This window comes from Peromyscus leucopus, chromosome 9, assembly GCF_004664715.2.
Source record: "Peromyscus leucopus breed LL Stock chromosome 9, UCI_PerLeu_2.1, whole genome shotgun sequence".
Taxonomy (NCBI): Eukaryota; Metazoa; Chordata; class Mammalia; order Rodentia; family Cricetidae; genus Peromyscus; species Peromyscus leucopus.
In genome coordinates, this window is record NC_051070.1 from 53,776,387 (window position 1) to 53,918,836 (window position 142,450).

The 142,450-nt window shown below is 47.6% G+C and overlaps 3 protein-coding genes across 8 annotated transcripts; 2 read left to right on the forward strand and 1 right to left on the reverse strand.

The window, feature by feature from the left end:
- Positions 1-13,948: 13,948 nt before the first annotated feature.
- On the forward strand, positions 13,949-32,298 carry LOC114702713 (syncytin-B). 5 transcript variants are annotated; one of them, XM_037208425.1, is made up of 5 exons: positions 13,949-14,138; positions 14,235-14,340; positions 25,645-25,825; positions 26,483-26,652; positions 29,719-32,298. In XM_037208425.1, exon 5 carries the CDS (start codon positions 29,878-29,880, stop codon positions 31,732-31,734), a length of 1,857 nt encoding a protein of 618 aa, XP_037064320.1. In that variant the 5' UTR covers positions 13,949-14,138; positions 14,235-14,340; positions 25,645-25,825; positions 26,483-26,652; positions 29,719-29,877; the 3' UTR covers positions 31,735-32,298. The 5 variants fall into 5 exon arrangements, 3 of the variants coding, with proteins under 3 accessions (XP_037064320.1, XP_037064319.1, XP_028739036.1); XM_037208424.1 differs by having other exon boundaries at positions 13,949-14,134; XR_005092157.1 differs by lacking the exons at positions 25,645-25,825; positions 26,483-26,652; positions 29,719-32,298 and adding exons at positions 15,070-15,169; positions 15,281-18,292 and having other exon boundaries at positions 13,949-14,134.
- Positions 32,299-38,224: 5,926 nt separating this feature from the next.
- On the forward strand, positions 38,225-81,253 carry Slc25a37 (solute carrier family 25 member 37). 2 transcript variants are annotated; one of them, XM_028883184.2, is made up of 4 exons: positions 38,225-38,653; positions 72,818-73,046; positions 74,822-74,878; positions 77,603-81,253. In XM_028883184.2, exons 1-4 carry the CDS (start codon positions 38,444-38,446, stop codon positions 78,121-78,123), a joined length of 1,017 nt encoding a protein of 338 aa, XP_028739017.1. In that variant the 5' UTR covers positions 38,225-38,443; the 3' UTR covers positions 78,124-81,253. The 2 variants fall into 2 exon arrangements, with proteins under 2 accessions (XP_028739017.1, XP_028739018.1); XM_028883185.2 differs by lacking the exons at positions 38,225-38,653; positions 72,818-73,046 and adding an exon at positions 73,053-73,468.
- A 47,165-nt stretch (positions 81,254-128,418) lies between these two features.
- On the reverse strand, positions 128,419-131,112 carry Nkx3-1 (NK3 homeobox 1). Its single transcript, XM_028883167.2, has 2 exons — positions 130,812-131,112; positions 128,419-129,964 (listed from the first exon to the last, which is right to left on the reverse strand). Exons 1-2 carry the CDS (start codon positions 131,104-131,106, stop codon positions 129,540-129,542), a joined length of 720 nt encoding a protein of 239 aa, XP_028739000.1. The 5' UTR covers positions 131,107-131,112; the 3' UTR covers positions 128,419-129,539.
- Between the last annotated feature and the right edge of the window lie 11,338 nt (positions 131,113-142,450).

The window sequence follows — 142,450 nt, forward strand, 5'->3', positions numbered from 1 at the left end:
GAGTTTTAACTGCCACGCCCTCTGGAAGCATAACTTTTGCCGAGTGGAACCACCACGGACGTAAAACACTGGCATCTAGTTCTCACATAAGTGTGATGTTAGCAAGCACATACACAAACAGAGAAAGAATTATTTTCCATGTACGTGTCTAACCCAGCAGTTGACGGAAGGTGTTTGCCTTGGTCCAGCCTGCTGCCCATCCCACGGCCCCAGAAGCATCAGTGACAGAAGGCAGGACTCTGAGGCTTGAATCCAGCATTTGAAAGGAAGGGACTTAGGTCACTGGAGAGCAAATACCCTGCAAATCTGGATTGGGGCTTTGGGGGTTAAGTAGTGGCCTGCAGGTGACAGGCCAGAGCAGCATGGGGTCCTAACTGGGGTCCCCCGTGAGTATCTCTCTTCTATCCGACATCATGTCCTCAGGTGAGAACATACACGCACATCACCAGAGTCATTTATGAAAGACCTAGCTGCTGCTGCTTGCCTCTAGAACATTCTGGGATGGAGTAGGGTTTCAATGTCTCCTGCATTCTTATACAAAGGACTCATTCCCAGCCTAGGCTGGGGCAGATAGATATTCAGAGAGCAGCTCAGAGTTCATTGGGGTGGGGGGTGCTCTCTTAGAATGGCGTCAGATGATTCAGAATCTGTCACTTGAATCACTCCCATCACCTACTCGGGATTTAGAGTCTCTGAAATCAAATCCTGTTCTTCTGTTGCCGATACTTGACCCTCCTAGGCCCACAGGAGTACATCCAAAGCCTCACTCCATCCGGATACTGGGAACAGAACTGGGGTCCTTGGCAAGAGCAGCAAGTGCTCTTATCCAGACTCACCTGGAAGACTTTAAAGAGTACATTTTTGGGTTCTATTTCTTCTGGAAGAAAAAGGACCAAACGCCCATTTGACTCGGAGGCCAATAGACAGATCCGTGAATGTCCTGCCGGACTGTATAGACCTGTGGGAGGGCTGGCCATGGTGACATCCACTCAGATAGAGCTGGTTGCTCCCAAGTCAGAGAACCGGTTTCCCTCACGTCCAGACTAATGTCAATTCCCACAAGCAGACAAAGCACAGGAAGCTGATGCAGCCCCCAACCCCACTCTGTGACATCACTAAGCTGGAAAGTATCTCTTCACCTACAGATCTAGGAAGCAGCCAGTGTGAAGGGTAGGTTAGTTGCTATCCTGACAGTCTTATCCAAGTGGATACAAACAGGAAGGCCTAACCAGATGATCCCGATGTGGTCATCGCTAAACTAGACAATCCCGCTGTGCTCATCTAGATGATTCCTATGTGGTCATCTCTAACTAGATGATTCTCATCTAGATGATTCCTATGTGGTCATCTCTAACTAGATGATCCTGCTGTGGTCATCCAGCAGAGGTGCTGAGCACTTTCCTACTTGGAGTAAGAGGGTCTTCTCACCCTAGGGTGACACTGTCAAGGGGAGACACCATGCCTTAGATCCTACAGTAACGGGCAAGGGGTAAAACACGGACTCTTGGCCATGGCTCCTAAATCTACTGCGTTGTGAATTGCCCTGCTGCTTTAGCCTCTTGGGTGCTCATCAAACCCATCTGCTCTGCCCAGGAAACCACTTTGCTGGCAACTCTCCCTATTGCCTTATCTTTCCCCACCTCCTCTTGTTGTTTCTGTGTGTTTGGTTGGAGACACAACACAGATCAGGCCTGCCCAGCTGGATGCTATCGTGTATGGCCGTCTGCCTCCAGGGCTCACCCTTCCCTCACAGATGGCCACTGAGGCCCAGAGATGCTGCAAGAGACCAATCTGGAGTGGCCCAGCCTCCTGTGGAGCACAGCTGATGGCTGGCCTCCTGCTTCCACAGATTGCTGGGGGGTGGCTGCTGAGCACCCCTGTCCCTGGGCACGGTTCTTCTCCTGGGAGCTGTTGCTCTGTCGTCAAGAGGGGGAGGAAGGGCTCTGGTGTTCTGTGGCCTTTACGGCCTCCAGTCATTGGCCAGAGTAACCCTAGCTCTGTGTAGCCACACAGCCTCTCATACCCCAGGGTCCCTATCGGAATCATCTTGTGAAAACAGAACTCGGAGAGTAGGAAATGCAAAACAGTAGCCTCCTGCTAACACTTTGCTGTGCTGTTTTAACACGTTGTGTGTGTCTGAATGGCAATGTGTGTGTGATCTGTCTCCCGCCTCTCCTGCCTTTAAATAGGGCTTTTCTCATGGAGGAGTAATACATGCTCATTATGTTATGCAAACACAAAAAGGAAAGCAAAATAATGCCTGTTGAGAACTGACAATATTTTGATGCACATCTTTGGTCTTTTTAAAAATCTTTTACTTTTTGCACATTGGTGTTATGCCATGGGTGTCAGATCCCCTGGAACTTCAGTTACAGACAGTTGTGAGTTGCTGTGTGGGTGCTGGGAATTGAACCTGGGTCCTCTGGAAGAGCAGTCAGTACTCTCAACCACTAAGCCATCTCTCCAGTCCCAACTTTGATCTTTTAAGAAGTATACTTATAGCAAAAATATAACAGTCCACAGCCTCATTTTTTACATATTTCTCCTAGCTTTCCTCTTTCATATGAATCAGTGGGAACAGTTTTTATATCAATGACAGAGAGAGAGAGACAGAGACAGACAGACAGACAGACAGACAGACAGACAGACAGTGTATATATGTGTGTTGCCAGGGCTCACACTCCAGGCCTTATGCATGCAGGGCAAGCACTCCCCACTGAGCTACAGAGCCAGCCTCCTTTTTCTAGGACAGTAACAGACACACGTGCTGTCTCTGATTCAGCCAACCTCCCATCTTCAGCCCTTTAGTTCGGTTCTCCTTTCTCCCTGTCTTAAACAAGGCTAGTGGTTGCTGAAGCTTGATGCTTTTTCTTGCTCTGTTGTAAAACTTCCGAGCCCCCCAAGACTGTTCCCTTTTAAAGATGATGGAGAGATTGTACCTGAGACTACATATGAAAGTCTCTTACAGTGTTGTACTGCTTCTCTTACATCGACATGATACAGGCTAGAGTCATTTGAGAAGAGAGAACCCCAAATGAGAAAATGCCCCAACCAAATTGGCCTGTAGGCAAGTCTGTGGGGGCATTTTCTTGATTAATGATTGATGTGTGTGGGCCCATCCCATTCGGGGTGATGCTATCCCTGGGCTTGTAGTCCTGGACTGTATGAGAAAACAAACCGAGCAAGCCATGGGGAGCAAGCCAGTAAGCAGCACTCCTCCAAGGCCTCTGTATCAGTTCCAGCCTCCGGGTTTCTGCCTTGAGTTCCTGTTCCAACTTCCCTCAGAGATGGAGTGTGACCTAGGAGTTCTAAGCAGGCTCTATAGTTATAAGTTGTTTTTGGTCAAGGACTTTATCCCAGCAATAGGTAAGCGAGGCCATGGTCATCGTGGCAAGTCCGTTAGGAGAAATGGCGCATGCGCTAAGGAAAGAGACACAAGTGCCAATGTGTAGCACATGTTATGTGCCAGATATGTACAGTTCAAAGATCTTCCCATTGCTAACTGAATAGACTACTTTGTACCACAGTAAAGAGGAGCAGAGGGCTCTGAGTGATCCCCTAGTGCCCCACCTCAACTTCCCACTCCCCAGTGCTGCCTCTGTTACAGATGATAAACCAAAGTGACATCATGGCTGCCCTGAACCCACTCTATTTCCTTACTGTCTAGACTTTTCCACAACTGGAACCGTACAATAGGTGGACCTTTTAGATTCGCTTCTTTTGCTTAGCAGTGTGTATTTAGGTTTCCTCTGTGTATTTTCAAGCCTTGATAGCTCACCTCTTTTAAGTGGTGAGTAATGTTCCATTGTCTGGATGTACCACTGCATCCTAACGCATTTAGTCCCTACGGCATCCGATTGAGGTAAGCACTTTTGAGTAACTCAGCTTTTGTATGATGACTCTCTGAAGCGTAGAGGGAGTAAACATCTCTAGATAAGCGCACAGAATTAGGAATCAGTGGAGCACTGATTCTAACCTGTCTGGCTTCTGAGCTTACACCTCTCTTAAGACACAGTACCCCTGACCGTGGGATCCTAGAAAGGGGGGGGACCCAGAAGACTGTGAAATAAGAGTTGGGGTTCCTGGAGTTGGTGAAGTCATAGGGCTGGCAAGCCTGTCTCAGTTCAGCAGCCTTGAGGGTTGGAGCATGCAGGTGACGAAGTACCTGGCCAGGAGCAAGCAGGTGTCATTTAAAAAAAGAGGTGGTACTTTGGGGGTAAGGTGATATGATGTGTTCTGATTGCTTTAAAACAATCATTGCTGGGGAAACAATGCTGAATAGATGAAGCACACGTGATAGAAACTTAGCCCCTGGCTGAATTCACTGGAGCTGGGTTGGGTATGCAGAGAATCAATCTCTCTCTCTCTCTCTCTCTCTCTCTCTCTCTCTCTCTCTCTCTCTCTCTCTCTCTCTCTCTCTGGTGTTTGAGTGCGTACAGGTGCACATATGTATGTGTATGGTGGCCAGAGGATAACTTTGGCTGCCATCTCTAACTGTCCATCTTCTTTTCCTTCTCAAGACCAGACTGACCTGGAACTCACCCAGAGCATCTGTCTGCTTGCACCTCACCAGTATGTGCATCACTGTGTCCAGCCTTTTACTGTGGGTTCTGGAGCTGGAACTCAGGTCCATGGTACTTATGAGACCCAGCTCTCTTTTGGATTACGTTTGCTCAAAGTGTTTCATGCTAAGTCATCTTAAAGGCGTGGGGAGGGGGACATTTCAAACCTCTGGATGGTTTATAAATGCATTGTTCAGGAATCTTCCAGCCCAGGACGCAGAGGTTCAGTGAGGAACGTAAAAGTCAAACCCAGCTGGACTGCGGCTTTCTCAAGAGCTTTGCTCATCCTCATTGGTTCGGGGAAAGAGTTACAAAAAGCTGTGCTTCTCCCCGTTGGATTTGTAAGGCTGTGGAGTAGGTGGGATGAGCCTTACAGGTTTGGTCCCCTTGGGGTGATGTTAGTTTTTTCATCTTGGGAACCACTGTGAGGAAACAACTGAGTTCGGGATGCTTAGATAGTGAAAAGTTAGGAAATAGATTGCTCATTTGTCCAGGGGAGGTCGAGGGCCGCTGATGGTCCTTCACTGCCCCTGCCCAGCGCTGAGCCAAGTCTTGTGGGGCACACAGAGGGAAGGGGCACTCAGTCTTCCTCCAGCCACATCCTTTATGTGGGGGAGTCATGGGGCAATGGGGAGCCCATGTCACGGATGCTGCCAGTCCCCCATCTATTTTTATAATCATGGCCTTGGGCTCTGCTGTCCATGCTTCAAAAGGACCGACTTCCCAGCCGCTGGAGCCCAACAAAGCCCTTCAGCGCCTCCCCTCCACTTTACTGCATGGCCAACGTTAAGAAAAACCAGGCTGGTTTGTATTTTGTTGGTGATTGAATTTTGCCAGAAGAATAGCAGCGTAAGGGGATAGGTGTAATGTACTCCAAATACCTTTTGTAGCCTGAGAGGACTTACAGAAGACAAGCCCTTCAGGAGTGAGGGGGCTGGGTGCACGACAAAAAGCTAGCTGAAGAACCCCCTGGGAAGGTCCTGGTGTTCAGGGCCTCTCCCCTCCTTCCCTCACTCCACTCCTCTCTCCCTTGGAATGCCGCACTTGGTTCCTGACCTAGCTTTCTATGATCTGTACCAGGATTAAGGGCAACAGAATCCAGAGGTGCCTAGCCTTGGGTAGGCCCCCCTTTTGGATTTCAATCAAGGCCAAAGACTTGTTCATTTCCCTCATCTTTCTAATCAAGAGAGATCTGATCAGGTAAGACCAGGAAGCCTCCACCCTGACCCCCATATCTTTTTTTCCCCCAATTTTATTGAAAATAGATTCTTTTCTCATACAATATATCCTGATGTAGTTTCCTCTCCTTCTACTCCTCCCAGTTCCTCCCCACCTCCCCTCCGCTTTGGATCCACTCTCTTTCTGTCTCTCATTACAAAAGAACAGGCTTCTAAGAGATAACAACCAAAGATGACAAAATAAAATATAATAAGATGAAGTAAAAACTATCATATTGGAGTTGGACATGGCGTCCCAACAGAAGGAAAAGAGTCCCAAGAGCAAACGCAAGAGTCAGAGACCACTCATTCTCAGTCAGGAGTTCTATAAAAAAAAAAAAAAACCTAAACTGATGGCTTAGTGTTATACACAGAGGACCTGGTGCAGACCTGGGTAGGCTCCCTGCTTGCTGCTTCAGGCTCTGGGAGTTTATATGCACCTTGCTTAGTTGATTCAAAGGACCTTGTTCTCTTGGTGTCTGTCATCTCCTGACTCTTCCTGCCTCCTCTTCAAGATTCCCTGAGCTCTAAGGGGAGGAATTTAATGGAGACCACCCATTTAGACTGTCTCTGAATAACATCTGGCTGTGGGGCTCTGCATCTGCTTTCATTTGCTGCCAGTGGATGCCTCTCTGAGGGTGACTGGATAAGACACTGATCTATGAGTATAGCAGAATGTCATTAGGAATCATTTTATTGATTCTTTTAAACCAGCAGTGTTTGGATTTTACCTTAGGTCCCTGGGCTACGTAGTCTCTGGTTCTTGGTTACCCAAGCAGTGTCCAGTATGGGTTTCTTCTCATGAAGTCAAATCAGACATTGGTTGGCCACTCCCACAAGTTTAGTACCACCATTGTCCTAGTATATGTTACAGGCAGGACAGATTGTAGGTCAAAGATTTTGTGGCTGCCCCCTCTGCCTCTTGGCCTGTCCTACTAGGGCCCTTCGAGAGGGAGACATGGTCAGAGCCCTGTGTGCATAGAGAGGAAGAAGCCGACTCAGGCTTTCCAGGGCCTCAGGAGCATGAGTCACAGGTAGCTATTGTCACGAGTTCTTTGCCATTGTGCACACATACTGCATTGGTTGGAGGGAGCCAGAAGATGGGCCTTGACAGAGGCAAGGTTATCTGATTTGTGAGTGCAGACGTGAGCTTGGATGATAGATGCACCCCTCCCTCATTGTCACAGAGGCCCCCTCCTTCTGTGAGCCCGGAAACTCCCTCCATCTGTGAACACCACTCTCCCACCGAGATTCTTTAAGATTTCACCAAGGGGTTTCCCCTTCTTTATACTTGGCTTTGAAGATTCTTTACAAATGGTTTCCTCACCACAGTCAGTCAGGAGTCCATCCTCCCACTGTGAAAATCACCCTGTAGAACATGTGAATGGGGCCTAACGGCAAGGCCAAAGAGGAGCTAAAGCTGGCATTCACTAACCCTCTCAAACAAACGCAGCCTCGAACCCATTCACCCCAGATGCATTCAACTTCAGATGCATTCATTTAAAGCATGAAAGTATTTATAGAATGAGAGTCTCCAGTGTATTGCTTTAGTCAGGTGGACTCTATAAAGCGGTTTCACCTTTGAAGGAATGATAAGCTATTTTGTAAAGTTTCCAGCAAGAGACACTATGTTGTTAAAAAGCCTAAAATATGTGCTCAAGGGGGTAGTTGAAGGAATCAAGAGGAATCCAGATGGAAGAGATAACACTGAAGGGGATATACGGCTACCTGAAAATCAGCAAGGTCTTGCCTGGTTCTTAAAGGCAGACAAAGGTCTGAAAAAGGAAAATACTTGGATCAAATTTGACATTGTAGGAGCAAGAACTTTCTAGAAATTAGTCCTGTGCTGCATAATAACAGATCCTATGAGCATAGTGGTCACATACAACTCCACCGCCTAGCCATGTCCCCAGACAGCCTGGTTTGTGTAAGGACTCTCTGAAGTACAATGAAATTGCCCAACATGTTGCACTAAAAGCATCTCTGTGATGGATGAGCACACTGAAGAATGGGAAGAATCAAGGGCGATGATGAGTCAGGGCCTCCTTCAAGAGGGCCATCTGGGTCAGACAAGCCACCAAGGCCGGACAGCTACAGGAGAAACACTACCAGAGGGCAACCAGCAGAGAAACTCATTTCTCTGAGACTTAGTTCTAGAAGCTCAAGATAAGGAAATCGGCCAAGACTTTCATGCATTCTTAGAAACATTTTGACTTCTGTGTGTTTATGAATGTGAAAATTCTAAGTGAACAAGTGAAAGCCATGGTAATATTTCTAGTTCACTTTCAATATTTTGTATGTCTTTGTACTGCTCCCAGTTTCGGGTCACATTTTCTTCAGATCTACCCATACCACTCCATTTCCCTCTCTCCCCTTTCTCCAGTCCCCTTCCACACAGAAGGGGGTTTAATCTGTGTCTTGGTGGCAGGGTTTTGGAACACATGGAGACGTGTCGTATCTGGCTGTGTTTCATATGTCTCCATTAGCACCTTGTTTAGTCTGATGTGGTTCCTCATCCCCTCCCCTCCCCTCCCCTCCCCTCCCTCCCCTCCCCTCCCCTCCCCTCCCTCCCCTCCCCTCCCCTCCCCTCCCCTCCCCTCCTCTCTCTCCTCTCCTCTCCTCTCCTCTCCTCTCCTCTCCTCTCCTCTCCTCTCCTCTCTTCTCCTCTCCTCTCCTCTCTTCTCCTCTGCCTTCTTTTCTCCAGCTCTCCTCCTCTAAGTTTGATTGGACTACATTTGGTTTTAAGGGAAAAAAATTGATGAGATGGGAAATACTTGGAAGACTTAAAGTAAGGAAAAATAAGAGCTCGCCAGGATGATTCTGGAAGAATGAGTGTACAAGTTTGATGCAACTAATGTTAAAAGTTCCGCCCACCCCACCCCCCAAAAGAAAGAAGAAAAAGGAAAGAAATAATGAACACCAGATAGACTTAACTCAATATAGAAAGCTCCATTTAAAGTCAGTAGAAAAGAAAAGGTAGCTTGTTCCTGAAATGGAGGACTCCCAGAAAGAGCTAGCTCAGGCTTCAGACATGGAAAATTAAATTTCCTAAAATTAACTACAGATGTATAGGGGAAAGGTATAGATGAACAATCATGTCGTCTTTGCAGGAAAAGCTTCTTGGCAACCAACCAATCAATCAACTAGTGATTGTATGTTGATGTGTGTTATGATGTGTGTGAGCACTGTCACATGCATGCCATAGCACACACGTTGATGGAGGATGACCTTGCGTGTTGGCCCTGACTGTCTTCCTTGTTTGAGACAAGGTCTCCCTTACACTTTCTGCTGCCTACACAAGGTTAGCTGGTCTGAACTCCTGAACTTCTCCCATCTACAGCTTCCAGGCCACCAGAGGAGAGCTGGGGTTACAGCCGAGCGTCCTGTGGCCTCTGCCTTGTGTGTAGACTCTGGGACTTGGAACTCAGATCCTCACGCTTGTGTGGCAAGTTTCCCCCCGTGGGCCATCTCTTCAGCTAAAACTTTCTTTTGAAAAATGTTTCTTTCTCTCAGGTAGGGTCTGCGGTGTAGCCAAGAATGGCCCAGAATCTGTGATCTTCCTGCTTTGCCCTCCTCAGTGTTCAAATTCCAGATGTGTGCCATCTCATCCACTGTCCACTTGCAGAAGTCTCCACTAGAGACCACATCTGAAGTGTAAACTACATATATTCAACCAAAAGACACCTGGGTCAAAAACTCAGTTTACATAAAGGTAACTAGCAAATCAAAAAGGGAAATATTAACTATACCGCTCAAACACTTACTGTTAGCGTAGGCTGGAAGAAGCAGGCACTCAAGTCCTGAATTGTAGGTATGAGCTGACACCTTTTTAGAGGTGTATCTAGCAATGTAGCTTATAAACTTTGAAACTTATAGGTTCTGCCACAAAAGCCCCAATTATGGGCAGGGGTTTCCTCTTCATATATATATATATATATATATATATATATATATATATATATCCATGGTGTGTGCGTGTGTAGTGCGATATGTGTGTGTCTGTATAGTGTGTTACATATGTGTATGTGCATTTGTGTAGTGTGATATGTGTGTGTCTGTCTGTGTAGTGTGATGTGTATGTGTTTGTGTAGTGTGATATGTGTGTGTTTGTGTATGTAGTATGGTATGTATGTGTGTGTCTGTGTGATATGTGTGTATGTATGTGTGTGTGTGGTGTGTGATATGTATGTGTGTGACATGTGCATGCCATGGTACATGAGAAGAGATCAGAGGACAACGCATGGGAGTCAGCCCAGCTCTCATCTTTCATCACACGTGTGATCTGGGATCTAACTCAGGTCATCGGGATCAGCAGCAGACACCTTTATCCATTTTGCCAGCCAAGGACAGGGCTTTCTAAACAAGCAAACAAACAAACAAACACAACAACAAAACAGTCTTTAAGGTGCTGTGTTCATTTTAGCTGTAAGAACTTATGTCCCAGCACCACTTAAGATGCTTTGTAACTGGAACCCAAGTCAGTGTCTAAGAAAGGTGCTGTCTAAATCGGTCTTGACTCAACCGTGGAATGAGGTGTTGTGCAGGGCCCAGTGCTGAGGAAGGACGTCTCATGTGGTCCCGGTTATTCTGCTGACGTTGTTGGAATGACTGAGCTGTCACTTACCTATTGTGTTCCAGTTAGCTTTTATTTTTGTTCTTTTATGACACAAAGTTTCCCTGTATAGCCCAGACTGGCCTGTAATTTGTGATCCTCCTGCCTCAGCCTTCCCAGTACTGGGATCACAGATATGTACCCACCACCATGCCCGGCCTCAGTTATTGTTTAGTAATAGGTTTTGAGTAGAAGTGAGATTTGGATGGTTAAAGAACCAGAGTAGAACCAGGTTCCAGGTTGGTACCTCAGCCATCCTCCTTGACAGCATCTGGAGCTGACTAGCTCTCCACTGAGGAGCAACCTCCCACATGGAGCAGACAAAGCAAATACAACTCTCAGGCAAGTTCTGGTGGGTCTGGGCTCTGCAAGGGAAAGGCCTGTGGGCAGGAGGGCTGCCTGGAAATTGTAAAGTAGCTCTCCGGGCACTGTCCTGTCAGCTGACTTCCCTTCGTCCAGGCCTCCGGCTGCTCAAGGCACTCTAGTGTGAATTGGCTAGAATACCGTCTGCCCCACCCTCCGGTTTACAGTAAACACATTTTCAGGCCCAAGTGCCTGGAAGCTGGCCAGTGACCCCAGGGCAAACGCTGAAAAGTAACAGAACTTCCTTAGGGTGCGATCCTTCCCTCTCCCAACCCCATATCACAGACACACACTCATACACACACACACACACACACACACACACACACACACACACACACACACACACACTTTTATGTAACTGTATAAAGTCTAGGAACTACTAAAGTGTGCTTTGCTCTCTTCCCCTACCTGGTCCCTCTTCCTCTCCCTCCTCTGTCCTCCGTCTCTATCTCTTCTCTCTCTTCTCCATTGTCCCCCCATTCACTTACAGGTAGACGGAAGGCAGCAGAATTTGACAGACAGACTGTTTTTTAAGAAAAAAAGAATACAAAATCAAGACACTGAATCTTAAGCACAGGGTCCTGAAAGATGCCAGGAAGGCGAAGGACCCGAGCTTAGCTTCCTAAGCTTCATGACAAATCCACCTTCTACACTGGCTGTGGCTTTCACCATCTGCATGAATTTCCTTTCAGTTTTTCTAACCTATATACTATTCATAAATTATATTATGTATTGTTTTCCGTATTTTAAGATTGATGTAAATGATATTCTCCATGGCTTTTTCGTTTTCTTTTTTTTTTTTTTTGAGACAACTCTGGCTTGTCCTGGAAGTCCCTATGTAGACCAGGCTGGCCTCGAACTCACAGAGATCCGCCTGCCTCTGCCTCCCAAGTGCTGGGATTAAAGGCATGCGCCACCATTCCCAGTTCACCATGATAATTTTATCCAACTCATTTCCCAAATTCAACATTTTCTGGTTTTTCAAATTGCCCTATAGGATCCCGTTATGTGAATACCAGAATTTACCCATTCTCTTGTTTCGGTAGTTGGTAAGACAAGAGCAGACTACAAATCCACATGTGCACACACATTCCCACTGTAGAGAGGTGAAAGCAGCTTAATGTTGTTCTAAGACTAGAATACAACTGGGTCGGTCAAACACAAGTCTTAAAAAATGCCGGAAACATCCCGGCTGTGGTGAAGTCAAAACCTAATCCTGAAGGCTCAGGAGGTAAAGCACTTGCTTTGCAGAAACAAGAGTCTGACTCCCAGAATCCACGTGGTGGCACCTGCTTGGAATCGCAGTGCATGTTGGGACAGCAAATGTGAGAGGCTGAGGCAAGAGGATCAAGAGTTGGAGGTTGGCCTGGTCTATATAGAGTTTCAGGACAATCTGGGTTACAGAAGGTTCAGTTTCAAGACAGAATGGAGAGGATAATTTGGACTTCCTCACGCACGTGATACACTCCAATAGGAATTTAAAATAGAGCCCACAGGGAGAGACAGCCAAGGTGTTTACCGGTATGCTGTTTGTGGTAATGAGAAACTGTAACCATATATTAAGTATCTCTGTGCTAGGCTGTTTTGTTGTTGGTTTGGTTTGGTTTTTCAAGACAGGGTTTCTCTGTGTAGCTTTGGCTCTCCTGTATCTAGCTCTGTAGACCAGGCTGGCTTCAAACTCACGGAGATCTGCCTGCCTCTGCCTCCTGAGTGTTGGGATTAAAGGTGTGCGCCGCACGGCCTGCCATATGCTAGGCTGTTTGATGCCTGGTTCCCTCACTGGACTGTGGGCTCTGTGAGGGAAAGCCTGCTGTTCATCTCTTTCTCATGGCATTTCTAGGGCCTGGGATGTGGAAGCAAGCGGGGGAGGGGGGGGAACAAAGGAAAATAGAAAAATGTATCCATCCTAGCTACTAGTCAAGTGAAATGTGGTCTATCCATAGAATGGAATACTAGACAGCATACAAAAGACAACATACAATTTTATATACAATTTTAAATTCTGGTAGGAACTATGCCTGCATTCCCAGAGTGGTTGGTCTTGTGGGTGAAGAATGGCTTGGAATTATGGGTAGTTTAGTTCTGGGAATAAATATCTATTTTTTTTAAAGGTGCATACGTTTATGTGTGTGCTGCTCAATTAAAAATATTTTAAGATAAAAGGCCAGAAGAAAGAACATTTATAGGCCTATTTCTTGAGAATAAAATAACGATTTTTTTCATTGTGTTCTTTTATCTTATAAACATTTTCTAGACTGCCCACAGTGTTTCGTCTATCACATTTGTAATAATAAAAAACAGTTCTGTTTGAGGAAATTGCTAAAAATTTCAAACATTCTCAAAAAATTACTTTGAGATTACCTTAACTATCTCCACCCTGTCTCCTGCCGTTTAGTATCCAGAACTGAGTTTGTAAGGGGCGGCAAGTTTCACTGCAAAATTACACAAGGCCCCAACATTTGGAAGTATAGAAAAGAGATCCCAAGATTTATTTAGCCAAGGCTGGCCCAGAGCTTGCCCATAACTTTTCCACTTCTTTATGGCCTACTAACCAGCACATTCCAAAGATTCAGTTTAGGGATGTAGGAGACTCAACTCCAGCTGAATGGGCCCATACTCCGGCACTGGTTCCTCTCAGATGATCCTGGGTTATCCTTTGATTCCTTAGTCGTTGTCGTATTTCAGGGATTTGGGAGCAGACATAGTTTCAGAGATTCCTTTCAGTCCTCCTCAGCAGGACAGGCGTTTTTGTTTTTTGTTTTGTTTTGTTTTTCCCCTAAGGGATGGTGACCAGTGTTCACCACTGGATTCTCCTGCCTTCTCTCCACACCAGACTAATACTGTGGAATTGTTCATAAGACAGCCAGAGGAAGGGTTCACACCTGAAGGGCTCCCCAAGATGAAAGAAGTCACTGCTGACATTTCGTGTAGCTGTCTCAGCACCATTTTCTTTCCCTTTCTTTGCCCTCCCCATTCTTCTCTCACTCTCCCCTCTCCTTTCCCTCCCTCCCTCCCTCCCTCCCTCCCTCCCTCCCTCCCTCCCTCCCTCCTCCCTCCCTCTCTTCCCTCCTTCCCTCCCTCTCTCCCTCTCCTTCCCTTCCTCTCCCTTCCTTCCTTCCTTCCTTCCTTCCTTCCTTCCTTCCTCCCTCCCTCCCTCCCTCCCTCCTCCCTCCCTCTCTCCCTCTCTTCCCTCCCTCCCTCCCTTCCTTCCTCCCCCCTACCCTTCTTTCTGATTTTCAGTGATGCTTGAAGCTCTGGCTTCAAGTCCAGCAAGTGGTCAAAAGGTAGAAAGCGAAGAACAGCTTCCTTTCTTGCTGAGCTGTGCCTTTGGTGCAGTGGGAAGCCTTCCTGCAGCCGCAGAATGAACTGCACCTTCTGTAAGTGAGTAATCCTACAAGGATGTAGCAGGCAAGACCTGCTGTGAGGGTTGGGGGTTTGAGGCAAGGCTATCCCAGTCGCATAAATGACTGTTCACAGCTTCCATAAGCCAGGATGTGTACCTATATAACTGCTGCACAGGACCACTGACCTCCTCTGCTGCGCAAACAGCAAAAACAGAAAGGAAAGGAATTCAGAGCATGAGGTAAGCAAAGACTCTTCTTCCTGTATGTCGCTCAAGCAGTCACTCAGAGAGGAGGTGAGTCACAAAAATTCCAAGCCTCTAAATGCAGGAAGTTCGAGCTCCCTGGATGGTGTCAGGTGGAGGTGGGGCAGATCTAATAAACCACAAAGGATCAAAATACCACCAAACCTCTGGAAGGAGAGCTCTCGTTCTGAAGAGGGCAGGCCTATGCAGTTGCTCCTGTGATGTGTTTGTCCAGCATAGGCTTAGAGTTAAATATTTAAAAAAATGTTGGTTCAGATGATGGCTGCCAGCAATGAGCCATGTTTCTATACTAAAACATGGCGAGGAAGGAGACCCCGGAACTAGACAGGGGCATCACTCTTTGTCCTTTTGGAGTCCAGTCTGACCAGAGGTGAATACCATTGATATCCCTGGCTATTGTTTGTAGAGACAGGGATTGTGCAGGATTGGATGCTAGCCTTGCATCTTTTCAAAGGCCTGATGCCAGAGGAGGGCGTCTGATTGGCCCAACTGGCCCTCTGGGGTGAGTTCAGTCTAGGACTGCATGCTGTAGTAGATTTGAGACTTTGGCAGTGGCAGGGTGGTGGTAGGGTGCCATGAGTGTGACCAGAGACCTAGGACAGGAATGTGGTCCGGAGAGATGGAGGCACTTGTCCAAGGCTTGAGCGTGCCATGAGTCTAAGGCAGCACTCACTGCCCTATTTCTACCCCACCTTGTTTCCTCAGAGATGCTACAGATGAGAGGTTGCAGGGGGCTAACCCAGCTCCTGGAGACGTATTAAGAGCAAGTTCTGTTGCTACCACTCACTGCCTTCAGTTAGCCACGGTGAGAGGCAACTAGCTCTATATCTTTTAAGCCAAAGTCACAAGGTTGACATTCACACTAATCAAAGCACATCTAAGAAATAAACCTTACCTCTTCCTTTTCCCCTTCTAGGCTGTTTCCCTGACTCCCAGCTCTGCAATGGGTGTGTTCCACCCACCAGCCCCTCCCTGCTTATCCTGATGCACCTGCCACATCTTGCTTCACACATGTGTCTCTGGCTGGAGAGCAGAACCCACCCTCTTGCTAATCAAGCAACCAGAGCAAGTTCATGGGAGATAACTGTGGCTGGGTAGATAATTCCTCCCTAGAGAAACTTCGGCCTCCTGGGTGTATGACCATTTGATGGACAGGCCAGCAGGACCCTTTCCAGAGCTTTGGTGGGCTGTGTGCTGGGTACTTCCAGCCAGACTTAAGTTGAGAGATAAAACCTTTGAACCCAGCTGGGTTCTTGTTCCTTCACTGCCCAGAGCCTCGGGGAGGGTTTGTCTCCTGGGTTCCAGTGCACCTGAATGCTCTACCTGCCTCCAGGCAAGTTCCCACCTGGATCTGGGTGGCCAGGCTAGGCTACCATATTAGTACTGGTGGCTCTCTTGATCTTCCATCCAAGTTATGCACAGCAAAGACAGAGCTGGACCGCAGGAAGGGAGCCCCTCACTCATGACTACCCTTGTTTAGTGCACACAGCAGAAGCTCCCTGCGGCCTGCAGCTACCTACTCATTTTTTAAATTATGTTTTAATTTATTCCATGTGTCTGGGTGTTTGCCTACGTGTATGTTTATGCATCACTTGTGTTCCTGTGTCTGGTGCTCACAGAGGCCAGAAGAGGGCACGGGGTTCCCCGGAGCTGGAGTTACAGTCAGTTGTGAGTTTCTGTGTGGGTTCTGGAAATTAAACCTGGATCCTCTAGAAGAACAGCCAATACTTTTAACTACTGACCCATCCTTTCAGCCCCCTACTTAGTTCTCTTTAAAGATAGCCTTGACGTTCAGGGGGACTGGAATCAGATGGCATTGAAATTTGTCTAAGACATAAGGGGCTTGGTAATCCTCACCCTAACTCAGCTCAGGCCCTACACTTTGAGAGTGCTCCAATCCTACTTGTCAAACGAATGAACCACTCTTGGGCATTGCCTGAGATGTTTACTTCATTCTGGATAGTGTTCACAAACCTTTTTGGTGACCAGTAACACACATAAAGAGCGAGGCTGCAGACTTCTGTACTCAGCTGCCTGTTTTGGTGGCTGCACTGGGAAGACTTCAGTTTCCACAGACCTGGGTTGTGCTCCAGATTTATAGATGGTAGCAGAAGGCAAGGCCAGCCATGCGTTTAACAAGAGAAATGAGTGTCTGGACTGTGATGATGATGGTGGTGATGGCGATGGTATTGATGACTCTTTGACAGAGTCTTTCTATGTAACCCAGGGTGGCTGTGAACTCACAACTGTCTTGTCTTAGTCTACTATGATATAATTTTTGGCTATAAAGAGCACATCTATCACTTTTGTATTTTTGAGTGTATTGTAATGGCACTAAGTATAGTCACATCATGGTGCAAACACTCCCATCTGTTATCTCCAGAACATTGCCATCACATCAAACTAAAACTCTGTTCACCAAACAACAGATGCCCATTTCTCCTCTCTCCCAGGCTCCGAGAACCACAATTATTTCCATGTCTGTGACTCAGACTCTTCTAGGTATCTCATATAAGTAGAGTCATATAACATTTGTTCTTTCTTAAAAATGTAAAACTACACGGAGAAACCCTGTTTTGAAAAAGCCAAACAAAAAATGTAATTAATTACAATTTTATGGTTATGGGGGTACGTGTGCCAGGGCCGACATGGGAAGGTCTGAGGAAAACTTTGTGGAATTGGTTCTTCTCTTTCCACATTTACGTGGGTGCCTGGAACTGAACTCAGGTTGCTAAATTCGTGTAGCCAGTCCCTCTACCCACTTAGCCATCTTTCCTGCCCCCTTTGATCTTTTTTGAATTCCTGATTTTAGTTATCACGATGCCCTCAGGGTTCTTCCATGTTGTAATATGCCCCAGAGTGTCTTTCCTTTGTAAGGCTGAGTCACCTTCCTTGGGATGTACAGACCACACTTAGCTCATCCATTTGTCTTTGGCGGACCCCTCAGTTTTGAATGTTTCTTTGGGTTCCCCTACACAGTGAGCTGATGTCCCTCTTCGTGTGGCTCACATCCAAAGCAGAGCTGTTTACTTCTCCAAGAAATCACTAGATTTGAAGAGAGGGCCTGAATTCCCTCACCACCCTTCAAAGGCCAAAAGTTACACTGGGTGCTTCGTAACTTCCGGACAATTTGTCTTTGTCACTTAAGTGTTTAGGCTCATGTCAACCTACTCATCTCCTTTTGAGAAGAAATGATTCTAAATGGAATTGATCTCTACCAGCTCTGGGTACAGCTTCTCTTCTCTGGACACCTCAACAATGAACGCCCTGCCCCCCTTTTGGCTATATGTTATTGATTCAGTCATCAAACATTTTTATTGGTTGTCTAGTGAAGGCAATCGATGTAGTATCTTGGAACTTGACCTCTGGATCCAGATTTCCTAGGTCAGGATCTAAGTTACACCCTTAACCATGTACTACTATTGATTCTGTAGGTTTCTTCACTTCGCGGAACTTCCAGTTCCTTATCTGACCCACCTCATTGGGCTGTTGTGAAGAGTAAATGAACTGGTGTGTTGAAAACGGAAGAGGGGTTGGCCCTCCATAAACGTGCTGTTTCACCGCACGGGCAGGGCATTGGGCAGGGCATTGGCCCAGGCGCTGGGAATGGCAGCCGGCCAGGCTGACCAGCAACAGAGCCTTTGTGGTTCGCAGTCTAGGGAAAATGGCTAGGCTGCTAAGCCATTTTATGACAGCTTGGATTTATGCACAGGCAAATGGGTAATTAAAAGATACCTTTTTATACAGAGACTAACCTCAGTCAGTTATACTTCGGCAAATCTTAGGATCGGAGAGTACAAGTCAGGAGAGCATGAAAATGGAGCCCCTAGCTCTTTCTCACTTACTCACCCATTCATTAAAAACAAACACTTGTTAGGGTCCTACAGTGTATAGATCTTAGAAAATGTCAGTGAAAAAAAAAACAAAACGAAGGACCTTTTCCCCAAGAAGTTAACATTTTATTGGTGTGTGTGTGGGGTGGGGGGTGGGGAGCAGGCAACAAACAATAAAAATAAACACTCCAATTAGTGTATGAATCAAGAAATGCAATTGTGTTGTATAAGGAGAAGCTTTATTTATTTATTGTGTGTGTGCTTGTGTAGTATATACATGAGTGTACTGTGTGTGCGTGGCAGGGTGCATATGCTCAGGCACGTGTATCTGGAGGTCAGAGGTTGTCAGATCTTCTCTTCTATCACTATTTTCCTTGTTTTTTTTGAGGCAGAGTCTCTCTCTAATCCTGAAGCTCACTGATTGGCTAGGCTGGCCATCAAACTCTTGTGATCCTCCTGTTTCAGCCCCCAGCTCCCATGCTAGGCTTGTGGGCACACGCAGGTCTTGACATGGGTGCTGGGCATCTAAACTCAGGTCCCCATGCTTTCAGGGCAAACACTTTGCTCCATAGGGACCTTTCCAGTCCTGGAAGGTATTATGTTGCGGTGAATCTGTCTTGCTTCTTGGTAGATGGGAAGAGTGTTTTGTGTGAATGACTTGAGACTGAGAGATGATTCCAGGGTTTTTGTTTGAGCTACTAGTAGCAAACCTTGGAGGTTGAGGTGGCTTCCTAGGGGAGTCAACTTCTGTATGGAATTGGAAGGGGGATCAGCATTCACTTAGCTGAAGAGTGTCCTGGGGCTGGACCTTACACACTTACAATGATAGTGGCATATGAAAGCCCACCAGTTCAGAAGTACTTTGCCCTGCATAACATATTCTTATGTTTAGGATTTAAGGGGAATATCTTATACATTCAAGAAGTATTTATTATGCTTTTAAATAGATGTGTGTACGTACATGTTCATGCATGTAGATGTGTGTGCCTGTGTAAGTGGAGGCCAGAGGACAACTCTGGGTATTGTTCTTCAGGTGTTATCCACCTTTTTGAGGCAGGGTCTCTCTTGATTCTGGAGCTCACTGATTATTCTAGACTGGCTAGCCTGAGAACTCCAGGGAGCTCCCTGTCTCAGCCTCCCTACCACTGGGATTATAAGCACACACCACTTGCCTAGAATTTTTACATGGTTTCTGGGGATCAAATCCAGGATTTCATACTTGCAAGGCAAGCCCTTTACCAACTAAGCTGTTTATTTTGTCTGGACATCTTAAATTTTTAAATATTTAAAGACTTTTAACATCCCAAGAAGCATTGTATCTACTAAGGAAGTCAAGTCTGAGGTCCATGATGCTTTCCAATAGTTGATTAAACTGGTCAAGGACAGAACCTGTGCCACACTTCTCTTCTTGCTGATAGTATCACCCTTAGCTAACCTTCCTTGGGTGGGGATACACATGGATTCAATCTATTTATTTGAATGTCTTGAATGTCTCCATCTTACTCTTTAATAACAATCCTTAGGTGGGAAGGAGATAAGAGATGTGAAAGGGCTTGAAAGTTAGCAAAGGTTATGTAAGCTGCCATTATTTAGTGTCTCCCAACCACCCACTTGTGGGGGTAGAGAGACCTAGGGACTAAGTGGGAAGGCTGCTTTCTTGGGACAAATGGTGGATTAAAGGACAAAGGGACACCTAGCAGTGCTGAAAGATGTTTTCAGCACCTCTACCTGTCTCAATGGGTAAGAGGTAGTATTCTTACACCTAAGCAGGTGCACAGTGTCTTGAGTACTATGTACACGCCCTTTGATAAATCAAGTGTGCATTTCTGGTGGGTTCATGTTAGGAGCAGAGAAGTGGGTTATACACAAGTTCAGCATTAGCGGATACTACCAAATGGACTGTAAAATATAAATGTTGGTTAGTTTTAAGAAACAGACTAAAAACACTGTCTGTGTTCACGACCTGCCCTGAGTTTTGGTAAATGGTCCTTTGTAGGCAGATTTCCAGGGGAAAGCTGTGGAAGTGTTCTGCTTCTCAGACCAACTGGGTGAACTTGGGTTACATTTTAGAGAATGCATTTATTACATCAAGGGGACGCATGTAATTGACAAAGCCGAATTAGAACTTCACGGTTGATGTGTAGTTGGAACTTTAGCCAAGGGGAAATGGACTATCCAGTTGGTTCAAGCACAGTCCATTGTGCACAGATATTAGATCCATCCTGTAGCACAGTGGGTCATTTGGGAAGCCTTAAGGCCAGGACTCCTCATAGAGTCTTCCTAGCACTATGCTTTCTCCCTCCTTCTGTTTCTCTCACCCCCTTCTATCTCTCTTTTCTTTTTACTTTTTTTTTTTTTTTTTTTTGCAAGTAAGCAAGGTTTACTGAGAGTCATAGGAACAGCTAATTGGAGCAAGAGAGGAATGTGAAAAGGGATTGCCCTTTTGGTTTCAGAAGACTTCTTTTTAAAGTTTTCTCTTTCACTTGTGTGTGTGTGTGTGTGTGTGTGTGTGTGTGTGTGTGTGTGTGTGTAGAGCAGAAGAGAGTGCCACCCCTTGGAGCTGGAGTGTGGGTGTTGGGAATTGAGGATCCTCACACTTTTAACCCCCAAGCCATCTCTCCACTACCACTCTTTTTTCTTCCTTTCTTTCCTTTTTTTTTTTTTTTTTTTTTTGAGCTAGGATCTCACTGTAAATCATGCTGGCATGGAACTCACTATATTTATTCCACTATATTTACTCACTACATTTACTTAGGAGCCTTAGACTCATAGCAGTCCCCCTGCTTCAGCCTCCTGAGTGCTAGGATTACAGGTACGCACCCCTACACTCTTCAGTACTCCGTTTCTGAAGGAGCCACAGGTGTGGTTAGCCATGGTTAACCCTTCTTCTCCGTCACCCGACAGTCTCTGGTGCTCACTCAGCCCTGCTGTGTCAGGATGTGGCACAGGGTTCCTTTGTGTGATATTCTCCTGTGGTTTCACGACCGCTCTGCAATGGTCTTCCACCAGCAGCCGGAAGTAGGGAGAGACATGCTACGTACAAATGGATGCTCCCAGCAGAGGGTACCAGGGACAGTTGTAGGGGCTGGTGTTCCTGATCACCAGGGGATGGTCCCTCACAAGGGCAGCTTTGGGAAGCTGAGGAATTTCTTTACTTAACCCTGGTGTGTCTGCAAACCATGTGCTTCTGACTTTTCTGCCATTCCATCTTCGTTCTCCTAAAGCACACCCTTCTTTGCTCAGCTGTCTGTCTGAGGCACTGGAAAGGGGGTACCTATGCTGCCTGGAGGATTGTAATCACTGATTGTCTGATTCGTGGGGGGAAGCCTCTGTAAACCATCTGGGGGAAGTCAGCCAACATGGCTGCCCTCTACTGTGCTGTGTCGGGTGAAGTTGGCCAGGGCTGGGAATAGGTAACTACTGATTTTGAGAGCACATATCTGAGATATGACTAATGACAGCAATAAAGGAATCTTATCAGCCTCAGAGTTTATTACAGAGGTGAGAATATTGATCAGGTCGGAGTGGCTTATGTCTATAATTTCAGCACTTGGGAAACTGAGGCAGGAGGATCATAGCAAGTTTGAAGACACCCTGGATTACATAGTGAATTCAAGGCTAACTTGGGCTATAAATTAAGATCTTGTTTAAAACAAAGCAAAACAAGAAACAAAACCAAAATACTACCAAAAAAAACCCCAAAAAACAGAAGAGTGAGCATATGAAGGAGTTGGAATCCTCACCTGAACTTTGGTACCAACAACCTCTTTTGTACTCCAAGACTTTTTGGATCTCTTTTGCTGGCCTGTAAGATGGGATATAGAGAGCAGGTTATATTCTAGGTCTCATCCAGGTCCTCAGTTTTGTAACTTCATGTTATCCTAAGAGAAGTGGCCTCCTAATTACCTTTTGTAATAGAGACTTTGGAAGAATTAAATATGGTCCTTCTGTCTTGTTTCTCCATAATCTACCCAGAGCCTCCAAACCTGAGTTACATCATGTTTTTTCCTCTACAAACCATGGATGCCTACAATACTATAAGGGTATTATAAAGGAATGTGAAACTCTTTCCCAAATAAATTCTTAAGTTAGGAATATTTCTTGTCATCTCAGTGTATGTCCTTAAGGAGCTGAGCATGCCCCAGGAGTAGCAAGGCATACCTGAACCATGCTACAGAGTGAAATGTGTCAAGAGTAGGGGAATAGGGCAGGGTGGAGTGTCAGGGCTCATCTCCCTACTAGAGGTCAGAGAAGCTCCATGAAAGATGCATCATGTGCCTGGCACTGGAAACTGGATATTGGCTACTATTTTGATGGCTAGAGGTGTGTGTGTGTGTGTGTGTGTGTGTGTGTGTGTGTGTGTGTGTGTGTGTGTGTAGGGGTTCTGTCTAAGGAGATGCAGGGAGATGATGGGGAATAAAAAGCCAAGAGTGGCTAAGATTATGGTGACCTATGTCCTGGTTTTCTCAGGACACTCAGTTTATCCTTTCTGTCCTGAAGTGATTAAGAGGTCATTTTCTTATTCTCAAGAGTGGCCTAGTTTGGGCAATAAGTTCTAGAATCGTGGTTCTAAGGGATGCTTCTGCAGAAGCCAGAAACATATCTGGCTGATGAGATCTGAGAGGTAGAAAAGGAGAATCAGAAAAAACAGGCAAGCCCTAAGTTTTCCAGCGTTTGGGAGTGAAAAAAAAAAAATCATGTAAAATGCAGAGAAAATGGTGTTGGAAGAAGTTGTTGACCAGGCCTGTAATCCAGACTACTTGGAAGGTAGACAGGAAGACGGCAGGTCAAGATTTGCCTGGACAATGGAGTAGGTTCAAGGCCAGCCTAGGTAATGTAGTGAGACTTTGTCTTCAAGTGAATACTAAGAAGGCCTGGGAATTTAGCTTAGAGGTAGATCACTTGCCTACTAAATGCTAGGTCCTAGGTTCAGTCCTTAGTATTCAAAGGGAAAAGGTCAGGATTGTAGAGAAAGGTTATAAATTTAGTCTGAAAACAGTTGTAATGGGCTTTGCCCTAACTGGGCCCAACCCAAGATTAGTGGTTTTTTTTTTTTTTTTAAGAGGATAAGGTAGCAGTCAGGACTAGAGCCAGGGATCTTTGGATTCTTGCCTGTACCCCACTGTTCAGAACCCATGAGTGTGACTTTATGGTCTTTGCGGGTGTTATCATGGCTGATGAGGTCATAGGAGGATAGGGTAGGCCCTAAACCCCGTGTGCTAGGTATGTTTATAAGAAGAGCTAGAAACCGGGCAGTGATGGCGCACGCCTTTAATCCCAGCACTCGGGAGGCAGAGCCAGGCGGATCTCTGTGAGTTCGAGGCCAGCCTGGGCTACTGAGTGAGTTCCAGGAAAGGTGCAAAGCTACACAGAGAAACCCTGTCTCGAAAAACCAAAAAAAAAAAAAAAAAAAAAAAAGAGCTAGAAAAGCACAGGAGGAGGTCATCCAGGAGGAGGTCATCCAGGAGGTCACACAGGAGAAAGGTCATCCAGGAGGTCATCCAGGAGGACGGTCACACAGGAGGTGGGCCCTGGAGTACTGTGCCCATGAGCTGCAGTGTTTGCCTTGGCCACACTGTTTGGTTAAATATTAAAGAAAGCTTCCCCATTTTGGTTAGACAATTCCCCAAACCAAAATGACCTGGCTTCCAAAACTAAAGTACTTCTATTATTAGACTCTTACTCACCCACCATCTTGAGTCCCTGTAATGGCTGCCACTGATATATATATCTCCCTTGACAATTTTTTTTTTAATCTATCACTCACCTTATACCTTAGCTACCCTTAGCAATGGCCAAACATGGGGTGAAAATCAGTCCCTTTCTCCTGTCCTGTAACTACCCCAACCTGTAAGCAGAGTGGAGACTCACTCTCTGGTTTCTTCGAGACCTCAACACTGGGTAGAGAGTTTTCTCGGGGCTGTATTGCCACTCTCCATCATGCCTCGTCTCTCACCCAGTGGAGCCCCTGGGCTGCAGGGATGCCCCTTCCTTTTGCCCTGCTTCTTGCTGAACAAAACCTCCCTCCTTACTCCTCCTCTTGCTCCTCAGCCACGGCCAGCAACCCTCTTAAAATGTCTAGCCACTCACCCTCGGTACTATTGCTCATCTAGTTATCAACCCTGTGACTAAAAGGTTCTGTTAAGTCAAAATGCCGCATGTTGTGCTGTAGTATCGTCCTGGATGAAGTACAGTAGCTACTGCTGGCCGGAGGAAAGCATGCTTGACCGTCAGATTCAAAAGAGGCTTGAAATTCTCCTCCAGCCCAGTGGAACACGGGCCAAGGCTTCCTGTCGGCCTTTGCCGGTCTCTGCTCCACCACTCAGGTCCTCCTCCCGGTCCAGCTGGCCAGGTCCCCTGCCACTCTCCTGAGTCGGATCCCTCTTTTCCCAAATGACCACCCTTGAGTTGCCTTTTTCCTCCTGAAGGTGAGACGTCTTACCTGCCGCTGAACCACCTCTAGTGACAGCGCCCCGCCCCGCCCCTCCCCCATCCATCCAGACCTCTGAGGAGACCATCCCCCACATGCCTGGCACTGATGTTTAACCTCCTAATCTCCCTTCCCTCCACTGCCACTCCCTGCCTCACACCTGTTCTCATTCAACAGCTCCTCCTGACCAAGCTCACTCCATTCTTCTGCTCTGCGAGGTTGCCTTCCCCGAAAGGCCTCATGCTTGTCCATAATCCCTTTTATGTCACCGGTCTGTTTCAAACAGAAACATGTTTGAACGTCTTTGCTTCCAATCCAGTGCCTATCACACAGAACGTCAATATCTCACCCAGTCCTTTGACCTGACCTGACCTGGCATGTGTCACCTTGACCTCTCCCCTTCCTTATGAGGACAGGGAGTGTGTCTGGATGGCGGCTCATGCGCACACCAACACGCTTCGTGCCCAGGCTAAGGATTATACCCCAGCTGGTGCTGGGCAGTTTCAGACCCCGGCTGGGATAGCCGTGCAAGTCAGAGGAGTTCCCAGATGGCTGCAAGGAGAAGGCTGGAATGGAAAGGCTGCCCTTAGGGCAGTCAGTTGTGACCAAAGTCAAAGAGATTACTCAAGGAGTTGAAAATCCAGCTTTCTTCTCCTGCTTGCCTGAAACCATGACCAAATACACTGGTCTGACCCCAGTCATATCTCTACCTTCATTTTATCTCTCTGCCAGTACCCGCATTAGAAAAAAAACAACTCCAACTATTAGAGGAATGCCCCTCATACCCCTCCAAGAGACTTTACAAAACAGCCTTTAAGGTCTTTCATAACAGAGAGGAGAATCTTAAATACTCAAATGCTGGCAGCAGCCTTATGCCGGGATTCATCATAGAGTAACTCAAAGAGGGGAGTAGAACTGTTTGCTCTCAGGGCTAGCCCATCCAGGGCCGCTGAGCAAGAACCTGCCCCAGCCTACGACCGACCCCGACCGACCGCTGCTCATTCCCGCTCCCCTCAGGGGAGCAAAGGACGCTGGAAATCAAACTGTGCTAGGCGGCAAGATGCCAGTTCCTGCCAAGTCCCGATCACCAGACTCAAGCTTGGCGACTGACATCTGCTGACAACTGACTGGGCCTGAAAGGTGCTGCTCCCATCATCCACCGGCCCCACTCAGTCCAGGGAGACGCGGTCTGTGACGGGTAAGGCTATTTCTTTTTTTATCTGATACAAGAGTAAATTGTTCAGCTTTACCAGGATTTTCTTGATCTGTATGGAGGACCCTAATGATAGGGGTGAAAGTCATTCCAGCCAAACCTAAATGACCGTGTAACCTTTTGGGTCATCCCCTTCCCTGTTCCCAGTTGTCCTATGACTCTCCTGGGACACGACATTCTGGAAAAGTTCCATGCCTCTCTTATCTTTCCATCACAAAGTCCCTCCAAAACAACTCCCTTCCTACTACTTTGCCATCAGACCTTACTGGGTCCCAGGACACCTTCATGGCTTTCCATTCTCCACCCATCCTCTGGTCTGGGATACCACCCAACACACCGTTTCTACCTTCCAACCCTGCATACTGTTTTAGTTGTAGGCCCCTCTGTTTTTGTTTTGTTGTATGGGAGGCCCAATACCCTCTTCCCCACACTGGCCTCAAGGAACTTAAACCTATAATTATCTGAGTCCTGAAAGTCTACATTTCAGGACTTACCAACGCTCCTCACAGCAGACCTAGTCTGAAAGCCAGGTAGTTCTTATCGCCTAGTTCAAGACTTGCCTGATTAACCCAAATTGTAAATTTCTCTTCTGCTGGTGATCCTTAATCTTTACACCCGTCTATCCCACATTCTTCCTTCCAGCTATCGGTTCTCAGTCCCGGACTTCACAGATACTTTACGCTTCCTCTCCACCGTCTTTGTCAAGATCTTTCTGCAGTTACTTGGACAGACCCTGGCACCCAAATGTCTACCTAGCTAACCCTGACGGCCCTTCCCTAAGGATTCCATAAGACCCCTCATCTCTTTGGCCTGTAAGTCCTCTTCATGATCTGCTGAGCCTCAAACTCCTTCCTGAACTCTTCTCCCATGTGTGGACGGCCTTCTCCTCTGCCGCCCCTCTTCTGACCTGTCTCCACAATACATCTCCATCTTCCTTCATTTTCTAGCTGACCAGGGTCACCTAGGGTCTTCTCCCAGGCAACCTACTTTGGCCTCACCCCACCCCCCCTTCCTGTGGCATTACCTCAAAGCTGCAAATCTATAACCTAGGACGTACTCCCTCTGCCGGAAAACAAAACAAACCAACAACAAAACTAAATGGGATCCTCTCTCCCTAGTGGGTTACTTTCTTACGTGGATTTCCAGTGTGGGGGTCTGCGCCAAACCAATTTATCAAACTGCCTGTTGTGCTCTCTCAGAACCTCCGGGCCTTTCCCGACCTATCTGACTTACCTTCTCCAAGCTTAAGGAGGCTCTGACTACTTCCACACCCCTCCAAACCTTTTGCTCTGTTTGTATGCTCCTCTCCTATCTTAGCCTCAGGTCTCTTCTGTCGATTTGATGGAGAAACACCCCCACGTAGGAGCCTATGTGACTCAACAGACTCAGTAGCGTAGGTTTGGCCCTTTTCCTTAACGACCCTCAGAGACTCCTGTCTTAATGATACAAGCCCTCACACTCACATTCTGACTCATTCTTCATCGCCGTCTCTGCCTGCAACAGTCTCCTTGGGATCGTAATCACTGCTGCTTGCTTTCCCTCTCACGTCAAATAGATACAGACATTCGATCTCTGCACCGCCCCCAGTCACCTTTCAAAGGTATGAAACCCTGCATCCAGCCCCCTTGTTCCTGAAGACTTTAGTCCTCCAAAGGACTCCGATGCTAGCTCTGCTGATCTCCTTGAATCTCTGCTCCCCAGCTTGTCAGGGGCTCCCATTGCTGAGGCCTCTAGCTGGGCTATTGGTGGGAGCTCCTTTCTTTATATATATAAAGCATAATTTTTTTAAATTGATTCTTTGGGAATTTCACATCATTCACCCCAATCCCCCTCACCTCCCAGTCCCTCCATATCCTCCCCTCATCTCTGCACCATCCCCACAAAAAGACCTCCCCCAAAACAACTGAAAACAGCACCACACACACAAACAAACACCTCTCTGGTGGGAGCTCTTTGTTAAGGGTTTATTTTTATTATTTGTAATTATGTGTAGGTGTGTGTGTGTGTGTGTGTGTCTGCATGTGTGTATAGTGTATATGTGTATGAGTACAGGTGCCCCTGGAGGGCTGAGGCATTAGATTCCTCGAGAGATGGAGTTACAGATGGTCATGAGGCAGCTGGCATGGGTTCTGGGAACCAAACTCTTGGGCCTCTGGAAGAGCAGCAAGTGCTCTTACCCACCGAGCCACCTCTTCAGTCCTAAGGGAGGTGCTCCAGTCAAGCTTCAGGCTACGGCACTGTCACAGATGCTACTCCTAAAAGAGTTCAACCTCTCCCCTGCCCCCACCACCACCTGGCAGCGAGGAGAACTCTTTCCTCTTCCCTGGCCCTCATATTAGCAGGAAACCGAAGGCTAACATCTACATCAACTTCGAACATGCACACCACACTCTAATTTTCATGCCACGGTTTGGCAAGGCAGAGAGGCTTTCATACTTCAACGGAGCACCCCTATCATTAACCACAAAGTCCTTCAGGTTGCCTGCCTGCCTCTGGCAGCAGCGGTCATCCACTGCTCAGGCCGCCAAGGCATTTCTGACCAGATAGCCAAAGGCAGCTCTCGAAGCTGACTCTACCCTCATTAAACAGGTAACACTGGTCTCTGCCTCTCATCCTCCCAGCCCTCTGGAGTCTGCTTACCCAGAGCCTGTGTTTTCCTTTGTTCACTTTTATCTTTCCTGTCCTTGTTCCTTTTCAACCTATATACCTCGTGTGTGTGTGTGTGTGTGTGTGTGTGTGTGTGTGTGTGTGTGTATGTGTGTGTGTGTGTGTGTGTGTGTGTGTTGGGGGTGTCAAGCTATCCTCAAAGATTCTTTGTTTTGTTTTGTTTTGTTTTTTCGAGACAGGATTTCTCTGTGTAGCTTTGTGCCTTTCCTGGAACTCACTTTGTGGACCAGGCTGGCCTCGAACTGACAGAGATCCACCTGCCTCTGCCTCCTGAGTGCTGGGATTAAAGGCGTGCGCCACCACCGCCCGGCTATCCTCAAAGATTCTTAAGACTCCCATTTTGCCCTTTTCTGTTCAAGAGCGGGCCTTCCTTTCCACCCTACATGATGACTCCCATGTGAGACATCAACCTCTGCTCACCTTGCTCAAGACCTATCTCTACTCTCCACCTTGTCACAGGCCTTCCCCACCACACCATCTCCCTCACTCACCACACCCCAGGACATCCGGGACAGAAGTAGCAGATCAACTTCACCCAGCCTGCCGCCCTCTGGGTGACAGAAACTTTCCCCACCAGGTCTGTCTGAGAGGACACAAGAGGTTTCTCACAGCCTTCAAATCACTCCTCGCTTTGGCCTGCCTTTGTCTGTACCATCTGACAACGGACCCACTTTTTCTTTATTGACGCTGTTATCATAAAACAACACTTGGCTACCTCTCCAGGCACCAAATCCTCTTTTCACATTCTCTATAGACCTCAGTCCTCAGGAAAGGTGAATCATACCAATGTTCATCTCAAACAACACAGCTCATGCTTGTAGTCAGTCTGTCCCGGCTAGCTGATCTACCTCTTACTCTCCTTCATTTTCAAACCCCCGGCCCCGAAAAGTCCCTTAGCCCCAGCCCCTTAGAATTCAAGTACTGCTGGTCCACCGCCACCTTCTCTCTAGCACCTCATTCCCATTTCTGGGTGTATGAACCGCTTTACATCTTAACCACTCACATTCTGCAGGCATTTGACTCACAAATACCTTCCTAAACGCACGCCCATCCTGAGTCTCACCAGGTAATTGTAACTACCCCAACAGCAGCCAAGGTAGAGGCCCTCCCTCTCTCACTGGCTACGCCACTCTGAGCTCAAAAGGGCTCCAGATCCTAACCTTAAAACTCTTGCTCCTTCTGGTGACCCTCCCCCACCTCTTCTCTCGCAGGTCTGACCTTTCAACGCATAACCTGCATGGCCTGGAGCCACCCAGACTTACCAGCCACCTTTGAACACCCTGACAGACAGAACGGAGTTTCAGGACTGGAGAATCCACGGGACCAACTTCTCTGCGCCCCACACTACTGCTGGCCACTCCCAAAGCGCCATGGCATGCCTTTGGGTCCTCAGTGTTGTCCTTTTCCCCTACTCCTTGTCCTATCCCGAAAGCTGGATGCCCCTTGTCAACCTGACTCACCGCATCCTACGTGATACCAATTCTTCCCTTTTTTCCAACTGCTGGGTCTGCTTGTCCACCCAAACCCAACGGTCTCTGGCGGTGCCAGCTCCTCTGCCCACTTGGACAGACTCACCCATGAAGCTTCACCTTACCTACTCAGCCAAGCCCTTTCCTGCCTCCTATCCAATCACTGACGTCGAGAGGCGCCTCCAGCTCTTCCACCCCTTGACGGCCTCCTATTCTTTCCACAATCCCGACCGGAGGGCCATTGCTTTCCTCCAGCTCGTCAGCTCAACGGGCATATTTCCGATCATCACCCGACTCACCTCTGTGATATATCCCGGTAAGGAGCGCTTCTTCGAGTCTGCCCAACGCCCTTTATGGGGACCGCTCTTTACTGAGACCCTCCTCATGTCACAGGCTCCTCTCTGCATATCACGCTTCTTCAAGGTCTCAGCTTATGCCACGTTCGTAGGCAGCCTCTCTGCCTCTCTCTGCAACTACACTCTTCATCTAGCACCTTCCTCTAGTCACGAAAACCTAGATCTGTCCACCACCCATCCATTCAAACAGGCAATGAAAAGACCAGATGCCAAATGGAAAAATCCGCTTCGCTTTTCAGGACCCCCCTCCCTCGTCTCCTCAGAACTCTCCTACTCTCCCTGCCCAACAGACATCAAACACTGTCATACCTCCCCAGCCACTCCCTGGATGCGCTGTCCTCGCGTCCCCTTTGGCACCTGCTCTAATCTTACTCTCTTTGAATCAGACAACTTAACCCACCCCATTACTATGTCAGTGGACCCTACCTACTTCAAGATCAAACTCCAGGGTCACAGAGACCCCTACCCACTCTTCCACTACCAGCCCCTCACAGGAGCTGCCCTGTCTGGGCAATATTCCGTCTGGGAAAATGAGGTCACTATTCATGAAAACTGGGATGTCACCTCAAACATATTCTCACATCTTCTTACCTTCTCATACTCCTTCTGTCTCAACTCGTCAGGAGTTTTCTTCCTCTGTGGAACATCAACGTATGTCTGTCTCCCGGCCAACTGGTCTGGGGTCTGTACCCTTGTGTTCCAGTACCCGGATATTGAGCTCCTCCCCGATAACCAAACGGTGTCCGTCCCCCTCTTTGCTTCCGTTCTTTCCTCAGCCTCAGCTTCTCGCCCAAAAAGGTCCCCTCACCTCTTCCCCTTCCTTGCGGGCCTGGGCATCTCTTCTGCCCTTGGTACCGGTATAGCTGGCTTGGCCTCCTCAACTTTTTATTTCCAACGGCTTTCTAAGGCTCTTTCGGATACCCTGGATGAAATAGCGGCCTCTATCACTACCCTCCAGAACCAAATAGACTCGCTTGCAGGCGTTGTTCTTCAGAACCGCAGGGCTCTGGACCTCATCACTGCCGAGAAAGGGGGCACCTGTCTCTTCCTCCAGGAAGAGTGCTGCTTCTACGTAAACCAGTCTGGAGTAGTCCGGGATGCCGCAAGGAAGCTCCGAGAACGAGCATCGAAACTGGGCCAACATTCTGACTCTTGGGGACAGTGGCCTGACCCTGGACACTGGCTACCATGGCTGGCTCCCTTCCTGGGACCTCTTCTCTTCATTTTCTTCCTACTGACGTTTGGGTCTTGTCTTCTTAACTGCCTGACCCGCTGTGTGTCCCAGAGACTTGGCTCCTTTGTCCAGGACACCACCAAAAGGCATGTGGACAGCATCCTCCGAAATTGCCAGTATAAAAGACTGCCCCAGGACTCCCCAGATGAAGACCCCACTCCTGCGTAACAGGAAGCAGCTGTGAGAGCACCAGCTGTGCCCTCCTCCCCACCCAGTTAATGGAAACAAAGTCAGGAGTTGTTAGTCATGGCCACAGGGTTTTGTATCAGTGACAGTTCCAGAAACGACAGCAATTTGGCCTCCAGAACTAAAATCATTTATTTTTCCAGATTCAAGCCCTTCCTCCCTTATCACTATGCCGTCCCCGAGATGTGGTCATGAGAGATATTTCTCCGTTACCTGACATTCTTTAGTCTGTCACTCAACTGAGCTCCTAAGCTGCTCCTAGCAATGGCCAAGTGGTGGCCACAGAAGGAACATTTTCAGTGCCCCAGTCTGCAAGAGGAGAGTGGGCTCTCTAGTGTCTTATTCTAGAGATCTCTGTTCTCCGTGTCTGTGCTGTCATGGAGTCGCTTGATCCCTTATCTTTCTTGCTTTCTGACCTCACACAAAGAGCATTGAGGTGGCAGGGAGTTTCTAGAAGCTGGAAGGGGCCGGCAAGGGCCTCTATGACACCTTTCAGAGAGAGACAGAGAGAGTAAGACACCACTGTCCCTTCAACCTTGGACTTCACCCTTCAAAAGATAATAAACTTCTGTTGTTTCAAGCGGTCCCCCTAGAAGCATTTTGGTACAGGAGGCCCAAGACTCGAATCAACTCTGAACTGTAGGTGTGGTAGAACGTTCAGGCGGAGCCGTTAGGGAGCACATGAACCAGGCATGGAGAGCAGAGGTTGGGGAAGGATGCAACACTGAGCGGCACTTGGTAACTGGGATGGGCAAGAGGACCCCAGGGAAAGGAGAAGAGAAAGGAGAACAGAACCCAGAGAGGAACGAGAGGTTGAGTGGGTGGGATGAAAGAGTGGAAAGCGAGGGAGGATTCCGGGAGCGGGGGGGATCTAGAAGTTCGTGCTGGGGATGTTACCAGAGTTGTCAGGGGCCGAGCTGGGGCCCTGGCAGCCCTAACAAACTAGGCTTGGCCACCTGTCCTCAATAGACCAATTATCGTCACAATTAATAGTGAGAAGCAGAAGAAGACTTATTCAGTGTGGCCACCCTGGGAAGAGGAACAAAGAAGTCCATGGAGCCCCCACCCGCCTCACATTCTGACATGAGCTTTAGGTTTAAATAGAAAGCAAGAGGTGTGCATAACTAAGCAGTCCTGTTCACGGCCAGTCCCACCTGTCATCCGTACCCCAGTCTGGTCTCTTCTGCAAGGTGGTCTGACACGTTATCCTAGCTGTGTGGCGTCTTTTCTGGAGAGGCAAGCTCCTCCTAACTGGCAGCACCTCAGCCTTTCCTTCATCTGGTGTGAGACTCCTGGGGAGATCCCAATTTCTTAGGAATCCTTTCAATAGCCTGATAGTATAAGTGCCCCTTCATTCCTGCCAGGGCAGTGACAGGAATGGGGACAGCTGGGGGCCAGGGCCTGACTTGGCATTGAAGTCATCAGTGAACCTTCCAAGACTGAGAACCCACAGAAAATGGCAGAGGCTAAAAATTACTGTGCAGGGTTTTGAAAAGTGTGCCATAAAGGAGTGAGGAAAGGAGGTAACGTTTTCAAGGACTTTGGGATGGGGGAGGGGGTTGGCGGCAGTTTAAAGCGTGAGGCTGGGAAGAGAGATTTTCCTAGGTACGGGAGGCACCGGTATGTTTGTGAAAATGGGCTGGGAGGGGGAAATCTTACGGGCCAGCCAACGCGGAGGGCAGCTGGTGGGTGGCCTATGGTCCACCCTACAGAGGCACGGGTAGGACTTGTTTCGGCCGCAGCACGTTCACCGCTCTGCCTCCCACGCCACCAGCCCTGCGTTGACATCCCCTTTGACCACTTTGGGCTTTCAGACCGCGAGAGGCTTGGCTATGGAGTGAGAGCAAGGCCTACAGCAGTGCAGAAATATTGGTCCAAGATGGTGTCTTTAGGTCATGCAGTATGGGGCAGGCATTTCCCCAGGAGCAGAACCGGACCAGCTCTCAGCACTTGGGCTTTGCTGATGTCACGTTGTCATGGTGACTTGTGGACTGGAGTGGCTGAGGCAGGAGAAGGGAGGGGCAGACTCTTAAGAGGTGGAGTAGGTTAACAGGTCCCCTCTACCTGCTGATGGGATTCTCAGCTCTACATACCTGTCACCACCTGTGATCAAAGGAAGCCTGGTAAACTGAGGCAGTTCTGTCCCACCTCTATTTTTTTCTCTGTTTCTTCTTCTGTGTCTTGGGGGAAACTTATTCCTGAGGATGAGTCACAGGTCAAGAGTCTATAAATAGTACTGTCCTTGGAAAAGCAAGGGATTCTGGGATTATAGGGACAGATATGTGCAGTTGTGAGAGAGTTTGTGGGCTTTTTCATGTGTACACTTGAGTTAAAATTAGTCGGCATGTAGATGCTTTCATTTTCAACCTTCCCAAGTATTTCACTTTGCGTGTGGTTAAGTGTCCGTGGCTCTAGCCTACAGAGGAAGCAGGCCAGTCTAGAGGCCAGAAGCTCATTGTCAGTAAATGGTGGAACCAGAGCTGGCACAGGTCTCTGAGCCAAAGTTAGAGGCTGTGCACCCTGCATGCTCAGCAACTTCCTCTTTCTAAACTGAGCTTGGCTTCCAGTTGGCCTGGGGCAGATGGCATGCTGACATCTTCAGGCCTTCAACGGTCAGGAACTTCATGCAAGACTCCAGCGGAATCATCACTCTGCACCTCCTGACCTGACCCTGGAGAGAAAATCTATCTACTCAGCAGCCAGTCTTCTGAGCCTGGGTTCCTGGGCTCCTGCCTTTCAAAGAGCGAGCGGCTTTGTCAGCACAGGGTGTGTCCAAAACACAGGGTTCTAGGGCTGGAATGTGGATCTTGTCCCAACAGGCCTTCCTCCAGGCTGGCTGCTGGATTCCCATGTCCAGCTGTGAGTCCTCCTCCACCACCGGGCCCTTCTGCTGCTCTGCATGGTGTTGTTGGGGGTGCGGAGAGCAGACTCCAGGCTAGGTCTCCGAGGATAAACTCTCAGATGCACGCAGCCAAGATGGTTTCTCGAGGGGACAGCTAACTTTCACATCACCGAAGGCGGGGGATCAGGAGGTCACATATGAAGCTCTCATGAAGAGCTTGGGAGGCTGCCATCATTCCTGTCATCAGAGCCTCCCAACAGCCATCTGTCTGGTGGCCAGACACTGCAGTGCAGTCCTCTCCGACACCCACACCCCAAGTGTCTGCAGCCTTCTTGGGGAGCAGAAAACAGCAAGCAGCAGCAGACGGCTCTGGTTGCACTTATGCTGCCCAGGTCTCTCCAGTTCATCTACTGGGAGACCAGCACATCTGGACCACTGGCTGCAAGGGCATCTTAGAAATGTGGCCGCTGCAATTCAGTGAGTATAAGATACATATGGGTACACGGGCCATCATATAGAGAGGTAGAAAAAAAAAATACTGAGCACTTACAGCAAGTGCTCACAGATTTGCAGTTGGGCCTGACTTGAATTCTCTTCATAGTTTGATTTTTAATATTTTTTGTATGAATTTCATATATAAATACTAGAGTTACACAATTTCCCCTTTTCTTCTTCCTCCAACTCCTCTTGTGCCCTTACACTCCTCAATGGCCTTTTATTCTTTAAAAAAAAAAAAGATTTGTGTTTTATGTATATGTGTGCTGTGTCTGCATGTGTATCTGCACACCAGAAGAGGACATCAGATCCCATAATAGGCAGTTGTGACCATGTGGGTGCTGGGAATTGAACTCAGGACCTCTGGAAGAGCAGCCAGTGCCCCTAACTGCTGAGCCACCTCTCCAGCCCCAGCTTCTTAGTCTTTATTATTGTTACATATATACACGTACATTTATAAATACAACCTGAGTTTAGTATTGCTCATATGTGTTTAGGGCTAACCTCTTTGGGACTGGATATCCTCTCGGGGCCTCATTCCTGGAGAAGACTGCTTCTCTCTCTCTTAGCAACCATTAATTGCTTGTAGTTCTTCATCTAGGGGTGGAGCCTTGTGAGAATTCCCCCATCCATGTTGCCATGTCAATAGGTGGTGTCATTTTTCGGGGCTTGTTTAGGCAACTGTATTGTTGCAGTTTCCTGGGGGCCACTTCTCTGTCTTATAAAAAACACTGTTGCTGGGAGGTGGTGGCAAACACCTTTAAATCCCAGAACTTGGGAGGCAGAGGTAGGGGGATCTCTGAATTCAAGGCCAGCCTGGTCTACAGATTGAATTCCAGGACAGCCAGGGCTACACAGAGAAACCTTGTCTTGAAAAACCAAAACCAACCAACCAACCAACCAAACAACCAACCAAACAAACAAAAAAACTAAAATAAAGCAAAACCAACAACAACAACAAAACCACTCTTCCCCAGCAGATGTCTCGGTCCTCTGGTCCTTATAACCTTTCTGTCCCTTCCATGTCCATGTTCTGTGAGCCTCAGGTATAGGGGTTGAGTCGTAGATGTAACAGTTGGGGTTGGGTACCTCATGGTTGCTTGTCCTTTGCAATTTGACAAGCTATGGCTTTCTGTAATGGTCTCTATCTGCTGCAAAGAGAAGCTTCTTCGGTGAGAGGCGAGAGCTATGCAGTAGTGATTTTTTAAAGAAAAATTTAAAAATCTTCTGACTCTGAAGATTATAGTCATATTCACATTTGCAAGAATCTCTTAATTAAAAAAAAAAACCCAAGGATAGTCTTAGTCATTGATAAGTTGAATTTCTTCTACCAGTGTCGCTGTTGCAAATTTCACTTTCCCATTTCCTATCCATTAGGAGGTGATATTATTTTTAAAATCACAGAAATAACATACTAACTGAAATCTGAAAAACAAGAGTCACAAGTCATTTCACTTTTATTTCTGTGCACAGACATTCTGTGAGTGTCACGGCCACAGAGTTGTGCTTTGTATTTTTTTACCCAACAGTGTATGAATCATTTCCTTTGTGATTGCCTAACAGAGCCACTTTTTTAGGGGCTGTGTAATATTTCACTAATACACGTCATCACTTCTTCATTTCCCCTCTTACTGAATATTTAGATAGCCTCTACAAATAATGTTTCCAAAAGCTTTGCATGTGTCTCAGGCCTTCATGTCTCGAATCCAGAAGTGGGATAGGACATTCATATGTATTGGCTGAAGAAATCCATTTTTGTTTGTATGTCACAGGGTCTCTCACTGAACTCAGGCTGGTCTGGAACTCACCTTTAGCATAAACTGCCCTCAAACTAGTGGCTATCCCCTTGCCTCACACTCCTGATTGCTGGGATTCACCCTGTGAGTGTTAACAACTTCTGATCAACAGTTCTGAAACAGGACCATTGTCAAAAGTTGAGGCACATTTCTGTCACCTTTGTTAAACAGTAATCTGGTGTCTACGTTCACAGTCTTAGAACTTACCTGAAACCTACTAGGACAGCTACCCAAGACTAGCAAATGGTGCCCTTGGCCTTGACACTTTCACTGTCCTCTTTTGACGTGGCCATCACTGAATCTCAGATCCCCGAGAGCTGCCCGAGATGTGCTGACCTGTAGCTTGGCAGGCACAGTATCCACAGGGTCTCCTCCACCCTTGCATATCTCATTGCCCAGTCTTGCTGCTCAGAAGTTTTCTCTAGATAAGTGAGGGAGGCCCAGGGTCTGGAGATCAGCCCTCAGCCCTGGCATAGGTCCTAATGCATGTAAGGATGGAGCCTTCTGTAAGCAAACAGACCTCTGCTCTTTGATTTCTACACTTAACCTCAGACAGAATAAGGCAATATTAAGTTAAAACACAGCATCCTAGGCTCCAATTCATTGAAGGAGCCAGCAGGGATGGCTTTAAAAGAACAGTCTTAAAGGACAGGCAGACTTTGTTGCAAAGCTTTATTCAGTCATTTGGGCACTCTCTCTGTAACATCAGCTAAGGACCTTACAAACCCAAAGAAAATGACCCAGGGAGCTGCTTAGTGAAGGGTTCTGTTCCTGCTGCTGTTGTCTTGGTCAATCCAGGACAGGGTGGACTAGGGTCTTCAAGAGAACAAGAGGAACACACTTAGCCCTTCGTTGTTTTCAGAGGAGAAACACAATTCCCAATCAATGAGGTTCTCTCCAAGCAAACTAGAAGGGGGGACCTTGAGTGTTAACTGTTCACTCCCTGGAATGTGCCCCAGTGGAGCACAAAAGGTACCATTGATATCCAGGTGTGCTCTTGATTCTAGGATACATCTTTCTCTCTACTCCAACGTTCACCCATTGCGCTTCATAATTCACACTCCCAGTAATCTTCCTCCCATCCTACCCGACCTCTAGCCTAAGGAATGCTGAGGCTGGGTGACCAGTGTCTGAAAAACCACGGGCTCTGGGGACAGCCCCCGCTCCTTATCTTGCAGTTCTGGGTTTATCCCTTCTGCTGACTCTCCCAGGGACCTGGCTGTCCCTTGCAGATGGTCACTACTCCTTAGGTAGCACAACTTCCCGGGACAACCCAACATCGGCTCTCGCCCCCATCCGGTTGCTTGGAAATGTGCAGCGGGCTGCGACGTCACACAGGGAGGCGGGTGCCCGCTGCCGGGAGCACCAATAGCGCGGCTGCAGCCGGCCTCTTCTTCTCCAGCTATTGGTGCTTCGGGCCGCTCGGCTCCACCCCAGCCCGCCATGGCGTCAGCCGCCGCAACCCGGGGGAGGAGGTTCCCACTTTAAGAAGTGAAGTTTTCCTCCCCCTCCCCTCCTGCCCACCTCCTGCCGCCTCCCGCGCCCCGCGGGGCTGCGGATGGAGCTCCACCGAGGCGGCGTGGGGAGCCAGGCTGCGGGCCGGAGAATGGATGGGGACTGTCGCGATGGCGGCTGCGGCAGCAAGGACGCCGGGTCGGAGGACTACGAAAACCTACCGACCAGCGCCTCGGTGTCCACCCACATGACAGCGGGAGCGATGGCCGGGATTCTGGAGCACTCCGTCATGTACCCGTTGGACTCCGTGAAGGTGAGGCGCGCGGAGGACTGTGGGGAAAAGGAGCCGGGAGAGCAGCCGTAGCAGCGCGCGCGTTTGCATCCCGCGCAGCCCCAGCCCCAGGGCAGCGCCGCTGAGCCACGCTGCCGGTCCCTCGGGGTGCAGAGACAGGCCAGGGGTCTCTCCCGGACTGGGCGCATGCAGCCCGGGCTCAGAGGAGCGTGCCGTGTCGCTCCTTCCGCGATGCCCTGGGGGAGTATTCCCAGATCCTGCCATGGAGCCCCGCACTTTGGTCCTCTCCGCGATCACGGGAAGGGGGGGGCGGGGGAAACGGACACAAAGTGGTGAGCACTCTGTGCACGACGGTAGCTGTAGCTTTGCGCGGTCTGACCGGGCGGGCACTGCACGTGCGAGGCTTCCTAGGGAGCTGGCCACCGGGAAGCGATCGCAGCGCTCCTCCTCCGTGAATCGTACCCCCCCCTCCTCACCCGGCAGCGTGCCCTCTGGCCCCGGCGCGTGTCTGCTGCTCTGGGGTGGTTTAGGGGCTGGGGACGAGCCATCAACGCCGTGTCCCCAGGCTCGGGACAGCTCTTTAGGGATCTGGGATCGGTGACATGCCGCGTGACGCCTCCCTTCCCACCTAATTCTACTGGGAGGCAGTGGGACCTACAGGGTCGTTTGCTGTCTTTCGCTTGCTGTGAGGTGGACTGGCAAACTTAACGTCCTATAAGGCTATGGGTTGTGTAATAGACCCGTTTGACCTGGTCACTTCCCAAGGTAGTTTCACATGCGCTTCTGTCAGGAGGCGGTTTGAACAGGTGAGAGTCTTAGACTGAGAGCTGCCTGTGCTGGACCTGGAGAGGCCCCGCGAGAGATGCAGGAAGTAATACTTGTACTGACTTAGGGGTGGAACTCAGCTAATACTCAGGGGATATCTCTGAGAGTTAACCTATGAATAAACACGAGGGACAGGAGCAGAGGAGCTTGCTCCGAGTCTTAGATGCTTGAATTCTGGGCTGCCCTTCCAGTATGCTTTGGGGGAACTTGGCCTCACTAAGTGACAGTCGTTTTGTAAGGCAAGGGGCCATGTCTGTACACACAAAACAGTCTCTTAATGCTGCTGCGGGCCCCACCTGAGTAGATGTGAATATTTGGGTTTTCTCAGAGCTGGCAGTCAGTGGCTGGACAGGCGAAGTCCAGTGAGAACAGAGACACTGGGCATAATAAGGTTAAGGCCTGTCTTCCAGCTAGCTCACTGCCAGACCTAGTCATCAGTTCTGTCCCTCCACTGTCCTCGTGGGGAATCATGGGGGGCGTCTTAGATTTTCAGATCACCTCAGAGAGACCTGGGACACATACTAGATGGCCTTAGTATGGGAAAGAACAGATCAAGTGTGATGACATGTTCTGCAGTCGAATGTGTCTTGGTTAGAGTCGGGGGAAAGTTAGGAGCTATTGATCGACTAGGAGATGACATTCCATCTAAAGGAGCCCTTCCACCTGGGAGCCCTGGTGCCTCGTTGCCCTGAATTCTGGCTCAAGGATCACTTTAGCTTCCTTTGGAGGTTAGAAGCAATTATTGGTGCCTTTTGGTTTGTTGGACAGTCCAGGCTTGTGTCTCCTCTGTGTAAGTAACGCGCTGTGTGTTTAGTTCTCCCACACTTTGCCCTGCCTGTCTGGATTCAGACCTTCACCTGTGTGCTTGAGTCTTCCAGAAAGTTCCCATCTGTGGATGGACAAACATAGGGTATAATCATAGGGTGTGTGTGTGTGTGTGTGTGTGTGTGTGTGTGTGTGTGTGTGTGAATGTGTGTGTAAGCTGTGTGTGTGAGAGAAAGCATGTGCTTTGTGTGAACTGTGAGCATGTGTGTGCTTGTGTGAGTGAACATGTGTGTGTGTGTGAATGTGTTAAAGAGAACTTATGTGAATTGTGTGTATGAATGTGTGTGTGAGCTGTGTGTGAGAGAGAACATGTATATTTGTGTGTGTGCATGTGTGTGTGTGCGTGTGCGTGTGTGTGTGTGCATGTGTGTGTGTGTGTGTGTGTGTGTGTGTAGCTGCCTTGACTATCAAAAGTTAAGTGTGCACCTTACGCACTTGCTAACACAATGAAGTTTTTCGTTACCCGTCATCAAGTTCTTCTAGGTCTCAGATTCTGATCCTGGCTGTGGGTAGTGAGTGACCCCGGGGCTCTGCAGGTCTCAGTCTCACAGGCTAGGGTGTGAAGCTCCTTTTGTGTTCTCCTGCAGCTTTCTTGGGTAGCAAGGATTTTTTTTCATTCTTTCTAGTTTTCAGCAAAGACAAAAAACAAAACAAAACAAAAAACAAAAAACCCACCCACAGAGAAGGTTGAGTGGCACAAGCTGTAGGACTCCAAGCAGGCAGCAGGTGAGCCAGTGTCTGCCCAGATCATCACAGCTGTCTGTGGCTAGCCCGAGGTGACGGGGACATATCTAGGCCCCAGTCATGGAAATGTGTCGCTTGGGGAAGACCACAGCTGCGTCCCTCTTCAATATTTTGGATGATGAAGACTGAGTAATGGAGTCAGGAGACCTGGCTTGGGCTGGCAGCTCTTCAGCTCACTTGCTCTCTGCCCTGAGCACTGATTTTTGCCTTCGTCTTGTGGTCAGGAAAATGGGCACTACCCCTCCCTCCCCCATGGCACACCTGTTGTCCTGTCATGTTAATTATCACCACTGAAACCAAATGCATGTCAATCATGTCTTGGAAAGAAAATAAAGTTTGATTTTTGAGAAGGCATTCCTTTTCTCGCTTTGAGCTTGTCATTGTTAAGTGTGAGTGTTGAGTCAGCCTGCCTTTTTCAGACTTGCTATCCTAGGATGTGTGAGCTGTGGAACCCAGGGCAGGTCCTCTGCAGCCCTAAGCCTGCTGAGCTCCTTGGTTTTGTGGTCTTAAGTACAGTAAGAGGACTTGTGGATGTTTACTGTTCTAATACTGAAGTTGCCTTTTTGTGAGATTCTGTCCCCCTCCCAATGCCATTTTAATGTCCAGTGTTTTTCAAACTGGGTTTTTTGATCCACCAGTGGGCCGAGCATTTGAAAGACAGATTGGTGACGGCATGGCATAGACGAAGGTACGCCTTTGGCAGGAAGAAACCCTGCTGAAGTTCTGTTTGGGTCGTGTTCCCTAGAGATAGTGAAAAAATACCTCTGGCCAGGCCAGATAGTGCATGCATTGAATCCTAGCACTTGGGAGCTGAGCGGGAAAGATGGAGAATTTGAGGTCAGCCTGAATTCATAGTGTGAGTTCAAGACCAGCCTGAGCTACCTAGCAAAACTCCATTTCCAAACAAAGGATGAGCATCATAGCATCTGATGGTCCATAATCAGCAGCAATAGCCTGAGGTTATTTAAGTCTCTCTTGGGAAGCCTCGCATCAATTTTTTCCAACCTCTTTTTCTCTTGGTCTTTACAGCCAGCCTGTGGCAGATGGGAATGCTTCATTTAAAGACAGACTGGGCCTCTGAGTGCTCCCATGAGTGTAACAACCAGTAGAGGGGTACCAAGTCAGGGATGTAGGATGCCTGAGTGTCTGCAGGCTCCTACCCAACTGTGGCTTCTCTCTACCCTGGGCATGGCAGCATTTCCCCAGGAGCCCCTAACTGGGTGGCAAGTGGTAGGGTGGCTTAGACTGGCCTGTGAGGTGGAAGCAAGAGCCCCATCCATACTCAGAAGTGTTCAAGACTTGTAGGGCGCATGCCAGGTGGGTGGAGGAGGAAATTCCATCCAGATTAGGCAGGGACCATGCAAGTCAGCTTGGTAAGCACAGGGAAGAAAGGAAACAGGAAAGATTTGAAGTGGGGAACTTCCGCTGACCCTTTCACAGCCCTTCTTGAGTGACTTGGCAGGGAAGGCCCTGCTCTAACTCTTCCTGGGTGAGCCCTCTGCCCTCCATGCAGGGAACAGCTCCTCAGGTGGTCCTGATGGGTATCTCGTAGGGGATGTGGCCTAGGCATCGCCACAACCTAGCCTGCCTTCTGGGACACCCCACAGCCCTTGCGTTTTTCCGGTTGATTGACAGAGAGTGCTAGCAGCTGCCAGAGCGCCCCCACCCCCCACTTCCTTGTGCTTTAGAACAAAGTGTAGGACAGGTGATACCAGTTCAACTTCAAGAGGCCATGAAGTCCCAAAATTACTCCATTCCCTGGAGCAAAATGATGGGACTTTCCCTTCTCCCTCCGTCTTCTCTTCCCTGCCCTTCACTGAAAAGCACTTTTTGGACAGGTGGGTTAGGAGCAGACATGGAGTCAACAACAGGGTTCAGGGTTCTCTTCAACTACAGCTCTTCCCTTCTTCCATGACACCCCAGTGTACGCCGATGATCGTATCTGCTGCCTGCATCCCATTGCAAAGTTGCACCTTGATCCCCCAACATTCATTTCCCCCGTCCAGGAATGGAGGGACAGGCTGGTTGGGGCACAAAGGTTGGAGGATAGCACCCAGAGCAATAGTGAGTAGCAAAGGGGACTCGGCATTAAAAAGAAAATTAATTAATTATTTTTAAATTATTTTTTTTGTTGTTTTGTTTTTCGAGACAGGGTTTCTCTGTGTAGCTTTGCGCCTTCCCTGGAACTCGCTTTGTAGACCAGGCTGGCCTCGAACTCACAGAGATCCGCCTGCCTCTGCCTCCCGAGTGCTGGGGATTAAAGGCGTGCGCCACCACCGCCCGGCTTAAATTAATTTTTAAAACTGATACATAAACTTTATTTTATTTACTGTTAATTTATTTAGACAGTCTCTCTATGTAGCCCTGCCTGGCCTGAGACTCACTGTATAGCTCAGGCTGGCCTCAGACTCACAGAGATCAGCCTGACTCTGCCTCCTGAGTGCTGGGATTAAAGGTGTGTGCCACCATGCCGGGTTTCTTAGTTAAGGTTACTGTTGCTGTGATCGAACACCGTGACCAAAGAAACGTGGGGAGGGAAGGGTTTGTTTGGCTTACACTTCCATAATACTGCTCACCATTGAAGGAAGTCAGGACAGGACCTTAAAACAGGGCAGGAACCTGGAGGCAGGAGCTGACGCAGAGGCTATGGAGGCGTGCTGCTTACTGGCTTGCTCGGCTTGCTTTCTTATAGAACTCAGGACCACCAGCTCAGGGATGGCACCACCCACCATGGGCTGGGCCAGCTGGGCCCACCCCCACCAATCACTAATTAAGACAATACCTAACAGCTGGATCTTACGGAAGGATTTTTCTCAATTGAGGTTCCCTCCCTTCAGATGACTCTAGCCTGTGTCAAGTTGATGTAAGACTAGCTAGCACACGTGGCCACTTGAGCTTTCCAATATGGAGCGGCACTTGAGGTTTTAAAATTGCTTCTTTTTTTTTTTTTGGTTTTTCGAGACAGGGTTTCTCTGCGTAGCTTTGCGCCTTTCCTGGAGCTCACTTGGTAGCCCAGGCTGGCCTCGAACTCACAGAGATCCGCCTGGCTCTGCCTCCCGAGTGCTGGGCTTAAAGGCGTGCGCCACCACTGCCCGGCTTCTTTCTTATTACTGTGCACGGACATGATGTGTGAATGTGGGCATGGCCATGGTAGGGTGCACATGTGGAGGTCAGGGGACAGCTGGGTGAAGTCAGTTCTCTCCCTCCACTTCTGTGTGGGTTCAGGGGATGAGACTTGCAACATCAAACACTTGATCTGCTGGGCCATCTTGCCTATTGTGCATCTGGAGCTCAGTGGTGTGAATGCGTGCGTGCGTGCGTGCGTGCATGCATGCATGCGTGCGTGCGTGCGTGTGTGTGTGTGTGTGTGTGTGTGTGTGTATGTGTGTGTGTTTGTGTGTGTCTGTCTGTGTGTGCGTGTGAATTGGCTGTTTCTTAAGTCACACAGGGGCAAGGGCTGGGAGGTGTGCTTTCCAAACTTTTTATTGGCCAAGTCTTTGCCACCTTGACCATCTCCTCTTGGAATTTCCTTTTGTCTCTTTTGAAGTGACCCACATCAGGCCTCTAATTCCACTTTGCTTTGCCTCGGGCTTTTGTGTGTATGTATGTATGTTTGCATGTGTGTGTGTTTAAAGATTTTCTTAATTACATGTCTGTGTATATTCCTGTGTTGGGTATGTGCATGTGGGTGTCAGTGCCCAATGGAGCCTAGAGGTGTCAGATCCCCTGGAGTTGGAATTAGAGGTGGTTGTGAGCCACCTGACATGGGTGCTGAGGATCAAGCTCTGCAGGTCATCTCTCCAGAACCCCTCCCCCTCACCTTTTCTTTTGAGACATGAAACTCCCTAGGTAGCCCAGGCTAGCCTCAAACCATGCCAATCCCGCCTCTGAGTGCTGGGGTTACAGATGTGAGCCACCAGACCTACTGGACTTTTGACTTTTGGTTTCAGATGACTGCCTCCCCCGCTCCTCCCCCCGCCACCTCCTCCCCCTCTCCTCCCCTCCCTCTTCTGGTTAAGCCAGTAGGCGGGCCTCTCTGGAACTCCATTCCTATCTCCCTTTATACTCAGTCTTTCCTCTCGGGGCCGTGGTGTTTGTAATCTGAAGCAGTCTGGCCCCATCGGTGTTGCCCAGGGCCACAGCACCGCAGCCCTGTGGTTTGGCCCTTGCTATTTCCTGCTCCGTCTTGGTTGGACTCCCAAGGCTCACCTTAAACTGACCTCTTCTGTCCTTGGCGTTCACATCCCAGTGTTTGGCTGGCAAGGCTGAGGCATAGGCCCCAGCTCTCCTCACTTCTGACTTCCTTATCTATAGAGGGGGAAACCCTAATTCCCATCTTGCTTTCTCTTTCCTGACCCCACCTCCCATCGATTGCCTCTCCCCTTCTCTGTTCACTGGACCCTGTGGGAATGTGTGTGGACATCTTCCGCTGTCACCGGATGCTGCTGCCTCCTGTCCTCACGGAGCCCATCTCTCCTGCTAGTGTCGGGGAGGTATGCGGACCTCTCACCCATCTTCCTGGCAATGGGACTCAGTTCTCACCTGTGTAATCTTGAAATAGTTTCTTAGCCTCTCTGGGCCGGTTTCCCACTTGTAGAAAGAAGACATTGTTCTCTTGGGTAGTCAGAGGGTGGGTGATGAAGTCCTTACAATGCTCAGGACAGCAAATGATCAAGGGGGATGCTCTCCAAGAATGCACCTGCTTCTTCCTCCTCCCCTTCAGTAATGTGACTATAGTCACTGTCCCTCCTCCAAGGATTTGGACACTTGGCAATCTGCTTCTCTCCAGATCTCTATGGATAGGTATGGCTAGGCCTGACAGTGCAGGCCCCTGTGTCCACTCTGTGTGTGTGTGTGTGTGTGTGTGTGTGTGTGTGTGTGTGTGTGTGTATACAGAAGTGCATGCATGTGTATGTGGATCTCATTGGCCTGGAACTTGCTGATTCAGCCAGGCCCCAGGGCTCTGCCTGCCTCTGCCTTCCCATCTCTGGGATTACAAATATACACCTCCATAGCTAGTTTGTGTGGTCACGTACTCTTTGTTTTCTCTCTCCCTCCTAACCCCCTATTTATTCATGTATTGATTGATTGATTGAGACAAGGTCTCAATGTGGAGTCCTGGTTTTCTTGCACTCACATGTAGACCAAGCCAGCCTGTCTCTAATTCACAGAGATCGGCCTGCCTCTGCCTCCCGAATGCTGGGATTAAAGGTGTGGGGTTCTGGGGATCAAATTTAAGTTCTCTCTAGTCTCACTCTCCCATTCCTCACACCTTGGAGGTCACCAGCTTTCACCTCCTTGGGTCCTTGTCCTGACGCAGAGCCTTCCTGCTTCATCATCTGCCGCCTTCCCTGGTCCGTTACTGCAGCAGCTGCCAGGGTCTCTGTTTCTCTGCCTTGGCTTCTTCGCACTTCATCCTGGAAAGCTCCTCTGCCTGCTGGGCAGCTGAACCCTCGGGTAGTTCAATACTGCCCCCATTGGCACCCTGTGGGCCCTGAGCTCTGGGTCGGTCCTTCTAAGGACCCCATCAACTGCTTCTGACCACCCAACTGCCTCTGCTTTCCACACTGCCACAAGATCCATCTCTTCCTAGCTTACAGAGGAACCAGGACCCCGGCTAGGCTCCTCTTCCGGTCAGTGTCCTTCGAGCTCTCTTGTTTTCCAGCGCTCATTGTGAGGGAACAGGTGTTTCTTATTCTTGTAGTCCAGTGGTTCTCAACCTTCCTAATGCTGAGACCCTTTAATACAGTTCCTCATGTTGTGGTGACCCCCAACATATTCATAACTAATTTCGCTAGTGTTATGAATCACAATGTAAATATCTGATTCATATGAATCATAATGTAAATATCAGATGCAGGATATCTGATATGTGACCGGCCCTTGTAAAGGGATCTTTCTATCCCAAAGGGGTCGCATCCCACAGGTTGAGAACCGCTGCCCTAGGGGAAGTTGACAGTGCCAGGGGGGGTGTAGTGTTCATGAACCACCCAGATACCACAGGACCCCTGACTCTACATCTAGGGCACATGATTTAATTTCTATCACCTCAGGTCCCTTCCCTGCAGACTGGGGGACATTATGAACCACAGACGCACCTTGTGAGGTTACTGAAAGAAAAAAAAATGTGACAATGTATGCTGAGTTCCCTGCTTGCTGAGGCTCTCAGTAAACTGCATGAAGTAGTCACCTATTTTTGCGTTCCTTGTTTGATCCATTCCAGGGTCGTTAGGCCCTCCTCCATCCACTGGCTCCTCCTTAGCATTTCTGCTGATTGGAGCCAGCCCTGTTGTCTCAAATAAGCAAGCCCATCCTAAACTTTTCACCTGGACCCTGTGGGCCAGGAAGTGCCACCCTCCTGTTTTCTCTTGTAAACAAACAAGCCCTGGGTGTCCCTTTTCCTCCTCCGAAATAACCAGTGTTGCGAGAGGACCTTTGTCTGTGACCTCTGCTTTCTCACCTCCCAATTTCTGCACCTGGCTTGTTTTGAGACAGTGTCTCTGTAGTCTGGGATGGTTTTAGACTCACTTCATAGCCAATGTTCACCACCGGACTTCTGATCCTCCTGCCTAAACCCCCCGAGGGCTGGGATCACATGCCTGGCACATGGCTCCCCAGACTTTCGCACCCACCACTCTTTGGATACTGTTAGTGATCTTGGGTTTTGCAGCTGACTCCCTCCTGGGCTTTGGGTACTTGCCCTGCACACCTCAATCTCTCAAGCTCTCAGGGAGTGTTCGGGTCTTAGGTTCCATCGGGCCTGGTAACTCCACGATCCCTTTCTCTCTCTCCCAGTCTCCAGTCCAGGCTCTCTGGGAGCTGAAGCTCCGCTGGTCTCGATGACATCATGTATCTCTTTTGGGTGTCCCCTACAGCCACCCCTGGACACAGCATGTCTGGACATCATGACCTGTTGGTTTAGCCTCCCTTTGCCTCTCTTCTCAGTGCCCTTCTGAGAGCCTATTCCTAACTCCTTGGTATGACATCTTCAGCTTTTTCCTGGCTCCTGCTTGTATAAACGGAAGACTTGTGTATCTCCAAGTCCAAGGTCTCTTTAATGTGCTCCTCCTTCCCTGCTGCCATGCTTTAGGGAGTTTGGACTTGTCAATGGGCCTTGGCTTCCTGGACTCCTTATCTCTCCTTCTCTTTTCTGTTTTTCTCTTTTCCTTCTAACACACTTACCATTTGTTAGTTTGTAATGTTTAGATTTTATCTGCAGTTACGGCATTCTTGATTACCCGTGGAAGAATATCAGCTTCCAGTAGGCGGGGCTTGTGTTCTGTTGATCTTTATACATTTCCATGTCCTGAATGAAACACCACAGGTGTTCGGAAGCATTTGGCGAATGAATTCCTGTGCTGTCCGTTCTGCAGAGACCGCCCTTCATAGCTGCTCCTGGGCACCTGACCTCGGAGCCCTCAAGATCTATCCATCTGAAGTCAGAAGTGTGATAGCTCCAGATGCATGTCACATCTGCTCTGAGACACCGTGACCAGGATTCTAGGCACCACAGTTTTCAATAGGGAAGGTTCTATGCCGGGGCTGCCCTTAGTATTTATGATAGTCAAGCTGGGATCCTGCTGTAAGGGTAAGGTTGGCTCCCTGTCATGGGTCATCTAGCTGGTTTTCATGGTGCCAGACCCTGGGGGGTGGTGAAAAGCAGCCCTGCCTTCCTACGGTTCATACCCGATGACCCAAAGGCAGTACTTTCACTTGGGCTAGAAGGATGAGGAGGGAGTTGTTGGGTTCTGGAGTGCTGCTTTCTTGAACATCTGGAGTTTAGACCAATGTCACCTGGCCTCCTTTGGGGACACTGTTGACTAGAGACAGTGATGGTCAGTCCTGACTGCTCCCACCCTACAAACTTTAGTCATTCTAGATGCACACCCTGGCTCACAGAGGTGCCTTTGAAAACATTCCCCCCACCGTGCCTGTAATCCCAGACTGCCCAGGATGCTGTAGCTTAGTCACTCAGGGGCCACAGCCTTAAACCGGTGTCTTCTTTGCAGAGAAAATAAAATGTGTTGAAATTGGGAGAAATCCCAGCCTGCTGGAGGCAGCAGTTGCATAATAGGTTTAGGAAATGTCTGTCCTCCGATGGTTGAGTTTAGCCTCTGTTGCCGATGGCACTTCCTGTGTCTGATGAGCTCCTGGGTCCATCAGACATGGCCGGGCAGCGTCTAGTTCCAGAACCCCGAGGTCTGGCTGTCCACATAGTAGATGGTGCGTGCCGTGGCTGGAGGAAGCCCCTGGTCCAGTATTTCAGCATGCCGATAATTTTTACCCCCTGGGATGGCTGGGAAGATGTACCTGTCAGCAGGGGCTCAGAAGAGGTGTGTGCATATCCTGCTTATTGCAGCCATCAAGCCAGGGGACAGCCTTATGTATTTAATCCTCGGTCTTGCCATTAAGGAGCATCAATGTTGGGAAGGTCATTTCTCTGAGCTGTGTTAGAATTCCATTGTCCACCAGGGCTGCAGGCTTCTTATCTGAAATTGGGAAGAGGGGCCATGCTTGACCTGTCTTCTGTTTGGTCCCCTTGCATCTTAGAAGATGATGCAGCCAGTTTTGTCAGGAGCCCAACTTTTTTTTGCTGTTGTTGTTTTCTTATTTGAAATGGGCTTTCACCATTGTAGCACAGGCTAGCCTCTGACTCTTAATCTTCAGCTTCCCAAAGTGCTGAGATGATGTGTAGTACCTTTCCATGCAGAGAACACAGTTTTTTCTATCTTTCTCTCCTTCCCTTCCTTGTCTTCCTCCCTGCTCTCCCTCCCTCTCTCTCCCTTCATCTATTCCTTCTATCCTAGTGTGTGTGTGTGTGTGTGTGCGTGTGCGTGTGCGTGTGTGTGTGTGTGTGTGTGTGTGTGTGTGTGCGCCATGGCACCAGAGGTCAGAGGACAGTTTTCGGTGCTGATCCTTATCCCCTCTCTCATTGAGACCGTGTCTCTTGTTTACCACTGCACACGCCAGGCTAGCTGGCCCAGAAGCTTCCAGAGATTGTCCTGTCTCCACCCCTCATCTTGCAATAGAAGCAGTGAGATTACACAGTACTGTGCCTGCCTTTATGTGGGATCTGGGGATTAAAACTCAGGTTCTCACTTGCGTGACAAGTGGCTTTTCACAAAGCCACCTCCTTAGCCTGGGAGCACAGCTTTAAAGCTGTAGGCAGGTTGCTCCATTATGCTGTTTATTGTTAAACCGGGCTCCTAGGGAAAGGGGTAAAGCTAGCCCTGAGTTCATGTAGGACAGTGGGGTTCCCTGTGGCTGTGGCCTTGGCCTTTGACCTCTGACCCTGTGGTGTCTTCAGCTGCCTGTGGCTGCCTTAGCCCCTGGGACCCAGGGCAAGAGGAGGTGACCATCAGAATGCACAGGGCTGTTGCTTGGGGGCCCTCTGTGGATTTAGGATTGCACACCCTCATTCTGATTTTGAGAGTCTGTCCTCTGCAGCACCTGACAAATGAGTCTGGGGATGTCGTGGGGGAGGGATACCCCTGGATCAGCTGGCTCATGAACTGTGCACTGTCCTGATTTCTGTGCTTGCTAATCTGTGTAGAAATAGGCGCCATTGTCTCAGGGTCCCCTGGTCTCCCTTTCTTAATGTTTTTTTTTATTTTTTATTTTTTATTTTTTATTTTTTTTTTTTTTTGCTGGTATTTGGCATCAGGAACCGAAGATAGGGGTGAGTGCAGACTTGTGGGGCACAAGACTTGCCCTTACAACCTCTGACTCAGCCATAGCCTGAGTGCGGGGTGTTCTCTGTCCAGACATGGCAAGGCGGTTAGGGGTGTCCCCAGGCTCTCTGGTGCCTGGATGAAAAGTGTTGGGTGGCTGGTAGATGATTAGTTTCAAGGAATTGGACCTAAAAGGATGCTGCTGCTTTGTGTGTGTGTGTGTGTGTGTGTGTGTGTGTGTGTGTGTGTGTCTTTCTGTCTGTCTGTCTGTCTGTCTATGGGTGTGCAAGTGAGCTGGGTACATCTCATTGAAGAAGGGAGAGGTGGATTTCTACAGTCACCATCTCTGGGTTCGTTGCTCCCGTAGTCTCCAATCTGTTGTCTCCCTAATTCATGGTATGTCCCTCCTGGGAAGACCTCAGGGCCTTTGTGAAGATGCCTTATGCCCTGGCTACCATCAAGCAGCCGTACTCATTGTGAGATGGATGCCTCACCCTTGGGGTCTGATACCCAAGAGGACAGATGCATGTTACATCAATTCCTTGAAGGGAGAGGGACCATTCTCAGGGACTCCGAGGGTCTGTGAGGCCTTGTGCTGGTTCAGCTGTGTCTCGGCGTGTGTCTAGGCCTGAAGAAGTTGTGGCCGTTAGAACAGAGATGGAGGTGTCTCATTTTGATACATCCCAGCAGATCCCCTAGATACCAGCTCATCTTGTTATGATGATCTGCTTTGTGGACTAGGTCCTGATCCTTGGTGGGAACGCCTTGTTGTTTAGGGGTCCGTAAAGCTCAAGCTCAGCACTCTCCCTCAGTTCCCTGCTGGGAACTTCCCGTGGTGGCTTGCAGAGACCAGCCTGGTGCAGCGGTGAGAACATTCACTGCCTGAGAACATTCACTGCCGGAGCAGGGGAAGGTGGGGACAGCAAGGGAAACAGTGCTGGGCCAGAGGCATTGCTTTTCAGAACCGGGCCAGAATTAGTGGAAAGCAGGAGTGGCCGTGAAGTTTAGGGTTTGCCTAAGTGACCCTTACTGTCCCCAGCAGGGGGACGAGAGAAACTTGAGAAGGGACAGTAAAGATGCAAGGGCACTTGCTTTGGAGGCCCGAACTCATATGTGGTTCCTCGTGGGAAGGTGAAGGTGTGCCTAGGCATACTTCTCTGCTAGCTTTCCTTCTGTTCAGTGCAGATGGCCAGGGGAGTCCCGTGCATGAGGACTCTCTGCTCCTGCTGACCAGTCCTGGGTTAGAGAGGAGCTCCTGAAACGTCCACATGATGGAAACTGAGTCCCATTGCTCCTGGAGGCAAATCCAGCAACACGTGCATGGACCTACTGACCACACCACCCTGGCACAGGAGGCATGGGTGGCTCTGTTTTCTGGGTGCTCTGGTTGGGGATGGACTCTTTTCTGTGCTAGTCACTCAGAAGAAACAGTAGAAAAGATTTAGTCTGAAGTAGAGCGCAAGGAAGTACCCAAGGGAGTCTCTGTCACCCTCACCCCTTCTTGTGCATGTGTGTGGTCTGCACGTGTACGTATGCACGTATGCACATTTGCACGTTTGCACATATATGGGCACGCATATGTGTATGCCAGATCTGAGTGTGTTTTTATGGAGACACGAGCTTGATGTCAGGTGTCTTTCACTATCCTCCTTAGTATATATTGAGGTATGGTCTCTCAGTTGACACCCCCCCCCCCCACCAGAGCCTACTGATTGATTCATCTAGTCTAGCTAGCCAGTTTGTGCCAGGGGACGGCTGCCTCCACCTCCCATGTGCTGAGATTATAGGTGGGCCACCGTCTCTGTCGGGCATTTAGGTGAGGTTCTGGGGATCTGAACTCTGGTCCTCGCGCTTGTGCGGCAAGTGCTCCTGCATCCCTGGAGCCACCCTCCTTAATGAAGCTGCACATCAAACCATTTTTCCCTGTTTTGGTCTCATAGCTTTTCCAGGAACGTCCGAGTTCTAAGCACTTATGCATGCCAGGAAGGGAGAAGGGTTCAACAAACCCACTTCCAGACTTATTGAAGACTGACAAGTGCATTTTAGAGGTCTGAAGACGTCAGCTCCGAAACGGCCTTTAATTGTAAATAGATCAACCCTCAGAGTCTGCGAGTTGGATTAACTCTTAGCTACTTCTTTACTTCCGGCAGACCCTTTCAAGTTCTGGATTGGAGTTGGAGAAGTTGAAAGTGCCACGTGCTATTATGGGGTGCATAGCGCCATGACCACAGATAGTGGTGGGCTCCGTGGACCCTCAAATGTAGGGTTCCTCTCTAAGGCTTGTGAGCAGGCATCCGTCAGTATGGTGGCATGTCCCAGACCTTGCTCTTTGTATTTTATGACAAGGACGTCCTAAGCCTGAAAGTCGCTTTCAGACCCTGGAAATCAAAAGTTACTGCAAAAGATGGGCCGTCCCCAGAAGCTGCTGCACAATTGAGAGCAGATGTCTGATCTCAGAGCAGCCAGAGAAGGGACCAGGAAGCAGATGATTATTATTTCATCCCAGAGACAAGGACCCCAAGGAGGAGAAATGAGGCCCTTGTTTACTTTGACCAGGGGTATACTGACTACGCAGCAAGCGTGACTCCCAACTCATGGCCTCTGTTCCTCGGGACAGTGTGACTTCTAGGTGCTCTGTTTAGACTTGGACATTAACGTAGACTCCCAGCCAGAGCAGTTCTGCCTTGAGAAGAAAGCTGGGAGGGAGGATGGCTTGCAGTGCATTCTGGGAGGGGAGCCAGCTGCGCATGTCCCATTTTGGGGCCTGCCTTGTCCCTGAATTCCAAAGTGCCCGCCTCCAAATTATAGTTTATTTTGTCAACGTGAAATCACCAACAACCCTTCAGGACTGAAGAGCCTTCGTCAGGGCAGCTCCAGAAGGTTGGATGACTCCAGCCCCGCCCTGGAACCTGGGGGAGAGTGTCCCAGATGTTTCTGGAGGGCTCTGTTTATAGCACTCCGACTCTGGCCTGCTGGAGACCTTTCACAAGTTCATCACCAGGAAGCTGAGTCATCCAGGGGTCAGCTGGCACGATCAAAGGTCATCCCATCATCCCGTGCTGCCAGCAGCCCTGGTAGGGTCAGCTGGGCATTTGCGGGGAGCAGTGTAGGAATGAATGACAGAGTGGATGAGCTCAAGGGCCCCCCCCCCCCGTTAGCATCGCCTCTCTGAGGGTGGGGTGGGGGCAGCGGTTGCACATCCTGGGGATTTCACAGCAAAGAACCATCTCCTACTTTGTTCACTCGATGATGTCTTTCCTTCCCTGAATTCAAGGCCAAGGTTAGAACCAAACAGAAACACAGCGCAGAGGATAAATGCCTTCCTATGTCTCATGTTTGGGTTCAGCTACGGCTCCCTGCCCTTCCCCCCCTCCCCTGTGCTGTGCTCCCAGGCTCATCTCCCCACACTTAGTAGGTTTAGGGGACAGCGGTCCCCTCAGTCACTCACCCACATTCCCATTCCACAGTCCCATGTGCCCAAGTCCCTTTCTTTCCTTTCCTGTGTGTGTACCTGTGTGCGCACATACCTGTGTTTCTAGAGGCCGGAGGACAATGCTAGCCATTATTCCTTGGGTACTTACTGTCCACCCTCTGGTGTTTCATACCCATCACCAGCTTCACCGTCCCCAGCCTTGGCATCATTGCTGTTTTGAGTCAGGGTCTCCTCTGTGTAGCCCAGGCTGGCCTAGAAACTCACAGAGATCGGCTCGTCTCTACATCGTGAGTGCTGGAATGAAGGGCCCGCGCCACCCTGCCTTTTCGAGACAGACTCTCAGTAAGGCCAGGCTGTTTGGCAAGCCAGCCCCAGGTCTGCTTCTCTTCCCTGCCCCGGTGCTGGGATTGCAAGAGGGAGCCACTGTGCCTGGCTTGTTTCCAGTGTGGATTCTGGACAGCTGACTCAGGTCTTTTGCAAGTACTTTTCCAGTGACTGGGCTTTCTCCCGCACATCGCCAGCTTCGCCGTCCTCAGCCTCGGTGTCCACATTGCCATCGCTTCCCAAATCTAAATCAGGTCCCCTGCGTCTGATCTAGCACCGCCTAGTTCGGACATTCCGAGTTGGGAAATTGTGTGAGGGATTTGGGATTTCCTTCTTCTTCCCTACTAGATCGTAACTGTCTCAAAGGCCAGGACCCCACGCACCTTGCTGGCTGCTCCCCACAGAAGTGTACCAATGGGTAGCTTATAGGAAGATCTCTCTGGCAGATCAGCAGGCCGTTTTTCCCTGACCTCTGCAGCCTGGACCCACTCTCACCCTGATCCCTCATCGTCTGTCACTCTTGGGAACCCTTCTCTCGGGCAGCTTTGATGTAACTCACACACCCTAGTTCCTTCTTCCCAGGGAGAAGATTTTAGTTAGCCTCAGTTCTCACTCATAATGGAAGCAAGCTTTCTGTCTTATTTGCATCCAGAGAAAAACCTGTCTCCCTCCAAAGTGTCAGGAATAAATTGTACGTGTCACATAGCTTCAGTTTAACAAGCGGGCCCTAGAGGATGAAACCTGAATCTTCTGGTTGGTCCTTTCCTGAGGCCCTTGAATGTCGTGCTTAGGGTTTCCTACCTGGTGTCACTTTTTTGGGTAAGAGGTAAAAGGTACTTGAAGTAAGGACACTGGTCCAGGTAGCCATGACTGGCCTGACTGCACATATATCTCCCTATGTTGTAGAGCTAATTTAATAGTAGAGTTTGTGCGAATTCTGGCCTCAGGAATTTATCCCCAAACCTTGGACCTCTAGTACCCCCTGAACTCTGGGGCTCGGCTTTGTTGGTGTTCATGGCCTTGATCATTTTTCCTGTGTGTTGTGTCCCAGCCTCCGGAGGCACACAGATTCATGGTAGATAGTCCGCGGGAGGGCTTCAGGCCCTGCTTTGTGCATGCCAGTGGAGCCATGTTGGCCCCCGACTCCTTGGCCATTGTTAAAATGTTTCAGTGAGGCGCAGGGAGCAACAGTGGGTGATTCTCACAGGAGACAGACAGACACACAGATGCATCACCTGACATAATTACAAGTAGAGGAATGAGCAAGCGAAGCCTGGCGACAGGATTTAATGTGAATGCTGCTTTCTTCCTTTGTTTAATGGGCTAATCACTGGGCACACGTTAGAAGGTGCGGCAGTGTGAAGGGTGTGGAAGCCAGCCCTGTAGAAGCTGGCAGGGCCGCACCCCATTTGGAGGCATGCACAGGGTGCCCGTCTCCCAGTCCAGTGTGGATTTCAGCTGAGCTGAGTCCACTGAGTCCCGCCCCTCCCCACCCCCTCCTTGGTATCTATGCCGAGGGCTGTGTCTTAGGGCCACCAGCCTTGTCACCCACCTGGTCAGTTCCCTGGTGCCTAAACAGCTGGGGTGTGTTCTGGGCGGGTGTCTTTTGGGGTGGAAAGCGGCTGGCACATGCTGGGGAAGAAGTGCTGCGTCATCCAGCCGAGTTGGCCCATGGGAAGGAGTTTTGTGGCCTGAGCATTTTGTCTGTCTTTTCGGAAGCCCGAGAGTCCCTGGCCTTGGCCTTTCAGACGCTTCCTCCATGTGCTTGGCTAGGGACAGGGCTGTGTTTGGAGGGCTGACCCTGCAGACAGACAGACAGCTAGCTCCCGGAGGGTGGGCCTGCAGGACACCTCAGGGAATTCTGAATCCAGACTCTTGAGTTACATTCTTGGAGCAAACTGTAGATTATATCTTTTTGAAATTGAGGCTAAATAGACATAAAATATGTTGTTTTGCCCTTTTAAAAACTTTGTGTGTGTATGTATGTGTGTGTGGGGGTGTGTGTGTGTGCATGTGTGGGAAGACCAGAAATCAACCTTGAATGTTGCTCCTCATGAGCTGCTCATCTTTTTTTTTTAATTTTTAAATTACACGTGTGTGTGTGTGTGTGTGTGTGTGTGTGTGTGTGTGTGTAACATGTGTGAGTGTTTTGCCTGCATGTATGTCTATGTACCACATGTGTGTCTGGTGTCCACAGAGTTCAGAAGAGGGCATTGGATATCCTAGAACTGGAGTGACAGATGTAAGCCCACTTGCAGATACTGGGAACTGAACCCAGGTCTTTTACAAGAACAGCAAGCAAGTGCTCTTAACTGCTGAGCCATCTCTCCCGGCCTTGACCTTGTCTTTTGAGAGAGGGTCTCCTTTTATCTGAAACTGCTAGGCTGGCAGGCAGAGAGCTCCAGGGATCCACTTATCTCCGTCTCCAGTGCCTCCATGCCTGGCTTCTGCATAGGTTGTGGCGATTGGGTTTGGGTCCTCAGGCTTGTTTGGCAAGCACGTTACCAACTGAGCCACGTCTTGGCCTTTTCACCTTCGGTGATGTCTTCACACTTCTCCTTTGTGATGTGACCAGACATAGCCAGACTCAGACTTCTTTTCATCTTGCAAAACTAAAACCCATCCCTTAAATCACAAGCTCCTATTCCCCTGCCCCCCAGACCCAACAGCCTTCAATCTGCTCCTTGTCTCTTTGAATGAACAAATGGGGCTAACACTGTCTCTAAGGAGACATTCAGAACGTCAAACATCAGAATCTACGTAACTGGTAGCATCATCGTAAACAAGGTGCATCAGTGTGTAGGAGTGTTGAGCTGAAGGCGGTAAGCCTCCAACATTAACAATGTACATTGGACTTATTTGCCTGTGTTTGCAGTTGTACTAGATGATGAACAAAAGCACCAGGAATCCGCCTGTCACAGGAATCAGCTTCTGTGCTGGTGGGGGTTCCCAGAGAGGCGACATGATGGTTCAGTGTCCCCGTGGTGGCCGAACTGCACAGGACTTTGGGTCTCCTAACTTCCAGAACAGTTTTGGAGAACCATCTCTTTGACAAAGCGAGTCCCACTATTGTCAGCATGTGCCCAGGGTGTACCTTCCTAGAGAACCTCAGGGGCCGGCCAGAGCACCTGTATCCCATCTCTGGGCTGTGGGGAGGTCCGGGTCCTCCAGGGCCACAGGGGGCATGGACAGGGGAGGGCGGCCTCCCTATGCCCAGTCCTGCAGCGGACCCCGACCCTCACCTGTCTGCCACCCTGGGGCAGCCACACTTCCCCACGCCCCAGAAGGCATTGAGCAAGGCCAAAGGCTTGCCGTGGAGGGGAGCTTGGTCCTAACAGAGCCCACGGCGGTCTCAGTGTATCTTGGTACTCAGGGACAGTCTCCAGTCCTGGGCGGGAACTTTAGTACCCCGTGAAGGTGAGCCAGGAGGCCAGGTGAGTGAGCTTCCCGGAGCCCTTTTGTTTGTGACTTTCTTAGCCCCGTGTAAACCGATCGGAGTGGCAGCTCCCCATCCTCCATGCTAGTCAGCTGTCCGAGTTCCTCCTGTTATGTAACCAGGATTAATGTAAGCAGCTCTGTCCCTTCCTTCATTCAGAAATGATGGGGAAGAGGAGTGTTGAACTGTGGGAGTGTTGGCGTCCCTCACGGGACGGTCTGGGCAAATCCCCTCATTCCTCTGGGCCTTAGCTTTCCTTCTCCTGAGTGGGGTGGCAGGATGGAAAGGTACCTCGGGGGTGTCGAAGTCTGCAGGCAGTGTTTATGGGTGGATGCACTCCCACCCTGGGCAGATCTTAAGGACACCCTTCTTCTCCAAGCAAGGAATGTCGAAGGAAGGAATTAGCACAAATGGCAGTTTCTACACAAATGGCAGTTTCTAGGAATCTGGTTTTTTGTGTCGTCCCCCCCCCCCCAAAAAAAAAAAAAAACAAAAACCAAACCAGGGGCATTAGGTAACTGCTGGCCAGATCCAAAGTAAAGGGCTTCACTCTTCCTAGTCTTTCTAGAAGGTGGTGCTGTGAGGAACCTTACTCGCACAGACAAGGAAACACGCTGAGGAGATAAATCATTGCCCGAGGCTACACTCTCTGGAGGAAGAAGCCTCTCTAGAGGCTGTACCGGTGGCCAGGTGCCTCGGAGAGTGGAGGTGGCCTAGCCTCCAGCTCCTTTGGGCAGAGAGCATGGGAAATGAATGTTGTGGCCTAAAGTTGTGTAGTTTATTGTCGTTCTGTTTTGTAGTCTAATGAGGTTCTGTTTAAACCTGTCATGAAGTTCCGTGTGCCAGACATCTAGTCCTTTAGTAGCCAGCTAGGAGAACCCTCCTTCAGGCTGGGTGAAGCTCCTTTTGATGGTGGCTCTTGGGGAGAGTCCAGGCATCCGTATTCACGGAGGTAGCTCTCTCTCTCTCTCTCTCTCTCTCTCTCTCTCTCTCTCTCTCTCTCTCTCTCTCTCTCTCTTAGGGAACACACTACAGCCTCTTTACAAATAACTGCCTCAGAGACAAACCCTTATTGAACTAACCCTCGGCCACTGTACTAGCTGACCAGTGTGCTTCTATTTCCTCATTCCTTCATCTTGGGAAGTACACTGGTCTCTGCAGGTGAGGCAGCTGAAGGTCAGAGAGGTTAAGTAGTTTGCCAGGCTACATAGTTGAATTAGGACTTCAGTGACTAGGTCATAGAGGACTGGGCTGTCTTTGTGTCCTGGCCTCACATCAGCTTTAGCGCTGTCCCTGATAGATGAGTGCATTAGTAGGTAGATGAACTTGTAACTGTCCCTGCCAGGAATGTAGGTATCCTAAGGAACCCTGTCTGCCCCTCCTTTTGACTAGCAGACTGTAGAGACATTGCAGCCCAAGGTCCTGGGATTTCCTGCAGGAGTCTCCTGCTTGGAGAAAGGAAGAGGCTGGAGGGGGCTGCTAGCCGGAGGGGAAGCTTGGCTCCAGGGAGATCCCAACAGTTCTGACAGTGTGTCAGACCGCCTCACAGGAGACCTGAGCTGGGGCAGTGATGGGCACTTGCCCTAGAACTGCTTACCTCTACATTCCCTTTCTTCTGCTTAAGTCTGAACCCCACGGCAGGACCCTGAAGATGGAACGGGGCCACTACTGGATCTCTGTGTTTCTCTTCCCAACGTGGCCACAATGAATAGATCCCCTTTTCTCTGCTTCTCACAAGTACTTGTTTATTTAATTGGCTCATTGGAGACAGGTGGCTGAGCCTAGGTTGCTGGGGCTGGCCCTGACTCCCAGCTCTTCTCCATGTCCCACTGTCCCCAGCCTCATACCCAGTGCCCCAGAGCGATGCCACCCTCCTCAGGTGTGAGGTCTCTCCTGATTCTGTCCATCCCATCGCATCCCATCCTATCCCATCCCATCCCATCGCATCGCATCACATCTCATCTCATCGCATCGCATCGCATCGCATCGCATCGCATCCCATCCCATCCCATCCCATCCCATCCCATCCCACCCCACCCCACCCCATCCCATCCCATGCCATGCCATCCCATCTTCATGGCGCTGAGATGTCTATTAGTATAGAGTCCCCAGACAGAATGCACTTCCTTGAGAGCAGTGGCTGTCTTGTCTCTGAGATGCCTTGTGTGGATGGTGGAAGTAGGCTTCCACCAGACTCTGAGACTGGGTTTTCCAGTGACTGGCAGAGGGTGAGTTCCATGACCAGCTCTATGTTACTTTTCCTTCATAGCAGAACAAAGCACGAGGCCCATGGGGGTGCAGAACTTGTCAAATGAAAACTTTCAAGGTAGCCGCACCATGCCAGACAACCATTGCCGGCAGAGCCTCAGCTCGGTCTTGCTTATCTTCCTGGATTCTTGTTTTTTCTTGCACACAGGGGAACCTGCCTGGGATGGGTTGATAGGCTTCTGTGGTGCTTGCACGGGGACTCCTGGGTTAAATTTGTTCTTCACTGTGGCATGCCAAGCTTACCTATGCTTTGTGAAAATAACATGCTGTTTCTCCAGTTTGTCTTGACATCTTGTCCTTACTTGTGAATGGAGTGTTTACAAGCCATTCAACTCCTCAAGACTGGCTGAGTCAGTGGGAGGCTTCAGAAGTTCACTTTATTAGCAGCGAGTCGAATTGTGTCTCTTGGAAGCGTTAGCCTTTGAATACTGGTACGTTTTGAATATCCAGTTTAAAAACCATGTTGAAATTGAACTGCTGCCCTTCGGCAAGATGAGCAAGTGTCACGGTCTCCGGACTGCCAGGACATTCTGCAGTCATCAGTGGGATCCAAAGTGGCATGATAAACTGTAAGAAAGCCCACTTGGGCACAGCACTGAAGGACAATCCTTTTAGACGTACTTCAAGAATGGCAGGAAGACGCCTGGTGGTGGTGGCGGCGGCGGTGGCGGCACACGCCTTTAATCCCAGCACTCGGGAGGCAGAGCCAGGCGGATCTCTGTGAGTTCGAGGCCAGCCTGGGCTACCAAGTGAGTTCCAGGAAAGGCGCAAAGCTACACAGAGAAACCCTGTCTCGAAAAAACCAAAAAAAAAAAAAAAAAAAAAAAAAAAAAAAAGAATGTCAGGAAGATCACAGCGTCTGTGCCCAGTGATGGCTGATTGAACTTCATCGAGGAAAACCATGAAGTTTTGGTTGCTGGATTTGGTCCACATGGTCACACTGTAGGTGATATTCCTAGAATCGTCTTTAAGGCTGTTAAAGTAGCCAGTCGGTCTCTTTTGGCCCTGTTCAAAGGCAAGAAGGAAAGACCAAGAACATACATTTTGACAATGGAAACAGTAATAACTTTATATATTCTGAAAAAAAAAACCACCAAAATAAATTGAATTGCTATTATAACACAGCTGGGAAACAGGTCTTTCAAGGGGGAGGCTTGAGACAAGTGCTCTGACCCACTGAATGGATTGATGTCCCAATACGGGAATAGGTTGGTTCCGTGGGGGGCGGGGGAGGGTCTGATAAGTGTGTGTTTGGCTGGATTTACTGTGTTGCAAGCGTCTGCCCTTCTGCCTTCCACAGTGCAGGGGTCCTCCCCAAAGACTGGGATATGTGCTTGGACTTCCAGGCCTGTATATAGTAGCACTGTGACCCCCAAACACCACTGCTGTTCTGTTATAGCAGGAGAAGATGGACTGAGACAGATCCTGATCTAGATACTCTTCCTGCCCCTGACCTCGGTGGGTATGGCCCAGATTCTTTTTCAGGAGACCATATGGTGGTATGTTGATTCAGCACTCTCTTCTAGTTCAGTTGGAGACATCGGCCGTGAGGTCTTTGGGGAAGTGACTCAGAACGTGGCCTGCGAGGACACTGGTGCAGGCCATGCATAGACAGAGCCCACTAAGGGCTGCCTGGACTTGAACTTGGGAGAACTTGGGTGACTTTGGCAGTCAGTGTTGCTCTCTCCCACCCCCACACCCCCAACACTGGGCACAAAGGAGATGGCTGCATGTGACTTAGCTTGACCATAGAAGCAATGCATGCCGGGGACAGGCAGGAATTTGTGGAGTGGTTTGGAACATTCCTGGAGCCACATCTGCCTTGGTTTCCTCATTCATAAAATGAGGCTAGCCAGCCGTTCCTTTTCTTGTTTTTATTATAGTGTCTTCAGAAAATGGAGACGAGGGCTCAGAGTCTGCCGCACGGGTCTCCCCGTGACAGGAGCAGGGCCGGAGGCTCCGCTCTGAGTGGGAAGGAGTGACCTGTGTCTCAGGTTTCCCTCCTGTCTCCCAGCGAGGTCACTGTTGCACCCGTGAGATCCCAGCCCTGCTATCTGGTATCCTGGGAATTTGCCCCACCTGAAGGAAGGGTAGAGATCGTCTAATCCTTGGGGTGTGCCCAGAACACGTGGGATGTTCTGAGAGTGTCCTGAGTAGACTGGACTTGAGCCAGGCATGGATTCTTTTATCCCTCCCTGCTGGCTGTGGTTCCTTCTGGAGAAAGCGCAGAGCCCAAGTCCAGCTCCTGGGGTCAGGAATGGGAACCGTATCCGGAGCCGTCGGCATGCTGTGAGCTGCTGCCCTAGGTAGAGGGGAAACCTGAGTGGTGTAATGTTACAGGGCTGGAAGCTTAGGACAGAGCAGCTGGAAGTGTCTGGGGACCCTGGAAGGAGGGTTTGTTGTATGTAGGTGTGACCTTCTGATACAGTGAGCCAATCTGTTGAGCTAAATGACGTTTCCTGTTGTCTGTCCCATCACCGTTGGAAGCGGCATATAGCCATGCAAGGGAAGTCACCTGATCGAATTCCAGATTCACTGGCTCAATTCTGGCCCTCCTCTCCATGGTCCGGTCCTAACCTGCCTTTCTTACAGCCTTGTTCAGATGCCTGTGTAATGTTGCAGCCATTTCTCCGGGCCTTGGTTGGTGCTCCTCCTATCCCCGTAACCTTCCTGAGGGACATTCCCTGCACATCATGCCCCAGTTACACGATCTTGTTTCCAGATAGCTCTGCATGTCCACGTGGCCCTGTTTCCCCAGATACCCCCTACATGTCCATACGCCTCCTGTAGCTGGCTCATTGTTCCCATACCCTCCATGAGTGGGCTTGCCTTACATTTTCCTCAGAGTGGCATAGTCTAGAAAACTAAATAGTGTAGAAAGAGCTGCCGTGACAGTTCTGTTCCGACAGCTTGATGCCCTGTCCCTTTTCCTCACGGAAGCTTGAGTGGGGCCCTTTTTGGCCACCTTGGAGGTGTGAGTCGGCACCCTGGTGCACCCCTGTGTGGCCACAGGAGGAGAGGCAGGCTTAGATCTGTCTTCCTTTGCACAGCCTGGGGAACTTTGTTGTTCTCACCAAGGTGGAATTCCATTCAACACATGATGCAGTTTGTCCCCAGAAACAGCAAGCGTCTTGGCTGGGGCCTGGTTTAGTCAGTAGAGTGTTTGCCTGGCACACACAAGATTTGATGCCCAGCACAGCAAACAAAACCAGCAGCAGTAACGCCTACAGTGCACCCTCTTGGGCCCTGCAGGTTTCAGTATTGTTCCTACAGGGAGAGTGGCCGGTGTGAGGGTCCTTCATGGTCATGGGTACCTAGGAAGGCAGGACTGTGGAACAGCGAACATAACGCTTCTGAGAATAGGGGATCCCTGGGGGTTGTGAGTGAAGAGAGCCGAGAACCTTTGTGGTTTGTGTATGAACACACTTTCTCTCGGCTGCCTCCTAACACTGGGGCCACCTGAAGACATCCAGGGACTTTGGTGTGGTATCAGCCTCCACCAGACCTGCTCTCCTCACTGTATCTAACTCCACCCCAGCTGGAATTGCAGGTGGACCGGCCTTTCTGCTTGCTCCCAATTAGACGTTCTCAGCAGGGGCATTTCAGCAAGCTCGAGAGGTCTCTGTTCGGAATCGATGTTCTGGAATGCCCCCTCTGTGTGCCGTGTAGTTAGTTACCTTATTCTTCACCGTTTGAGAAGACCGTAGTGACCACCTGTGGGGTAATCGTTTTCTCTTGCTGCTCTCTCAACATCAAAGGACAGTTTTCCTCCTGGTTAAATAGACACACATGCATGTCTTTATTTTTGTAGATCTGAATAGGAAAGTACGTTCTGTGTATGTGTGGTTTCTAAGTTGGATGGTATAAACTCAATTCACAGGGGATGAATTAGAACAAAGTGTATTGACTCGTGTGAAAGTGGGTAATAAAATTCTCTACTTTGTATACTAATTTAAGAAATTAACTTGGAAAAAAAAAGCAAAGCACGAGTTGGAGTTCAGAGCTTATGGGTAAACTTGGGTGTGTGCAGAACATCATGAGTGTCATGATTTCCCTTCCAGGACTCAGCACACTGCTCCGTTCTTGGTTAGTGGGTGTGAGAATGGTGCTGGCTGGTGGTTTCTTGTACAGGACTGCAAAGGACCAGGATGTGACCATTGTGAGTCTGTCTTCTGTAAGACAGCATGGAAAGGGTGTAGGCTCTAATTTAGCGTTGCTCGTGAGTTAGGGATGCTGGTGAGTTAGGGATGCTGATGAGTTAGGGATGCTGATGAGTTAGGGATGCTGATGAGTTAGGGATGCTGATGAGTTAGGGATGCTCGTGAGTTAGGGATGCTGGTGAGTTAGGGATGCTGATGAGTTAGGGATGCTGGTGAGTTAGGGATGCTGATGAGTTAGGGATGCTCGTGAGTTAGGGATGCTGATGAGTTAGGGATGCTGATGAGTTAGGGATGCTGGTGAGTTAGGGATACTGGTGAGTTAGGGATGCTGGTGACTCAGGGATGTTGGTGAGTTAGGGATGCTGGTGAGTCAGGGTTGCTGGTGAGTCAGGGTTGCTGGTGAGCCGTGGTGCTGGTGAGTTAGGGGTGCAGTGAGCCAGGGGTGCTGGTGAGTTAGGGATGCTGGTGAGTTAGGGATGCTGATGAGTTAGGGATGCTGGTAAGTTAGGGATGCTGGTGAGTCAGGGATGCTGGTGAGTCAGGTTTGCTGGTGAGTTAGGGGTATTGGTAAGTTAGGGATGCTGGTGAGTTAGGGGTACTGGTGAGTTAGGGGTGCTGGTGGGGTAGAGTTACTGCTGTGGTATAGGTCCTTGTGTTTTAGTGGTGTTGATGTGTTGGGGGTGGTCTGTTAGGGGTTTTGGCGGATTAGTTTATGGTATTGGTGGGTTAGTGTGTTGGTTTGTTCGGGGCATTGGTGATTTGAGGCATGTGTAACTTGATTTGAATGCCTTACTGCACATGCTGTTCCTTGCGTTTGGGATTCTACATCTGTAGTATGTTCCTCCAAGGATCCTGGAAGAAGGGACTTGGTTCTCCAAGGCCTAGGTGAGTCTGTAGCTTTACCCCAATAAGACATGCTTCCCTGGGACTCGTGGCTAGAGGATCCTCTGCCTGCTGGCCTTGGGCTGTGATCTGTAGCGGGGTGAGTCATGGGGAGGTTTCACCTTGGGAATGAGCTCCTCAGTGCTGTGAGTGGCTGTTGGTGGAAGCTGGCCTTGCATGTTTTCAGAGCAGCTCCCAGTGTGGTGGGAACACAGCACAGCACATGAACTGAGCACGTGCATATGTGCGCGCACTTTGGTCCCTAGAGAAGTTGTGTGTATGTATATTCACACCAGGGCCTGGGAGCCGGGTCCCTGGCTGCATCCCCATTGTTCTTGGCTTTCACCTTATCTTCTGATCCTGGAAGTGCCACATGGACTCTGAACCCAGGAAAGTCCGCCCTCCACCCTCTTTTGAGAAATGTGAGATGGGAGGTTGTACGTCGCCAGCCTCTCTCTCTCGGGCAGAGTCAGTGGTTTGGTGATGGCACTGGTGCCCGGGCTGGGCCAGCGTCCTGAGCTGGTGCTTTTGGAAGATCTCAGGCCTCCCAGGGTTTTTTTTTTTTTTTTTTTTTTTTTTTTTTTTTTTTTTGTTGTTGTTCTTTGGAGCTGGACCCAGGTTCCATACTCCCCACCGATCAGGTGATGGGGAAGGTGCTTCTGGGGTCCTAGTTTTCTGTCTACAGACAGGGCTGAGCTCCACGGGCTTGTTGCCTCGGGTTATATGATCCACACGAGCTCACCTGGGACAGCGCACACATTTTCCACTCTCCCGCCTCCCCTCTCCCCGCCTCCCCCGGGTAAGAGAACAGGCTACCTGCCTTGTCCTGGGGAAGGCTTGAGAAAGAGATGACCCCTCTCCTAATCTCTCTGGAAGAGTAATAGAAGGAGCCTGGTCCATGCATGTGCCATTGCCTGAAATCCCTCTTAGAACTCAAGTAAGTGCCTGGTTCCCCAGGGGCCCTGAACACCACACTCCTGAGTGACAGAGCTGGGCCAGAGCCCCAGAGCTCGTTGCTCTTTGCTGCCCCCTTGAGAGTGAAAGGCGGTAGTGCGAAGAGAGTAGGAGAAAGCTCCCAAGCAGAAGAGGGTGCACCTGCTGTCTCCAGACCGCTCCTTGCTGACCATGCTGCCCTCCGTCCTTCCTCCATAGGGGCCGCCCCAGGGTTCTCTGACACACGCAGACTCCATGTCTTTTCTGCCTCAGAGGTTCGCCTGTTGGCTGCGGCTGTGTTTTCGTAAGTGTGCTTGGCCAAGTGTAACTGCTTATTCAATGAAAAAAAAAAAAAAAAAAAAAAGCCCGCGTGTGCTGCCAAAGACACATGTTTAGGAAGTGCCTGGTTAAAAGTAGCTGAACAGGTTTCTTTCCCGAAGGGCTTCCCGGAGCCTCCCACGTGCTGATGTGTGTGATGCATTTCTAAGAGGTAGGAAAGGCAGCTAGGTCTAATGCAGGAGCTGAAATCCCGAGGGGCCCCTGAGACTTGCTGGAGAAAGCCGCTTGCTGGGGAGCCTGGAGGCATTAGTTTGAGCCCCATTATCCACTTGGTACCAGGAGAGAATCCTTAAAGGTTTGCCTCTTACCATCACATGTGCACCGTGGCACATGTTTGCTCGCATACATACAAATACACATACACATAAATAAATGACAAGTGATGATGAAACCCAGACAGGCAAATCTTTTCTATGGTGTGTGTGTGTGTGTGTGTGTGTGTGTGTGTTTTCTGCATCTTCATGTGACCTCATTTGTTTGTTTCCTTCATTCTTCTCATGTCTTTTTATTTTAAAAATTGTGGTTTTATACATATATATATATATATTATGTATACATATGTATATATATTTCTGTCTTAGCCATTTTCAAGCTGAGGCTAGAAGCCGAGAGATGGCTCAGTTGTTAAGAGTACTGGCCTTGCAATCATGTGGTCTAGAATTGGGATCCCAGCATCCACCTAACAAGACAGTCATCCTGTACGTGTCTGGGACCCCAGCTCCCTGGGAGTTGGAGATGACTGGGGCTCGACGTCCCGGGTTCAGGAGGAGACCTTGTCTCAGAGGAGTAGGCTGAGAGCAATAGATGACAATTCCTGATGCCCTTTTGTGGCCTCTGTGCACTTCAGACTCATCCGCCCACACATACTCACCCACACACGCACACACACACACAGACACACATCTTGAATACATTTTGCCGTTCTTACCATCGCTCAGCATCATCACGTAGAGTCATGTTGTCGGGTAGTCATCACCACTGTCAATCTACAATTTTTTTTTTTCCTGCTGCAGAAACAAACTCCTGTGCCCATTAGACAGGTCTCCATCATCCACTACCCTCAGCCTCTGGCCCCCGCCCCCGCCCCCCGCCCCCTGCTTTGCCTGTGTGGATCTGACTATGGTAGGTAGGTCCCCCTAATCAGTGTAGTGCTCCGTGGAGTGGGTAGCCACATCTTTGCTAACCCTTCATTCTCTCGAGGTGCATTCACTCACTTTTTCTCCTTTTCTGGCCAGTGAGATAGAGAGTATCAGCTCTCTCGTCTATAGACACCAGAGTTACTGGAAATGTAAAAGCCAGAGGTTAAACCGATGACCTTCCCTCCATTCTCTGCATCCTCCGGCCTCGCTCCTTACCCACCCGACTCCAGCCTTTCCTCTGAAGCCGTGGCGGCTCTCCTGTCACCTCTGGACGCCTCAGTGGTTGTTCTCTCCCCTTCCGGCCACATGCTTTCTTGTTCTTTTTTTTTTTTTTTTTTTCTTTTCCCCATTGTCTTTTTTCTTTCCACTTCCAGAGTCTGGCCCTGGGTGGTTGCTCTTTGGGGAGGGCCTACCTGGGCCCCGCTCCATGCACACAGCCACCTGCCTGTACTCCAGGTGAGTATCACCGAGCATTCCCTGAGGACAGAAACACCCGCCAAAGCGCAGCGATGCCCAGTTGACGTTATCTCTTTCTTAGGAGGTTGGGCGCACTTTGGTTCAATAGTGTTTGGCGTAGCCGCCATGTTTTTATCAGACAAGGGGGTTGGGAATGCAGAGTCAATCCCAGACTTCCCTGGGAAGCACTAGTGTTGATGCTGTGTCCAATGAGCTGACAGGGGGACACGTGTGTAAAGGAAAGGCCTGCGGGATAATCTTGGATGTATAAAAGGGGTGGAGGAGGTATGATGGTTGACTGATAGGCAGCCCAGTGTTCCCCCAGGAGCTCTCTGGGGGATTATTACAGCTGAGAACAGCCACATGCCAGGGTAAGCTACCTCAGGTTGGTTCTGAAGCCTACAACTGTGGACCTCACCATTACCCACCCTGCCTGGCTGCGTGCCCACCGCCTTCCCTCAATGCCCCACCCCCCATAGAACTCTCGGTGAATCCTGTACTGCCAAGGATGTTAATAGAAAGTACCAGGGGCTGGGCAGGGCCTCAAGAGTCCTTTAATGAGACTTCCTACCCTGCAGTGATTAGAATCGGCAGAAGAATTTAGGAAATAAAAACGTTTTGAATTCCTATGTGTTGAGGTGGTGGTACCCATAAATCTTGTCTCAGTGTCTCCCAGGTGACTCAGCTTCTGCTTCATCCTCCCCCCCCCCTTTCATTTTCAAATCAAACATGCCGGGGAGCAGAGAGAGAGCATGATAAATCAGAACCCACTTGGGCCTGCCAGAGCCAGCATCTGGTCTGGACTGAGGACTTGCAACAGCTACCTCTCCCGATGGATGGCTCTGTTTTCTCACCTGTTGCCCCCTCTTGCCCTAGGCTCTGGGTTTCTGCCTGCTTGAATCCAAGGAAGTCCTAAAAAACCCTGGCAGTGCTTTGCCCTAGGCCAGGGACTCAGGAGGAGGTGAGAACCCACCGGGTAGGCCAGTACTTTCTTCTCTGTGAAGAGGCACAAGACAGCAGATAGTTTAGGAGGCATTGGGGCCCCTGCCCTGGACAAAGCCTGGCCAGACTCACCCTTCTCCATAAGCTCAGGTTAGTCTTCAGGGACAGGCTTGTTCAGCAGGGCACAACAGAGCTTGAGGAACACAGTGGATTGTAGTCTTGACATCAATTAGGAATAGATAGATAGGCAGATTTAGTCCCTGAGAGCATGGCTCTTGCTCAGGGGAGGTGGGCCAGGCGGTGCAGACTCTTTTCACCCCACTTGGCATTTTAAAGTCATCAATCCATGTATCTATCCATGCAGCAAATATTTATTGGGTACACAGGATTAGTACATCTACCAGGCCTGAGTCCCTGCAGTGAATGTGAGCTGGAACCCAAGCTAGGGGTGGTGGAGTCTCAGATCTCTAGGAGACTATATCCTGGATCCACTTTAGTCCCCTTCGCACACATCTCCCCCCCACACACACACATACACTTGGTGACTCCTTAATCACTAACTGCAGATGAAATAGACATGATGCTGTTTCATTGCCCCGCCACTCTCCCAGGGGATGAACTCATGCTTAGGGAGATGAACTGACTGACCAGGGTTGCACCGAGAGCCACAGGATCTGAATCCACCCCAGTCCTGTGCTGCCAAGGCCCAGGGCCACAAACAGTGCATTGATTGCACCATCTGTCCTGCTGAGATTTTTGGCTTTTTGTCACCGACAGCCACAGGAGACACACACACAGCCTGGTGAAAGACAAGACCTCCTTTGCTCGACACTTTGAGTGATTTCAAACCTTCTACAAGTTAGTGCCGGAGAGCTTCTTCAGCTCTCAGGGATGGTAGCCTCTTGTGGCCCGCACGAACACTGTACGTACCCAAACATCTCTAGGTTGCTGCCCAGCAGCTAAACAGTGGTTGCCATGATTCAGCTGTCCCTTTGATTGTCATACTGGCCTGTGGAAGTCTACCCCCTTGGTTTTGTTTGCTTATAATGAACCCTCCGATTCAACTAGAAATCAACATAGATAACACGAAGAGGCAGGGACTCTGAGCTTTCCACAACTCAGGGGTATCCAGAGGCTGTGGTTTCCTTGGGGTGGGCCAGAGACATCTCCCTCAGCCCGTGGGAGGAAAGGGAAAATCTCTAATAAGGCTGCTTTTACCTTGGCGTTTTATCAGGAACACAGCGGGACAGTTTCCTGCATATTTTTTCTGTGGTGCCAAGGACCAAATCTAGCGCCTGCAGGCAGGTCTTCTGCCTCTGGTCTACACACGCAGCTTCTTTCTCGTTTTCATTTCTAGACAGGGTCTCACTAGCAGCCCAGCTGTCCTTGAACTCACTAGATACTACTGGGTGGCCTTCAACTTTGGACCTTCATTTCTTAGCCTCCTAGTAGCTGGGATTGCAGACCTGTACCACTAGGCCTCCCCCCTACACACTTTCTTTTCTTTTGTCTTTCTATTAAGCATTAAAAATGCACTTATGTTTTCAAGGCAATGGTCATTGCTGCAGAGGGCAGGTGGTAACTGGTGCTTTTGTTGGTTGTGGATCTTGGTTGGCAAAAATGTGTCCCGTGTTCTTTGCAATTTTAGGGGCCAGAAAGTTCTGAAATCTGAAACTGGCGCCTAATTTAGGCTGTTGGTTTTTACAGTGTTTATCTGGGGGTGGGGGGGTGGGGGGTGAATGGGAGGTGATGCTGTTTTTGAGGAGTGGAAGGGAGGTACCACCGTGGAACTCGTTGTCTCATTTCCAATTCATACATTCGATGTGTTATATGGTTCTGCTTGGGAATTAAAGGATACTGCCTCCAAAGGTTGGAGACCCCCCTCCTCTAGGCTGGGGTGGGGGTGTGTGGAGGAGGGAGAGAAGAAGGAACATGTGCCCACCATTTTGGCAAGTGTTTCAAGTATCTCCTACTGATGTTATAAGCAGGACTGTCCAGAGAAAAAGGCCAAGAAGGATGTGTACGCAGATCTCTGTCTCTCTCTGTAGAGAGAGAATGAAGCTGAGAGATTTGTTTTAAGGAACTGGCTCGGCATCACCATTGGGGCTGCACATTCCTAGCCTGTAGGGCAGGCCGGCAGGCTGGACAGCTACCAAGTGACCTGCTTTAGTCAGGGACAACTGACTTTAATTGTTAACCTTATCTAAACAAAACAAAACAAAACAAACATCAGAGGATCATCTAGAGTACACCGATGTTTGATCAGGTATTTGGGGATCTCAGCCTAGCGAGGTTGAAATAATGGAGTTAACCCCCACCTCCTCAAGTGTCTTTCATACCTGTGGGAGTGTTGGAGGCCAACAGAGCCGGGGAAGCCATGGCCTCTCCTCATGAAGACCATCCTGTGCATAGGAAGTGGTAAGAGAGAGGCCTAACTCACTGAGTGTTACTTCACAAAAACGTAATGTAAAAGATACTTAGAGTTGATGAGATGGGTGAGGCCCAGAGGATTGGGGGAGATTTCCTAGTAGGGCCTGAGGAATAACTGTCAGGGCACAGAGGTTCAGCTGTAGAAGGGTGCATAAGACTTGGGAACCAGAGTAGACCAGAAGGACGCTTGGGAACCAGAGTAGACCAGAAGGGTGCTGATAACGCAGTTGGCTTTCTCCAGACTAGCAGCTGTAGCCAGCTGTGTATCCTAATTCAGAAAAGTGTGCACCTGTATTTTACAAGTACAGACTGTTAGATTTTGTCTTTAGTACCTCAATGGCGCATCCTAATAACTTCCTATAGCATTTCTTTTGGTGGTGGCAGCAGCTTTTAATTGTTAGTTGTTGTTTTTTAAATTTTTATTATTTATTTTATGTGTATTGGTATTTGGCCTGCATATATGTCAGTGTGAGGGCATCAGGTCCCCTGGAACTGGAGTTACAGACAGTTATGAGCTGCCATATTGGTGCTGGCAATTGAACCCCGGTCCTCTGGAATAGCAGCCACTGCTCTTAACCGCGGAGCCATCTCTCCAGCCCCGTTAAGTTGGTTTTTTATTGTTGGTTGTTTGGTTGGTTTTGTGGAAACAGGGTCTCGTGTAGCCTAGGCTGGCCTTGGACTTGCTATAGATGAGTATGACCTTGAACTCCTGATTCTTCTCCTATATCCTGAGTGCTAAGATTGCAGTCATGCCCACCATGCATGGTTTATGTATATGGTGCTGGGGCTCAAATCCGAAGCTTTGTATATGATAGGCAAACATTCTACCAACTGGAGCTACATCCCATGGCCTTTATATAGCACTGTTAGTACATTATATATCATCTGGGACAGGTACATAGCATTTCATACAGGTTTAAATGTTCATGAATTTTGGTATCCTTAAAGACTCTAGGGTCAACCTTCCACAGAGACTGGGGAGCGAGAGTCCAAGCTCATAAAGAGTTTTCAAAGGTGTCGTTTCAATGCTTGCTCATAACAAATGTGGTTGTTCATTGAAGATCTTGAGGCCCAGAGTGGTTAAGGGCTCTAACAGAAGCCACACAGCATACCCATGGCAGGACTCAGTTAGGGAGCTCATTCATATTCTGCACACCCCTCCCCCTTCTTTGCTTGTCTTTTCTGTAAGCTGTGAAGGCTTTTCAAATGCAAGGCTGTGGAGAGTTATGGGCGACAGAGTACTTTTTGTATTTTTTTTTTCTCACCAAAAAGTGATAAGAACTGACTTTTTTCCTTCTATTTTCTGGGTTGTCTTTTCTCCCCTTTTCATGCCTATTAACTAACTCCCTGATTCATACATATTTTCTGTCTCCCGCAGACACGAATGCAGAGTTTGAATCCAGATCCCAAAGCCCAGTATCCAAGCATCTATGGTGCCTTCAAGAAGATCATACAAACAGAAGGCTTCTGGAGGCCCCTGAGGGGCCTGAACGTGATGATGATGGGTGCAGGGCCCGCTCACGCCATGTATTTTGCCTGCTACGAAAACATGAAAAGGACTTTAAATGACGTTTTCAGCCAGCAAGGAAACAGCCACCTAGCTAATGGTATTTTGAAAGCGTTTGTCTGGAGCTAGGAAGCTCTTCTCTTCAGTCCTTGCTCCCTGGGTCTTCCTCCCCAGGAACCAGCAACCTTCGTCTTCATCAGCTCTTGCTCAGGAACAGAGAACTCTAGGGTCACGTGAATGTACACACATACACACACTCGTACACATGTTTTATTCATCATTTATTCCCTCCTCTTCCTCTGGGGGAAGCTGACGGTAGAAGTGTTTTGGTATTTATTGTTGCGTGGGCTTTTTTTTTTTCCTTACAAAAACCACTCAACACAATTAATGATCGGTCATAGGAAAAAAATTCTTTTGAATGCTGGATGCAAAACAAAACTCAGAAGGACAGCTTCCTTGAGACTATTTAAAAACTGGTCCAACAGGTCTCTCCAGCACCAGGATCTAACTGAGCCTTGAAAGGTCAAGACGTTTTTATGCTGACAGAGGACTCGGGCCACTGCGGAAGGCCTCCCCTACTTTAAGCTGCAGGAGATTCGGGCTTTTGAGCCTCCCTCCCCAGCCTCCTCCGTGTGTCTGAGTCGCATCTTTCTGCAAGCCAGGGCCGACCTAGTTCCCTGTGGTTGATCTTGGGAGGGCAGGGCGGGTGGATGGGAATTGGGCATTTGTGGGCAACTGGTGTATAAAGCAGGAGCCAATGAGCCAGGCCGGATGGTAGCATGGGGTGGGACTTCAATGGGCTTCTCAGTGGAGGGGACAGGACTACTGGATAGCAGAGCCACGTAAGATTTGTTTATTTTGACAGAATCCGTTATGAGGCAACGGAGAGGCGAATGTGATCAGCGGTAAAGCTCTGGTTGGCTTTTTTTGTTCTACCCAGAACAAAATAGCATCCTTTCCATCAGCCACCCTTAGAGACAAGCATACTCGGCCGCTCAGCTGACATCCTTTGGCTTTTCTGCTGGTGACCGTTCTTTGCCTTTATTGCCCCAGTCAGCAAGAGCCACGCCCCCATGCATCTCCGAGGCAGTGACAACAGGTCCTTCTTTCACCCAACCGGCCCTACGTAACAGTTCAGCTCCATGAAGGAGACAGTCTGCCCAGTACTATCCCTGCAGCATTATGCTAAACGCTGTGGTGGCTGTCACCTCTCTGGGGATAATTGCCTTTGTGTCTGTGTGTGCAGTAGGCAGGGGCCGAGAGGTGACTCATAGTCAGTCCCTCATCCCTCCCACCGGTCATGTCGTTAGCAGGCAGCCGCGGAAGGGTGGCAGGCAGGAGGAAGCCAGAAGCAGACATTCCAGGGCCGATTCAGGCTTTCAAAGCCAGCCCGGAGGAGACCTCCCATGAAGTTCATTCATAAGGCCAGACCTGAGAGGCTGAGACACTCTTAAGGCAGCCAGCCACATGTGTGATGTTATCTCCTTCAGTAGCCTCAACTGAAGGGCACAGAGAGCGAGCACTCTGTACCCAAGGGCTCAAGACAAGAGAGCTAAAATCTAGGCAGTGGGAAACGCCTAGAGTGTGGTTTCTGGGCTCTAACCTTTCCCACGGTTGGCTTACAAGGAGAGAAAAAAAAAAAAGGGTCTCTGAGATGTGTATAACAATGCTCTCTGGTCAACAGCACTGCTCCGTGTTGCTATTCGGCATTTCTTACCACCGCTTTGGGGTTTTTAAATTTGCTCATCTGGGCCGAGCCGCTAGTCAGTTCTGAGCCTTAGAAAGCTAAATCCAGAGTTCGTCTGACTTGTAGGTTCGAGGAACTTTCCGGAACACCAGGAGTCAGCGGTTGATTTTCTGGAGTTTGTTTTGCAGGGATAGCTGGGAGTATGGCCACCCTACTCCACGATGCAGTAATGAATCCAGCAGAAGGTAATGTCTCACGGTTCTAGGGAGGGACCGTGGGGGTTAGGTGGAGAGGCCAGAGGAGCTGGGGGCAGGAGGCGGGCAAGGGCTGGATTTATCAGAGCCTGCCGGACGCCCGCGTTCTTTATACATGACCGGGAGGCCTCAAGAAAGCCAGGGAGCCCCGGAGAACGGAGCTTTCTGCTGTGGAAACAGCTAGGCAGAGCTGTCTGCCTACTTACAGCAGCACCCTAGGAGGAGTTAAAAACTGCTCTCTCCAGGCTCCGCCCCAGACCCACTGGGGCAGAAGACTTGGGGATTGCTTTGCACGGTCTTCACTGCTGTAAAACAATCTGTGTGTTCAAGGGTGCGCACAACAAGCATATATACACATCCGACACTGTTCATTTTTTCCAGTCACAAATTTAGAGGGCACTGTTCCCATCTCATCCATTGTGGGTGGCATCATCCCCCACCACTCTCCCCTCCTTAATATAGAATCTCACCATACAACCCAGGGTACCCTGGAACTCTCTCTGGAGACCCAGGCTAGCCCAAATTCCAAACCTTCCTGCCTCGGCCTCTTGAACACTGGGATTATTGGGATGTGTGCATCACCATACCCAGCCTTTCCCCGCCCCCCTTTCATTTGTAATGACTATGGAAAATTTCAAGAGAAGGTGAATATATTGAGTTATTAACCCTATGTTTTTCTAAAATTGACATGTGGCCATTTTGAGGGAGGACTTTTTCTTACTCTTTATTTTAGAGGTCCTCTTAAAAAATAGGGCAGTATTTATAAACCCACTCGGTGTCCTTATGCACGCTTAAATCATCTCTGGCTTACTCCTCGGTTTCAGTACTGTGTGAGTAGATGCTGTATGATATCCCCTAGGGAATAATGCCAAGAGAAAGGTCTGCATCTGTTTGTGACAGACCATTTTCTTTCCTGGTTATTTTGATGTACAGTTACTTAAATCTGTGGATACAGAGTCATAGTATTGAGGGACTGACTATCTGTATATATCTTGGGATACTTTCTTTTTTTTTTTTTTTTTTTTCGAGACAGGGTTTCTCTGTGTAGCTTTGTGCCTTTCCTGGAACTCTCTTGGTAGCCCAGGTTGGCCTCGAACTCACAGAGATCCGCCTGCCTCTGCCTCCCAAGTGCTGGGATTAAAGGTGTGTGCCACCACTGCCCGGCTCCTTTTTTTTTTTTTTTGGATACTTTCTTTAAAAAAAAAAAAAAAAAAAGCTGTCCATACAGGGACCTGATGACAACAACAGTCACATGATCAATGTTAACTAAGCAGAGGGTTTATTTCAACAGTATTTTTGTTTGTTTGCTTTGGAGACAAGGCCTTGTTGTATAACCCAGGCTAGTCTTGAATCTCTATCCCCCTGCCCCAGCCTCCAGATTTCTGGGATGTTAAGTAAATGCTATCACACTTGGATGTTCATAACTAAGAAATTTTTTTTATGTGTATGAGTGTCTTGTTGGCATGTATTTATGTGTACCTGGTACCCACAGAAGCCAGAAGAGTGTACGGGATTCCCCTGGAACTGGAGTTACAGACCATTGCGAGTCTCTTTGTGGGTGCTAGGAATCAAATCTGAGTCCTCTGGAAGAGCAGCCAGTGCTCTTAACTTGAACTTTCTCTCCAGCCACCACCCACCCCTTTTTATTTTAACAATTAAATGAGGCTCTCCACTTGGCTTTACTCGTGACTCGGTCCCTCTTTACAGATGGAGCCTCTCATGTAGATGCTCTTGGCAGTGTGTAGGCGCCATAGGATTCTCGGGAACACACTTCATGTTCTCTGGTCCCATGAGCCATTTGTTTATTTTTGTCTTAAAGCCGGGGTCTGCGCTAGGGGATGTCATTCAGACTTTGACAGATGTAATTCTGGTGTTGTCCCAGGTGAACTGTGATACAGATTAAAATCAGGAAGTCAGGGATACTCTTGTAGGTTAGTGTTTTGTTTTGAGACAAGATCTCACTATGTAGTCTTAGCTGGCCTGGAACTGCCTGTGTAGACCAGGCTGGCCTTGAGCTCATACAGATCCACCTGTTTGTGCCTTGTAAACTGGGATTAAAGGCACATGCTACCATGCTGTCAGCTCAGGCATACTCTTTTTTTTTTTTTTTTTTTTTTTTTTGGTTTTTGAGACAGGGTTTCTCTGTGTAGCTTTGGAGCCTGTCCTAGAACTCACTCTGTAGACCAGGCTGGCCTCGAACTCACAGAGATCAGCCTGGCTCTGCCTCCCGAGTGCTGGGATTAAAGGCATGTGCCACCACTGCCCAGCTCAGGCATACTCTTAATAGATGGGACAAGGATAGGTCAGGGAGAGGGAGATATTTTGTGGGGAGGGTGTAGAGGGCTAAGACCTTGGGGGTCAGGTCATCTAATCTAGGCTGAAGTGAATGCCTGATTTGGGGTGACCTCTCCTTCAAGCTTCAGACAGGATATTCTTTAGAATTATCCACTTTCCTGGCACAGGGTCCTGGAGATAGAAATGAAGCAGAGTTGAGCCAGGCTGCCTGGAGCTGGCCCTCCAAGGCTTCCTGGCTCTGTGTGTGTGTGTGTGTGTGTGTGTGTGTGTGTGTGTGTGTGCTGTCTTGGTACCTGTCACCGATGTGTGTTCTAACATGCTTGTTTCTCTTTATTGGTTGGCTTCCCATTTCACTCCCATCTGGGATGGGGGCCAAACCAACCGCCTGCCTGCCGATTGCTCATCCCCACCCGGACCCAGTGGTGAAACAGCGCTTACAGATGTACAACTCACAGCACCAGTCAGCCCTCAGTTGTATCCGGACGGTGTGGCGGACCGAGGGGTTGGGGGCCTTCTACAGGAGTTATACCACACAGCTGACCATGAACATACCCTTCCAGTCCATCCACTTCATCACCTACGAGTTCCTGCAGGAGCAGGTCAACCCCCTCCGAAACTACAACCCACAGTCTCACATCATCTCAGGAGGCCTGGCCGGCGCGCTGGCTGCAGCTGCGACCACCCCGCTGGACGTCTGCAAGACCCTCCTCAACACGCAGGAGAACATGGCGCTCTCCCTGGCCAACGTCAGTGGCCGGTTGTCGGGCATGGCCAACGCCTTCAGGATGGTATACCAGCTCAACGGCCTTGCCGGCTACTTCAAGGGTATCTATGCTCGGGTCATCTACCAGATGCCTTCGACCGCCATCTCCTGGTCCGTCTATGAGTTCTTCAAGTATTTCCTTACGAAGCGGCAGCTGGAGAATCGAACTCTGTACTAAAGGCACGGGCAGTGGGAAGTGGTTCCAGCATCTTTTGTTCCTGCCTCAGCCCCTTGTCCTCACACCCAGGCCCTGTCCTGACCAGGGTGGCTCGAGCCGGGCCCTTCATACCCTGGCACCCTAGAAAGGGAAGACCAGCCTCCCCGGCTCAGAAGGCTGTCTGTGGGGACATCCCAGGTTGGGGGGGGGTAGGTGGGAAAAAAACTTGGGAAGGAGAGCGAGAGAAGTTGCTTTTTCTCCTCCTCCCTTGAGAGGAATGTAGCTTTCCTGCATCACTGTGGCCTTCTCCTCCCGAGATCTTTAGGTCTCACCGCCGAGGAGAACAGTGACAAAGTAAAGAAAGAGTTTACGTACATAAAAGTACCATTACCCAGTCTAAAATAGGTGGATAATGTTTATCCTTTATTTTTCTACATAGAGATTTTTGAAATTGTGTGTGCTTGTGTGTGTCCATACATAGTGTTAGAGTTGGGAAAATGTACCTTTTTTTTTTTTTAAATAAGAGGGTTGAATCCTTCCACCATGAGAAGTAAAACAAACAGGAAAAACAGGCACCAAAGTAATAAATGGCTCTATGTGGCCTGACATTGTGTGTAGCGCCCCTCCCATAGGAGTTTAACTTGAATGTAAGATAATAAATACGAACTTTATATTTCGAATTTCTCTTTTCATGGGGGAAAAAGGTACGTTGAAAACAAATCAAGTCAAAATAATGACCACTTGGAGCTTTTTTTTTTTTTTTTTTTTTTTTAAACAAAAAAATAACAAAAAAGTCACCCACGTGTGCCTTTCTGTCTTTCCTAAAACTTCCAGGACCAAAGCAAGCTACGGCCCTGGAGCATCTCCCTCCACCTGTGGACCCACGCATAGGGCCCTAAGCATCCGGGTTGTCCACACTGTAGGGTAGTGGCCCCGGTCGAATAAGAATGGCTGGCCTTAACCTTCCCTGAGAGTGATGTGAATGTGTGCCCCCCCTTATCAGCACTTACGCACTGGATAGGCCATCATTTGCCTAGCAAATCAGTGAGACAATCCCGCCTGTGTCTCAGGACTAATTTCTGCAGCGACCTCGTTCTCAGGCATTTCAGCTAACTTGGTCGGTATGTGTTTTTATTAGTCACCTCTTAACCCATTTTCCCTGCAGTCTAGGGATTTTTGAAAACCACAGTTAGAGTATTTCTGGCGTTCATCTGTCCCCAGCCCTGTTCAGCCCTGTGTCTTGACTGTCACAACCTCTTACTGCACCGAGGCCAGCCCTCCAGCCCAGACTGCACTGTTGACGCCTGCTAGGGCTCTCTCTGCCTCTCCAAAGCTGCTCAGCAGCCTTGTCTCATCCCGTGTCACTTGAGAACCTATGTCCTCTCTGCTTTGTTTTCTGACATGGAGTCAGATCATCTCTGAGAGAAAACACAAGCCTGTGTCTTCTAGTCGGCCGCTCTCGTGGAGATGACGGGATGGTCTCAGTTTCCCTCTTCCAGCTTCCAGCTCAGTGAATGAGCAGGGAACACACTGGCGCTTTCATTTTGTTGGCCCCGGTCTCATTTTGGGAGCCATGGCTAGCATGCTCCCTCTCGCTGGGGAGGCATGGACCTTAAGTTCCTGTGGATGGGTGCAGCCGCCTGGGAAAAATCCAGCTTGTACATGGAGAATTTTCATCTTGGGACCACGCATCACCCAGTGCCCCTGGGCACAGGTTTTGGTTCTGTCCAGCAGCTGTGAGAAGTTACATAATGGTCAGCTGTCCTCTCTTTTCTTCAGATCAGGAGGAGAGAGTCAGCTCAAGGACTTAGATGTGCTGCTCCATGAGGGCTGCGTGGCTGGCTACTGACCTGTCATAGCGCAGGTTTCTGTACTTGCTGGTGTCCTAGGCTGGCTGGTGTCCTGTTATCACTGAAAATGTTTCTACTCTCACCCTGCTGGTGTTGAGTAGTGTTAAATCCTGTAAACGGAGGGGGAAATCAAATCATAGAATCTGAAGTAAAATTTAAATCAAGTCCGAAACATTATTCCTACCCCGCCCTTTGGTTTATTTGGTGACTAATCCCGCTGCAAAAACAATATTCCCTGTGGGATTTTCTTTACAGTTATCTTCTGGAATAGCCTCTTTGGTCAGGGCCATGAAAGATGGAGAAGTAAGGCCAGGACTTCAGGACTCTGTGGGCTTGAAGTCCAGGGGTCCAGTCCTAGCTGTCCCCTCCCTGTGATGATGGGTAGAGCTGCAGGGAGGCTGCTTTTTAACCAGCCCAGGCCAGCCCAGCCAGTCACCGTAGGTTGAGCAAGTGATGTGTCTGAAAGAGTTGTGAGGCATTGAACAGAAGTGTTTGTCCCTCCAGTGGGGGCTCATTTTCCCCTCTCACCCTTCGCTCCAAAGCTGGTGTTGTCCTCACCCCCATGCACGTTTTATATATATATATATATATATATATATATATATATATATATATATATATAGCCTATGTGTTGACTGTGATTATTTTTGACACCGCCAAGTTCTAAATAGGAAAGTGCTTCCCCTGCCCCAGTGACCAGGTTAATAGAGTCATTGTCATCTTTGAAGTGACATCCACGGATGGACCGTGCCACCTGGGTACACTGTTAATACTTTAACTGTGTGTGTGTGTGTGTGTGTGTGTGTGTTCAGGCCACGTGACAGTCAACCACTTAATAGACGAGTGTTAATTAATTATAGACCAAAACGTTGATCTTTTTAAAATGGAATGTTTTTAGTTCATGTCTATTTTTTTAAAAAATTGGATTCAATAGAGCTACTTTTATGTGTGCTTGTTCTCCCCCCCGCCCCCCAATGTCAAACAGCCATCCTCCTCCAAACGCCATCCCAAGGCTGTATCTCCAACACACTGCTACGCCAGCAAAGGCTTTATTTAACTTTATTTATGGGTATTTGTGTCTGTGAACAACAGATGTGCCGCTGCCGGACGCACAATGTGTGGGTTAAGAGTGGTCCAGTGTTATTTTTCTGAATGTGTTAAAATGCCCGTGGTGGAGATGATTGTCCTCGCCTCGTGACTGCCGAGTACGGGGCGCTGCAGTGTGTTCCCATGTGGGGTGTCTGCCGTGCTGCTACAGTTGTAACACTGGAGCTGGTAAAAAATAAAGCATTGATCCTGAACGCGTTGTGGGCTCTTTGTGGGAACACAGAAGGGGCAGGAGCGTGGTCCTAGAGGAGACCTCATAGAAAGGACAGCTAGGCTGGGAACTCGTCCGATGAGGTGCAGAGCACCACCTTGCCAGCAGAGGGCGCCTGTGTACACCACCATGGCTGGAGATCAGCTTTTTTTTTTTTTTTTTTTTTTTTTTTTTTTTTTTTTTTTTAATTTTACATACATTGGTGTTTTGCGTGCATATATATCTGTATGAAGGTGTCAGGTACCCTGGAACTGGAGCTACAGACAATTATGAGCTGCCGTGTGGATGCTGGGAATTGAACCTGGGTCCTCTGGAAGAACAGCCGGTGGGTGCTCCTGACTGCTGAGCCATCTCTCCAGCCCCTCCTGCTTGCTTTGAACACCTGGCGGATTGTGACTTTTCTCAGCACATCCGTTCATGGAGAGCCAGTGGGGAACCTCTTAGAGAGAAAGCCCCAATTGACCAAACAAACCATCACAGCCAAAGCCAGAGAGTTGAACTTTCCCAAGAGGTGCAAGTGAGGAATCTTGAAAGGAGTTTGTTCTGAGAACTCTGGACTCTGCCCGGAGTCAAGGCCATTGATGTACTCAGTGTGACTTCTGAGTCCCTCCCAAAGGTACAGAGTGAGAATGGAGGCTAAGCCTGAGATCCAGCCGTGGACACGGGTGTCTGCTGGGCAAAGGTGCTGGGCAGAGGGTGTCGGGTATCAGCTTTCCGCCTTGCCCTCTTTCCCACAGCCAACTCTGAGCTGCTCAAAGTAACCCCGTGCCTTGTAGCTGCTGCATTTTGGCATGGGATGTGGGGGGTGGGGTGGGATCAGTATCTACTTACTCATTCAGCCCATTCTTCCTGCCTGCCTGGATAAGCCGAGCCAGCAAACACACGTGAATTCATGCCGGAGCTGTGGGATGGGAGTGTAAGGCGCCCTACCCTCAGAGACCATGCAACCTCGGAGAATTCGAAGACAACCAGGCCTGTTGGTACAGGCCTGTCATCTGCCCGGGGGAAGCAGGAGGTGACAAATTCAAGGCCAGGCTGGACTAAAGAGTGAATTTAAAGCTACTTTGAGCAACTTAGACTGTGTCTCAAAAAGTTAAAAAAAAAAAAAAAAAAAAAAAAAGTGGGGTGGGGTATGTGGCTGATAGACATGTCTCAATTAAGAGCTCCAACTGTTCTTGCTGAGGACCTGGGTTCGGTTCCCAACACCATGGGTGGCTTACAGCCATCTGGAACTCCAGTTTCTGGGAGTCTAATGCCTCTGGCCCCCGTCAGATATCTGCACTCACATGCACATACCCCTCCGCACGTACACATAGTGTAAATAATTTTAAAATATTTTTTAAAGTTTAAAGGGTTAAGCCGAGTGGTAACGTGCTTGCCTAGCGCATGCACAGGGGATCCACTTTAGTCACTCTCCACCAAAAGGCAAGATGCGGACTTTCTTCTTGACACACTTCAATCCCCTGACCCCAAGACGGCAGTGGAGGTTGCTATGGAAGTTACATGTGGTGTGGGACTTCTTTAGCTACTGGATGCCACATTCACTGGTTCTTCCCAGCTTGAGGTGGCTGAAGCTGCTCTGGCGGGCCTGACTCCCCGATGCTCAGGGTGCATGTCTTCCTCTGCAGGGACATTAGGTTGGACATCTGCAGTCTGCTCCAGTAGACTCTCACTCACCACAGAAACTAGCAGTTTCTGCAGATCCAGTCTTCTTTTCTGGGAGCTGGCGTACACCAGTCTGTTTCGGTGTAGTAAAGTTTTGTGGAGAGGAAGAAAGCTTGTTCTCACTGTGGGGCCCTCTCTAGAACATCCACAATTCCTGCCCTAAAAAGATCGTAAAAGGAAGGTTTTCTTTTTCCCCATCTAAGGTCTTCTGGTGTGACTTTTAGTGGGTTAACTGCTCTCCTGGGAAGACCTTCACACTGATGCTGATCCTTAAGGGGCAGCAGGGGTGGAGGGTGGGGGGGCTCAGTGGGTTAAATGTCTCAGGAGAATGATATTCTCCTGATGCTGTACACAAGACTCAGCTGAATGTGTGTGTTGGGGCAGAGGAGGGGGGAGTAGAGGAAAATTATTACCTAGTAAGTGTCCTATCTGGTCTAAGGCTGAATGCGGGAAGTAGCCTTACAGTGAGTGTGGATTGGGAAAAGAAAGCCTGGGACAAAGCCCCATCACTTTGTAGGAGTTATATCGACAGTAAGCTGTGGTAAGCATTTACCCTGCATTGATTACTTTTAATTTTGTGTGTGTGTGTGTGTGTGTGTGTGTGTGTGTGTGTGTGTGTGTGTATTGGAGGCACGTGCACATGAGTGCAGGTTCCTATGGAGTCCAGAAGAGAGCATTGGAGTCCCCTGAAGCTGGAGTTACAGGCAGTTGGGATCCACCAGGTGTGGGTACTGGGAACCAAGCTGAGGTCCTCTGCAAGAGCTGTATGCGCTCTTCCCCACATTCTTTCTAGCCTATGGGTTGTCCCCCCCCACTCCTTTTTCTCCTCCTGCTCCTCCCCGTCCTCCTCCTCCCCACCCTCCTCCTGTTCTTCTCCCTCCTCCTCTCCTCCTCTTTGCACTGTGATAAAATACCTGTCTGAAGCAACTCTCGATGAAGGAAAGACTGACTTCGACTCATGGTTTAGGGAGATGTGATCCATACCGTGGCAGGGAAGGCAAGGGTGTGGGAGGGGCTTGCTCACTTCTGAGAGGGAGGGAGAGAGTCAGGGAGGGGGCAGAGAGATGAGAAAGGAGTGCATCTGGAACCCTGGGTGTCCTCCCCCTTCCAGGTAGGCTCCCCCCCCAAAGAGTCTGCCACCTCCAAAAAAAAAAAAAAAATGCCACAGCTGAAGATCAAGTGTTTCAACACTTGAGCCTGTTGGGGACATTTCACATTGAAACTGTAACATTGCCTTTGCAAGAAGTTTGACTCTTAAGTAGCAGGTTATGGGGTAATGTTGAGGGTCTTTGGAAAAAGCCATGGGACGGGAAGTCACAGGGTGAGGGGTTGGTGGGCATCCTAAGTAGTTTGGTGTCGTAGTGAAATTTCCCAAAAGGGTGGCTAAGGCAGGCAAAGAAGAAGAACCACATGCCAGGGACTGAATTGCAACACACAGAGTTCACACCTTGTAGATTTGGGGGCTGGGGGGGGGGGGCGCGCAGCTGGCTGAGAAGCACTAAGAGGAAGAAGGACCTTACTGAACAGATCAGCAGGTGGCAGCAGAGGAGCTGAGCTCCAAGACTCTCTCTTGGTGGTCCTTGTGCATGATAACGCTTGAGGGCCCCTTAGCTTGGCTCCTGTTTCTCTGCCCTTCCCCAGGTCACTCACAGTTGGGACCAAACTCTGTTCCTTTGCTGGCTTCAGGTGCATTTTAATCACTGAGGCAGAGCTGCTTGGAGAGGGTCTGGTGTCTTTCTCACACTGGCCGCCTCTTCCTGGAGGCAAGGTCCTCAGATGGGCCAAAGTACCCACACTCTTGTCTTGAGCCCCACCCACATTTAAACAGCTCTACTGGAGATCTCTGAGATTTTAGCTTGTCCCCCTCTTAAGAGAATACCCACCACCTCGCTGAAGAGGAATGCTATTCCCTTGGTGGATGCTTTTAGCCTAGGCCGACAGTCACACATACATGCCTAAGATGCATGTTTTGACCATGACCAGTTGATGAAATATTGTAGTAACCTTCCCTTCCCTTGATTGCACCAGTGGACAGATAGCCTGGAATGAAATCATGTTCCAAACACTGCTTTTACTTTGTTTATGTAGCCCAGGCTGGCCCCCAATTCATGACCCTCCTGTTTCTGATTTCTGAGTGCTGAGATTACAGGCACACACCTCCTCCTGTTTTGAAAAGCGTTTGATTTGAGAGAAATACATGTGGCTGTGGAATGATTATTTTAAAATTATTTCATATTCACGTCCCACGTGTCCTGAGTAGGGTAGGGAGGTCACAAGGAGAGAACAAGGATAGAGGGGGTGGAGAAATGCAGGGAGGGGGGAGGACCACAAAACATTATTGTTCAAAAATGTCATAATGGTATCTAACATATATTGAGTAAAAATATATAATTTCGAGCCTGGCGGTGGTGGCGCAAGCCTTTAATCCCAGCACTTGGGAGGAAGAGGCAGGCGGATCTTTGTGAGTTCAAGGCCAGCCAGGTCTACAGAACGAGATCCAGGAAAGGCGAGAAACCCTTTCTCGAAAAAAAAAAAAAAAAAAAAAAAAAAAGAATGATTTTGGTATCTAACATATATTGACTGAAATATATAATTTTGGTATATTTTTTATGTGTACGAGTATTTTGCCTGCATGTATGTATGTATACTGCTTGTGTACCTGGTACCTTAAGAAGTTAAAAGAGAAAGTTGGGTTCCCTAGAACTGGAGTTATAGATGTTAATGGGCCACTGCGTGGATCCTGGGAATCAAACCTGGGACTTCTGCAAGAACAGTGTTCTTAACAACTGAGCCATCTCTCCAGCCCCGTATGCTGATTAAAAAAAGAAGTCCATGCAGGGCGGTGGTGGCACACACCTTTAATCCCAGCACTTGGGAGGCAGAGCCAGGCGGATCTCTATGAGTTCGAGGCTAACCTGGTCTACAAAGCGAGTTCCAGGAAAGGTGCAAAGCTACACAGAGAAACCCTGTCTCAAAAAACCAAAAAAAAAAAAAAAAAAAAAAGTCCAGAAGTCCTCATTTGATCAGAAGTGCTCAGGAAAATAAAACTTACTAATATAACAATTTGTAAAATGCAAACGATTCATCACCATATTCTGCTGAATTCGTGTAGCATTCTAAAACTGATTTTTTTTTTCCATTAAAATGTTCTGAGCTGTCCCAGCTTCACAGATTACATCGTATAGCCAAGTTGTTGAGTGATAGCTATTCCTTTGGCCCCGAGATGTTACACAATGAAATTGTATTGCTCCTAATTTTCATGGGGACATCTGGAGTGTTGTCTTCACAGACGAACACCGTCGCCCCGCGCGCCCCCCCCCCCGCCCCTGCAGGGTGTTCGTCATGAATAAATCCGCGCAGGTGGAAGTGAAAGTGAAGACTCATTCCACAGATGGGAGCAGGGAGTTTAGGAGGCTTTGAAACGTGTATGCATTAGGAATCATGGCTGTAAAGGGGCACATATTAGAGCAGAGACATATTTGAGGGTTTAATGTAGTCATACACTGTTCTCACTGGACTAGCACATGTAGCTTAGGGAATGCAATTTTGTTATTTGAGTCCCAGATCAATCCTGAATTTCTACTTCCCACCACAAGGTGGTGTCTCATCTTCATTAATGCTGAAGTCAAGCACCTCTGTTAACCCAGCTCAACCTGGAAACTCACCCAAACCCACCTCTTCACCCTTCCTATACCCTGTTGCACCAAGTTTGTTTGTTTGTTTGTTTGTTTCCCAAGTGGCAGCATTTCTAAAGAAAATTTGGTTAGCATGTTTTTGTCGAGGAGACTTGTATCTGGTCGATCGTATCTGTGGTAAGATACACATATGTATTTTCAGTGTTTTTAGTTCGCTCTTGATCATCTATCACAGTCTCTTTCTTACAGCTTGGAACAGAAGCATATGGTAAATTGACAAGTGCCTGTCATGGGCTGCACACCGGTTAGCTTGCGAGTGGGAAGTTCCAGAGGCGCCTGCTCAGAAGTTGACTTTCCAGCTGGGTATACACAAGGTACCCGCACGAGATGCTCATAGAAGGAAGCACACAAGTCCAGTTGTCTAGGTCCCAGATGTCTTGTGTTCAGTGTAGGATCTCCAAATCCATGGGGGATTAATATTTTTAGATCTACTTATTTTATGTGTGTGAGTATTTTGCCTGTGTGTATGCATGCCTGCCTGCCATCTACATACTGGCAGAAATCAAGGAAAAGCATCAGATCCCCTGGACTGAGTTACAGACGGTTGTGAGCCATCATGTGGGTGCTGGGAACTGAACCCAGGTCTTCTGCTAGAGCAACAAGTATTCTTAACTGCTGAGCCATCACACCAGCGCCCTCCCCCCACACCATGAAGGTTTAAGATGGATAGGGCTCCCCGATGTTTTACGTGGGGATGTTACCACATGGAACTAAAACCAACAATAAATGCACTGGGTAGGTGAGAAAGGTTTCACGGGGGGTGTGGGGGTGTGGGGGGGAAACGGGGATGGTGGTGACACTGGTGTAAAATAGTGATGTGCCTCAGTCTCCCTAGTGCTGGGATTACAGGCGAGTGTCACCATTGTCCAGCTGTGACCTGTGCATTCTTGAAAAGAACATTTTGGACAAGAAAATATAAACCAGGGAGTATGAACAGCTTCTAAATATAAGCAGATCTACAAGTGATAGAGCATTATGTAATCATTGAGATAGGTGGATCTTTTTGGTGTGTACATCTGTGTCTTTTCACAGGTGTGTGTGTGTGTGTGTGTGTGTGTGTGTGTGGTGTGTATGCACATATGAAAGCCAGAGGACTGCCTCTGGTGGTGGTCTTCAGATGCGATGGCTATTCTTGGTTGCTAACTTGCCATACCTGGGATAAGGGACCCTCAACTGAGAAATTACCTCTATGACACTGGCCTGCAGGCTTGTCTGCGGGACGTGTTCGTGACTGCTCATCTATGGAGGAGAGCCTAGCCCACTGGGGGTAGTGCTGGCCTGGGGAAGTGGGCCTGGTTATATAGGAAGCAGGTGAGCTGGTGCAGGACAAGCCAGTAAGCAGCCTTCCTCCGTGGTTTTGCCTCAACCTCTCGCCTTGCATTTCTGTCTTGGCTTTCATCGATGAGTGACTTAGCCTGTTACAATTAACCCTTCCCTCCCCGAGTTATTTTTTGTCGTCAGATTTATCACAGCAGCAAAAAGCAAACCAGAACAGTTAGTGACCACCTTTGAGACAAGATCTTTCGCTGGCCTCAACCTCGCCAAGTAAGCCAGGCTGGCTGGCCAGTGAGGCCCTGGGATCTGATGGTTTGGGGGTGTAACATTGTCACACCTTGCCTGGCTTTTTTTTTTATATGGTTCTGGGGCTTGAACTTAGGTGGGTTAGCCATCTCCTCGGCGCCCCCACCCTCATTGTCCAATCTTCTTCTGACTAAATGTCAGGAGACAGAACGGTCACCTGCTGCCACTGCAAGAGTTGTGACTTAGGTAATTATGGGCGTGGTCGCCATGAGATGGGTCCGATGGGCAAGTCAAGAAGAAGGTCCTTGCTTTGTTTTCCCTCTGGGCACCACAGGACAATAATTCCCAGCTCAAAGGGCTGTAGCGAAGATGACTATGAGCAATACAAAGTGCAGCAGACGGATCACAGGCATCAGAAATCAGACTGCCTTTTGATTCCAAGGCGTAGGGCTGCAGTTGGTTGAAACGGGAGGTGATCGGGCCTTGGAAAGGGTCCATTTCTGGGTTCCTGTGTGCAAGGCTGTGGTTTGCAGTGCGCACTAGAGATTCAGCACTTAGGAATAACAGCTTTGCAGAGGAAGATAGGAATATTTGAAAACCAAAAAGGAAATAGCTTGGTTTCAGACTGTGAAAACAAACAAAAATCCAAATTCATGAATATTTCATTTTAATGTATCTGGAACATTTTATCAATTTGGTAACTGCTTCTAGTTACATAGCTACATAGAAATTGTATTTCATGTGAGACATGGGTAAATTTTCAAATATTGGTTTGCTAGGAGATGAGGACTCCAAATAGGAGATCCCCCCCAGGCCTAAGAAGTCCATAAAACAGATCCTGTGACTGGTTAAGGTCAGTAGATGATGTTGGTCCCCCCGACCTAGCCTTTTCCTTGAACCGATGGAAACCTAGATAGCTCAGAGTGGGCACTGGGCTAGTCATGCTGCCACCACAAATTTATTTATAAGCAAAAGAAATTTACTTCGCACCATTCTGAGACTAGGAAGTTCTGTCCAATACACTAGAAGTCCAGAAAGAGAAACCTGGAGGAAGAGGGTGCCAGTGCCTGTGTGTGCTGGACTCCTGAGTGAGTCAGTTGATCCAACGAGGGGGCTGGAGAGATGGTCCCACAGTTAGGAGCACTTGCTGCTCTGATGGAGGACAGAGGTCCAGTTCCCAGCATGCACATGGTGGCTCCAGTGCCGTGGGACCAAACACTCTCCTCCGGCCTCCTTGTGCACTGCACACGCATGGTGCACATACAGACAGACAGACAAAACATCCCAACACATCAAACAAAAACAAAGACGTCTTCTAAAATTTTAATTAAAAGTTCACCTATCACTGGTCCCACCCAAAAAAGAAAACGGAGGAAGGAAAATAAGGCTTAGTAGTGTCTGGTGTTTTATGTCCTAACAATCTAGCAATTTCTTTTTACTTCCTACGTATATACTTCAAGTGTATTATTGTGCTGGAGTTATGCTCCCATTTTCCCTTTTAGGGATGGTGTGTTCTGTGGGTGGGATCCTGGTGGAGCTGTAGGGGCTGCTGGGTGGAAGATGCAGCATTAGGGACAGAGGAGACACATCTGTCAGACTCAGGTTCCTAGAGGTGGCTCTGACAGCCAGCAAGAAGTTGAATGTCCACCTCCCCGCCAAACACGTTGTGCTAATATGGACTTAGTATCTAGAGGGATTGGCAAGCGTATGTGTGCATGCTTGTTTGTGGTTCAGGGGGGGGTCTAGGTTGTTCCTTTTCAGAAAGAGACTTCCAATTGTAAAAGGAACCACCCCGGGTTTGCTTTATAAGACACTCCTTGCACATTCGTTAGGCTGTGTGATTGGTAACAATGAGATTTGCATCCATTGTTTTTTCAGGAAGTCTCTGAGCAAAGGAAGGAACACCTTCCTAAGGAGGGGCCAAGGCAGAGGTGTCTTTCAGTGTTTGAAGAACCACTGAACCTGAAACATAGCTTGGGGAAGCAGAGCCTAAGGAAATGTGTCCAGGATGTACAGACTGGCCAGGTGGAGCACCTGAGCTAACTGCAGGGCCTGAAAGAAGCCAAGGACAGGAGTGGAGAGTTTACCTGGTGTATTGAACAGGTGTCATCTCTGACATACCTCGCTAAGCACAGTCCTGAGACAAAGGCGACTTCCTCCTTCTTGTGGCCCTCATATTTGCACTTGACATCTGGGCAGTTCTAAAGCTGGCAGACCGATAGGGAGGATGTGGCCGCTGGGATCTGGCTCACTGGGGCTCACAGTGAGCACAGCTTATGAACACAGTTTGAAAACCGACAAGTCACTTGTGCTCTCCTGGGCCACCTCCCAACAGCCTTGTTGCTGACTCCAGTCATGATGGGCTTCTCCAGTGAGAGGCACTGGGAAGCAGAACTGCCCAATGGGGCTCCAGTCGCCTTTCCTTCCTGGCACAGATCTCACATGAAACAGACAAGGAAATCCCAAATCTCTGTTTACGTAGATAACAGAAGTATTGAATGTCCTGACCAGGTTTACTTTGCAGGAGTTCCCACCAAGACCACACCGGAAGTCTTGTTCCCTCAATGACTTTTTTTTTTTTTAAGTGAAAGCCTGAGCTTTTATTTGAATTCTCATAATTTATATTGATTAGAAGTGCTAATAAGGACTCGAAACTTGTAAAAACGCATACTCACACTAACCCCTGAAGAGCCCAGTACCAATTATAATCTTCTAGTAATCTTTTATGTATTTAAATTTAGGAGAATTCAGTGAACCTTCACCTTCTAGATATTGTTATGTACTGTTTTAAGAGATGAACACATGAAGCAGAAAGTTTAACACGCTTTTAAAATTTCATACATGCTTAAGAATACATCACTATTTTGGTCTTAGCTCTGAATTTTGAGAATTAGATTAAGAGTTCTCTAATTATCACAATATCCAAGGCACAAAATTGTAGTCACCTCTCCAATTTTTCTTGTGCTGCCTTGGTGTCGCTAATTACTCGTGCCCTTCACTCAGCAAACTGTCCTCATTCTCTGCAGACTTGCCCTTTTCAGAATGCCATATGATGTACAGGCTATTATGGGCTATCAACTAGGTGAGTGTGTTAATCAATTCTCTAATAAAATCTTATCAATATTGTCCCTGCTTTGGAGTGATTATAATAAAACTGATCTAATCATGTACAAGTATAGTTTTGTGTTAATGTAAGTTTTCCTTTTTTATTTTACTTACTTTTATGTGTGTTTGTGTGTTCCTGCCTGTCTGTATGTGCCCCCTGTGCAGGCAGTACCTCCACAGGCCAGAAGAGGGCGTCAGATTCCCTGGAACTGAGGTTCCATGAGGTTGTGAGCCACTACCATGTGGGTTCTAGTCCTCTGCAAGAGCAGCAAGTGCTCCTAACTGCTGAGCCATCTCTCCAGCCTCCAAGTTTTCTGTCTTTCTTTTTTTTTTAAATCACTGTATGTATTCACTGTACATGGCTATGTTACATAAGAATGTACAAGTGCATATTGTACATTGAACATGTTCCCACCCATCTCCTCATTTCTGCTAGGTCCCCCTGCCCCTCCCCCTGACCAGGGACTTTATCTTCTACTTTCATGTCATACATACTCACGTGATTTTTATGTATTTATATGAACAGGAAACTACATCTGAGAGGAAACATAGTTGTCTTTCTGAGACTTGCTTAATTCGCCTTAGTATGATATCAGTTGCATCCCTTTTTTTTTTTTTTTGCAAACAAAATGGCTTTATTCTGCTTTATGGCTGAAAGATTCCCCTTTGGACACTGATCCATTGATCTCCATGTCTGTCTTTGTACCAGTACCGTGCTGCTGGTCTAACTCAAACATTGGATATAGTGAGACTTCTTCCTGTATGGTTTTTCTTGCTCAGAATTGCTTTGGCAATCTGGGACCTTTCGCATTTCCATATGAACTGTAATATTCCTTCTGTTTCTTTAAAGAATGATGCTGGAATTTTGATGAGGATTGGATTGGATCTGATGTTGGTAGTATAGTCATTTTTTATAATGTTAATTCTTCCCATCCATCTTCTTCTCATTCTTGCAAATATCCTCTCCTTCAGCAGAAGAGAAGTGCTTCCCAATGTCCTTGGGCCTCCAGGGTACCTTCTGAGAAATTAGCAGTCATTCGAATTGATGTCTCACATCTATCATTTGCTGTTTGTATGACTATTGTAAATATTATTTTCTTCATACTTGGTTTTCATCAGTTTGATGATTTTCATTGAGTTTGTGTTATGGGTTTCACTGAGACTTTTATATTTATAAAATGCTATCTTTCACAATATTTAGGAAGTTTTTACTGTTATTTCTTGAAATTTTAGTTGTGTACAGGTCCCTCACCTTTTATTCTATGACACAAATGGCATGCATATTGGAACTATTTTGAGGTGTGTGTGGGTGGGCAGAGAGAACCTCAGATATCCTTCTCAGGAGTACTGCCCACCTGCTTTGAGACAGGATCTCAGTTACCCCTGACTAGCTTGGCCAGTGAGTCTCAGGGATGATCTTGTCTCTCCGTCTCCTGTGCTGGACTTACAAGCACATGCCGCCATGACCATCATCTTTATGTGGGTACTGGGGTTCAAACGTGGGCCTTTCAATGACTGACCACCCTCTTCACTTTTGATATCATCTCACAACATTTTAAGACATGATTTCTTGCTTTCATATCTGTTCTTCCTTTCCCAGACTGGGAAATGACTGTTGATCTAGGCTCATTTATTCTTTCCTTGGATTTTGGCTTTTGAATTCTGATATTGGCCATGGTAGCTCACCCCTGTAGTCGTAGCCCTTGAGAAGTGGTAACAGGAACTACTGTAAGCTCAAGGCCACCCAGCACTACATAGTCAAGATAGAGAGGGGGGAAGGTAAAGGGTAGGGGAGAGAACTATTTTACATTCTTTTGCCTTTTTTGTTTTTGTTTTTCAAGGCAGGATTTTTCTGTGTAACAGTCCTAGCTGTCCTGGAACTAGCTCTGTAGACCAGGCTGGCCTTGAACTCACAGAGATCTGCTTGCCTCTGTGTCCCCAGTGCTGGAATCAAAGGTGTGTGCCACCACTGCCCAGTCTATTTTTATATTCTTGTCAAAGGTGTTTATCTAATTTCAGAATTAGGTAATTATTCCATCAGCTAAGACACAGGCAGCTAAGAGTTGACATCTTTTAGTTGTCTCTTAAAAATTGGTGATAATTTCATCGTTGACGTTTGGGTAATGTTAGGTAGTATCCTGAGTTCTTGGAACGCTCTTTGTGAGAGCCTGAGTCACAAAATCCTCTGGTGGTTTTGTTTGTTTTAGCGGACCACCAACCTGGTCATATTCCTAGTTCAGGTTCCTTTCTCCTTCTGTGGAGGAGGGGGCTGTGTGCTGAGTTTTCAAAGCCTTTGTTATTCACTCTGAACCTCCGTTCCTGGGCACATACCCTGACTGTTCATCTTGGCTGTGGTCCATGGAGGTTTCAATCACAGTTCTGTCCTCAAAGTCTTTACTGCATTTTCTTCTGAGCGCTGTTACACACTTGTGAGATTCAATGATGAGCTTGGGCTTACAAGTGGTTCTGAGCTCTGTTACACACCTGTGAGATTCTGAGCTCTGTTTCACACCTATGAAATTCAATAACAATGTTGGGGTTATTAGTGGTTCATACAGAATTTCAGTATTTAATTCTGTGCTTCTCTTTCCTATAAAATTGTCCTTGGATGCTGTGAATATCTTCGCATGGTTCTTCTGGCCGGAAGTATGAGTTCTCTAAGAGTCTTAGCCTCTATCCCCTTACTGTGATGTCACACAGCTGTATGCAAATAAATTACCATGGATACAGCGCAATGGAGAGAAATGTGGTTGGGAATTGTCCCCACCCTCAGTACATTGGGAACTTCTTTCCATGTTTTGTGAGTCCATGTTACTGGTGTCGCTGCAGTGGTGGTAGAGCTTTATGACTGAGGCCGAGGTCAGGACAAAGCCTAGAGAGAAATAAAAGTCCACCTCCCCCCCCCCCCAAGAAAGATAGGAGGATTTCTTTCCTATTTTTCTCGGAGTCCTTTTGTTCCCTAATCTGTTCTGAGAAGCTTCTTGGTATTTGTGCTAGCTGCATCCACTGTGCAGTTCCATCCATGTGGTCGGTCCACCCTCAGGTCAAAGCCGGATTAAAGTGACCGAACCGATAAAATACTACAAAACCCACCATTGCCTTGGCCATTCTTGTCCCCTCCCCAGGAGCTGAGGACTGAACCCAGGGCCTTCCTGCTTGCTAGGCAATTGCTCTACCACTGAGCTAAATCCCCAGCCTGCACCGGTTCATCTTTAAATTTGTCTTTCTTGTCTACCTGCTATTATGGCCTTCTCAGAGCCCACAGGCAGTTGTGTGTTATGTCCTGTAGAATTGTTGTTGTAATCAGTGGAAGAAATAGGATGCAGCGAGTCTACCCCAGGTCACCCAGCACTGGAATCCTTAGACTGCTAATATTTGATGGGCTAATGGGGTAATGATTGTCTGTCTGTGCCTCAGGATATCTGTAGAAAAGTACCAAACTCCCACTGTGGCCACTTCCCTACAGTTCCACACTTGCCTGAGCACCAGTAAACTCAGACACTGCTTTTTCTAGAAACACTGCAGCAACCAACACACCCCTGCTTCACAGTCCCGTCAGCACTGGCCAGGTCCCAGGAGGAGGAAGCATCTCGGTTTTCTGCGCTCTTCAGTGCTCTCATGTTCATATGCTCAGAGCCATCTCTCCATCACCCAAACCTTTACTTCCCTTAACTCTAAGTTCCATCACACCCTCCAAACACAACGACAACAACACCTTAGTTGCTTCCCACAACATCCCATTTACTTTCTTTTTCTTTTTCTTTTTTTTTTTTTTTTTTTTTTTGTTTTTTTCGAGACAGGGTTTCTCTGTGTAGCTTTGCGCCTTTCCTGGAGCTCACTTGGTAGCCCAGGCTGGCCTCGAACTCACAGAGATCCGCCTGGCTCTGCCTCCCGAGTGCTGGGATTAAAGGCGTGCGCCACCACGCCTGGCTCCCATTTACTTTCTTAACTAAAGTAATTTTTAACTCAGGGACACTTATTTCACTCAAGTCCTTCCCAGAAAAGATTTCTATTTGTGGTTTTGCTTCTTCCTTGGGGATGGTCACCACCAGTCCTCAAGGGGGAAGGGAGCAGAAGCGAGTGACCAGGGTCAGATGGCTTGTGGGTCGACAGAGACAGCTCTCCGGGAGACTGCTTCAACGAGACAGCTCAGCTTTATTCCAGAGGACAGGAAATATATAGGATTAGGAACGCTAGCTGGGGAATCACCTAATTTACACTAAACAACGTGCTCCTATTGTAAAGCTCCTGCTATAAGTCTTAGTTATCATACGTGGAAGCATGATCCTATCTGAAAGCTCCTAGCACAATGTCTCTTTACCATATGGGCAACAGGGAGAGCTCTAGCAGGGACCTATGCCAGGGGTCACACTAGAGATAAATCAGGCCTAGAGACACTCTCCAAATAAAGGCAGGTAGAGGTCAGGAAGTCTCGCTGGGGAGGGAATCTTCCATATCGCGAAGCTCCAAGAGAGCTGCCAGGCCATGGTAGACTGCAACCTGTGACCAGCAGGGCCTCCCAACAGCTATTTATCTATGGCTTCTCTCCACATCACTTTTCACACTCTTCCACAGAGGCACAGACCACTAGAAGGGAAGGCTTGGATGACTTCTTTTCCTTCTATTAATTTTTTCAAGTTGGCGTACAAAGTGATGCGTTTCATTATGACACGTACGGAGAGCCTTTGTTCCTTTCCCCCGCTCCCCCACTGCCATTTCTGTACCCCTACACTCCTCTTTTGGTCCCCTTCCTTTCCTCAAACAGCCCCCCCTTCTTTTTTCATGTTGCATGAGTTCCACCACCCTCTCTTCACCCCTCTCCCTGAAGGTCTCCCCCCCCCATTTCATCTCATGGTCTACTTTCTACTTTCATGACATAAAACTAATTTTTTTTCATAGAAGAGAAAAGTGTGATATTTTCTTTCTGACTTTGGCTTATTTTGTTTAACATAATTATCACTAACTATCCATTTTCATACAAATATTTTATTTTTGTTTACAGCTGAAAAAAACAATTGTGTGCACAGACTACATTTTCTTTATCCACGCATCTGCTAAGGGGCATTGTTGGTTACAGCTCTTAGTTATTACGAATAGTGTGAGAACAGCTTGGGTCAGTGGCAGTGTTGACTTAGAGTCCTTCAGGTTATACACATGTAGCTGAGCCATGTGGTCATTCTATCTGCAGTGTTGTGAAGAACCCTCACACAGACTTCCATAGTGGAAGTTTACATTCCCACCACTGACTATTCTTTGCACACATCTTCACCAGTATTTGTTACTATTTTTTTCTTGATGATAGCCATTCTGACTCAGTAGGAGGAATTCCAAAGCAGTTATACATGTATGAGGGTGTCATAATAAAACCATTGATAATTATACTTAACACAGGCTAATGAAAAACTGTTTTTGTCCATGTTTCCCTGATGTTTAAGGATGTTGGACATGTTTTCAAATATTTATTGGTAGTTTTTCTTCTTTTGAGAATTCTCTACTTAATTCATTAGCCCATTTGTTGATTGATTGGTGTGATTTTTTTTTTGGTTTGTTTAATTTTTGCCATTCTTTATGCATTCTGGGAACAATTCTCTCATTCTATCTATAGTTGGCAAAGATTGGAATCTGTAGACTATCACTTAACTTTGGTGATTAGCTCCCTTCCTGTGCAGAGACTTTTTAATTTCATGCGATACCATTTATCAATTCATCCCTATGTTATTGGAGTCCTTTTTAGAAAGTCCGTTCCAATGTGTACATTTTGAAGTGTTTTAACTTAATTTTTCAGACTGTTAAATAGTAAGGAACCTTTTCATGCTGAAGGGCATCCAATGCCCCTTTTTAACATATGAAAATCAAATAGCAAAAAATATAAAAACCAAAACTTTAAAAAATAATTTAATGTATTTAGTTGCAGTTCTCTGATAGTTGTGTAGAATTCTGCTGTAAATCCAGCTGGGCCTGAATGTTTTTTAATTGGAAGGCTTTTTATTTCTGTCTCCTTCTTTGAGCTGTTGATCTCTTCTTGGATTATCCTTGGTTTTTCAGATGAATCTAGAAATTCATTCATTTCCTTTAGGTTTTTCTAACTTAAGGGAGCATAGTTTTTATTTTCCAATTTATTCCCTTATAACATTCTGAATTTCTTTGGTGTCTATTGTGGTGTTTCCCTGTTCATCTCCGGTTCTGTCAGCTTGGGTCCCCTCTTTTTCCTTTCCTTTTTTTTTTTTTGTTAACTATACTAAAAGTCTGTCTATCTTATTTATCTTTTCAAAGAACCAGCTCTGAGAAATACTAGCAGCATACACTGAGCACTGGTTAGAATTGAGAGAAGGGTTACAAGTGGGTTGCAACTGGGAGGTGAAGGCCAAGAGTGGAAGGGAGACCTCATGGATGTGATTAAATTAAATGACAGGTCAGTCCTGCATTTTTAGATGTTGCTTTTGTTGTTGGGAAGCATCCAATGCAACATTCCATTGAAAGAGTCTGAATTTTTAAATCCACAATTGTTCACAGAAAATTGCAAAAAAAAATTGATGGTAATTACAAAGAAGGTCCTACCAACACACTGAAAATCTGTTGTCTGAGTCAGTCCTGAGGCTGTGACCATAGAGGAGGCAGTGAGATGCCAAAGTTGAACCCAGTCTGTAAATGATTCACATTAAAGACAGGCCAGAGACAACAAGAACATTAGGAGATGGGAAAGAGATGGAGGTTTGGGGAGGTAGCCATCTGCCTTTCACAGACCTTGGGAGAAGCTATCAGACCCTTTCAGGATAATCATAGAAATCTTTGGGGGTTTGCGGGGACGGGGATCTGATGATTAATTATATACAGAGAAAGATTCTGTCCTAGTTTGCTTTGACACAGTCTAAGAGTCATCTGAGAGAGTCTCCACTGAAGAATTACCTAGAAGAAACTGGTGTTTGGGCATATCTGTGGGGACTATCATGACTATTAATTGATGTTTGAGGGCCCAGCCCATTGTGAGAGGTGGCCCAGGGTTATATAAGAAAGCTAGCCAGCATTCCTCCACGGGTTTTTTGTTTTGTTTGTTTTGTTTTGTTTTCCAGACAAGGTTTCTCTGTGTAACTTTGGCTGTCCTGGAACTTGTTCTAAACCAGCGTGGCTTGGGACTCACAGGGATCTACCTGCCTTTGCCTCTAGAGTTCTGGGATTAAAGGCGTGCGCCACCACTGCCCGACGCCTTCACGGTTTTTGCTTTAAGATCCTGTTTGAGTTCCTGCCCTAACTTCCCTGCATGATGAACTGAGACCCCAAAGTGTAAGCTAAATATATCCTTCCTCCCTCAACTTTCTTTGGGTCAGAGTGTTCTATCACAGCAAGAGAACCAAACTAGAAAGGACCCCTTAAATGGTCAGAGGAAATGATGGCACCCCACATCTGCTGCAGCTTAGAAGAGGACACAGGTCCCCGCTTCAATAGTTACTTGACTACATCATGAACTGCATCACACCCTATGGCATGCACGTGTCCTAGCCCCTTTCCTTTGCCTGAAGGGCTCACGGGTTGCATCATATGGATGAAGATCATTGTTTGGGGTTTAGAAAGAAGTAACCGACTTAGCATTGTGCTCCAGGAACTTCAGTACAGTCAAGAACACAGCTTATACCTAAGAGGCAGGGCTAACTACAATATACTTAAGACAAACTAAACTAAACTAAAATAAAAACCAGCCTTCTAGAGTTGTCAAAGACCTAATGATTTAGGAGAGCTGTATTTCCCGGGTGTGTGAGAGGTTGTTTCTTCAAACAACGGCAGCATTCACGAAAACTTGTCCTGGTAGTCAGCTCCAATACAGTAGCTCCCTAAGGACCTAGCGAAATTTGTGCAGAGGACAATTTGTTTCTGGCATCAGAATCATTTTTGCTTTATTGTGCCTGTATTTTATGGCTCTTCTCCCTCTTCCTTTGTAATTGGTTTATCACCGTACCTTTTAATTTGCTGATAATTATCTGCAATGGGGTGGAGACCAAACAAACCCTTTTTATGAGGCTGCCATGGCAACAGGCCAACAAATTAACCCTGAGTAAGTCTAGGAGTCTTCTCTTCTGGAAAATGTTCAAAATGGTGAACAGACTGTTCATAGCTCTCCTCCTTATTTCCTGGTCCATGATTCTGTTACAGAGAATTTAGACATCAAGTGGCTGGGACCACGGCTCAGCCAGTAAATCGATTGCTTTGCATGTGTGAGGACACGGGATGGATCCCTGAGAACTCACGTAAGGAAAAGCATGGTATAGCAACATGCTTTTGCGATCCCAGGGTTGGGAGACAGAGGCTGGTGAGTCTCTGGGGCTCATTGGCCAGCCAGCCTCACCGACTTGGTGAGTTCCAGGCCAGTGTTCCAGAAACCTCACAGACTGATGGTATTGAAGGGTGGGGCCTTTAGGGAGCTAGGATTAGCTAGGACACTGGGATTAGGATTTCATGGTGGCATTGGGGGCTTTCTCAGAAGAGGAGAAGCCAAGCTGTCTATGTGATGCCATCTGCAGCATAAGGCCTTCACCATTTTCTTGACGTCCTAGCCTCCAAAACCATGAACTAAGTAAGCTTGAACTCTTTGCAAATGACCAAGACTATGGTATTCAGATACGGCATCAGGAACCAGACTAAATACAGTTTAAAATTCCTTTCTTTTGACAAGCTACCAACTGCATAATGAGGGAAAGTGTAACAAAGAGTGTTGCTGGCCTTCAGAAAGACCCCGCATGAAGTCTTCTCATAGTTATTTCATAGTGTTTATCAAATGCCTTCTTAGGACCATCCATGGTGCTATGTAGGTACAAAGAAGGTGTGCCCTGGTTCCTGTAGTTTAGATTTAGCCCTAGATCTATGGACAGATCACATCAACACATGGCCAGGGAGAGAATGTGATGATGCAGATCTGTTAGGAACACAGCACATGGAAAGAACTGTGGGACGCTTTCCAGAGGACGTGACCCCAAAACTCATTCTTGAACGGTGATGACCTTGGCTGTAGCACCAATTCTGCTGTTGGACTCTGCATGTTGTGACTTGAACTTTGGCACTTGCGTTTTAAGTTCCTTATTTTCATGGGTAGGTTTTTCTCCCTCGTTTCAACTCCTTCCACATCATCAAATGAATTTGGGATGTGATTTGTGATTGTCATTGTCTGCTTCCATATTTTTTTCTGCATCCCATTTGGATATCATAATGGGAAATCGAAGGAGCCAGAACTAGAAACCGTACCCCATTGTCATGGGATTATTGCCATTAGATTGCTATGCTTGGCGCCTCAGAGCCTCTAAATGTTCCCTCCATGGTTTCAAACTGTGCCAGCCCAGTGTAAACCAGAGTCTTAAAAGAAGAAAACAAACAGATTTTCAATGGTTTTGCATCCAATGACTCACTCTGGTTTTTTTCCTCCCTTGCACGAACAGGATTTTAAGACATCAAAGTGTCTCATGTGCTGAAGGCTGGCCTCCAACTCACAACAGAGCTGCAGATGACCTTGAACTTTTCACCCTGATGTTTCCACCTCCTAGGTGATGGAATTATGAATGTGTGTCACCATGTCAGCTTATGTGGTGCTGGAAATCAAACTCTGAGCTTCATGCATGCTACGTAAGCATTCTCCTAATTGAGTTATAGCTCCAGCCCACAGCTCAACAGATACCTCAATTAATTATTTAAAAATTAACAAAAAATAATTTTGGAAATGCTATTGCCAAACAGAATTTCATGAAATACCTGATTGGAATTCACCCAACTTAGCTAAAAGAAAAAAAGCCTTAACCAGCATGTATTAGAACTGACTGCATGCCAGACACTACCCTAAATGCCTTACCTGTATCCCATCCTATGAGGAATCCCAAAGGATGTTGGGAAATGATCAGCTACAACCAATCATGATACATTCATGACTAATACATAAAAATGGACTGATGCTCCCTACCGTGCTTGCAACCAACCAAACTTCATTTTCACAAGCTGTGCCTGGGTCTGGAGTGACAGCCCAGTCAGTAAAGTATTTCCCTTGTAAACATGAGGACCTGGGTTCAATCTCCCAGATCTATATATATAAAAATTCTGGGCATGGTGGCACCTGCTTGTAATCTAAGTTCTGGGGAGGCAGAGACAGGCAGACCCATTGGACTTGCTGGCGACTCCTATCCTACTCAGTGAGTTTCAGGCTAACAATGATGGACTATTATCTGAGAAGTGACATTTGAGGTTGCTTCCTGGCCTTCACATGTACTAGCACGTATATACGTATATGTGTGCTTGCACACTTGCAATCACTTACACACACACACACACACACACACACACACACACACACACACACAGCTCTATTTGAAAGGGGAAACACTCCTTCACTAGCCTGTGATCCTGCAAATATGTATTCAGGACTTCTGTGGTGGTTTTGTTTACCTAACTAACTCTCTCTAATGGCAACCTTGGACCTCAGACAGTGGGACATGTAAACCCTGCTCTTCAAGCTTTCTCAGGATGGGTTTCTGGCCCAGTGGACCATAACCACTGCTTCAAAGAACAGGATTTCCTTGAAGTAAAGCCTGCCGAGCATCAGGCAGGGCACACAGTGTTTCGGGAGCTGCTCACATAGCCGATTCAAAGGGCTTTCATCAGAGCTCCCAGCCAGGAAATCCAGGTACTACTCAGATCTGAATATCCATAAACATGAAAGTTGAGCGTCCCCTAAAACAAATGAGAACAGGATCAGCATGATTCTTCATGGACAGTAAATAGATAATGGGTAAGAAGAAGTCAGTTTAAAAGAATTTGTACAGCCAAACCAAATACACAAGGCGGTAGAGTGTCATGGCAACCTGATGACAATCAGGTGACTCATGAGTTTCTGATCATTTGTAGAGCCAAACCTCACCAAAAGTATGGCAGTGTCCTAAGAAAGGATGAAACGGACCCAGCGCAGCTCACCTTGTGTTGTGTTGTAATGTTTTACAAAGAGTCACCTCCTTTCCAATTGTCTTATGAGTATGAGATACCTTATCAGGAAAGCCCACGGCAGCCCAGGTAGCTCTCTCCTGTGGCTGTTATTACAGAGAATCACACACAGCATAACTTAAACCACAGGGACACATTCTCCCACCCCTCTCCTCCCCCTCTCGGGAGGCCAGCAACCTGAAATTAGGGTGTGTTCACTGCCAAGTCCCCATCTAGAACTTGGCTGGCCTCTTGCTAACTCTGCTGTTTGCAGGAGGTGCCTGACCATCTTGAAATCTGCCCACATTGTCCCATGGCATCTGTATATTCTTCCCTCTGTGTGACTCTGTCTTCGTGCAGCATTATTTCGCCATGTCTTCCCCAATTCTCCTTAAAAGGATGCCAGTTATACTGGATTAACCATCTACTCTCACCAAGTGTAGTGTTATTTTACCTAATTTCATGTGCAAAGATCCTGTGCCCAAAATGGTCACAGCCTGAGGTACTGGGAGGCAGGGAGCAGATCTCCAACATATCTCTTGAGACACAATCCAACCCATCGTAGGTCTTGTCTCTTCAATAGGTCCTTACCACCGGGTGTGGTGGTGCACATCTATAATCCCAATGGTGAGATTGAGGCAGGAGGATCATAGGTTCAAGACCAATCTGAGCTACATTGTGAGACCATATCTCAAAAAACAAAAAAGGAAGACATAAACCATAACCAGCCAATGACCTTTTTAACCATCACTGCTCTGTATTTGCCTCGTCCCTAGTTCCAGCCACTAAACAGTGCTTGCTCCACTCCATATCCCATATGCTGTCCAGACAAATTGTTACATGTTATTGTGTATTGTACATCTTGTCTCTCAGATTTTTTTTTCAGTGCTGGGGGCTTGAACCGAGGCTCTTGGGCCTGATAGGCAAAGCCCTATCTGTGTTTTGAGCTACTGAGCTACACGCCTAACTGTGTTTCCTTTATGTTGTTTTGTTTTGTTCCTGGTGCTGGAGATTGAAGCCTGGGCCTTGAGCATGTTAGGTAGATTCTATACTCCCCTTCTGATTTGACTGCAGACTCTTTGGTAGGTAAAGGACTCTTACGGGAACTTGCTTCTCCTGAGGCTCTTGAGACAGCGATTTCACATTGACCGGAGCGTCTGTCTTCAGGCAGCTTGATGCTTTCCTAGCTTCTCACATGTATTATTCAGCACGGTCCTTTCCATTGCCCTGTGTGGTCGTGTAGCCTGCTTTCACATCAAAGAGAATGAAGAGACATGGCAAGGTGGTGAGATGGTGGCTGAGATGACCGCCAGGCCTCCTTTCATTGAAAAACTTCTCCTTCTTGTTTTCATTCCTAATGACTAGATTAGTAATGATCCAAGAATCCTCTGGGAGAACAAAACAAAACTCCCCCTACTTATCAAGGTAGGGAGAAAGAGAGCGAAGGGGGAAACTCACAGGGCTCCAGAGTCCGTCTTCTCCATTAGTACAAACAGGCTGGAAGAAAGTCACAGAACCACCCAGTGCCCCGTCCGCCTTCATCAGTTCTGGCTCTCATTTCTTTTTTTCTGTTTTTCAGACTGGGTCACATGTAGCCCAGGCTGCCCTCCCTATGTGTCCAGAGAATGATCTTGAACTCCTGATTCTCCTTCCTTCCTCCACTCCTGAGTACTAGGATCACAGATCTGTGTCACCACTCCTGGTATATTTGGTGCTAGAGATCAAACCCAGAAACTCATGCCCTCCCTCTCTTAATCCATCATACCAATAAAACATCTCTACTTGGCTAAAATTAAAAGCTTGCTGTGAACACTTCTTCCCACTGTTGCCCTTGGGAAAGGAGGGGAGAGGGAGAATGTGATCAGGAGGAAAGGAGCAGCAGCAGCAGAGAGAGAATGAAGAACGAAGGAGAGATATTGATGCCAGGAAAAACCACTCAGCAGCTTTTCTCTAAGAAGCAGACAGCCTACTGTGTGACGGCTGCTGCTGCTTCTCCTCCTAAAGGGTGTATGGTCGCCAGGCTTTGTGACCTTGACGTCTCTCCCCGGTGTCTTTGCCTTCAAACTTCTCTCTGTTCCTATAGGCTGAGCATCACTTTTCAGTGACTGAGAGGGTGCATTAAAGAGTTAGGTGGATGGAGGAAGAGGCATGGAGGGAGAAAGAAGAGACGACTGTCAGGGAGGAGAGGAAAGAAGTAAGCAGAACAATTTAGGCTGCCTAGAAATGTGTATCTATCTTATGAGTGTGATGGTTTGAATAAGAACGACACCCCTTGGCTCATATATTTGAATGTTTGGTTCCCAGTTGGTGGACTGTTTAGGAAGGATTAGGAGGTGTGGGCTTGCAGTGGGTGTAGCCTTGTTGGAGGAAGTGTGTCACTGGGGGCGGGCTTTGAGGTTTCAAAAGCTCATGCCAGCTGCCTAGTCTCTCACTCTGCCTCCATCTTGTAGATCAGATGTAAACTCTCAGCTACTGCTCAGCGCCTGCCTGCCTGCCTGCCACCATGCCTCCTGCGGTGATAATCACAAACGAACCTCTGAAATTGTAAGGAATCCTCCAATTAAATGCTTTCTTTAAACGTTGTTTTGGTCATGGTGTCTCTCTACAGCAATAGAATGGTAACCAAGAATCTCTCTCTCTCTCTCTCTCTCTCTCTCTCTCTCTCTCTCTCTCTCTCTCTCTCTGTGTGTGTGTGTGTGTGTGTGTGTGTGTGCATACATATAGACATACAGACATATAATTGTTTTTGAGACGGGGGTCTCTGGTCCTGGCTGATCTGGAACTCATTCTGTATCCCAGACTGGCTTCAAACTCACAGTGTTCCTCCTACCAGAGCTTCCAAAGTGCTGAGATGACAAGCATGAGCCACCTTTCCCTTTGGTAGCATGCGAGTACTTTTCAGCACCATGAGCTGTAATCAGTGGGGTGAACTGTCTAGCTGGTCGTGAGTTTGACTCCTTCATGCATGATGGCATAAGTAAGTGCTGTCTTGAACAATTCGGACTTACCATCAGGGTGTAGGGAGAAACCAATAGCGTTGGCAACAGCCTGTGATGTTAGCTGAGGGAGGAGGTGTTCCATGGAAACCTTTGACCAATGATTCAACGAGGATATAACCCATGCTTGCCCTGGAGGTTTTACTTGGTGGTGTGGGATGTCTAGTTGGGGCATTGTCTTCCTCATTATATGGTGATCATGAATACCACCCTGCATCCTACAACAGTGATCTGCCTGGAAGATATATGGGTACAATAGTGTCATAAATGTTATGGAAATAACCACATTTTTTGATTGAATTTAGGGCCCCCTCCATGAGATGGACTCCATGCCTGACGCTGCTAAAGTGGCCAAGAACCTAAAACTGCATAGGTTATGGGCCTAGGGATAAACTTAATACCATTATTCTGTTAAAGGAACATAACAATAAAATGACTCCTAATGACATATTGCTGCACGTATAGATCAGTACCTCATTAAACCCTCATCAGAGAAGTTTCTTCTAGCAGTAGATGGGAACTAACATAGAGACCCACAACTGGACAATGTGCAGAGAGTAAGAGACATTGGAGCACTCAGTCCTAAGTGGGATGTCTTCATTAAACCTCTCCCCTCAAGGCTGGCAAAGTAAAAAACCAGTTTTCTGCAGTGGAATGTCACTGGGTGTATCAGCTGCTCTCTGGGGCAGGCCCTATGGCCAAGAGTAGTTGACCATCAGAAAATGAACTCTATGGCTTTGTTTTGTTGTTGTTGTTTATGGGCTTTGTTTGTTTGAGCATTTTTGTTTTATTGCATTTTTGTTTGTTTTGTCTGTCATTTTTGTGGGATTTTTTTTTTTTTTCAAAGAGAGAAAGAACATAAAGTTGGGTGGCGAGGGTGGTGGGGGATGACCTGGGAGAAGTTGGGAGAGGGGAAAAATGTGGTCAAATATATGAAAAAAATGAATGAAAACCCCAAATATGAGCCACCACACCTGGCCTAGAAGTGCCATCTGTTTGTAACAAATGAACAGTGCAAGGAAAATTTGGAGACACGTTTTGGAGACTGTCTGTTCTGCTGAGCATTTAGTCCCTCAGAGGTGTGATGAGGGGGTATGTTTGGGAAGTCTCTGTTTATGGTAAGAGCCCAGCTGCTAGGAGTCCAAATGCTGCCTTTGCCTGCATTAGAAATAGGGGGCTCCTCCCAGGCAGAAGAGCCTGCAACAGCCTTTGTTTGGGAAGCACATGGGCTGTCCCATGGTACATCTCAGTCCTGCCTCCAAGGAGAGAGCTCTCCTGAGTGCAGTGAAGAGAGCCTCATCCTGCTACTCAAAGCCACAGCACACTTCGCCAAGCCTATCAGGCTATTCTTTCTCCGCCTCCACCCCTTTTTGGAGCAGGAATATGTTTTCTGACTCTGCCAGAGTGGCACGTAGGAATGAGCTGATTCCCTTTCCTGGTTCCTTGGTTTCCAGAATGCACTTAAGAAGCTTGGGGACCTGTGTGGAGTCACTATTACCCTGTAATGCTGATGTGGAGTCTTTGCCTTCAGAGCTTTGGACTTCACATCACTTACTAATTCACAATTTAAATGGTTAAGCATCTGCATCCAGTCTCAGGTGGCGTGATTATGTGATTTGCTCCAGTCTTTTGTTTCTCATCAAATATTATTCCTCCGTTGGAAGAGACCAGAAGTACTAGCCAATAGGCAAGTGCCGGAGATTTCACAGTGGTGTGTTAACCTTGCTTTACTAAGTTTTGACCCAGCACAGGACTGGAAGGCTTTCCCAGGTTCTCCCTGCCAAGACTGCCTCTTGATTTCTTGTCTATCATTGGGGAGATATTTAAAAATGCTTGTCTAGCCAGCATTCCTGAATTATTCCCTTTATAGCAGCTTAAGGTCAAGGCTGGGAGAACAATGCCCCCAGTTAGAAGAAGCACCGTAAACAAAGTTTTGAGGTCAGCTGTCCTGGGCTTCTGTGGGTGGGCTTGGTGTTAGCTAGTCTCTATCTCCTGGGAAGAGGGTTCCCATCAAGGACAGTCAATTCTGTCTTTTCCAAATAGCAGATTAAGAGGAGCAACAGAGTAGCCTTCAGCAATGACTGGACTAGAAATGTGGACAGCAGCATGACAAAGCGGTAACACCATCATTTTAAAGATTCTCCCAGTTTTAAAAGTCTAAGACTCTGAAACAACAGTGTATTTTCCCTTTATATTGAACTGAACTTAGTTGTTTTTTTTTTTTTTTTTTTTTTTTTTTTTTTTTTTTTTTTTTTTTTTTTTTTTAATATGAGGAGCTTTTGCAGGTAGGTAAAATAAAAGAGCCACTTCAGAAAACAGTCTGTCACTGCCAAATGGTATCCGATCACCAAAGTGTCCCCGACTCAGCAATCATGCTTCTTGGTGCCCATCCTAAGAAGTTCACACGTGTTCATAGGCAGGAATAGTCTTCCTTAATTGCACTCTACCTTACCTCCTGTGTCAGAGTCTTTCACAGAGCCTGGCCTTTGGCTGGTCAGGAAGTCTCAGGGAATCTCCTGTCCCTGCCTCCCTAGCATGGGCATGACAGGCATGTGCCACTGTACCTGGCTGCTTCTGCTTCTTCTTCATTGTTATTACTACTAATTATTATTGAGATGATAATATGATTACCTCATGTATCCCCTACATTTCCTCCCTCCAAAACCTTCCATCCACTACTCCTTGCTATCTTTCAAATTCATGGTTTCTTTTTTCATTAATTGTTGTTAATGGACGGGCGCGCGCACGCGCGCGCGCGCACACACACACACACACACACACACACACACACACACACACACTCCTAAACATAACCTGTTCCATCTGTATAATGTGATTTGTATGTCTAATGTGTAACTAATGGTGCGCTCTTCCCTGGGGAATAGGATCTCTCTCGCTCTTGTCATTCCTTAGTGGCCTGTAGTTCTATGTGTAGGTCTGTGGCCTTGTGGGCTGTCCCCTGTCCACTTTGGCATGATTATTGTCGTTGACCCTGTTCAGCTCATGTTTAGGCAGCCTTGTTGGTGAGACTTGGTGTGTGTGGCTTCTGACATTCCTAGGAGGCAGTCGCTCTGCTCTTAAAATCTCCTCTGGCTCTTACAATCTTCTGTCTCCTTTCCCACAACATTCCCTGAGCCTTAGGTGCAGTGAGTTGTTTTATAGATGTATCCACTTGGGACTGGGCTCTTCATTTTGATTGGTTGTGATTTTCTGTAATGGTTTCTGCTTGTTGCAAAGAGAAGTGTCTTTGATGAGGGGTGAGAACTATACTTAACCTGTGAGTATAAGGATGAATGTTCAGAATGTAGTTAGGGATTATGATAGTTTAGTAAAGGGGTGATTGTAGGTTCTCCTCCAAGAACCATGACTCCAAGAATCACTAGGCTTAGGTAGTTGGCTAGGTTGCCAGGCTCTCTTGTTGAATGGCTTTTAAGTTCAATTAGAGAGTTGCTAGTTATCACCAAGGTCTGCATGTCACTACTACATCATCAGTGTTATTGTTCCATGCTGATAAGTGTGGTCCATAGGCATCATCGCTGGAGTCTGCATGGCACAGCCCTCAGGCAGGAGCCATTCAGGTCAGTTCCAGTTCAGAGGCCTCTGGGCCTTGTGTCTACAGTATATGTTTTTGTTTTGTTTTGTTTTTTGTTTGTTTCAACACAAGTGCTGGGAATCGAACTCAAGTCCTCACTTGAGTTTACAGTCTCTACAGACACGCCTTAAGGACTATGTTGGATGAGGGACAGGGTTTGCAAGAGGAGTTACTCATATGTGTTAGCTATATGGTGAATAGATTGGTTCCAGTAGAACTCAAGTGGGACAGATGTTCCAGGGGATGGAGTATTCATGCACTGGGTGGTAGATGGTAGCTGCAGTCTGTCTGAGCTGGAAGCTTACAGTGAGATGATTGTCTCTGCTACACCGAGTCTCATCTTCCAACAGCATCTTCACAGGACGGCAGTCTTTTCCCAGGTAGCTTTCCAAGGGGTGAGAATAGAAGCTGGAGGGTCTCTGGAGGGTTAAGCTCGAAGGCCACCCAGTGTCACCTCTGCCATCTTCTGTTGGTCAAAGTCACAGGGATCTTTCAGGTTTCAGAGATGGAGAAGCAGCCTTCACTTCTTGAGGGATGAGCCTTCTTGATGAGTTGCACTGTGAAGAAGTGCAGATGTAGGGCTGATAAAAGGTGTGGCCATTTTTGAATTTGCATTCCCCTCGATGCGCAACATGATCTCTAATCTTTTCTGTTAGCATTTGCTCAGTCCGTGGTCTTCCCTCTCTAAACCAATGAGAATTTGAGCTTTCTGGTGGCTCAAGTGAAAACCTTGGATTTGTTCTTGGCTTTTTTCTCTCACGTGCTGCATCCTAGATGTTGAGAGGTGACTTATTATTTCCTCCTCCTCCTCCTCCTCCTCCTCCTCCTCCTCCTCCTCCTCCTCCTTCTCCTCCTCCTTCTCCTCCTCCTCTTTCTTCTTCCCCACCCACCACTCTGTGGCTTCTAGCAGGGTGTGAGCCGCCATCACTTCTCAAGTGGATGTGTGGAATGGCTTCCTAATTGTTCTCTTTATTTCTACCTTTGCAAAGACCCTCTCAAAAGACACAATTATGCCACTTATGATAGACTGAATAATGGTCCCCTAAATTGAACACCCCACAAAGATGCCTATATCCTAACATTTGCAAACATTAAATGTGTTACTTATATGACAAAGGGACTTTATGTATGTAATTCAAGACAGAACCATTGTCTTCATAGAGCATGAGCCAAGGAAGGAAGCTTTAGATGGGAGAGAAGGCTAGAAAATAGACTCTCTTGCTCTAGAAGAATCATCCTTGAGAGCTTGACATTAACCCAGAGAGGCCACAAATAGTTCTCTCAGCTAGTGAAGGACATCTAGGTTCTTTCTGTGTTTTGCTAATTATAAATAAAGCTGTTATAAACACTCATGTCTGGGGTTTTGTGAGGATTGTGCAATTATGGCTTTTTGATGTGTATGTATGGTGTGTGTGCCTTCGCGTGCATGGAGGCCAGAGGAGAATGTCAGGTGTCCTGCCCTGTCATCCTCTGCCTAATTCTTGTGAGACAGACTCTTTCATTAAACCTGTCTCCATTTTCCACAGTGTTGGGGTTATAGGTACCTGCATGGCCACACCCAGCTCTTTTTCTTTTTTTCTTGAGACAAGGTCTCACTTTGCAGCCTTTGCTGTGCTGGAACTTGCTATGTGGACCCGGTTGACCTCAAACCCACAGAGATCTGTAGCATGAATCTTTAAAGTTCTTATTAATAAAATCAAACCTGAGCCAGGTATTGGGGTAAATGCTGGAAGATCAGAGAGACAGAACAGGCCACAGCCACCTCACCTTGCCAGTTCCTCAGCTGATCCTGTTTCCGCAGACTGGAAGCCTCTGAGTCCTCATCCAGAATGAATCTCAGCTGAACTGCTGCTCAAAAGCCTGCATGCTTAATGAGCCAAATGCTTCTAGTTTCTGGTCTTCGTGCCTTATATATCTTTCCTTTCTATCATCACTCCCTGGGATTAAAGGCTCACTTCTTGGGATTAAAGGTGTGTGTCACCTTGCCTGGCAGTTTCCAATGTGGCCTTGAACTCACAGAGATCCAGAGGGATTTCTACCTCTGGAATGCTAGGATTAAAGGTGTGAGTGCCACCATTTTCTAGCCTTTGTATCTAGTGGCTGTTCTGTCTCTGACCCCAGATAAGTTTATTAGGGTGCACAAAATTTTGGGAAACACAATACCACCCCAGAGATCTGCTTGATTCTGCCTCCCAGTGTTGGGATTAAAAGCATGTGCTGCCATGCCCAGCCACACCTAGCTTTATGTGGGTGCTGGGCATCTGAACTCAAGTCCTCAGGCTTGCATTGCAAGTGCTCTTACCCCCTCACCCATCTCTGCGGTCTGTGGCTGGTTTTGAGCATTGACTCAGTATCTCTTCAACAACGTTGTGAAATTCTCAATAATTCTATTGGTTTATCTACACAAGAGTGTCCTCTACACAAACAAGCATGGCATCTATGGGTACTATTTTTTATTTCCTTCGAGGTTTTTTTTTTTTTTTTTTTTTTTTTTTAGTTTTTCGAGACAGGGTTTCTCTGTGTAGCTTTGCGCCTTTTCCTGGAACTCATTTGGTAGCCCAGGCTGGCCTCGAACTCACAGAGATCCGCCTGGCTCTGCCTCCCGAGTGCTGGGATTAAAGGCGTGCGCCGCCACCGCCCAACTCCTTCGAGTTTTTATAACCTTTCCTTCTTACTTTCCTGTGCTGAAGAGATTCCTAACATCTGGGTTTCAGATTTCATGTTTGAATGTGATGTTTAAGTATTTGAAGACATTTTATTTGGGAAAGGATATTCCTTCATATCATTAGCTTGCTGGACAGTTTTGTAGAAGGAAAGAAAAATAAGTGGGTGCAAAGATTCTGAACCTTCTGTTTCCAGGTAAACTGGATCCAGAACATGGCACTGAAGGAGTGTGGGAGAAAAGTGCAAGGGTGTGAGGAGGTGAGGCTTGAATTGCACCATGGGGACCTCAGCTCAGGCTGTGCTGCCTTAGTTTACCCTCAGAAGAGCAAGGTTTCAAACAGAATCACAAACCTATAACCGCCTGGGAGACTGAAAAAGAGCATGTAGAAGGCAGGGGGAAGGTTTCAGAATGCACCACACTGCATGAGTAAGTGAACCAGTCTACCCAGGAAGTGGCTCAAGAGAGGATAAACAGAGGAGATCACGGTGGCTTTGAGAGAACAGGTCAAACCTTCCAGCCCGGGCATGTGTTATTAGCAAAAGTTTTGCTGGTTCCGGGCTAGAAGGGAGGTGCTGGCTGGGTGTTGGAAGACATCTTTCCAGATAACCCTTCTTCTCTGGCTTGGCTTTGTCTCACTGAGGTATAGCTAAGAACATTGGGCTGATAATCCTCCTTGGTGTCCCCAGTAGTCATAAGTCCCCTGGGTCTGCCAGCTCTGTTCAGCAGAACAGTGTCATGTTGATGGGCATGGGTCTGGAGAGAGAGATTGGTGACTAATCCTGGCTTCACCGTTTCCTGGTCTGAAAGATCTTTGGAAGATTATTAATATTCTCTAAGACTCAGTTTTTCTATATAAACAGGAGTGATAATGGTACTAGGACTCCTTAATGCAGGATAACTTCTGGACTGAGCAATAAACAGGTCATCTAGCCTAGTATGCAAGATAACTGTTTAGGGCCACAAGGACTGATATTCCAAAAGTCTCTAACCACAGTGTTCTATCATTTTTAGCTCTATTGAGATTTGATCTGTAGCCTAATTTATGGTGCATGCTGGGATATGCCCACATGCTCTGAATGATGTGTGCTCTGTTTATGTTTGTTAGACCCAGTTGGTTTATTGTATTATTCAGGTCACCTCTTTGTCTCTCTGTCTTTGTCTGTCTCTCTCCCTCTTCCCACCCCACTCTTTCTGAGACAATGTCTCACTGCTTATGCAGCCCCCACTGGCAAGGGACTCACTATGTAAACCAGGTTGACCTTGACCTTGACAAAAACCTTCTATTTCTTTACACCTTTCTGTCTGTTCTGTCTATTATGGGGCACTAGATACTGCATTCTCCGTTACCATAGAAGTATCTGTTTCTTCTGTCGAGTTTTGCTAGTACATTTTGATGATCTCTCCTTAGGTACATAAATGTTTACAGTGGTTAGATCTTCCTGTTGTATCATATTCTTTTGCAATGCGTAGTATTCCTTGTCTCTTGTTCTTTTGATAGAGAGTCTATTTAGACAGAACTTAACAGCTCTGATAGTAGCAGAGACATCTCTATTTTCTTTTTGTTATTGTTTGCAAGAACCCTCTTGTTCTCTCCTTTCACTTTTGACCTATTACTGCATTTGGATCTCAGATGAGCCTTATAAACAGCATACTGTTGGATCATGTTTTCTCTTTAATTCCATTCTGCTGATCTCTGTCTATGTGCATCTATACCCCTCCTCCAACATGTTCATGTGTTTTGTGAAAGTACATTAATGTATATATATATATATGTATATATATATGTGTGTGTGTGTACACACACACACACACACACACACACACACACACACACACACGTGAAGTCAACCTTGGGTCTTGTTCCTCAGCGGCCACTTATTTTGTTTTTGGAACCCAGGCCTTACCAACTGTGCCCCGCTGGCTGGCCAGTGAGCCCCACGCTCCGCCTGACCCTGCCTCCTCAGCACTGGAGCTGCAGACCTGCCACTCTGCCTCTCTTCTTTAAAGTGGCTTCTGGGAGTCAAACTCTGGTTCTCGTGATGACAAGCACTTTACCTAATGAGTGACCTCCCTAGTTCAGACCCTGTCTTTTGATTCAAGAATTTGATACATTTAAATTTTAAAAAAATTATTGAAAAAAAGACTTCTGTCGTTTTCATGTTTTATCTTCAGAGCTTTAAAAAAAATTCCTCGCCGGGCGGTGGTGGCGCACGCCTTTAATCCCAGCACTCGGGAGGCAGAGCCAGGTGGATCTTTGTGAGTTCGAGGCCAGCCTGGGCTACCAAGTGAGTTCCAGGAAAGGCGCAAAGCTACACAGAGAAACCCTGTCTCGAAAAAACCAAAAAAAAAAAAAAAAAAAAAAAATTCCTCATTCCTTACACTATTGTCTGCTTTTAAGTTAATTTTTGTACTGGAATTTTTGTTTGTTTGTTTGTTTGTTTGAGACTGGGTTTCTCTATGTATCCCTGACTGTCCTGGAACTCACCCTTAAGACCAGGCTGACCTTGAACTCACAGAGATCCATCTGTCTCTGCCTCTCAGGTACTGAGATTAAAGGTGTGCACCACCATCACCAACTCTCATTGAAATTTTAACAGCTCAACGTTAGTAACAGCCCAAACACTCACCCTTTGCAGCTTTGACTCCACCCTGACTTCAGCATGACAATTTCCATCCTCCCCAAGGTCACTTAAATCTGCATCTCTGTCCTCATGTTGTTTCATAGGTCTATGATGGCCTGGTTTTTTTTTTTTTTTTTTTTTTTTTTTTTTTTTTTTTTTTTTTTTTTTTTTTGTCTACATTCTTTCCTGAATTCTTTTTTTTTTTTTTTTTTTTAAAGATTTATTTATTTATTATGTATACAGTAAGTTCTGCCTGCAGGTCAGAAGAGGGCACCAGATCTTGTTACAGATGGTTGTGAGCCACCATGTGGCTGCTGGGAATTGAACTCAGGACCTCTGGTAGAGCATCCAGTGCTCTTAACCTCTGAGGCATCTCTCCAGCCCTCTTTCCTGAATTCTTAAGTAATTAAAAAAAATTAAGCCAAGCTTGGTGGTACAGGCTGATAAATCCCATCTATTGGGGAGACTGAGGCAGGGAGATTGCCAGTTCAAGGACTTGCTAGATTGCAGAGTAAGTTGTCCAAGGCTAGCCGGGGCAACTTAGTGATCCTCTTTTTCAAATATAAAAAAGTAGAGAAGAGGGGCAGGGCTATAACTCAGTGGAAGAAAACTTGCCCAGCATGTACGAGGCCCTAGGTTTAATCCTCAATAAAACACAGCATTCGCCGGGCGGTGGTGGTGCACGCCTTTAATCCCAGCACTCGGGAGGCAGAGGCAGGCGGATCTCTGTGAGTTCGAGGCCAGCCTGGTCTACAGAGCAAGTTCCAGGAAAGGAGCAAAGCTACACAGAGAAACCCTGTCTCGAAAAACCAAAAAAAAAAAAAAACAAAAAACAAAACAACAACAACAACAAAAAAAAACCCACAGCATTCATACACACACACACACACACACACACACACACACACACACACTCATACACACACACACACTCATACACACACACACACACACACACACTCAGCATGACTCTGCTGCAAAGCCCCATGTATTTGACAAATGTACCATGTCACATATTCACCATTCAGTGTCACAGACGTTTCACTGCTCTGAAAACCCCCTATGACTCACCCATTCACCCTTCCCTGACTCCCATCCTCCGAGTCGTTGACACCCTCTGACTGTTTCCTGCCTTTCCCACTGTGACCGGAATCACACAGCTGTTTCATTCTGCCTTTACTTGGTGACGTGCATTTAGGTTCTGTCAGTGTCTCTTTGCAGTTTGGTGCTCCATTTTTTTTCCATAGTTGCACAATACTGTGCTGCACCAGATGTGTGTACCATGGGTACACATTGGAGAGCCTTGGTTGTGTCTACTCTTTGGAAAGTAGGAACAGACGTGCTAGAAACATTCATGTGCATGTTTGGGTGTAAACACGAGTTTTTAGGCCAGTTGGGTAAATACCTAGGAGCCTAAGGGCTGGGTCTCATGGTCTAGCTTGGTATGAAAATGCCGAGCTGTGTTCTAGGATAATGGTTACCATTTCCACCCCCACACGCAATGAACAAAGTCTCTATTTCTTCCACTGCTCATCAGTGTTTGATATTGTAACCTTTTTAGATCTGAGCAGTTCTAATAGTCACATAGAAATATTTAATTATTGTTTTGCTTTGCAGTTCCCTACTGGCAAGTGCTATTTAGTGCTCATTTGCCATCTGTATGTCTTTGGTGAGGTGCCTGTTCAAGTGTGTTTCCCTCTGTTTATATGGATTATTTATCTCCTCTCTAAATTCTGAGGGTTCTCTGTATATTTTGGACACAAATCCTATCATATGCAAAGTTAGAATATTTTCTCTCAGTCTGTGACTTTCCTTTGCACTTCTTTCCTGTTGTTGTTGTTGTTTTTTGTTTTGTTTTTTTCAAGACAGGGTTTCTCTGTGTAGCTTTGGTGACTGTCCTGGATCTCACTCTGTAGACCAGGCTGGCCTCGAACTCACAAAGATCTACGTAGCTCTGCCTCCTGAGTGCTGGAATTAAAGGCATGCCCCGCCGCCGCCGCCGCCACCACCACCTGGCTCCTTTGCACTTCTTAATAGTGTCTTTCATAGGGCATACGATTTTAGTTCTAATAAAATACAACATCCATTTTTTTTCCTTTATGGATCACTGTTTTGATATACAACAAACCAAAGGATGTATAGATTTTCTCTTATGTTTTCTGCCAGAAGTTCTATAGTCTTGCATTTTATATTTAAGTCGAAGATCTATTTTAAGCTACGTTTTGTGAAAAGTAGATCTATGTCTATATTAAAAGCCCCTCTCATTGCTTCAGTTCCGTTTGCTGAAAAAGCCCTTTCTCCATAGAATTCCCTTTATTGTCCTTTTGTTGAAGATCGGTTGACTGTATTAATGTGGGGGCATTATGTGGCTCTGTGTGCCGCTCTTTTTCCAGTGCTACACCGTCCTGATGACTGTCCCTTACAGTCTGTCCCGAGGTCAGGCGTCATCACCCCTCTAACTTTAGTCTTCAGTTTATACCGTGTCACTTCTTCTGGGCTTTTGTTTTTGCACTTTATTTTACATTTCCCAACCCATCAAGATCAAGCTCGGATCCTTATGGACGGACTTTAAGTTGTGCAGTCCAGTCGCTAAAGCTGCAGGAGAGTCATGTCTGCTGTTGTGATCAAATACCCTGACAGAAGAAACTGGGGGAGAAGGCTCGTTTAGCTCCCTATTGCAGGTCACAGTCCACCGTGACAGTGAAGCTGCAGAGGCAGGAGCTTGAGACAACTGATCATGGTCTGTCTCCATCAGAAGACGAGGACAATGAGTGCAGACATGTTCACACTCAGCTCGCTTTCTCCTCCGCTCTTAGACAGTTTACAGTTCCCTGAGCAGAGAGTGGTGCTTCCCATAGTGGGCAGGTTTCCTGACTCAATTAACATAATCAAGGTAATCTCCCCCAGACTTCCCCACAGTCCAGCTAGTCTACAATCCCTTGGTGAGATACCCTTCCCAGGTGATTCTAGACTGTGTAGAGTTGACAACTAAAATTAGCTCTCATGGTAGCTAAAACCATCCTTAGACTGCTTGAAAAATCTTTTTTAGTTACCTTAACTTTTCCACTTGGAAGTTTTCCTGCACTGAATTTTACATGTAATGCAAATAAATTATTACTACTATTATTAGGTATCAGAATTCTTCTTAGAGGAGAAAATAGCACTGTTTGGAAAACATTTTGATAAGCTGCTTAGGATAGAAGGTAGAACATAGGGAAGGATAAGCCAAAACCACACCAATTTAAAAAAGAAAGAAAGGAAGGGTGACAATATGCCCCACTGGAACCAAGTACAGGACTCTGTGTTCTCAAGGAGGCGAATATTATATAGAGAGAAGCAAAGAGAATTAAAAGGAGCTAGGAAAAAGAGCAGATGACCTGAAACTGAGGTCTACATGCAATGAAGCAACTAGCCCAACCCCATAAATTAAATTAAGACATTTAGTTTGAAAATTTCATATCACTGTGATACACTGACCACCATCTCAACCCATTCCAACAAAATCCACCACACTCATGAGTACTTTGTGCAAAATCTTTATAATGCTTGAGGAACACAGATCCATTTTGTTTCAACACTGGAGAACAGAGGCCACATTCGTATGAACAGGAAGAAAGGAATTAGCAGTCATCTTGTTGAGGGTCTGGGTTTTGACACAGCATAAATGGTAGCTTGAGATAAGCTTATATGGCTCTCAGGGGACCTTTACCAAGCTGTCATGTAATTCACACCATCATCTACATAACATTGGCATCTATATCACACCAACATCTACATCACATCATCATTTACACCACACTGTACATCACACCATCATCTACTTCGCACCAGCATCTACATCATATTGGCATCTACTTCATAACAGCATCCACATCACACCATCATTTACTTCACACCATCATCTACATCATACCATCACCTACATCATACCAGCATCTATATCATATCATCATGTACATCACACCATCATGTACATCATGCCATCATTTACATTAAACTGGCATCTACATCATATATCACTGTAAAGAGACCTCCAGAAGTAGACATCACTATAAAATGTTGTTTTCTTTGAGCTATTTAACAGCTGTGTGAAAGCTCTTTGTTTAGAATGGAAAAATCTTACTTGGCTGATATTGTGTTGGCTATTATGATAAATGACTAAGTGTTTTCTTGAATTAATGTTTTATATGTAAAATGCGTGATTGTGAGAAGGGTCTTCAAGACAGAAATAATCAAAAGTAGACTGTCATGGTTTGAATGTGACGTGTTGTCCACAAATTCATGTTTGAACATGTGGGGCCCAGCTGCTGGTGGTATTTGGGGAAATTGTAGAATCTTTAGGTGATGGGGCCTTACTAGAGGAAGCAGGTCACTTCAGGACAAGTCTTAAGGATTCAAGAATGACTCTATTCTGGTCTGTTATTTGCTACCTATGCCACTAAGATGTGAGCTTAGGAGTCTCAGAAGCACACCGCTGTAGCCATGAAACTTCCTACTGCCGTGTCTTCCCCACCATGACGGACTGTACCCATTCAAACTGCAAGCCACAGCAAACACTTCCTCCTGTAATTAGTTATCCCATAGATAACTAATACACTAGCAGAGCTGACAGAGGCCCCGGAGACTACAGAGAAGGAAGCCAAAGAATAGAGGAGGAAATGACTTCTCAAGATCATACAGTGTTTGAGCAGTCCAGTCATTGGCTCTATTAGTACACTTCTCTTGCTGGAAGAATTTCTGCCACAGATCACTGTTCCTTCCTGTAGTATCAACCATCCAACTTGGCTAGAGAAAAGCCTCAATTCAAGAAGGTTTCTGTCAGGGCCAGACAAAGTGGCCCAGCAGTTAAGAACTTGCGAGGTTCTTGCAAAGGACCTGAGTTCAAGTCCCAGCATCCATACTGAGTGGCATACCACTACCTGGAACTCCAGCTCCAGGGGATCTGACACCTCTGGCCTATTTGGGCACCTGAACTTAAATGCACACACACACACACACACACACACACACACACACACACACACACACACACACGATTAGAAATAAAATGAATTAAAAAATCAATTTTAAAGGGATGTTTATATTCCTTGGATAATAAAAGCAAGATAGAGAAAAAGAGACCATCCACATAGCCACGAAGAAGTCCTTGGGGTCAGCGTTTCCTGAATTCCTTCCTGTAGCCCAAACTTCACATTTTTTCTTTCTTTCTCTCCTTTTTTTTTTTTTTTCCAGATGGGACACTAACATACAATCCTCTCCCAGGACTGGGACTGTCCACTGAAAACCAATCAATACATGTTTCATTTTTGTTTTCTGTATAAATAGTTGTCTTATCTAAATGACCTTTTCCCAAGAGCCAATCGTTATAAATTTTGCGGCTAGACATGTTTAGAAATGCCTCTTAGCTATTTTTGTTGATTTATTTTCTTTGTATTTGTGCAATTCAGCTCTGGACATGGAGGCGAACAGTTCTGGTCTCTGGTCCACTAGCTAATGATTTAAACTCAGGGGGCAGAGTCCTTCTCCTATGGGAAAGGCCCCAATGGCCATGCATGGAGGTATAGTCAGGCAGGAGAAATTACTATGTCTGAGAGACTTGTCGGTATTTCTCTTTGTGATAACTCTTGCTGCACCGCCCCCCCCCCCAAGCATTTCTGAAGTCTACTTACCCATAGACTTCCCTACAGCATAACATGGTGCTTCTACACAAGGAGTGTTGATCTTCTGGCATACTAAATTTAAAAAACAAATCAAAATTAGAAGTATAATTTGGTGCACTGGTAGGCCTTTCTCTGGTTGTCACAAAGTCTGTAAGGATGTATACATTTTAAAAATAAGGGGGTCATGGGCGGCAGGTGGAAGAGCAAGTGTTATCTTCACATGATTCCTAGTGTGAACTGGCAATTCTTGGTGGACTAATATGTGCTGCTGCTTTAGCTCATGTAAACTTTAGAAATCTCAGCAAATAACGCACTCTTAGTTTTCCCTGAAGATGGAGATTCTCAGTCTCAAGCATTCTGAGGTCACATGACTATCATGAAGCTACAACCAGGGTGCGTCATTGCTTCAAAGATGTACCCCTCATTATGCATTATGCCATGTTACATGCAGAGAAGCCTATGCTATCACTTGCTTAGTAAGGCCCTTAGAACCATAGCAATGGAGTATACATATTATAACATAATAATATGTGGAATTAATAGCATGTAATGTAACATGTGTTTTATATTACATATTTATCTTATAATAAAATAAAATAACAATGTTATGTAATATATATGAAGATATTTTTGTTCCCCTACCCCCCAGCATTCCTGGAGGACTCATTGCTGAGTTGGGGAAGTTATCATGAATACCGGGCAGATATGTCATCATTCATGTATGTCCCTTTGCTTCTGGGACAGAAGACCTCTCACAGGATATTCATTCCCAGGCAACGAGATACAAATTCCCACTCCTCAAAAGGGTTCCAAGAGAAGACTGCAATGTTTGAGGTTTAGAGAGGAAGACTAAGCAATTAGACAACCAGATTTATTTTCCTCGGAGACGGAATCAAACTTAGACACTGCCTGGCAGATCACCGGGCTGTTGTGGGATTTCTATCTTGGGAAAGGCTGGCTATTTTGAGAGGAAGTTATAAGAAGAATGGATGTGTGAATTTCCTAGGACAACACATAAAATGTCTGACCCTCCTTCTACCTGTCTCCTGGCTACTGATGTCACTTTCCTAGCTTAATTGACTCTGGTTTCTTTAGCTTTTTTTCATGCCTTAATTTCATATGCTGATAGCAACACAGTTATGCTCTTCTGAACCTGCTAGGAAACCTCCCATAATGTGATGCTTAGAACCAAGCCTAGTGCCCTAGAAGTAGTCTGGGCTCATTCAGTCAGTCATCTGATCATCCACTCAGCAGACACACTTGGTTGTTCAGTGTTAAACTGACCAGTGCTGAATGGGGGAGGGAATGCTTAGCTCCACACCTTGGAGACATCACTTTTGTTTGCTGTCAAAAATGAAATGATCTGTCTGGTCTTTAGGAGTTTCTGGTCAACGAGCTCTTCTGAGTCCTTTTCCCACGGCTTCCTGGGAAATCTTGAGCCTTGTTCTCCACTGAATAAACGCTTCTGTGTGAAAGGCTGGCCTTGTTTCTCCACAAACCCATCCAGCTTCCCTGGGATGTTTGCCGGCACAGGATCTTATAAAAACCCACTAGGGTTGTCACAAGGACACCTTCCCTCAGATCCTCGTCCAGCTTTTGTTCCTTCCTGAAGCCACAGTTGACATACCCCCCAACCTGTCTCTAATAAAAGCTTATCTTCAGGACTTGGAGCTACTGCTAGATAGCTCAGGGGTCAATGGGGAGCCAAGGAGAGGAGTTGCGAGCTCACACGTGTACTGAGCTGCTTCAGGAGTCAGTGGAAAATTACCCAGCCTGCTCTTCCCCTCACTCTGGACTCTTCCCTCTCCTTTGCTCTTGACCTGGCTCAGAGGAAAGAAAAGCAGTAAGTGTTGCATGGACCTGGCTGAAGTCAAGACCTACGTTGCATTTCCAGTGTGAGGGTTCCGGAACAGGGAGGCTCCTGGCTTTGGAAGCTGTATGGTTGATTGTGTCTTAAATGTGCAATTGGCCTTCTCTGTGTTCCATTTCCTTTTCTATTGGAAGCGCTCTTCCACGAGAGTTCCTTAATGCCATTTGTACTTGTACAGTGGGTCTTGTCTCTCTCACAGATAAATCCAGAAATTCAGTTTGTGGGAGTCATATTGGAGACTGTGAGATCATGTCCTACCTCCTGCCCTAAACTCACTCTGCAGATTTGTGTGTTTCATTAAGTGGGGGGTTGGGGGGGGACGGACAAACAAACCAACCAACAAACAAAAACAAAACTCCAAATCTGCAGAATCTATGTGTCTTGCTTCTGTAATCCAAACGGAAAGTCTTCAAGCTGGTAAGATGGCTCAGAGGGTAAAGGAACTTGCTACCTAATCTGACAAGCTGAGTGAGATTCCCAAGGCCCATTTGGTAGAACCAACTCTTGCAAGTTTTCCTCGGACCCCACACATGTGCTGTGTGTGGCACATGTGCTTAAGCCACACCCCTCCCCCAACAAATTAATGCAATAAAAATAAAAACCCTTAAAAGTCTGTCTGCTGATGTCTCCATTAAAATAAGTGAGTATCACCCCAACCTCAGCTAACACGCGCAGCAAGGAGGTATAGACTATCTAACTGGCTTTCTGCAGAAGCTCAGTACCCTGGCAACTCTTGGAGCCTACTCCCCACACCCCTCAGCACCCTCGTCTTTGCAGATCAGAAGGGCCGGCACAAATTATTCTTTGATATGCTGTAGGCAACCTCTAACCACTAACAAGCCTGGAGCATGGAGTGAAGGAGAGATTCCAAAGTTTTCCATGGGCGAATACCAGTCACTCTCCCCTCCCCCAGTTTCCTATGGTGAAAACACACCGCATTCTTCTCACTGAAAGTCCTGGGGTGAACTCATTCATTCTTGTCACTCATTTTTGAATACTGTGAGGGTCAGACTGAAGCTTTTGTAGCTTTGGGCTAGGGTTCAAATGCCAACCGTGCATTTGCTGCACGCAAATTTTAGTCAAAAATCACACGGCCACAAGGCATGTTCTGTCTCCTTCTTGGATAAACTCCGCCCACATCCATCTCTGCACGCAGGCTGCAAGAAAAGCGTTTCACCGGTTTGGCAGAAAGAAGTGCGAATGTTATGTCAGTGGTAAGAATCTACTTAATCCTCGGAGAGGAGTCGCTAGGGAAGCGTGACACAAATTGACAGCTGTTAAGTGGCACCTGCCACTTAACACAAGGTGTGTGGCTCCCAGCAGGTGGGAACTCCTCTGACAATGGAAGGTCAGGAACTGCCATATCTTTCCTGTTGTCAGTCCAGGGCCTTGGGGGTGGAAATGGATAAGGGATTTTGATTTATGGAGCTAACAGAACACCCACGTGTCTTACTTCGGCCCTTCGACTGTTAGTGAGTAGCTTTCTAGAACACATGATGTTTCCTCAGATTCCAGAAGAATTTCCCACAGGGTGGATGCTTGGAAAGAAAGCAAGAAAACAGGTGGACAGCTGTTTTTCTGTAAGAAGAAAGAGCAAAGGCTACTTACTGCATGTGGTTCCCCCTCGGCCTTGGCACCATCAAGGCTGAAGAGACAAACCAGGTGTAAAAAGGCTTAAGACGTGGGTTTGTAGCTACGGACATTAGCACTAAAAATACAGACGTGGGAGCCCTGCTTCCCAGGGCTCACTGTACAATGGATGTTGAGAGGGCTACTGAGCCTTTGTCTGCTTTTCAGTAGATGCTAAGTTCCACTGAACTTGGGCACACCACGAAGGTGCGCCTGGGGGATGTGGGCACTCCTGGGGTTTGAGAGAAAATTCTAATGTTGGGTATCTATCAGTAGGGAAGTAAGACCCGCACTCATTCTGCCATGTACCCAAAACTCGTTAAAATTTTGACTGCAGGTGTTGCCTTAATCTTTTCTTCTTCTTCTTCTTCTTCTTCTTCTTCTTCTTCTTCTTCTTCTTCTTCTTCTTCTTCTTCTTCTTCTCCTCCTTCTCCTCCTCCTTCTTCTTCTCCTCCTCTTCCTCCTCCTCCTCCTTCTTCTCCTTCTCCTTCTCCTTCTCCTTCTCCTTCTCCTTCTCCTTCTCCTTCTCCTTCTCCTTCTCCTTCTCCTTCTCCTTCTCCTTCTCCTTCTCCTTCTCCTTCTCCTTCTCCTTCTCCTTCTTCTTCTTCTTCTTCTTCTTCTTCTTCTTCTTCTTCTTCTTCTGTTGCTTCAGTAAAAGACCTGAGGCTGGGCACTTTATAAAGGGAGGAAGGCAATTTCATCTCATAGCTTTGGAAGCCCAAGAATAAGAAGCCAGCCTTGGCTTCTGATGAGGGATTCACTGCATGGCGGGGACATGTGTGAGCTGTTCCATGGCTAATTAGGAAGCAAGAGACAAGGGAGGGGCCAGGGTTGCTCCTTTTTGACAACTCATTCTCCCGTGGGAACTAACCCACTCCCATGAGACCTGACCCTTGAGGGTGGTCTCCTTCTACTAGATCCAAACTGTTACTTCTATCTATCTATCTATCTATCTATCTATCTATCTATCTATCTATCTATCTATCTATCTATGTGTGTGGTATGTGTTTGAATGCATGCATGCGTGCATGTGTGCAAGTCAGAAAACTACTTTCAGGACTTGGTTCTCTCCACCATGTGGGCCCCAGGGATCCAATTCAGTCCATCGGACAAGGTGGCAGACACCTTTACCTGCTCAGCCATTTTGCCAGCCTTGTACCTCCACCTCTTAATGGATCTGTCCCTTCAAACCTGAATCATCAGGGACCAAGCTTCTCATACATGAGCTTGTGAGCAGGTGGGGCATATTGGATCCAAACCACAGAGAGTATCTTATAGTTGTTTACCCAGCAGATGGGACTTCTGACTGTGCCTTTCCTCTTTATCCATCAGCTCCTCAGGAAGGCTCTCCCATTATTGAACTCAGGAGAAATAGGTGGAGACTGCCCAGATAAAATTGCTTGGCTGAGTCTTAACCCTGTGCTTTCAGCCTCCCCTCTCACCCAGCATGAGCTCAGGACACAAGTCAAGGATATACCTGGAGGCTCTCCAGAGAGCCTTGTAGACATTGGGTCAGCCTTTTCATGGGCTACTCTGTCTGGGAAAGTCCCCAGGGAAGCCAGTGTATGGCTAAACTAGGAGCCATTTGTGTCCCGGGACTCTCGTTCATGTCCTTTCTCGTGAGCAGTAAATTACTCCTGGCATTGAAAAACATGCTTTGGTAATATGTTCCTGATGGCCATGGAAAGAACAGAGTCTGGATGTCTGGGTGCAGAAGTCATCACTCACTCCAAGCTCAGTCTGACCTACCCGACACCAAGTTCGATAGAGTAAAGAATGTCACTGACTGGGGCCCTCAGGGTGACCAGAAAAAAGGATCCCATGACTCACAATGGGTTCCACGGTGTACAACCAGGTCTCCCCAGCTGATGCCCTCCTGACGAGCTGCTGAGGAAACTGTCACTCCTATGAGCCAATGTGACAGTGATCGGCCACTGTGCCCCTTAGTGGCTGTTGCTCTCGTCACAAAGAAACCGTACTGTTCAAGGTTCCACCCATCTTCAGGATGCAGCTGATGCAGAGGTCAAATGTCCCATCCCACTTTTCTCAGAAGGAGACCCCTTGTCTTTCGAGCTGCACGGAGTGGTGATGAACTTCAAGTTAGAGTCGCTCTTCTCGGCTCTGCCTGCTTCACTGCCTTCCAGGTGCACCTGCCAAGATCCTCAAAGTTGTCGTGTACGACTCTCCATCCTAGGGCTTGTTTCCGGGACACCCAAGCTAGGTGACCTTCTCTTTGTGGATGCTGTTCCTCCTAGGTTAACTTGGCTGGGAGTGGCATTTATATCATCCCAGAAAAATGATTTGACGTGTACAGTTAAAAAGGAAAAATAAATGTTGGATATAGGCCTCCCACACATATTCGACCTTATGGCCACAAACGTCTTCTTAAGGGAGGCTTCGGGAGAGCCAGCAGCATCAGACTCGTCAAAATTCTGCAGTTCTAGAAACTTCCACAGGAAGTAAACTGAAAGGCAGGTTGACAATGTGTTTCAAGTGGCATGAGTATGTGGCATGCCAAGGGGAACCAGTGGGGGAGGAGATGGCTGTGAGCTTAGCAGAGATATTAGGGAAAGTTGGAAACAGGACAAAAAAAAAAAAAGGAGGCAGAGGGGATTTTCTTTAAAGATGGGAGAGTTTGTTTAATTTCCTGCATTAGTTACTTTTAAATGGTTTACTTTTTTTTTAAAGAGAACATCTGTTAATTTGTTGCAAGAGACTTTGTAATTGGAGAGTTAATGGCCTTCTATGGGATGGGAGGGTGGCTATAGATTTGTGCAAATTAAACCTCATGATTCTTGCCTGCTACAAGAAGCCCCACCTGTGTGTACAATGTACTTAAAGGATTAGGGCACACTTTGAATTATGGTATGTTTTACCTAAAGTAGGCGTCTTCCCCCATAAGCTTTTATTTCCTTGAAGGAGGGAGGAGACCACCAACCCTCACAGGCCATCAGGTGCAGGAGGCACTTTGTGGGGCTTCAGGAAGGTGTATGTGTAGGGGCTGGGGTAGGCTGTTTACACGTTCTAGCGCAGTAATAAAACTTACCATCCACACTTGCAATCCCCTTTCGGAGGAGACTGGGCACTTCAGGGTGGGATGGCTGTGGACTTGGGACTTCATTTCGGAGGAGGCATCACTTACCAGAGGTTAACAGGACTTTGGACACCAGTGACGAGTTTAGGAGTGAGAGAGCCAGGGAAGACAAGAAAAGGGACATTTTGGAAACTGCTGTGGTCACTGTGCTATTCCCTCAGGGTCACTGAATACGTAAAAAGTCTTCATTTACTCACAAGACTGATTATTTTATTTTTGAGATTTTTTATTTTTGCGATGGCCTCTCATGTAGCGGGTTGGTCTCAAACTCACTATGTAGCCAAAGAATGGCTTTGAACTTCTGACGCTCCTGCCTCTACCTTCCGAGTGCTGAGATTACAGGTGTAGCAGTAACAGTGGCAGCACAGGCAGAAATTTAACAGGATGGGAGGAGAAGCCACTGCTGAAAGAATGGCCCTCATTGGCTTTGTGCTGTATTGCCACTTTGATTGATTTGGTGGTCCCGTGGGCTTGTCAGGCCAGCCAAAGGAGCTGTGAGAACGTGGCCCCTGGGAAAATGCACTAAAAAGAAACCAGTTAGTAAGAATCTGAAGACCACACACAGGTGTCTAATAAAAACACAGAGGCTTTATTTTAAAAACACTCACATGTTGCAAAAAAAAAAAAAAAAAATACATAGAAAAATAAAGTTTGATTAGAGTGCTTTACCAAACTTCAGGTCACCAACTTTTTATGTTACAGATTCGAGTGGGGTTTGCTAATGGACTCATGAAACAGGACAGAGATGGGTCACCGCGGTGATATGGTCCAAGGCACCATCCCATTCAGATGTTCGAGACGGCAGATTACGTGCCAACTATTTCCCACCAATTCAGGGGTGGGTGAATGACTACTTCCAGTGGGGAGAAAGCAAATGGAGTTAAAATGATTTTAAACACAAGCCTTTCCTTTTTTTTTTCTTCTTTGCCACACACTGTGCACTATAGTAGTTTAATCCTAGAGGAAGTACATGCTGAAGAGGATTCCATTCAGAGCGGGAGCAGAGAGAAAGCCGGCACTCACTGATGGCTTTAAAAAGGCGGATAAGAAGGAGAGGTGAGCTGGGCTCTTCTGCCTCTGGTGCTGCGGTCTAGTGTCACCACAGAGGTCAGCAGTAAGGGGCAAGTGGCAGCACACAATACTTTAACATGGGCTGTGGAAAAAAAAAATGGGGTGCCAGCGGCCAACTTTCTATCAACTCTCTCTGGCCGTTTTGCCACCAGCAGTAAATTGGCCCATTTAAAAGGAGGAAATTAAAAGATTTCTCACGGCACAGAATCGAGTGGTGGGATAAAGGGATTTCCTGGCCCCAGAAAGCCTCATTTGTAAGAGTTGTGCCCCCCCCCCCCCAGCTCCCATCTAGCCAGTTACCTGAGATAACAGGATGGAACTGGGGGGTGGGGCAAACATTTCTCTTTTTCACTCTTTTACCATTTTAGGTAAGTCACTGAACACAGGTCTCCAGAGCATTTACACAGTTTGCCTGTGGTCGGAAGCCAGCCGCAAGGATGTTGCCTTTTGAATACAGGTCCTCTTCCCTTAGAGCATCTTCCTGCAGAGCTTGCAGCCCCTGGCTTGCTGGTTGGCCTGGGCTGACAGCCCTGTCCTGCCCAGGACCCCTCCATCTCCCCTAGATCCCTCAGTAGTACCAGCCCTTTCTTTTGTACTGTTTTTCCTTCTGCATGAAAACCGGACAAGGCTTAACCTCCTCTGCCTATGGGGACCCCCCCCCACCAGGACCCCAAGGCTGAAGCCTTCGAACTCATAGCCCGCAGAAAGTCCTGTGAAAGCTGTAGTGATCTTCAACTCTGTGTCTTTAAATAAGGATTTGATGCTGAGTATTTTTAAAGGGAAGAAACAAGAATTGCTAGTTGTTGTTCTTGGGTTTTTTTGTTTTTTGTTTTTGTTTTTGGTTTTTCGAGACAGAGTTTCTCTGTGTAGCTTTGTGCCTTTCCTGGGACTCACTTGGTGGCCCAGGCTGGCCTCGAACTCACAGAGATCCACCTGGCTCTGCCTCCCGAGTGCTGGGATTAAAGGCGTGCGCCACCACCGCCTGGCTTTTTTTTTTTTTTTTTTTTTTTTTTATATTATGTCTTTAGGCCAATTTATAATCTGTAGTTAGGGTTTTGTTTGTTTGTTTGTTTGTTTGTTTGTTTTAAACCACAAGAAGATAAAACTTGAGAGTGGGGGAGCAGATCTTAAGCTAAATAAGATAGGCATGCATAGATAAAAAGCCTGAACTGAGATGTCCTGTAGGAAAGAACAAATAAAATGAAATAAAATAAATGAAGGAAGGAAGGTTCTTTGTTATAAAATGATGGCACCTCTTTCATAAAGAAGTGTGAATTCAGACCAGAAAGCTCCTGACTCTTAAGTTCCTCCGGAAGGCAGGAAGCGTGGGCAGAGGCCTTTTCTTCCCTCAGTCACAACTGAGGCGCTCACCTGGAGTGTGGAAACCCTCTAGGCCCTTGTTTGGGACAGGAAGAGCCTGTTTTAAGGCCACCCCTGCAGGCAAACTGTTTACACAGCTTGTCTTAAACCCCACACTGTGTGCACCCTGCCTCTCTCAAGTGGCCCTGTAAATTCTTGAATTATGTACCACTGCAAAATGGGCAAGAGGTTAAAAATTCCACTTCCCACCCCCTTTATGTCCCGTGCCAGCCTGCCTCAATCGCTAAGGTCTGTTTTTTCTTCTTCAAATCTTCCATTTACCCTCACTTTTACAAGGGCAGAGAGAAACCCTGGCCATTGTCCAAGGCCAACAAGAGACTTTTTAACCCAAGTTTAATTCAAGAGGACATCCTCAGCTAAAGGGTCCTTCTTCCCTTTGCTTGACCCTTTCATGATACTCAGTTATGGGAGACCAATGGAGTTGCAGCAACAGAATTCCTAGGGACCATGTAACCATTGCATCCAAAGTCACGCTAAGTTCTAGAAACAGACGAACTTGTCTGACTCTCTCCCAACAGGGAGCAGAGAGCAGTGACTTACAGAACACTTGGAACTGTGACTAGATACTGAAAATAGTCACTGCTCCAGATCTTCCACTGGCCCACCAGAGAAGAATTGGAATATTCCCTGGGAACCCCCAACCGTTTGGGTCTGCACACCTCTTGCTCCGACTCCTTGACCTCAGCCATTGTGGCTTTTTCCCAGAGACCCCCAGGGAAGGCAGTTTCTGATCTACGCAGTTGTCATCTGAACTGTTGTTACCAGAAAGTTGGACGCCAGCTGCCCAGACAATAAAGGTATGGGTAGTAAGGGTAACTGGTGTACATGGAGACCAAGGCGGTACCGGACAGGCTGTCTTCTTTCAGGGCTGGCAAAGACAAAGGCGAGCTCTTCTCCAAGACTCCCAGGTCTTCCGACAGCTGCTTTCGCTTAGTCTTATAGCGTCTATTCTGGAACCATATTTTCACTTGGGTTTCGGTGAGTTTGAGGTTCTTGGCCAGGTGAGCCCTTTCAGGGGCAGACAGATACTTTTGATGGCTGAACTTCCTCTCCAACTCAATCACCTGAGTGTGAGAGAAGGCAGCCCTGGAGCGCTTCTGAGGCTGCTTAGGGACCTGCGGGGTGCCTGATAAGTCGCCTGAAGTGTGTTCACAGTCCAACAGATAAGTCTCAAAGTGCCCATCTGGAGAAGAGCAGAGGAGGAGAGAGGGGGAAAAGTTACATGTTAGTCCAGAATTCAAGCCACCTTTCTGCTTTGGGCCAGAGAACAAACAGCCCACTGTCATCTTGGATACATTTCATTTATTTTTTTCGCCTGACTAAGGAACTACCCCAAAGAGAAGTGAGTAAGTTTTTATACTATGTATTCATTTCTAATAATCAGTGTGAACTAAGCTTAGGGCTTAGTGCTTTACAGTTAAACTTTCTGCCATGTTGTCCTATGTCAATGAAACCGGGATCCTGGATGTGGGTAGCAAAGAGAGGTGGGAGACTCGAACAGGGAAACAGAGGCATCATGGGGACATTTAAGTAGGTGATTAAGGCTTGTGAGGATGAGGCAGATGGCCTGGGTTGGTGGCCAGCTCATCTTCTGTCCCAACCCCCTTTCTGTTACTGAGGCTTAGGTACTAGCATGAGAAGTAATGCATGAGGCTGGGGGTAGGGGACAAAAGCCGACATGATGCTATTCTAAAGACCTAAAGGGACATCCATAATTTTATGGTTCGTGGAATGGAGATACAAAGGGAGCCTGAGGTTGGGCTTGATTTATGAATATTAATGGATTATTTTTTTATTTTTCATTGGTTCTAGTCGCCAGTGGTTAATTGGCTGGAGTTACTGGAAAAAGAGTCAAACTGATAGCAAAGTTGTTAGTGGCCCTCAAGGTTGATGCCCAAGGTGGCTAGGTGCGGTGAAGTCCTTCCCCGTGGCCTTGGGCCCCGTATGCCTGCATCCAGAGCTCGGGGCCACCAGCCTTGGAGCGGTCCTCTCCAGCGCAGCGCGCCGGCCTCCAGGTCTATTCCACTTACCTGTCTCGGGTTCAGCCGGCGTCTCCGCAGGGCTGGGTCGGATACTTGGCGGGCCTCCCAGAGCTACGGCGTGACCTCCTGCTTCCTCAGGCTCTGGCGCAGGGTCCCTCCTCGGGTCTGGCTGGTGCTGGTGCTGTGGACTGCCCGCGTGTCCCACGCGCCGCTCCGCGCGGTCCCGCAGGATGTCCTGGATGAGGAAGGAGGTGAGCCGCTTGGACTGCGAGGGTGGCGCTGCCCAGGGACTGCGACCACTCGCCTCCACCCGCGCCTCTCGGGGCTCCGCTGCCCTGAGCATCCCGCCTCCGCTGCGCGCCGCTTTTGCTGTCCTCCGGCCGCGCGCACTTATAGCCGCGGGGAGCGCCGCGCCACCTGCCCATTGGCCGCGGGGACACGGCTGCACCCCGATTGGCTGCCGCGGGCTCCAGGTGACCGTGAAGAAGCCAGTCCGGCGCCCCGGAGGCTCCAGAGTCCTTCCTTGCTGCTCCTTTAGACTTCCCAGGTTCCTCTCTCACCAGGAGCTGCTCAAACCCTTTCCGCAGGCTGGCCCCAAACCCCAAACCCTTACTGTAATCGGGATGTGGAAGACCTGAGTGTAGCTCTCAGGGACTGTCAAAGCGCCCTAGCCCACAGAGCTGAGCAAGCAGGTCTCTATCACCTACTATAACTGTGTAAATAACAAGAGAAATTGACAGCAGAGCCAGATCTACTGAGTTTAAGGCTGCCCTAGGTCTGGCTGCCAGGTACACGCTGGCCCCACGCTGGATTCCCAGCTCGACACATCTGGGCAATCAGCAAAAAAAAACCAAAAAAAAACAAAAAAACAAAAAAAACAAAACAAAAAAAAAACAAAAAAACAAAAAAAACAAAACAAAAAAAAAACAAAAAACAAAAAAAAAACAAAAAAAAAAAAAACAAAAACAAAACTAATATGGAAGGTCAAAGTAGTATGGCAATGTCACATTTACTGAGTTGACCACGTACCTACTGTGATGCCAAGAAAGAATATTCTTAAGAAATAAACACTCAAGGTGGGTGTGGGCAGCGCATGCCTTTAATCTCAGCGAAGGGAGGCAGAGACAGGCAGGTCTCTGTGAGTTCGAGCCCAACCTGGTCTATATAAGGAGTTCCAGGCCAGCCAGGGCTATATAATGAGACTCTATCTTAAACAACAACAATAACAGCAACCACCACCACCACCACCACCACCACCACCACCACCACCACCGGACACACCTCAAAAAACAAAACAAACAAACAAACAAACCCCCCACACACAAAGAAAACATGAAAAAAAAAAATGAACACTCAAGCCCAGGCTCCCTATGTATGGCACTTAAATGTCACGTGGTTTAGAACAATGCTATCTTCATCTGAGGCCCCCAAATCTGGGACTTGAACCTCTAGACTCATAAACTAAAGCCATCGTCTATTTGCCTAACTAGTCGGTGTTTTGGTATTTGGTTGTAGCAACAGAAACCTAATGTAGGAAGGCTCCTTTCTCTGCCTGAGTACAGCTCCGAGCCATGAGGTGAGTGATGTGATCGTTCCTTTGGATCACCGACTTGACCAGGGCATTAGTGAGGCTCACCTTTGGGTGTGCCTGTGAGGGTGTTTCCAGAGGGTAAACTGGGGTGAGGGAGGGGTAGATGTTTACCGTGGATGTGTGTAGTTCCATTTCTGCCGGTCAAGACAGAATAGGAACGGGGGTAGAGGAGAGAGCGAGCTGTGTCTCCTGGCTGACTGAGATGTGAACAAACAGCTTCCTGCTCCGCCCACTGTGACAGACTATACCCTCAAACTGTGAACCAAAGCAAGCCTTTCCCCCTGATTACTTCTGTTGGATATTTGGTCACAGTTCAGATAAAAAAAAAAAAAAAAAAAAAAAAAAAAAAAAAAAAAAAAAAAAAAAAAAAAACAGCTGATAGAGGAGGTGCAGAACATCAGTCCTGCTCTCCCAGTGTCCTCCAGTGTGTGTGCCACTGTGTCCATAGCAACGAGCCTCAGCTTCTCTGCATCCTCATCAGCATTTGCTGTCACTGGTTTTAGTTCAGCCATTACCATAAGTCCAGTGTTGTCGTATTTTAGCTTTAGTTTTGAATTTGCACTTGACAGCTGATGATGGATGTCAATACAGCCAGGCACAGGTCTTCCTGGATGACACAGCATAAAGGTCTAGTCTCAAAATAAATCCCAGACGGCTCAAAGATGTAAGCAGAAATAGGCACATGGGGAAATTGTTTTAATTATGCTCATTAAAAAAATGCAAGCCAAGGGGCTAGAGAGATGGCTGAGTGGTTGAGAGCACTTGCGGCTCTTGCAGAGGACTCCGGTTCAATTCCCAGCACTGTGGCAGGCAGTTGTAAATTGCTTCTAACACCAGCTTCAGGGCCACTGATGCTTCTGATCTCTGCAGGCACTTGCATGCACATACACACGGATATGCAAACATGCACAGAATTTTTTTTAAAGTAAAAACCTTTTTTATAAAGGAAGAAGAGCTGGGTGGTGGTGGCACACACCTTTAATCCCAGCACTCAGGAGGCAGAGGCAGATGGATCTCTGTGAGTTTGAGGCCAGCCTGGTCTACATAGTGAGTTCCAGGACAGTGAGAGCTACACAAAGAAACCCTGTCTCACAAAGAAACCAAAAACAAATTAAAAAAAAAAGAAGAAGAAGAAATGCACATCAAAGCCACACTGATATACTCCTTTCTATCCATTGGACTGGAAAGATTTTGTTCAAGTGCCATCCTGACTGTGAAGAACTACTGTGGATAGAGAATAAACTGATTTGCATATTTGGTTGGCAACTTGACAGTATCTCTTTACACTAAAAATGAACATCTCCTTCAACACAGTTAATTCAGCTTTTGCCTTGGAAATTCATAAACACACACTGTCCTGTCCTGGGAACCTGTTTTTAGTCTGGTCACAGAGAATCCATCGTGTATATAAAATGTAGCTACAAGTGACCCATCTAATTCATGTCCAGACATAGATAACAGAATGGATATGTATTCAGTAGGACAGTTGTGCCTGCTCAGTGACATGGAGGCAGGCTGAGAGAAGGAAAAGGGGGAGAGTCTAACAGGGTCTATTTCTTTGTACTCATTCATAGTTTTTAAAAATGACAAACCTGGTGTTGGAGAGATGTCTCAGTGGGCAAGAGTGCTTGCTGCTCTTACTAAGACCTGTGCTCAGTTCCCAGGACTCACATCAGTTGGCTTTACACCTGTCTGTAATCCAGTTCCTGAGAATCTGATACCTACTTCTGGATCTGCAGGCCCTCAAATATGTGGCATATGTGTGCACACACACGCACGCGCACACACACACACACACACACACACACACACACACACACACAGATAATTTTTAAAAGCTACAAACCTAGGGGCTGGAGGGATGCTCAGTGGTTAAGAGTGCTCACACTTCTTCTAGAAGACCTACTTTTGGTTCTGGTCACCCACACCAGGTGCTTTACAACCACCCGTAACTCCATATACGGCATCTATTTGCACATGTAAATACAAAGTCACAAGAATCTTTTTAAAAATATTGATTTAAAACTTGGGGGTGGAATCGAAGTGAGCTCTCCTCCTGTGCTGCGGTCTCCCTGAGGTTCAGATGCCCTCATTATGGGGATGTAGCTCAACACACTCTCTCATCTCATCATACTGTTCCCTTCCCTTCAGGCTTTGTCCCTGGGTTCTCCAGGCAGTTCATTTCATTCATTAGATATTCGCTCCCTGAGAAGAAACTGGTTCCTCCTGCTTGTATCATCACTAACATCTGGCTTGGTTCTTGGCATGCAACAAGCGATTAATAAAGGCTCACTGTCCGAATGCCTAACATCTGTTACTATGGGGCATCATCTCACTGGCTGGTAGAATTCTCCATTGTGTCTGAAGTCACAGGAAGAGAAGTGGGCTTCATCTCCTTGTGTTTGTGCAGCTTAAACTGAGTGAGAATGACCAAGGGCAACAGAGAAGCCACAGGAGACTGTGGGAGGCAGAATAATGGGCACCCACAGATGCCCATCTACGGGTCCCTTAATCTTAATACTCTCTGCAAATGACAGGAGACGGGCTGCAAGTTGAATTAAAGTTGGCATTGAGCTAGACTTGAAGTGGAAAGATTGTGCGGGGGATATACGAGGAAGTGGGTAGGGCAGGCAGTCAGAAAAGAGTACAGGGCACCTGAAGCAAGGGTAAAGCAATGGGATGTGAGAGTCTCCTGGCCATAGTTAGATTTGGTGGTGAAGAAAGCCTTCGGTCAAGGAATATAGTAACCACTAGAAGCTGAAGAAATGGCCTGTGGCCTGCAGAGATCCAGTTGGGACTTCTTACTTCCAAACTTAGGATAATCCATCTGTACTGTTCACTGGATTGATACGACCTTTGAGGGTTTTTCCCCCTCTTTTTTCTTTTTTTAAATTGAAGCGTATATTTGGATGCACAGTGCTAGCCTTTTATTGGAACTGCCTTTACTTGTTGTCTTTCAGCCTTTAGCCATATTAAATCCACGAATCCACTGAACAGTTTAGAAATGATCTCATTAGATGCTAGAGACAGAAGGCACACTGGAACCATCAACTTCTTGTGTCCCTAGGACCAAACTTCAGGTTTGAAGTGACTATAAAATATAACCAGGCATGGCGTCTCACGAAGCTCCAGCTAAATGCTTTCCCTCACCTGCCTTCTGTCCCTCTTTTCACCCCTCCACCCCCAACAGCATCCAGTTCTACCTTGTACTGCAGAGGGCACTCCCAGAGCTGACGGAACTGTTCTGTGCATGTGATCATTTTTAGGAAGCGTAGGAAGACACACAGCTCCACAGAAATGACTGTTATGAGGAAAAACATTTGCATACTCAGATCCTTAGGCTCGGAAAACAGCACCATGCAGGGTCATGGGAGAGGTGCCAAGGCTAGACAAGAGGCAGAAAGGGTGCAGAGAAAGCCAGATCTTTATAGTGGTTTGCATGGGCAAGAAGGGGATCGAGGCAGGGCACCAGTCCTGCAGACTTAGGATACCTCTGGCTGTGACCCTGCTTGTGTGGTGCTGGCATCTGAGCTGACTTGGGCCAGGGAGTCTAGTGTCTTCGTTTGTGAGAGTTAGTTTGGGACCATGGACTTGATTCTGGTGGACAGGAATTTGCCAGCCCTGAGCAGTGCCCTTCCTCATCTGCAGAACCCCCAAGTTAAACTATCATAAAACAGCATGAATTTTTTTCCCTAAAGCTTGATGAATATTGCCCAACAAGATGGCTCAGTAGGTAAAGCGATTTGTTGTGCAAGCCTGGTGACCCGAGAACCTGGAACCGACGAAAAGGTGGAAGGAGAGAATCGCCTCCACAAAATCGTCCTCTGCCCTCCACACACGCCCTCACAACAAGGACTGAAAAGGCGTGGTAAGTGTATCATGTGTCTCTAGGGGATGCTGTTTTCACAGTGTATGTTTTCCTCTTAAAATACCTTTCGAGACCTTCTGGATTCAGTTTTCTGCACATATATTGGGATGTGGTGCTTTCTGGGGAGCCCCTTTGCTCATTCAGAGAGACAAAAAGGGAAAAAGAAGGGAGAGACGGAATCCTGGGGGAGAGGACCAAGACAAGTCATGAGGAAGCACTCTCAGCTGGTCCATATCAAAGCAGGAGTGGATGGAGGCTGCCACCCTCTGCCTGAGAAATGCCCAGCGCCCCCTAACCCCCAACCCATGCACTGAGATGTTCCTTTCTCTCCTCCCTCTCCCTTCTTTACAACTTTTCACAATGCTAACTTCTTTTCCCTTTTTTGTATCCCTCCTTCAGACCTCTGTTCCAGTCCCCAGTCCTCACTGAGAAAGGATGTGTTGGGATGTTTCTCTCAGCAGAGACCCTATCTTTCTCAGCATTAAAAAAAACTTCTGTCACAGTGCCGGGTCTCTGATTTTTCACAGCCTGGGTTGGGGCAGAGAACACTTTCCCAGGGTTCTTGGATGCTAAGCAATATTGGCGTTGAGACTTGTCCCTTTGTTATTTGGGGGGCTGACCTGTAACACTAAATTTTGGGGTCTGCTTCTACCAAAATGTTCTTGTGTATATTCTGATACATCAGAAACAAGAGAGAAAGACTTAGGTTTTAGAGCTGCAAAGCCCAAGACCGCAAGGTTTAGGAGCTTCACCGGCTGTGACTTTTGCTAATTCATAACAAGGCAGATGGAATTGAGAGACAGCTAAGGAGGGAAAAAGGGAGGGCGGGAGCTACAAGCCAGCTTATCCAATCAGGAACCTACTTTTCCCATAAACAGTGTTATCCCATTCCTGAGGACTTCTAGAACCTTTAGAATCTTACCTATCTCTTCTAAGATTTCCACCTCTCTATATTGTTACCATGGCAATGACCTTTCAACACAATGCTCTGAGGAGACATCTAAGCCATGGTACCTCAAGAGGACAGAGATAGGACCCTGGCCTCTTAAAGCAGCCCATCTCAGAATCCAGGGCCTTATTCACCAGCAGACTTCTCCTCCGCAGGCCTACGTGGGTATTATGTGTCTTCATTTCTAACAAGCTTTGAAGCAAGATCCTGGGATCCCCACCTGTAACAAGTGGAAGTTGAGATTGCTGAGCAGTTCAGTGAAGGAGAAAGGATGCAGTGTGATAGTGTGATTGTGTGTGTGTGTGTGTGTGTGTGTGTGTGTGTGTGTGTGTGTGTGTCTATAGTACACTCACTCGATGAGCCCAGACCTCCCACATGCCTGGTCCCTTAGCCTCACCCTGAAACTGGCCAGGCTTCCTATCTCACACCTGCCCCAGGACTCCTCTCCCTCTATCCCAAGACTTTTTGAACCTCAAGTGCCTGGGATTGTGACTGTTCCCACCAGCTTTCCCTGCACACCTGTCTCCATGGCCCAAGGGGATCAGGCTTTGGAGAGCTTCGGTGGGCAGACAACATCAACCTCATGATGCCTCATCTCATTCATGCTCAGCACCCAGGAAAAGCCATGGAGAAGATTTATTAAGCAATCGAAGCCCAAGAATATTTTGCAGATAGTGCCCTGGCCACCAGCCCCCCTTCTCCCCCTCCGCAGCTGCTGGACTGTGTCTGCAGAAGTGTCCCGGTCCTCTGACTGGGTGGCCGCTCCTGATCTGTTCAACAGCTTAGCAGAGGCCCTCACCTGGGAGACACATTGGGGATGTTTGTCTAGGGGAGGGGCCTTTGACCTTCCCCCAGCCCTGACTACCCCTGGCAACTCGATATCTTCCCTCGGCCGCTCTGGCTTGCTCTGAGAGTCTCCCGTGACACTGAATTGTCAGAGCCTTGGTTGCTCTAGAGTGACAGTAATGATCATCAGAGGGAAGATGGCCGTCTGAGAAGGTTCTTAGACCTGGGGTGGGGACATGGGACAACGGCTTTGCGTGGCTCTGCAGAAAGTTCTACCTGCCTTGAAGTCGACAGGACCTAGGGAATCCATGGGGCTGTCTGAAAAAAAACAAAACAAAACCAAAAACCAAAAACCAAACCAAAACAAAACAAACCACAAAACTACTTTGTTCTAGGACTGTGTGGTCCAATAGATACTTTCCCAAACTCCACTTTGGACAGGACAGCCTTGACCCACAAGGCAGGTATAGAAACTGCTAGCAATGAGTTGGTGCTGTGCCCGAGTCAGGGCCTGGCATTCCCAAACAGCAGTGGGACAGGCTGGGCCCGATGGTGTTTGGACAGCTTGGAAGGGAAGTGGCCACCCAGCGTTGGGGTTGGATGGAAGGGCAGACCCCCCGAGACCACCCAGCAGCAGTGCCCAGGGCCTGCAAGGCTTTAGGACAGAAGACACCTTGCATTCTGGTCATGTGTTTATCCAGGCACCCCTCCCCCACGGGGAGCTGGAGAGAGAGAAGAGAGAACAAGCCGGAAAGACAAGGGTGTGGACAGGAAGTGTGCGAGATTCCTACGTACCTACAGAGACTGAGATATGAGACTCGGGACATCATTTTGGAAGCAGGGAGACAGGTTCTAAGGGACTTGTCTGAAATCACACACCAGTGACTTAATCAGAACTTGGCCGTCAATGCACAGGCCAGTTTTATTTCTGTCTTCTAAAACATTCTTTGTTTTGTTTTGATTGTTTTAAACCGAAATGGTTTTATCCCCCCGTTTGTTCAGGTTTTGTTTTGTTTTGTGTTTTGGGACAGGCTCTCATAAAACCCAGGCTGTCTTCAAACTTTCGCCGGAGCTGATTTTGAACTGAGCCCCTTGTGTTTACACCCAGAGTGCTGGGATTACAGGCAGGAAGGACCGTACTTGCCTCCAGTGTTCTTCAGAGAGAGAGAGAGAGAGAGAGAGAGAGAGAGAGAGAGAGAGAGAGAGAGAGAGAGAGAGAGAGAATTGGAAGGGAGGGGCAGGGGAATTAAAAAGGCGAAGATTTTTATTTTTTTAATTTTTATTTAATTTAATTTTTAAATAATTGCCATCATTTAATTGACTTTTTTTTACTGTTTTTTGAGGGGGAATATGCAGTATAATTCTGGGCTGGATAGGTGGCACAGTGGTTAAGCGTGCTTGCCCTTCTTCCAGAGGACCTGAAGTTAAGTTCCCGGCACACACAGGCAGCTTCTAACTGCCTGGGACTTCAGCTCCAGGGGATCTGGCCTCAGAGAGCATCCCTCCACACGGCAGAGGCTCACAGACATACACAAAGAAATAACACGATGCGGTCTCAGCTAAAGCGTGTGTGTGTGTGTGTGTGTGTGTGTGTGTGTGTGTGTGTGTGTGTGTGTGTGTGAGAGAGAGAGAGAGAGAGAGAGAGAGAGAGAGAGAGAGAGAGGTCACACACATACCACGACACTTTGAGTTCCTGAGATTGAACTCACGCCATGTTTGTGCATCAAGCCACCTCTGTGCTGTGTTGCTGCCCTCTGGGTGTGGTGTGAATTTGTCCTTGTGTGTGTGGAGACTGGGGAGAGGTGTGCAGAGGTGTGTGTGTGTGTGTGTGTGTGTGTGTGTGTGTGTGTGTGTGGTGGGGTGGTTGTTGAGAGGTGACAGGTCACTGAATTGTGTCCTCAGAACAGTGAATACTGGTCTTTCGAGCTTTCTCCTGAGAGAGGTTATGAAAAAGCATGTGACCACCAGCCCCACCACACACAGTTTGGCTTCCTGTCTTACTATAGGCTCCTACCATGTGGCCATCGACCTCATGATACAGCCAAGGTGGGGCCTTGCCAGGGCAAAGGAGCTACCTGATCTTGGATTTATTACTTTAATAATGTGAGCTTAGTAAACTTCTTTTTACACCATTCGGTCTCAGGCATTTTGCTACAGCGATGACGAGGCCATGGAAGTCACCTGTTTCTTGGTGGTAGACCTAAGGGCGAACTCAGCAGGCTCAATGATATCCATTCTCCAAACCATCCCAAACCCAGCGGAAGTCAGGCACGCTGAGTCCAGAACAGCTTAACAGGAAGGACTTGGCGGGAAGACACCTCTCTCTTGAGGTGCTTTTGAGACTGGAAAAGAGGTGAGTAGGAGGGCAGAGTCAGTTGTGACACACGCCTTCAATCCTAGCACTCAGGAGGCAGAGGCCGCTGATCTCTGAGTTTGAAGCCAGCTCGCTCCATAGAGTGAGTTCTGTTCTGAGTTGTTTCTCAGCAGTTTTATTTTTGCTGGTTTTGGTGGCCCCGGCCTGGAGTCTCAGCATTCAAGAAGCTGGGGAAGGAGGCTCATGAGTTCAAAGAGCAGCATGGACCACTGTCTCAGAACAAGCAAACCAGAATCAGACACAAACAAAAGTCAAAACCAGTTACATCTTAGAATAAACGTCCACACTTTGCCCTGGACAGAAGACTAACAAACAAGTGAGTTTATAGTCTAGTCTGACAATTTGTAAGGGTGACCTTGGGTAAATCCTTCAGCTTCCCTAATTTCGTCAACTGCAATGATGCTTTTTCCCACGTGATGGTTACGTCTGAATGGAGGACACTCATGTACTTATGGGATCCTATGTCTGCTGGTCTCACTCAGCCATCAGGAAAGGGGTGGACTTCACCTGACTAAGAAGAAACAGGAAACACTGCTCACAGTAGAACCGGGAGGCTTTGGTGGAGGTTCAAGGATTGCGGGGCAGTCCCTCATTCTCTGGAGGAAAATGGAAGCAATGGCGTCCTCTGGTGGCCATTTGAAATTCTGCAAGCAATGTCAATTTCCTTTCCACTCAGGTTTGTGAGGTGTCCCTGATCCGGGAGCCGAGTCTCATGGGCATTTGAGATGTCTTATACATTCAGACATCTGAAAGAATCAGTACTTCCTTATTCATTGGGCTTTCCTGGTGAGGCTGTGATTAAACACACCTAGTCAGAAAGCAGGCATCAGGTGTGAATCCTTGGCAAAAAAAAAAAAAGGCTGCATGGGCTTGGACATTATCCTGGAAGTCAGGACCAACATCTTTCAATGATAGCGGGAAGCCTTGGGATTCAGTGGAAAAAAGGTGAATGTAGAAGCCTCAACTTGGGCTTCTGAGTGTTGATTCAGATTACCCTTTTAATCACCTTGAGCGTGAGTCTGCTAATTTGGGGGTGTGTGTGTCTTTCACCCTGAGCCCTCGGTTTCCATGCAGTTGGTACCTCGTTTCCCACTGCATTCTTGCATGCAGACATCTGTGCTTTTCCTGTACTCACCCAAATTCCGCTTCCCCTCATTAGGGGCCCTGCCCTGGCCCCTTCTCTTTGAAGGTATCTCCTGGACCACTTGGACTTGCTTTGTTTTATAAGCATCCCTTGTCCTCCTATCTGTTGCTTTTCTAATGACATGCTCATGTTCTTTGTCAGTGAAGACACCTGTTGGGTTACTGTAACAACAGCCACAATAGCAGTGGCTTTACAAAAGGAGAAAGTTACTTTTCCTTTCAGGTAGCAGTTGGATAAAAGCTGATACAATTTCACAGTGTTGGGTGCTGGGCTTCTCCCATCTTATTGCCCTTTCAGCAGTTAAGATCTCTGCTACTGCTCCCACCATTTCATCACTATTCCAGCCAGCCACAGGAAGAGGACAGAAGAGCCCTTCCATGGAAGGGTACCTCCTGGAAGGTGCACCCATTATTTCCACACACATCTTTTAAGTCAGAACTCTGTTGCTTGATCACTGCCAACTGCAGAAGAGGCTGGGAAAACACCACCTTTAGCTGAGAGGGCTTGGCTAGACTGAAACCGGAGGGTTCCGTTATTGAAGGAGAGGAACAGTGGATGATAGCTAGACCCCTCTGCCTCACGTGTCCCCACTGTAAGTGCCCCTCTAGGAACCAGTGTCACCAGTGAACGAGATGAAGGGTTCCTTCCAGCTAGAGTTGAGTGTCTCCTCCCCCGTGTCCCCCGTGACGTTTGCAGTATCTTTTTCTTACCACTTTCCTCCGCGTCTTAAGAACAGGACTCTGTTCTATGCACTCACGTCTTTCTACCCCCTTTCTTGGTCCAGGGGAAAGTGTGTTAAATTTAGCAGTGGGTCCTCTGTGGATTTCTGAGCATGTTCATATGGGTGCCCTGACATGTGTGGCTAGGAGTGCATGTGTGTAAAGAAAGGCTAGAGGTCAATGCCAAGTGTCTTTAGTCATTCTCCACTTCAGTTTTTTGAGGCAGGGTCTCTCTCACTGAAGCCGGTGTTCATCC

Coding starts and splice junctions, on each gene's coding strand:
- LOC114702713 (XM_037208425.1), top strand. CDS start 29,878: ATGGCATGCCTTTGGGTCCTCAGTGTTGTCCTTTTCCCCTACTCCTTG.
- Slc25a37 (XM_028883184.2), top strand. CDS start 38,444: ATGGAGCTCCACCGAGGCGGCGTGGGGAGCCAGGCTGCGGGCCGGAGA. Junction 38,654..72,817: donor ACCCGTTGGACTCCGTGAAG/GTGAGGCGCGCG, acceptor TGTCTCCCGCAG/ACACGAATGCAGAGTTTGAA. Junction 74,879..77,602: donor AGTAATGAATCCAGCAGAAG/GTAATGTCTCAC, acceptor ACCCGGACCCAG/TGGTGAAACAGCGCTTACAG.
- Nkx3-1 (XM_028883167.2), bottom strand. CDS start 131,106: ATGCTCAGGGCAGCGGAGCCCCGAGAGGCGCGGGTGGAGGCGAGTGGT. Junction 129,965..130,811: donor GCCGGCTGAACCCGAGACAG/GTAAGTGGAATA, acceptor GCTCTTCTCCAG/ATGGGCACTTTGAGACTTAT.